This window comes from Brassica napus, chromosome C5 (assembly GCF_020379485.1).
Source record: "Brassica napus cultivar Da-Ae chromosome C5, Da-Ae, whole genome shotgun sequence".
Lineage (NCBI taxonomy): Eukaryota > Viridiplantae > Streptophyta > Magnoliopsida > Brassicales > Brassicaceae > Brassica > Brassica napus.
Genome location: NC_063448.1, coordinates 1,313,623 through 1,449,980, shown reverse-complemented (window position 1 = coordinate 1,449,980; position 136,358 = coordinate 1,313,623). Strand labels below are relative to the sequence as shown.

The window sequence follows — 136,358 nt, the reverse complement described above, 5'->3', positions numbered from 1 at the left end:
TCGAAGGCAGTGCTGGCTCTGTAAATGGGGTTTTGGATGTCCTCAGCGAGTTTGAGACACAATCGGGACTTGGCGTCAGCTTGACTAAAACATGTTTCTTCTCCTGCGGCTTGTCTCAACCTGAAATAGATCATATCAAGCAAACAAGTGGATTAACTCATGGAACTCTACCTATAAGATATCTGGGTGTACCTCTCTGCACCCGAAAGCTGTCAATGGCCAACTGCGAGCCCCTCATCTCCAGTGTTAAAGCAAAGCTAACCTCCTGGAGTGCCAAGACTCTATCCTTTGCCGGGAGACTGCTTCTCATTAACACTGTGATTTCAGGAATCACAAATTTCTGGTGCACCATTTTCACACTACCTAAGTTCTGTATCAAGACAATAAACTCTCTCTGTGGGGCTTATCTATGGAAAGGGACGATAGAGGGACACCATACGGCTAGAGTTTCATGGGACACGGTCACTCACTCGAAGGAAGAAGGTGGGCTTGGAATACGCGACTTGCTTTCCTGGAACACTGCTACTTCAATACGCTTAATATGGCTTCTGTTCTTTAAAAGTGGTTCAATATGGGTAGCATGGTTGGTGAAGGAGATTCTCAATGGAAACCTCTCTAATTTTTGGACTATAAAAGAACGAAACAACCACTCCTGGCTGGTGAAACGTTTGCTCCGTCTACGGCCGCTGGTCTATACCTGGATTCGCATTGAAGTGGGGAATGGAAGGATGACCAGATTCTGGAATGACAATTGGAGTCCTTATGGGAAACTTTCCGAGTTTCTTAATCTCCCCCAACGGTCACGTTTTGGTATCCAAGAAACTGCAACTCTTGATGACCTCTACAGGGACGGTGTCTGGTCCCTTCCGGCGGCTCGATCAGAACAACAAGTTCTACTTCAGGTATACTTAACATCTCTCTCCCTGAACTCTCTTGATGATCGCTATATCTGGAGCCTAAACAGCTCTTCTCAAGAGTTCTCAACGGGTCTTGTCTACAGAGAACTGAAGCATCACAATCAACCAACCCAATGGCACAAGGCAGTTTGGTCACCAAGAGGCATCCCAAGACAGAACTTCCTCGCATGGCTCCTTGTCCAGAACCGGTGCCCCACGAGAGATCGGTTACTGGGTTGGGGACTACCAACAGACCCTCTCTGTTTGCTCTGCAACGTGGCACCTGAGAGTAGGGATCATATATACTATCAATGCCCTTATTCTTGGAGCGTTTGGACTAGAACTGCCAATAGAGCTGGTCATCGACCTGATCAAGATTGGAACCGTGAGATGATCAACATGCAGAATCTCCAAGGTCCCCGTCACTTGCAGATCATTCGACTCCTAGCTTGGCAATGCACGCTGTACTATATCTGGGCTGAAAGGAACTCGCGCCTACATCGACACATCTTCAAGCCTCCTGACTCAATTGTAAAGCAGATTGAAGCGACAATTCGATCAAAAATCTCCGCTCTCCGCGATTGATCTCCTCGACTCTCATCCTCTCTATTTGCTGTGTGGAACGTATAAATCATCTACTGGTCTCTTCAACTGCTTTGGACTGGGCTTTATTACTTCTAGTCGATCGGTTCTCCTTTATGTGTTATCATATGAAATATTACTAATGGGCTAAACCCCATAAACACTGCCTAGCTGGGTCTGTATCTTTTGAGTTTTCGTTTTTATGCTTAATAGAATGCCCTTTTTCAAAAAAAAAAAAAGTATTTTATAGAGGAGGTATACTTGTATATTTATTAGTGCATTTTTTGGCTATGACTCAGATTTTCTCAGAAACATATATAACATCAAAAGAGGGATAAAGGGTTTAGATAGGCCATGATAAATAAAACTGAAGTGAGGGGGAGTGTTTATGTTACATATATAGAACATTACGAAGTTTTGTATAGATATAGATTATATAACATGGTATCATATAATGTCTACTGTATTTGATGGATGCTGTATAATAATAGTCATTTGAATATCATTTATAACTCAACTTTTTTTTGATCTTTTATCATAACTAGCACAGTTCTGTGAATTGATGTTGTATAAGATTTGTCTAAATATAATGTATAGCACTACGTTGGTGGCGGAAACAATCCGAAACATGTTTTCAGTATAATATTTACATTCGTATAAGTGGATATAGTATTACGCTTTCTAGATAAATTATTGAAATATGTCACAATAACGAGGAGAGAAATAAATTATTGAATCAAAATCTCGGAATATTGTTTTAGCAAGCTTAACAATTTAGATGATGCACAACGAGTAGATCTTAAGTTTCCTACGTAACAGTCTTAAAAAAAAACTTTTCCCCTGCATTTTGAATTTATCACGATTTATACTTAGTACCTATTTGTATATAGCATGTTAAACGTTCACATGTTACATGTATATAGTATACTCTATTAGAGTCCTAAATTTATCTACCATTAGAAGTTGTCACTTAATTTTTAGACTCTTTCAAATTTATTACTAAACTACTTAATTTATGGACCATTTAAGTTTGTAACAATAATATTTTATTAAATTCTACTAAGATTATACAATCGGACAACTAAAACTAAACCAACATTAAATCTATTAAAATTTAACCAATCTCTTAATCTAAAATTAAAATAAAACTAAACCGAGGGTTGTTATATATTATTATATTAACAATACAATAACTCTAACTAGACCTCATGCTGGTATATATGATCGTATTTGCTTCTCTTGAGATCATAAACTGCATCAAAAGAAACATTAGATTAATTAATATTTTTCTCCATCTTTCATTATAATAACATTGAAAGAAGATAGTATACTGTAATTGTGGTCAGTTGATAGATTTTTAATGCATTACTGCTTGGTTCTTTCTTACGATGACGCACATTTAGATTGAGATCACTTTTCTCTGTTAAACTTAGAGAATGTCAGTAGACAAGATTCAATCATATAGAGATTATATCATGTTCATATTTTATGTTAAATAAATAATATTTTTTTTATCATAGGTCTAAATACAATTCATACATGTGTCTTTTATGTTAGATTAGATATTTTGTAATTCAAATAAGATTAATATCTAATAATTTGGTAAATACAATCATTATCTAAAAGAATATTAGAAACATATTATCAAGAACAGATTTGATCTGACTTTAGTTACGTGTCTTGCAAACAAAATAACCACTAACAACTTAATTTGATTTCTTTATTTTGTTATTATGTTATATTTGATAAGGTAATATATAATTTTCAAGACTTTGTTCCTTATATTCTGAGCTCTCTATTTATTAACCTACCATCTACATTCGAAATATTGTATATCTTAACATCTTATAACAACTTCTACAAAATATGAGAATCATATCTTTCAATCCTTTCAAATACGTAAATCATAATATCTTAACGAAACTTATTATCTTAAAAGTAAATCCAAAAATGTTTGTGCCAAATATATTATATCTTTTTGATAACAAAAATAGTTAGAAAGACGTCATATTAATTTGTTAATATATTTGAATAAAATACTTTAAATAAAATCTAATATTTTATTTTATGGAAAATAAAATCGAATTTACTCTCCATATCAAACTAATAAATTCCGAACTAAACATCTAATTTATTAATTTAGAGTCCTATTTTTATCTACTATTAACAAGTCATAATAGGACCACTTAAAAAATCATTTAATATGACACATTTGATTATTTAAATTAATAATAATTATTTTTGTTTTTTCTAATTATAACAAAATATGTTGAGAAATAATCTAACAAAATCTTACTTCAAAAATTAAATATTTTATAAAATAATATTTCAATTAATTTTGTAATTAATAATATAATATTTTTATAAATCAATATTAACTAAAATTTTATTATTCTATAATTATATTCTGTATTATATAAAAACAGAAGTGTTATATGAATAAAATCTGAAAACATTATATTAAATTGGTAAATTAACAAATTTTATTTATAAAATTGTTTCATTTAAAAAAATTATCACTCATCATAAAAATGGGTTAAAATTCGTAAACTATATAATATTTATACAAAAATAAATTTATTAGAAACTCTCAACAATATATTGTTTAAAATGTTTATATACAAAATATAATAGTATATAATAATAACATTTAGTTCATATACTATTAAAAAAAATATTATTAGAAAACTACGAAAGTTTAGTAATTCATTTAAAATATTAATGACAAATCAAATTTTAATTATAAATACACATTTTATTTTATTTATAACAAATATTTTGAAATTTTTGTACAAATATTACCAAAAATTCTAATATATTTTATAAAATAAAGTATTATTGTAGTAACAAAAAATATTCAAAATTCATGTAATCTTCCAAACTCAAATATAGTAGTGTAATTTTCAAAGTTTTCTTGATAAAATATAAAATTTTAAAAATAATTATTCAAACTCAAAATTATAATATTTCAAATTTTATAAAAGATAAAATCATAGATGATAAATAATAAAATTTTGAAATGACTAGGAAAAAACAAAATATATATGTTGTATAAACTAAAGCAATCTAATATTTTGAAATTTTAATTACAAAAACTTAATATCATAACATCCAAAAATATCCTATATCAAAAAAATCTACTAAAATAATATGATAGATGCTACTATGTAAAATAATAGATTTTTATTATTTAAACAAAACCATGTTTTTAACTTATAAATCCCATAAAACACTAAAATAATATAAAGTATATTTTTTAACACACAACACGTAAATATTAATTATCTTAAACATATTTATTTTTTATAATACAATTAAGTAAATTTTGAAAATATATTATAGCATAATGTATAAATTAAACAAAATATTTTCGAGGAGTTTATCTATTTGATTATTTCATATTGTTATTTTATTGTACCTAACTTGAAAATATATTAGTAAGTAATAAAATTAATAACAAAGTAAAATGTATTAAACAAATCACTATATATTAATAACGTCGAATAAGAAATATAAATAATAATATTATAGAGCTACACAATATATAATACAAAAATAAAAATTATAATAATATCAAATACATTTATAAATGAAAAATATTCGCATGAACGTGCGGGTTAATATCTAGTTTTTTTCTTAAAACATTGACCATATCTTCATATGATGCAAAACTGCGTTCATAAAGATAAAATAATTATAAGTTAAGAGATAGTGATATGTGTTGAGTTTGATCCACCGAACACACACACACCTCACCTCCCACTAGAAGCCAACTAACCAAAAGTTGAGAAAATAAGACTTAAGTGGAAACAACGAAAAAAATCAAAAGGCAGATTATATATAAAAGTGGATGCAACACGCTATGTTTGTACAATACCCATTTCTTTGATTGTCACATATGTTTTGCTTCAAAGCTTTGCCCACTTTCTTCTTACTCAATGATTCTTTAGGAGGAGAGGTAACATTATTTCTTATGCCTTAAAAGTTGGTGAGACATATAACGGAAGAGGAGCAATCATCCAGAAGGTAAATTTTCATCTTAGCTGAAAATACGTCTTTGATCCGTTTTTAATTTAGGTATAAAGCATTGCAATGAGAAAGGTTAATGTCTTTTCTTTTTTTTTTCTTTTCAAAATGGTGCTATTTGCCTTGATGTTATCAAATAAAAACTGGCTGCTCAAATCTTAATTGTCATTAGATCTTGAAGATCAATCTTAGGGTTTAGTGATTTGTTACTTTATAGTTTTTTTTTCTTTTCAGTTGAAGAGCTTATAACCCATATTCCTTATAGGTAAAACAGGTATATCAAGAACTTTGGCTTTTTTTACCAAACATGTTCTGTAGCTTTGAATTTTACGTTTTGTTTTTGTTTTTTTTCTTTTTTGAAGTTTGTATCCAATGTTAGATGCATTTCGTTTTTCAAAATGTAATCAAGCAAATGATTTAGTACTAACTACTAAATAGATAAGAATATGTTCTTATACATGTACAATGGTTCTAAATGGTAATAAAAAATGAATGGAATAGTAAATTTCTATTATTTTCTCAAAAACTACACCATTTATAAAGAATATAATTCTTTGGCATTCCTTTAATTCTAAAGAATTAGAAAAGCTTATTTAAACTGGAAAATTATAAATAACAAATATTCTGTTTCATTCCCCTATTATTTTGTTCTAATTCTTTTCTCTCTCTTCAATCCTATTGTTTTTAGTTGTCTTAACGAACCTTTTGTATACTACTATCGGAATCTTGGTTATTTATGCATTTAGATTTTAATATTTCTCAGATTTGTGTGTGTCATCCTTGCGCAGGGGCCATAAACAATTTTAATATGTTTCTATATTTGTCTCAGGTTTTGTATTGATTAGGAATCTTTCTCGTGTGAATATCGAAGTTACTCCGGTTCTACAACGAGCAAAGCAAAGTAAAAGATGGAGGGTGATACTCCTGACGCTAAAAAGAATGAAGATCAGTTGATGAATGTGAACAATGACGTGAGTCCTTCAAGCCTAAACAGCATATCAAAGTCGAGAAACTTGTTACAAAAGAAAGATGGACGATGCTTGGCGGTCTTGAGCAGCGGGAAGTATTTACAGATATTTAAAAACAGCCCCAAAGTATCATGTAGTGACGAGTTCTCTACTTCTTCTCCAAGTCATTTCTTGAGGAAACCAGGAGCAGACTCTATTGCTGCTGATCAATCTCGGAAGGTAATCTCTTTACCTAGTAACAACACCTTCTCGTCTCCATCTAGAGACGATTCTCAAGGAACCCTTCAGTTCACTATGAGAGCCAATGGAACGCCTCGTTTTGTTTTCAAGTTGGACAATCAAAAAGATGTTTATGTAGCAAGCTTAAGCAGCAAGGCTGATGACCAAAGTGTTTTAGAGTATTCATATATGATTCATCTGCAAAGAAGAGAATCATCATCTTCTTCATCATCGCTTCTAGTTGGTAGAATTAAGGTGTCAACCTTGTCCTCTGATTCATCGTTGAGTGAGAAATTCAAAGAGAGAAGGTTTGTTTTGTTCAGCAACAATGGTGAGCATTCACAGACACCGTGTAAGAAGAAAAATAGAGGATTGTGTGAAAAAGTAGTCGGTGTGATGAAGAACGATGAGCAGATGCAACAACCAAACTTTGATCACGAGCAGGCGAATCTACTGGAAAACAACCTTCCAACAAATCTTGAAACGTTAGCTATTGTTGTGAAACAAGAGTTTCTTGAAGAAGAAGAAGAAGAAGAAGAAACCGGAGGTTGGGGATTGAAGTTCTTGAGGAAATCTACGTTGGTACAAACTGAAAGTGGAAGTTCAAGATCTAAGACAAGTGTGGATGTTGTGGTTCCATCAGGGATTCATGGAGGGCCTGAAGATCGGCCTTGGAGTTTGATAGAGAGGTGGAAATCTCAAGGAAACTGTGACTGTGGAGGATGGGACTTGGGTTGTTCCTTAACATTTCTTAATGGCCAACCACAAAAAGACAAGCTATTCATAGAGGTAATAACATTTCTTCTATATATATATATATAATAGATCAAACTAAACTCTGATGGAGTCAATGTGTTTTCAGAGATCAAAACATGAGACGAGTGTACTAAGGATTGAGAAGCTTCCACGAGGACGCTACTTTGTTCAATACCAAACATGGCTATCTGCTCTGCAATCTTTCTCGGTTGCTTTAGCATTCATACATAGCCACAGAGCAATCAGTTACGACCATTGAATCTATAATCATCATTAGTGTTTTATAATTATTTTCAGCTTTTAGCAAATATTTCAAGACAAAAGTAGAAACCATTGATAGATGTCTATATAACCAAAACATTTGAATGTCGTACATATTGCCAGAAAATTAAAAAAAAAAAAAAACATCTACCAAAAATTCCCAAATTTGTTTTGAAAGAAAACCAAACGGCAAGTGATTGATTGATCTTGTCTTCAGACAATGGCATTGGCAGCACTAGCAATCCTAGGCCAAAGATCAGCACACTCTTTACCGATAGGACCGGTGATCGCAGAACCTTTCATTTCTCCCTTGGGGTTCACAATGACTCCAGCATTATCTGACCAATATACCAAATCAGCATGTGTTCACAAACTCATGCTACTAAGAAAATCAATTATCAATGTTAAAAGAGAAAGATGTAGAGTCCCTATGGAGCAGAAGCAAGCGTTAAAGCAAAATAAAGCATCTGTAACGAAGGACACAAATTAAGTTTCCCAGACTTGTAACCGTATCAACACCCTCTAGACGTGTGTGTCGGTGGATACTTGACTTAAACCTGGTTAATGTCAATCACAGAAACTACATATATCTAAACTAAAAGATTAATACGAATATCGAGTTCAAATGGAGCAGATACAAGCGTTAAAGCATTATAGCATCTGTAACGATAGAACACATTTTAAGTTTACCAGCTCTTGTTTTGTATTAATACACACCTCAAAACGAGTTAGTTAACACATGACACAAGTCTGGAACACGTACACTATTAAATCTATAACTATTCATTGACAAAACAAACTATTTAATTAATTCAAACATTTAAATTAACTGTTTTAAAAAGAATAGTAAATTATTATTTTTGTTTACCTTCGAAGTACATGAAAACACCATCCTTTCGGCGCCACGGCTTCCTCTGCCTAACGATGACAGCTGGCAGAACCTTTTTCCTTAGATCAGGCTTCCCTTTCTTCACGGTGGCCATCACCATGTCCCCGACACAAGCGGAAGGCAATCGGTTGAGACGACCCTTGATTCCCTTCACGGAAATGATGTAGAGGTTCTTGGCACCTGTGTTGTCGGCACAGTTCACGGTCGCCGCTACGGGGAGACCAAGCGACATCCTGAACTTGTTACCAGACGTACCTCCACGTCCTAATCAGCATTAAAAAGCTAATAAGCAATGAGAATACTTTCATAAATTGCATATGTTTAAGATCTAAGAGTGCGACACGAACCTCGCTTCGACATTTTGGACGGCTTGAGCTAATCTCTGTTTTGTAAGAAAATTAGGGTTTTCGCGGCTTTTGATATATAAGCGCGACGCATAGTGAGTGCTAGGGTTTTAAACTTTTGTGTGTTTTAAAAGCCCAACTCTTTGGGTATTTGCAGGCCTATTAAAAGCCCACGAAGAGTTATTATTATTGAACTGTTTTTTGCTTCCCACACCGGAGCAGTGGGAGTAACCAGCGAGCGAAAGCTCTCACGATAAATAAAGGTCTTGTTCTATTGAATCGAATCACTCAGCCATGTGGTGAGCACAAAGCGAACTATTCTTTCGCCTTTTACTAAAGAATACCGTGTGTTCTCCACGCTTAAGTGGCATACGCCTATTTTTGGAGGGTTTCCCCTCTATAGTGGAACCCAACAACCTTTTATTCAAAATCTTGATTCGCATGCACGGGTACATATAATGGCGAAGAACAGTGTGCTTGTTGATGTAGCAAAAGCTGATTAGTTTGTCATCTCATCCTTGTTAATAATCCTAGAACTCAGTTGTTTTTTTTTTTTTTTTTTTTTTTGCTGATATCAATGTTTTGGACTGATCTCATGTGTGTAACAAATGCATTTCTTCCTAGTCTTTAGTTACTGTATCAATGTTTTGGACTGATCTCTTTTCTCCGTTCAGAATTGCCAGAGGGGACTGCTGTAGCCAGCATTGCTACTAACCAAATTATATTTCCAGACACATCAACAAACAGGAATGTGCAAAGGTATGTTGAGAAACAAGCATCTAACTAAATCTCAATTGATGTTTTCTGCTGGATTCTGTTGATAACAAAGTTAGGTTGTATTTTGTGCAAAGGGAAAAAAACAAAACAAGATTTGGCTTTTGGCAGGAGTTACTTGGAATATAAGATTATGCTAATTATGGTTATCATTATGTAGTCCTCCTAATTTTTCTCACATCCTCTCTCCTTCCTTAGGACAGAGAGAGATTCGAATCCAAGTTGTCTCTTCATTTCTCTCTGTCTCTCATTTTGTTCCCTTATTAAAACCAATAACTTCTCTCTCCTCACTTTCTCTGATTTTTGATAAAAATCCGAATCCATCTTGATCTTTTCTTTTCCTTGCATAGGTTTTTTTTTCCCTTCCTACCTCCCTCCGTGTGATGGCTCGTCATTCCCGGAGGGAGTCCTTCTCCGACACGGCGGCCTCTACAGTTTGTCCTGACACTGATCTTCTCTGGCCATTTGGGAAACTCGATGGACTTGACAAGGATGAAATACGCGAAACCGCGTATGAGATATTTTTCGCGGCTTGTCGGTCATCACCTGGATTCGGAGGCAGAACGGCTCTCACGTTCTACTCTAAGCACAACGGTGGTGACAACGAAGGAGACGGTTTAGGAGGAGGAGGAGGATCAGGGTCGAGTAAGGGTTCAGCATTCGGATCTTTAGGGAGGAAAGAGGTGGTGACGACACCAACAAGCCGAGTGAAACGTGCATTAGGGTTAAAAATGCTAAAAAGATCTCCGTCTAGGCGAATGACGACAGCTGCGGGAGCCGCGTCTGCTCCTTCCTCCCCTGGTAACGGAAGCAGCATAGGAGCTTCGGGTCACATTAGCCCCGGTGCTGGCTTCTTGACGGTCCCGCCTTCTCGGCCTAGACGACCGTTAACTTCTGCGGAGATTATGAGGCAACAAATGAGGGTGACTGAACAAGGTGACACTCGGCTAAGGAAAACCCTAACAAGGACGCTTGTTGGGCAAGTAAGCTACTCTGTTATCTTTAATAATACTCTCTAAATCTTAGGGTCCGATTGGTAATGGCCGCAGGTTTAAAAATTTTACTCTAGAAAAAAATGTAAACTTTTTATTGTTGTAGAATTTTATGGAAAGCTCCGAAAAATTTGCTCTAGATCTTTGGTTATTTAAAGAGTCGTGATTTGAACTTTTTATTAAAATTTGATTGTTGTGAATTTTAGTGCTGTAGAAATAAATGGGGAGCACCTACAACCATTGTCAATCACACCCTTAGTTTTAGAGTTTTGAGATACTTTAAAAATAAAATTACAATATCAAAAATAAAATTTAATTTAGTACATAATTTCCACAGAAAAATTATTATATGTTATTACATATAATAATTTTGTAATTAAATATGCAAAATGATTAAATGAACTATAAAGTTACTTTTATAATTTAGCAAAACAAAAAAAACTATAAAGTTACTGTAAAAATATAAACTTTAAATAAATAAAAATCTCAAAACTACTATATTCATGGAAAGGAGTTTAGTATGAAAGAATCTCTGTTTCTAGATTTTGACTAAGGAGATTGAATGTTACTATTCTTCAGACGGGTAAGCGAGCAGAGACGATCATCCTCCCGTTAGAGCTTCTCCGGCACGTGAAAACGTCGGAGTTCAGTGAAGTACACGAGTATCAGATATGGCAGAGACGACAGCTTAAAGTCACTGAAGCTGGTCTTCTCCTCCACCCATCAATCCCCCTTGAGAAAACCAACAACTTTGCAATGCGTCTCCGAGAAGTCATCCGCCAGAGCGAGACCAAACCCATCGACACCGGCAAAACCTCAGAAACAATGGCTACGCTATGTAACGTCGTCATCTCCTTAGCATGCCGCAACACCAACACCACAGCAAGCGATGTATGCCACTGGGCTGATGGATACCCTCTCAACATTCATCTCTACGTGGCGCTTTTGCAGTCCATTTTCGACGTTCGTGACGAGACGTTGGTTCTTGACGAGATCGATGAGCTCTTGGAGTTGATGAAGAAGACATGGTCGATGCTTGGAATCACGCGTCCCGTGCATAACTTGTGTTTCACTTGGGTTCTGTTCCATCAGTACATTGTGACCTCTCAGATGGAGCCTGACTTGCTCGGTGCCTCTCACGCCATGTTGGCTGAAGTGGCTAATGACGCCAAGAAGTCTGATCGCGAGGCTCTCTACGTGAAGCTTTTGACGTCGACGTTGGCTTCTATGCAAGGATGGACCGAGAAAAGGTTGCTGAGTTACCATGACTATTTTCAGCGAGGGAACGTTGGATTGATCGAGAATCTTCTGCCGTTGGCTTTGTCTTCGTCTAGGATTGTTGGGGAGGACGTGACGATCTCTCAAGGGAGTAGTCAAGAGAAAGGAGATGTGAAGCTGGTGGATTCTTCAGGGGAGCGTGTTGATTACTATATAAGAGCTTCTATTAAAAACGCTTTCTCCAAGGTAACTTGAACAGCAAGTTACTTATATTTTCCTGTTATTTGTTTTTAATTCGTTGTAAAATGTTTCAGGTTACTGAGAACATGAAGGACAACGTTTCGGCAACAGAGGAAGGAGAAGAAGCGGCGAAGATGTTACTTCAGCTAGCTAAGGAGACAGAGGATCTTGCTTTGCGTGAGCGAGAGTGTTTCAGCCCTATACTTAAAAGATGGTATTCAGTTGCAGCTGGTGTGGCCTCGGTTTCGGTACACCAGTGTTACGGTTCGGTCTTGATGCAGTACTTAGCTGGCCGGTCGAGTATTACTAAAGAGACTGTGGAAGTTCTGCAGACGGCGGGGAAGCTGGAGAAGGTTCTTGTGCAGATGGTGGCTGAAGATTCAGAGGAATGTGAAGATGGAGGCAAAGGTCTAGTTAGAGAGATGGTTCCTTATGAAGTCGAATCGATTATACTACGGCTTTTAAAGCAGTGGATTGATGAGAAGTTGAAAACAGTTCAAGAATGCTTGAGTAGGGCAAAGGAAGCTGAAGTAAGTTTATCAAATCTTGACTTGTGGTTCAAGAAAGCATTTTGGTCATATGCTTAAGTCTTTGTTTGTTTTTCTTTTCTTTAGACATGGAACCCTAAATCAAAATCAGAACCATATGCTCAATCTGCTGGTGAGTTGATGAAGCTAGCTAACGATGCGATTGCTGAGTTCTTTGAAGTCCCGATTGGTATTACAGAGGATCTCGTTCATGATCTGGCTGAAGGGCTAGAACAACTCTTCCAGGAATACACTACCTTCGTTGCATCTTGTGGTGAGTGAAAAGAAAATGTAAATCATATCATATAACTAGGCATGGACACATTTATTTGGAGCAAAAAACGAACCGAAAAAAGGATCTGTTCGGATTTAGATCCTCTCAAGTAATGAGCGGATCATATTTCTTTTGGACCGAAAAAATCGAAACCAAACCAGATTAGAATGGGTATCTAAATTTTTATAACCATTAACTATATTTAGTTTTAAATAATTAAACGCTTTAAAATATTATTTATAAATTGAATTACCTGATAAAAAAATTACTCAAATATTTTTTATCCAAAATATTTATAATTATCCCAATTATCCGATTTTTTTTATCTTGAAACCCAAAAAAACCTGATATTTAATATGAAAAATCTAAAATTTATTAACCGAAAACTGTAACCAAATTGGACTTGAAGTTATATAGGATATTAGTCGGTTTTCAACTTTATTACTCAAACCGAACCAAAAATGAAATAACCGAGCTGAAACCAATTTTTCTTAATATCCGAACGGATCCTATATCTCCAGAACCGAAAAACTGAAAAAATGTATTGAACCGATACCGAAATGCCCAAGCCTATGTATAACTGTTACTGACTCTGTTTTTGATTTTGTTAGGTTCGAAACAGAGCTACATCCCTACGCTTCCTCCTCTCACAAGATGCAACAGAGACTCAAAGTTCGTAAAGCTTTTAAAGAAAGCCACACCATGCACTGCCTCCGGCGAAGATCTCAACAGCCTCAGCGGCGGCGCCTTAGGCATCTCCGACGGCCACCACCCACGTCCCTCCACGAGCCGCGGCACCCAACGCCTCTACATTCGCCTCAACACTCTACACTTCCTAAGCTCTCAGCTCCACTCCCTCAACAAATCCCTCTCTCTAAACCCTAGCGTCCTCCCCGCCACGCGCAAACGCCACCGCGAACGCACAAGCTCATCCTCCTCCTCTTACTTCGACTCCACGCAAGCGGGGATCGAAACCGCGTTCCACCACGTCTCCGAGGTGGCAGCTTACAGACTGATCTTCCTCGACTCGTACTCGGTCTTCTACGAGAGACTCTACGTAGGAGACGTCGCCAACGCGAGGATCAAGCCCGCGCTACGGATCTTGAAACAGAACCTAACGCTGATGACGGCGATCCTCGCGGATAGAGCGCAAGCGTTGGCGATGAGAGAAGTCATGAAGGCTTCTTTCGAAGTGGTTCTAACGATTCTGCTAGCGGGAGGACACTCGCGAGTGTTCTACCGAGCAGATCACGAGATGATCGAGGAAGACTTCGAGAGTTTGAAGAAGGTTTATTGCACGTGCGGGGAAGGGTTGATACCTGAAGAGGTGGTGGATAGAGAGGCGGAGACGGTGGAAGGTGTTGTACAGCTGATGAGTCAGCCAACGGAGCAGCTCGTGGAAGATTTTAGCATCGCGACGTGTGAAGCGAGTGGGATGGGTTTGGTCGGGACGGGACAAAGGCTTCCTATGCCCCCGACGACTGGGAGATGGAACAGGTCGGATCCGAACACGATCTTGAGAGTTCTTTGTTATAGAGATGATCGTGTTGCTAATCAGTTTTTGAAGAAATCGTTTCAGTTGGGTAGACGGAGGTGACACCTGGAAAAGATCACTAATCATTGTATTGACTAGGGGTGGGCACTTCGGTTATTTTATCGGTTCAGTTCGAGTTCGGTTCGGTTAATTCGGTTCTAGAATTTTTCCAGCTGAAGTAAACCATAGTTAGTTTGGTTTTGATCGATTTCGGTTCGGTTATGTTCGGTTCGGTTTATATTCGGTTTGGTTTGTATTCGATTCGGTTTGTATTTCGGTTCGGTTCGGTTCGGTTTAATAGATTTTCTCTTAGTTTATTTATTGTACAAGAAATCATGTTTTAATACATAAATGTATGGTTGTCATGAAATAATCGCGTTGGTCATAATAAATATATGTAATACATAAGCTAAAAAAATAGTTTGATGTTTTCACTTTTCAGTTGTATAAATATATGTAACAAATTCTTATAACTTGATATTAAAAATCTCACCTGAAGTTATTAGAATTGACACCACCAAAAGGAAAAATAGGCAGGAAGGAGAGTAGGAGACGCAGAAAAGAGACGTTGCAGAAAACTTTTGTTTTTAATTACACTTGGTTTATGTTTTAATTTTAGGGTTTAAAAGTATACGCTATTGAAAAAAAATTAACATGGAAATTATGTGGGCTTAATGACGAATATTACAAAAGTTAGACGAAATGTCATGGAAATCAAATTATATTAAGATTTCTTTCGTGCAAAAGGAAATTACGTGGGCTTAACCTTAGGATTTTAATATCTTGATATTACTAATATTTTAAATTTAAATAACTATAAAAACACTTCGGTTTATCGGTTCTGTTCGGTTTAAACCGAACTGAACTGAACCGTTCGGGTTGGAAAAATCTTCAACCGAATGATTTGAAATTCGGTTCGGTCGGTTCGGTTCGATCGGTTCGGTTCGGTTTTTTTGCCCACCCCTAGTCTTGAGTGATAGATTTTTTTCAGACAATAGAAACCCTTTTGTCTAATTATGGGAGTAAACTTGTGATTTGGTTTGTCTGAAAGTTGCTAGATTTGGTCAATGCTTTAGGCCATGTAACTAAACTGTGAATGACAAAAGTGAATTGGATAAACCAAACAAAAAGTGACAATACATTTTTAATAATCATCAAAATAATACAAAATAATATACTCTTTCCGTTTTATTTCAATTATTGTTTTAGACACAAATTAAAAAACACTTAATTTTGTATATTTTCTCATAATTTCTATTATTGTTATAGAATTTTGTACACAGATGAAAAAACATTTAGTTTTGTATATTTCCTAAATAAAAATATCATGGTTTACATTAAAAAATTTAAAACGACTTTTATTTTACTATTAAAATGAAACAAGGTAAAAATATTTGCCAAGTTTTGCATATGTAAAAGATAGAGATGAAATAAAGCATAATAAGTTATAACGCTGAGTATTAATATTTAATACCATGTTGTTTATACGGCTAATAAAACATAATTCGAAAATATTAATATCCACACTGTTATCAGTGTAATCAACCAGGAGGATAAAAGGTAATATAACTTGTCGAACAAAAGATGGATAAATAAATTATCATCCATCACTTCCTCTTCCCGTTCCCAATACTGAGAAACTCTAGTGTAACGTCAGGAGGAATTCTCGACGGTGCAGCCTTTGAGGAAGAAGAAGGCGCAAACTGTGTCCTCTGCGTTGTCGAGGAACGACCGTTGCTTGGGACGAGCCTGCTGCTGGTTCGGTTCTCTGCGAAATCAGCTGAGGAAGTAGCTCGAACACTTGATCCCGCTACTGCTTTTCTCGAAGAACTCTGGTTCCTAGATGAAGTCATTGATCTCTCCTGGTTTAGCTGATTCAACCAAAAAAAAAACAAAAAGGTCTAAGATCTTTCAAGTTACCAAACAGTAAAAAAAGTGAGGTAATTTTAAGGAGGTAGATGATGAGTAACCGCGTTTCTAGATGCAAGAACATTCTCTGAGGTTCTCGGTCTACTAGACCGATCAGCTTGAAGGCCGGTTCCTAAGCCAGTTCTTCTAGTGTATGCCTCGAAAACACTTGAGTATCTATCTCGAGTCTCTTTCCCAGCTGCATATTAACCACAGTCTGTTAGTATCTGAGTTTCTTCAACAACTGCATCAATACGTTGTGGCTATGGCATAACGATATAACCAATATTCAAGAAATCGCTTATACACCTCATAGAAGATTTTATTATTCAGGCGAAAATTTTGAACATCTAGACAGATTTTTTAAAAAATCGTTTCGGTTAGATTTGATTCCCAGACTAGACGCCGTCTAAACCGATTTTTTGAACACCTAGACCGATTTTTTAAAAATCAATTCTAGAAAAATCGTTTCGGTTAGATCCGATTTGCCAACTAGGCGCTGTTTAGACCGATTTTTAGAACACTTACTTGAAGAAATCAGATGCTTACTTGAAGGCTTTTCAACTTTCTCAGCAGATGGTGCTGGAATGTTCAGAGCTGGTCTTAGGCTCGGCTATTGAGAAGAGAGGAAAAGCGTGAGAATGTTGATACTCTAACTAACGATTCTGATCATATATAACTTCATAATGGTGGACTTACTCTTGGCTTGGAACTGGAACTAGAACTGGAGCTGGACCCGAACTGCGGATACTTCAAGATAGTCCAATCGAATACATAGTCAAACTGATAACCTGCACAAACAGGAAACCAAAGACAGTTTCTTTGAGTTATCTTCTGTAAACAAACGTACAGTAGGATAAGTAAGTTCTAAACCTTCTCGGATGAATAGGTCTCTGAAAAGCCTCTTTAAGTAGGAATAGTCTGGTTTGTCTTCAAACCGTAACGAACGCACGTAGAGGAAGTAGGAAGTGAACTCAGGTGGAAAGCTTTTACAGAGGACCTGCCAAAAGACGATTTGAATTCAAGTTTTTCAATTGGGAAAAGGGAAGTTAAAAATACCTCGACTGGTGTGAGTCTTTTCTTTTCACTGATCCTGTCATACTTTTCCTTTTTGGTTCCTGCACGAAGGCCTTGCCATGGAAGGCTGAGGAGTAGAGTGAAGGATCAGTGACAAGTATAATAATACAAGGAAGAGGGAGTAGAGTGTAGATTTTATCAAATTTTATTTACCTTCCTCGGAGAAAATACATAAGCATATAGCCAAGAGACTCCAGATCATCCCTCCTACTTTGCTCTGTGTACGAGATGTTATATTAGAATATTAGTCTAAAGGTAAATGCAAACATGAGAAGCAAGAGAAAAAAGAAACTAACCAATTCCGAGATGAGTGTTAACACTTGCATATCGAGCCGTTCCTGTAAGATTCTTGTTTTCTCTGAGAAGCAACATTACAGATTAAGGTTTAAGAAAGAACATGGATTCTCACATCATGAGGAGAGAGGAAGTATGTACCTGTAAGGAATATGTTTGTGTGTTTGAAGATCTCTATACTTTTTTGCTAAGCCATAGTCAATGATGTAAACCTGCAAACGGATCAAACAAAAGGTAAGAAAGTAGCCAAAGCTGTGAAACAGTAGTGTCATTTGAGAAGGAAAAAAAACTAACTTGGTTTGCTCTGCGGCCAACGCCCATCAGAAAGTTATCAGGCTTAATATCACGATGGAGAAAGCCTCGTATATGCATATACTCGACTCTGTTTAACTATAGCCAGACATCAAAATTGAAAGCATAGTGTCATGTCAGTACATGCAACCAAATACAATCCCAGAAGAAAAAGGAAAAAAAAAACTCTATATATATATACCATCTGATCAGCGAGCATTAGAACAGTCTTTAGAGAGAAAGATCGGCTGCAATAGTTGAAAAACTCCTCCAGACTAGGACCAAGAAGGTCGATCACCATACAGTTGTATTCACCCTCAACACCAAACCATTTAAGGTGTGGAATACCAGCTTCAAATAACACAAAAATACACAATTACATAAATTATAAATAAAAACGATTGTATGTTTTTTTTTTTTTTAATGATTTTCAAAAGATCAAGAGTGAAAAAAAAACATACATCCTCCTTGGAGAAACATATAAATCTTTGACTCGTAATGAAGCTGAGGATGCCTACTTCTAAGAGGTTCCTGTCACATATAAACATATATAAATTAAAACTTTAACAGAAGTAGCTTCTCACTAAACTAAAACTAGAATCATTACAACTTACGAGCTTAACAGCAACTTCATCTCCAGATTGTACATTCACCCCTGAACCAAAATGCAAAATTCATTAAGAAGAAGAAAAAACAAAAGGTTGGAAGAGAAAACAAAGAAGTATGAGAAAGAAGAATCAAAAAGACCTAGAAAGATTTCACCAAAGGATCCACTTCCAAGCTTTCGACCAAGCTTGAACTTGCCACCAACCACTCGATCCATTTATCTCCAATCAAAAAAGTAACCTTTTTTTTTTTTCCTTTATTCTGTGTATCTAATCTAACCCCAATTCAATTCAATTCAATGAAGAAGAACGAACTCGAGCTCTAAGTAACCTTTAATCTCCGATCGAATTGATAAATGAATCAGAAAATCGAAAACAACCCCTAAAGCAATCTACTTTACAATCATACGAGCTGTCACCGACATGTTACGCAACCAAGATTCAGACTTTATTAGTCTTCAGATCAGAAGTGGTTTATCTTGCAGGATAGAGAGACGAAGAAAACTGTATACGGATAGAGAGAGAGAGAGAGCTGGACTTTTTTTTGGAAAATAATCTAATCAGACATATCAAAAAGAGATTTGCATCTATCTATCTAGCTCTCCCCACACACATGGTAATAGAAACAAAGTTTCACCTAATTTTTGTTTTTTTTTTTTAATTGTCCCTTTCGGCATTATTAATAGCACTGTTGATTGATTCTCTATTAAATAATATAAAAATCAACATTAGGTCGTCCATCATTTTATAATGTTAATGCTTATGGTTAATTACGTACGTATTTTAGTGTTTGGAATTGGATGCCTTGTAGCTTCAACATTAAAGTGGTTAAACAGTAATAAGCGAATAATTTGTTTTTTTTTTGGTCGGCGTTCGAAGTATTTTCCACTGTCATGCACTAAAATATTTTATTTTATTTTTTTCTTTTTTAACACTATGTTCTAAAAATCGGCCGCCTAGGCGATACGCATGACTCTTCCGCCCCGATTTATGTCAAATCGGTTTAAAAAATCGGATATCCGATTTTTTACCGTCTAGACCGCCTAGCCGCCTAATCTATTTTATTATTATTATTATTCTTTTTTTAAATAATATTTTTATTTGTTTATTTGATCTAAAATTTTATAAATATCATTTATATTCGTAATTTTGATGAAAATTACACTATATTAAGTTTATATATTCTATTTGTGTGTTTTATACTATCTCAAACATGAAAATGTATTAATGTTATACATAATTAAAAATTAACATGTTTTATAACATAGTAAACCATTTAAAAATTTCGCCCCGCATAATTTCCGATTAATCCCCGATTTTCTCTTTAGGTGCTAGGTCCAACCCGACCGCCCGATTAGCGCCTAGCACGTTTCCGAACATGGACTAAACTAGATTATCACCCGACCTTGAAAGGACGAATACATTTTTTGTTTTATATTTTTTTTTAGAAATTTAATTTTTATATTTGTATGTTTTTAGTTATATTTATGTTTTTCTCCGTACAATATAATATTTCTCTTAAATGATTAATAATTTTGTTAATAATTGTATTAAAATGGTTAGACTACACTTATATCAATAGGTCATATGAAAAATATTAGATACGATTATACATGTGATTAAGTATTTAAGTTGATTTCACCACCATAAACATAAACAGCCTTATGAAATATACATTAAAAGCATTAATAAATCTTTTCACTTGATTAAAGAGCTTCCACAAATATTTTAGAATTTTAAACAAAATTAAAATATAATGATTAATTTTAATAATTAATTATACTTCCTCTGTTCCTAAAAAATTCATATTCTAGTTTTTTCACACATTTTAATAAAATACATTAAATTTGCATAGTTTTTTGTGTTTATTTTTTTTCCATAATTTTAAACCAATAAAAAATCAATTAGTGCAATTAAGTTTTTTGAAGTTTGCAATTAGTTAATAAAACATGTATTGAAAATGTAAAAAATAGATCTTTTTTAAACAAAAATTTTCTCTATATATCTTTAAGGAACAGAGGGAGTATAATATTGATTATGTGGTAAAAATCGAAATAAAAACTATATAAAAACATGTGGGAATAAAACAATTTCTTTCTTTTTTATTTCCTCTTCTTCTGCTGTTGATTCTGATTACTCAGTGTCCCTAAGGCTTTCACTGGTGAGCCACAGTTTCTTCTGGACAATAAAAACCACATTGCTCTCACCATCTTCACTCTCTTGGTCAAGCTCCGAACCTGTGGTTACTTTCTCAGACGCCACAACCTCCCAATGCAATGCTTTCATATACTTCTTGATCGACTCAACAACGCTCTCCTTGTCTCTGATGATGATGAACCCTGTAGGTCTAAGAATCCTATCCATCTCAATCAACAGATCCTCCGCACTGCATCCTTTGCTTCTAATGTCTGAGAAAACAGTCCACGCGTGCAAGAGATCGTATGTTCTCGGGTACGTAGAGAAAGCCTCACACCTACAAAAAAAAAAAATAACGGTGAAAAATGTGAAATTTTATTGTTAAAAAAGTTTCACAAGTTTCAGGTATTTTTTTTTACCAGTTATGATTTGTTCCGATTAAACCGCGGTCATAGATGAGTTTAAGAGTGTTGGGACCGTCGGGAGAGACAACGTTCATAACCCACACATCTTTGTCTTTAAGAGCAGCTGCGAAAGAACCCATGTGAGCTTTCATGTCCATTATGTTCCTCACGGTGTTTGCTTTGACTTTTGACGACATTAGGTTCCAGTAGCTGTCCACTTGCTGTTTCCAAAGTTCCTGCAAAGAAAGACATACAAAAACAATATGCTTCAGTTTCTTCTTGCTTATATAAGAATCTATCAAGATTGGTTGTGGTTGTCGTACCGTGTCTTTCTCAAACATATGTGTTGAATAACCAAAGTCCGCAAGACGGGGTGGAGGAGAAGTCATCCTAGCTGGCCATGGAGCTAACCCACTTCCCTTGGTCTTATGGTCATCTGTATTAACAAAACAAAAACAGAACCCAACGACCAGTTACTAACAGAAACCAACCGTAAAAGTAGGCTTGGGATTTTGAACCAAACGTGCCAAACCGAACCAAACCGATGGTTCAAGAACCGAACTAAACATATATCAAACAGAACTTTATTTCGGATCAATTCGGTAACATTTATGTTAAACCGAACTAACAAAAACTCAACTAACCAAACCGAATAACCCGAACTAACCATATATCAAATAGAACTTTATTTCAGATTAATTCGGTAAGATTTATATTGAACCGAACTAACCGAACCAAATAACCCGAACTAACCATATTTCAAACAGAACTTTATTTCGGATTGTTTCGGTAAGATTAATGTTGAACTGAACTAACCAAAAACCCAACTAATCGAACCGAATAACCGGACTAACCGAATCCCGTAAAAGTAAATGCTAAAGCATACTTACGCTTGGAGTAAGGAGTGATGCAAGCTTCCATCGAGACTCCGTAAACCGCATCAGGATCAGCGTCCGAGCGACAGAGAGGAGGCTGTGTCCCTGGCTCTCTCTCCAAGTAACAGTCATTACTCAACGGTTTCTGCCAAACAACAGTTTGGTTTCTCTTAGCAGCGATTCTCCAACACATCCTCTCAACAAGCGCACTCATCTCCTTCCATATCCTCAAATCCTCTTCGTCTTGCGCGTAAGCTTCGGGAGAGGAATAAGCGAAGTAGCCTCCAGGTCTCAGCACACGGTCGAGCTCGAGGAGAAGGATGCCGTCTCTTTGAAGCCAGTCGATCCTACACCGAGAGCAGTGAGCTAGCTCGAACGATCTGCTCGGGTAAGGAAGTCTCTTGGTGCCTAAGACGCCGAGGTAAGCAGGGATGCCTCTCTCTAGTGCAAACTGGATTTGGTTCTGGTGAACGTCGTTAGGCGCTAATGACATTGCGATTATGTCAGAGGAGAGGAGGTAAGCTCCAAAGCTAGCTACTCCACATCCAACATCAAGAACCGTTCTTAACCTCCCTTCGTCGTTTAATACATCGTTAGAGAAGTTAAGCATCTGCAAGTCACAAGAAGTCATTAGAAAGTTAGAAACACGTATGTATATTAGATATTTAGTTTTTTGTGTCTAATTATAAAATTGTTTTGATGAATTATAAAAATTAGATATACAAAAAAACAAGAAATTAGACAAATTTAGTGATTGCACCATATTATATATTTTAGAAATACTATTTATATTATATATTTTAGTTTTATGTGTCTAATTATAAAGTTATTTTAATAAATTCTAAAAATTAAATATAAAAAATTAGAAAAATTTAGGAATTTACCAATCTACCGATTTAGAATAGTTTAAATCGAATTAGACTAATTTAGATCGATTTAAATCAACTTTAATCGATTTAGAATGGTTTAAACTGATTTGAATCACAGAAATCAAATTTTCTAAAAAATCGTTTCAGCTATGACCGATTTGCCGGCTAAACTGATTTTTAGAACATTGTATATTATCATTAATGAAAAGGCTTTAAGTGAGGCTTACATTGGCGATGGATGCAATGTACTTATCAGCACCGTAGTGGAAATGAGTGCCACCACCTGGAAAATTGATTTTATCTCCTTTGACAACCATCCAGTTCTGGTCAGACTTCTCTTTAGCAAGGTGAGTGTGAGGTATGTTCGCTTGCCACACTTCATCTCTGCTCTTAGGCCACTTAATAGGAACCTTGTAGCCAGATGGAGGAGGAATCAAACAGTTGAACTTTCTCTCGGGAGGAGGACAGTGACGTTCGTAGTGTTCCATTAGAGATAGATCCAGCTTCAACCTACTCTGGTAGATGAAGTTCCTGTCTAAGCAAGGGATGATCTCCGAGTGCCGGTCATCACAAACCTTGAACATATATATTATATATATATATATATATATATATATATATATATATATATATATATATGTAACTAACGTTAGCTTTTTACATTAAACATAAAGTTTTGTAGTTACAACTACTTACAGGGAAGCTTTTGGCGACAGCAAGGCTGTCTTCTTCACTGGTCACAGATCCGTCCTGTTTGTTATCATCATCATCTCCACCCAAATAAGAAGATCCGAGTTTTCTCAATGATCTACCATACTCTAATGCTGATGCACCTTGGTTAGAGGAACCATAGTACATATACACGAAGCAGAGGAGTAAAGCCACCGCGCAGACAGAAGCAATTAGCCGCTTCTTTTGGCCTCCATCAGATCTACCTCTCATCATTAAAACACAATCTCCTCACAATAACCAAAAAGTAAAAGGGTTTACTCTCTCCTCTCTGTTTCTCTATATGTGAGTTTCTCTGCATAAATACATAACAGAACAAGCATAAGACTTTAAAACAGTCAAAAAGTCTGAGATATTTTTAAGTATAAAAGTTTGGTGGATAGTCACTGGCAACAAATTTTCAAAGCTATCAATAAATTTAAGGAATAAAAACACAGACTTGGAGGATTCAGATCCGTGTTTATTGGGTCAGAAACCAAACACAGAACATAAAGTTAAGTGGGATCCAAGCAAACTGTTTAGTTTTGGAGGAAAAAATAATTGCCACCGACAATTTTTTTTTTTAATTTTTCAGACAAAAGATTAAATCTTCTTAGAACTAAACTGAAACTAGTAGATCTGGCATTTCCATTTTCTCGGGAAAGCTGAAACATTCATTGATTAGAAACAGAAACAGAAACAGAAACATTCAAAAACACAGAGAATGAAACCTCAATAAAAAGGTGAAACAATAGATAATCAAAATCAAATCTCGACAAGAAAACTCACAGAAGAAGAAGAAGAAGTCGGAGTCGTGCCACTGGTGGAGCAGAGATCCGAGAATGGGAGTGAGTGAAGTTATTCTTTTCCCTTTAACTTAAAAGAATGGTGACGATAAATATAAAAAAAAAAACTTATTAGATTCAGATCTAACAGGAATGATGCCTTTTTTTCACTGGCTCAGTGTTTTTATCCTATTTTTGGTTTGGGAGATAAAGTACAGTGCTCCCTCTAGTTGTAAAGCTTAAAAGGTCTCCCATCTCTGTCCTTACTGTCGACTTGCTGTAATTCTTTTTTTTTTTAATTTCTTCTAAATAATAAATAAATAAATATTTTTGGAAATTTTAAGTGTTAATCAATCAATTGATTGATATCGAATTAATTCTTGCAACTTTTTTGTTTTTTTTTTTTTTTTTTTTTTTGGAACAAAATAATAATAAAAAGTAATAAAAAGGGGTGCAACACGAGGACTTCCCGGGAGGTCACCCATCCTAGTAATAAAAAGGGGTGCAACTTTTTTGTTTATCGTATAGTTTTGGGACCTTTTCTTCGGTTTAGAATTAATTATTTTCTTTTTATGACAACAGTGACTGGACGAGCAAAGAGAAGACAACCAGTTGCGTAGTGGACAAGTCACTGTCCTCTGTCCATTCACACGGATCGGACCATATGTAAATCCGTGTAACGCGTTTTAGTATAGATATTCATTGTGTCGGTGACTACTGAGTCCTGACTACCGACTGCAAAAGTAATTGAGGATCGTTGATTTAATCACCATTTAACCTATCCTACGATTTATTACTACTATCTGATTAGCTTACGGAATCTGAAGCTGGCTTAATACAGATCTGGCTTTGAGATGACGAGATCAAGATCCAACCATCAGCCCATGAAATGATCTCACAATTCCACATGACATTATCGATCACGTAAAACTCTGTAGGATACTAATCAAACCATGGACAACAAACTTGAGAACTTACTTTTTTTTCGTTTAACATTTTCACAGTTTTTTTCCTGATGGTTCTTAATTATCATACAAATAATATTAAAGCATGGAGAGAAGAAACTCATGTGAGGTCAGAAACTCATAAAGAGAAGAAACCCTTTTTGTTCTCAAAAGAAAGAAGGGTCTTTGTACCTTCTGAACACGGCTTCAATGTCAGCAATGACTTCTGGCGACAACGGCCCTTCCGTCACCAGATAAGCATCAATGTCTTCTTTGAGCTGCTCCAGTGATGTAGCTCCGATGATCGTGCTCGTCACAAAAGGCCTGTCACGTACAAACCCGAGAGCTAGCTCCACCGGAGTTAAACCGTGCTTCTTCGCCACCTCAATGTATTGGATTGTTGCTTCCTAAGATCGGAACAAGAATACAACTGACGTCACAAAACTTTCACGACTTTGGTTGTTTCTTAAGGATAGCTGGATCATGAACAGACCTTGGCTAAGGATCCCTTGTAACGCTCCATGAATCCAGGGAAAAGGTTCAGCCTTGCGTTCTTTGTAGCTTCTAAGTCTGTAACCAAGTATTTTCCAGACAAGGAGCCGCCTCCGAGAGGGGAATAAGCAAGCAAGCCAACATTGCAGTTTTTGGGGTGGCATACTTCTACCAGATCAACTGTGATTATAACACAAGAAGGAGTGAAGGACATTAGAATCAAGGACATGCTCATAAGGTCACATAAGAGATAAGACCAAATGTATTCCACTGCTTTCTATGTTTCTAGAGAGACTACCTTCAAAACGGATCCGAGCTAGCAAGCTGTAACCATTCTGGATGCTTACAATCTTTGGTAGTCCTTCAAGTTTTGCTGTGTGAACAAACTCCATCACTCCATATGAAGTTTCATTTGAGACACCAATGTAGCGAACCTTTCCTTCGTTTATGAGATCCTGGAAGGCCCTTAGCTGCTCGACAAATGGCACACTAGCTCTCCATTTCGATGTATCATAGTAGTTATCACCAAAGAGTGGTACATACCGATCTGGCCTGGACTGAAAAAAACATCAGCATCATGATACTGCACACACTCTATGATGACATAAAGAAATGGTTTGCATATGAAAACGGAAAGACTAATTTGCATAAGAGATGTTAGCATATGAGTTAGGCTTGAGGCTTAATGTAAACAAGACGCTGTTACCAGTGTATTTGAAGCAAATCAATGTAGTCAGTGCCAAGGCGTTTTAGGCTTTTCTCGACACTTTCTTTGATATTAGCTGCATCTACACGCGTAACCTCCGCATTCTCCCGCAGGTATGCTGTTCTTTCTGAGTACCCACATAGTTTAGTTGCCAAAACAAACTGTACACAGAAAAACACAAAAATATTATATAGCAATTATCTTAGTTGAGTACACCCAGCATAGATCAGTTCCTTATCCATCAACAGAATCCACAAAAAGAAGCAATTAGTTAACAACAATATGCATCCAAAGCATGACAGATGGTGGTACCTTGTCACGGCTCTGAGACTTCAACCAGCTACTGATATAAAGATCCGTTTTCCCTTGGGTCTCCTTCTTCATTGGGACAGGATACTGTGAAAATAAGAAATCAATAAATGGATTGGTAAATTACTAAAACAGATTAACTACGCGAGTAATCAGATGCAAGAACAAACACATATATCTGTTTCAAATGCCAAACAGTGCTCGATCTCTAAATTCTTACCAAAACATTCAAGTTACTTCATCAAGAACCATTAATCAATTTGCACTATTTCAAAAGCCAGAGCTCACTAGCCATTAATGATATTTTCCATTAACCAAATAAACTTCCCTATATCTCAAGCTTCTCAAAACATGTTTGATTAGCGAGAGAGCACATAGGATACCTCTCTTTAGCTCATATCGAAACACATACATAATGAAGAAGAAATGCAAAAAGTTTCGTTCATATTCACCAAGGGCAGAGAGAAAGTATACACAAACAGGGCCGGCTTATTATTAGGGGAACAAGCAGTCCGACCGCCCCGGGCCCAAGCCCGTGTCCCCCGTATAATACTAATTAAGGGGCCCAATTTTTTTAAAAATCTATATTTTTATATATAAAAAATTATAAATATAATAAATAAAATTGAAAAGGGCTCAAATTATTTGATATGTATATAGTTTTGTTTTCATTACAAAATATTACCGATTAAATTTTAAAATATTATCTACTTATAATTTTAACAACGTTGAGCCGGTCCTGTGCACAAATCAACAAGATAAAAAATCAAAAAAACTCACGGCTTCAGCAGTGTCAATGCAGTTGATGCCATGCTCAACTGCATAACTCAGCATCTCATGAGATTCTTTCTCAGTATTCTGCTCCCCAAATGTCATCTGAAGCATGATTAAACAAAATACGATAAACCAATGCATTAGATATGATCACACAAGTCCAAAAGACTTAACACTCATATTCCTAAGGCCGTTACAAAATCATCGAGTCAACCAATTCTTAATCAGATAGCAATAGCGAAGGAGAGGAATCTCATTCTTACAGTGCCCATAGTAATCTCGCTGATGTTGAGCTCCGAATCCCCTAGCTTCCTGTACTCCATAGCTTTCTTCGCCGCCTTCTCAGTCGACGCTTTCGCCATAACCGACGTTCTGAACATCCTCCTCCCAGCATTCGGAGACGGAGCTACACGGCGGCGTGTGAAGGCTGAGAGAGCGTATCCTCCACTGTTGTTGCCGGTGATCGCCACGGGAGTGACCGTTGAGAAGGTGACGTACGATGACGCCATGCCTGAGAAATGTCTAGGACGTGGCTCTCTCTCTCTCTCTCTCTCTCTGTAGCCGCCTTATCGCCATTATCTAGTGTGAAAACTATGGGCTCAAATATATGGGCCTTACTTAAGCCCATATATTGTATTATTATCTACGGATCTTTTTCCTAATTTAAACCTGAGATTATTATTTATTTATTCCTTGGAGATAAGTGGCATGACACACAGCCCCTTCGATATCTCCGATAAATAGAGACCGTAGTGAGCTCCCAAAGGTTACAACTTACAAGCCCTCTCCGAAACCTCAAATACCGATCCATTTTCCGGCGATAATCGACGATCTAGATCCGATGGCGAAGGAACCAGTTCGTGTTCTCGTTACCGGTGCTGCAGGTATCTTCATGTTTCTCCAGATCTTTGATTTTGGACCTCGTGCTTACTTGTAGTCAGATCTCTCCGTCTAGTCTTTGTTACGCCGAACGAATGATCTATAGATCGATGAATCAGAACGTTGATTCTAGTTTCGTCGTGTGGTAGAATGAGATCTGATTCGATTCGTATAGTATGATGCTTTGTGGTCTGTTAAGTCTCAGCTAAAACTCTAGAGGTTTGATCTAGAAGCTGACGTGTTACCACAACGCCGAAGTCAACTTTAATTTTTATTTATTTATTATTTTATTTGAATTGATAGCATGTTCATGTTTGTTCGTTGACTAAACTGGATATCTCATTATTTTATTGATTGAAAACGGTTTTGGTTAACTCTATATTTTATGATTTGGATATAGTTTATAGTTTGTGAATGAAAACGATTGCGAATTTTGATGCAGGACAAATTGGATACGCTCTTGTCCCTATGATTGCGAGAGGTATCATGCTTGGTGCTGACCAGCCTGTGATCCTCCACATGTTGGATATTCCTCCTGCTGCTGAAGCACTCAACGGTGTCAAGATGGAGTTGATCGATGCTGCTTTCCCTCTTCTCAAAGGTAGTTTCATTTTCTCGAGGTGTATTTTTCATTGATGTGAATATATGCGATCCGTGCCATGTGTTGTTTTTGCTCAAGTTGAGAGAGATGACGTGTTTTGTTCAGGTGTTGTTGCTACAACTGATGCCGTTGAGGGATGCACTGGAGTCAACGTTGCTGTTATGGTTGGTGGTTTCCCGAGGAAAGAAGGAATGGAGAGGAAGGATGTTATGACCAAGAACGTCTCCATTTACAAGTCTCAGGCTACTGCTTTGGAGAAGCACGCCGCTCCAAACTGCAAGGTAAATAAGATCTGCTTGTCTTTTAAATCTTGTTCTTTTTTAGCCGCTTTATCTAGTTTTTTTTGTTGTTCATTGAAGTGTAACAAGAAATGCTTCATATTCTCAGTTAGGTTCTAGTTTGTGAGACTCTTTCTCAAGACATTTTTCTCTCCTTTTTTTTTCAGGTTCTTGTTGTTGCAAACCCTGCAAACACCAACGCATTGATCCTCAAGGAATTTGCACCATCCATCCCTGAGAAGAACATCACCTGTTTGACAAGGCTTGACCACAACAGGGCCTTGGGTCAGATCTCCGAGAGGTTGAGCGTGCCAGTGTCTGATGTTAAGAACGTGATCATCTGGGGAAACCACTCATCCTCACAGTACCCAGATGTCAACCATGCTAAGGTGCAGACATCGGCTGGAGAGAAGCCAGTCCGTGAGCTCGTCAAGAACGATGAATACTTGAATGGAGAATTCATCACCACCGTTCAACAACGTGGAGCTGCAATCATCAAGGCGAGGAAGTTGTCAAGTGCACTCTCTGCTGCTAGCTCTGCTTGCGACCACATCCGTGACTGGGTCCTTGGAACTCCAGAGGTTCATAATAACACCCTTCCCATTGTACAGTGCCGATATAATCAGAGATGATTATTATTCTAATATGATTTTTTTTTTCCTTGGTTCAGGGTACATTTGTTTCAATGGGAGTATACTCCGATGGCTCTTACGACGTTCCAGCTGGACTTATCTACTCCTTCCCTGTCACTTGCCGCAATGGAGAGTGGAGTATTGTCCAAGGTAAGACAAGCTTTCACAGTTCAAATAACTAATTCTGAACTCTGTAATGTGTTGATGCTAAATGGGATTTGGTTGATTAGGGCTTCCGATCGATGAAATGTCAAGGAAGAAGATGGATTTGACAGCAGAGGAGCTGAAGGAAGAGAAGGACTTGGCCTACTCATGCCTCTCTTAAACAACCAATACTCTCTCTTCTGGAGCCATTTTTCATTTATCAGGTGTCTGAATAAAATCTCCAAAACACTGTTTTTATAACCTCTTTGTGGGTTTGTCTTGTTATTGAGCATTGTCCCTGGTCTGTTGTTTCTACACCAGGATATCGTTTACTCTGCTTCCTGTGTCTGGTATTGTTTTTCATAATAAAAAGATAAAAATTGTTAACTTTATCGGTTACCTTTTGGTGCTCTATTAGTTTTGGTTTAGTTAGTAGCCCAAAACTGATGCTAAGCTTGTGCAGTAATGCGGAATGGCGTGTGTATAGTTTTGTAGCAAAAGGGCTGCTTCTATTTAGTAAGTCTGACCGAACTAGATACGTTTATGTTTCTATTTCTTGACGGCCCAATAAAACAGAAGTCGAATCACTTCTTACCTTATATTTTTTTTTTTGTCACTGCACTTCTTACCTTATATAAAATTAAAGAATGCAAGCCTTGGAGCAACATTTAATGGATTTTACAAACTCACTGTCCACACTTTAGGCCCACTAAAAATCCTTCAAACATGTTCCGTTCCTTGTAAAATATCTAATGATCCCCAAGAAAATCTTAGATGAGCAAATGAAAATGAAATTTCGGTTAAAAAAAAGATCCAATAATATTGGATTGCAACTAGTTTAGTGGATAAAGTTGTCTACTACTTTTGTCTTGTGGATGTTGTCTACTACTTTTGTCTTGTGGATAAAGTTGTCCACATATCTTGCATGTGGCTAGTGTTACTCTACTCAACCAAACATAATCCCCAAGGTAAGTGTTCCTAGATTGTTCTTGATTATGATTTCATGGTTAGGCCAAGACTTGTTTATTTATTTATTTAGTAGATCTTCATCTTTTGTTTTCTGACAGCTTTTTTTAAAGTTAAATCATTCTCTGTTATCTACATAAAGGAACTACATCCCATGTATGAACTTGTGGTCTGAAAATGAAATCATGGCAGAATTTGGAGCTTTAATTAGCTGATTTGGTCTCCATCTCGGATCATAACTATGGCGACGAACAGAAAGACTATAGTTTGGTTCAGAAGAGACCTAAGGATTGAGGATAACCCCGCATTAGCAGCAACTGCTCGCGAAGGATCAGTCTTCCCTGTTTTCATTTGGTGCCCTGAAGAAGAAGGCCAGTTTCATCCAGGAAGAGCTTCAAGATGGTGGATGAAACAGTCTCTTGCTCACTTGAACCAATCCTTGAAGTCTCTTGGCTCCCACCTCACTTTTATCAAAACACATAGCACGGTTTCCGCTATCTTGGACTGTGTCCGCTCCACGGGTGCCACAAAAGTCGTCTTCAACCACCTCTACGGTACTACTCTCTTTTTCTCTCATCTCCTCTTCGTTTATACAGCTTGAGTTCTTACATGAAGTTATGGTTTCCTTGGTTGTAGATCCTGTTTCACTAGTTAGGGACCATAACGTAAAGGAGAAACTTGTGGAACGTGGGATCTCTGTGCAAGGCTACAATGGAGATCTATTGTATGAGCCTTGGGAGATAAACTCCGAAAATGGCAAACCTTTTACGAGTTTTGCTCCTTACTGGAAGAAATGCTTAGACATGTCGGTTGAATCCGTTATGCTTCCTCCTCCTTGGCGTTTGATGCCTCTAACTGCTGGTAAAACCCAGATTTTTTAGAGCCTCTAGGCGATTTAGTAAAGGTTTCAACAAAAAAATTTTTTACAAATTTGGGGGCTTATATCTGAATCATTTTCATTCGGTTTTGTCCAGGACCGGCCTGGTAAAACCTGAATATGTAAAAAGAACCTAAAACATTTTCGACTTTTATGGGGACACAACTGTTGAAAAAGTGTGTGTTTCTGTGTTCTTTAGCAGCTGAAGGGGTGTGGGCATGTTCAATAGAAGAGCTAGGACTAGAAAACGAGGCAGAGAAGCCAAGCAACGCGCTGTTAACTAGAGCTTGGTCACCAGGCTGGAGCAACGCTGATAAGATACTAACCGAGTTCATCGAGAGACAGTTGATAGACTACGCAAAGAACAGCAAGAAAGTTGTTGGGAACTCAACCTCGATGCTCTCTCCCTATCTCCACTTCGGAGAAATAAGCGTCAGACGTGTGTTCCAGTGCGTCCGTATGAAAAAAATCATATGGGCAAGAGATAAGAACAGTGAAGGAGAAGAGAGCGCTGATCTTTTTCTCAGAGGGATTGGTCAAAGAGAGTATTCTCGGTATATATGTTTCAACTTCCCTTTTACTCACGAGCAGTCCTTGTTGAGTCATCTACGTTTCTTCCCTTGGGACGCTGACGTTGGCAAGTTCAAGGCTTGGAGTCAAGGAAGGACTGGGTATCCTTTGGTGGATGCTGGGATGAGGGAGCTTTGGGCTACTGGATGGATGCATAACAGGATAAGAGTCATTGTTTCGAGCTTTGCTGTTAAGTTTCTCCTTCTTCCGTGGAAATGGGGAATGAAGTATTTTTGGGATACTCTTTTGGATGCTGATTTGGAATGTGACATCATTGGCTGGCAGTATATCTCCGGGAGCTTACCTGATGGCCACGAGCTTGATCGCTTGGACAATCCTGCGGTAAACTTACATATCTTTTACTATAGAACTTGGTTTTCGGGTCTTCGGTTCTAAAAATATAGGAGCCATTTCATTATTTATAAATTTTGGTTTGGTAATTTCGGTTTTCGTTCGGGTATCAATGTTAGGAACCGGCTAATATTCCATAAACTTTTGGTTTCGATTCGGTTCCGGTTTTCAGTTAATTTTGGTTAAAATAAATATTTTTCAGTTGTTCGGATTAAATATTGATAACTTAGATAAATTTTAATATTTCGAATAAAAACTATTTGCTTTCTTCCAGATAATTTGGATACTTTAAAATATTTGGGATAAAAAAATATTCAGATATTTGGGTCTTTTGGGTTTTAGGTAGTATATTAAAATATTTGGTAATTTTAAAACTAAATAAAATTAATATTTTTTAAGTATATATTCTGTTTCGGTTTTGGTTTTTTAGTTTTCAAAATATAGGAACCGTTAACTTCAGTTTCATATTCGGTTTCGTTTTTTTTTGTTCCGGTTGGGTTCTCGGTCTTTATGCTCAGACCTACTTAAGAGTATGTTCTCTCGTTGACAAGTCTCAGAACATGTCTGTTTTGGTTTCAGATACAAGGTGCAAAATATGATCCAGAAGGAGAGTACATAAGGCAATGGCTTCCCGAGCTGGCGAGAATGCCAACGGAATGGATCCATCACCCATGGGACGCTCCTTCAACTGTACTCAAAGCTTCTGGAGTGGAACTCGGAGCAAACTACGCGAAACCCATCGTAGATATCGACACAGCTCGTGAGCTGCTTACCAAAGCCATATCAAGAACTCGCGAGGCACAGATCATGATCGGAGCAGCGCCTGATGAGATTGTAGCTGATAGCTACGAGGCCTTAGAGGGTAATAATACCGTTAAAGTACCTGGTCTTCTTTGCCCCTCTGCGTCTTCTAATGACCAGCGAGTACCTTCGGCGGTTCGTTACAATGGGTTAAAGAGAGTGAAACCTGCGGAAGAAGAAGAAGAGAGGGAGATGAAGAGATGTAGAGAAGAAAGAGACTTGTTTTCAACCGCTGAGTCTTCTTCTTCTGATGGTTAGGAGCATGTTCTTGGTTTCGTATTCTTGCTCGTTGGTATCAGAACTTGGAAGGTATTCAAGATTCTTCTGATCAGATTACTACTTGAAGCTTGGGAAAAAATGGTTAAAAGCTGTTATCATAAAGCCTACCACGTTGTAGAAGTGTGTATGTGTGTGTGTCTCTTGACTTGTTGTCACTTGTAACGATGCTCTCCAAAGACCATATATGGGTGAAATATACAGGTTGTTTTGTGTGTGTTTATAGGCCAGGCCCAATAAGAGAATTAAATTATGTCTGTAAGCCAATTGAGTTACAGCCTTATTTATAGGCCCAGTAAGAAAAACTGAGTGAAAGCCTTATTTATAGGCCCATTATCAAAACTCAACGACGGTCTTATTGGTCCATAACTAAAACTCTCCGTTTCCCTCCACCGCCGGTGAATTTGCAATCGAACGGGAAGCGAAGAAGCAACTCCGGCGACTCACATGGCGTCGTCGAAGGGAGGAAACACCACCGCACATATGAATACCCTTCACCAGCGCCTTTATCACGCTCTCAATCTCGGCTTCAGGTCTTCTCTTCCACCTCTGTTTCCCCTTTCGAGCTTGTTTCCTGAGATATTTTGGGGTTAATTGATTTGGCAGGAGGGTAAGTGATGAGAAGGAGAAGAAGTGGGAGTGTACTGATATCGAGATACAGAGGCACGTCGTTAGATCAATTTCAGCTTTTCTTGATTGCTTTTCTCGTGCAACAGCTAACCATCGTCTCATCAAGGTTACTAAACGACTTTGATCCATATGTGATTCGTCGAGAATTGTCTTCTTGATTCGAAATTGTTTTTGTCTTTTGCTGCTTAGGATTCAATATCTGACATAGCCAGGGCATTGGTGTTTATTCTAGGGTATAGAAACAGAGCTGTGGTGGGTTTAGCAGCCAATGTGCTCATTAAGCTGCTCCGTATCGTTCCTCCTTCTCTCCTTCAATCGTATTCTTTGGATCTTGTGGAGTCTTTGTCATCAAGTGTTCAGCAAATGGAAGCTTCCCTTCCTTGTGCTGTTGCTTTGAACGCGATTCTTGTAAACGTGAGAGAAACTAAGGAGAAAGAAGTGTGGAAGGTTTTAGAAGAAGGGAGAACTGTGGTTTCTGTGGTTGCTAATCTGCAGAGTTTTTCTGAAGGGAATGTGTCGGTGGAATGGTTTCAGGAGATGGCTTCGCTTTTAAGTACTGTAATGTTGAAATGGCCTCAGTCAAGGTATTTGGTCTGGAATGATCCTGACTTGATGGGTTTATTGGAGAGTGTTAGTCAGAAGCCTGATATGGATTTGAGATTTGCAGCTTTGAAGCTGTATTCTTCTCTAGGTATATATAGTTATTGCTATCTACTTACTTGGCTACAGATTTCCCAAATAAATTCGCCTTATTTTGTCTCTGTTTCAGCGCTTTGTGGCCATGGTGCCAATGAGCTTCTAGATAATGGGAAGGCTATGTTAGATATGATGATTAGCTGCATGGACGAGTCAAGCCCTCCAAATGCTCGAATTGAAGGGTTTAAGCTAGCACAAAGGCTTGCGGTAATAATTTCTCGCCCCGTTGACCTTTCTCAGTTACTTAGTTGGTTTCTAATCCAGGGCCATTGATCAGACAGGTAACAGAGAATGCTTGAAGATGATAAACATATGTTCTGATCCCCTGGTAAAGGTTATAGTTTGGACAATAAGGTCAGGAAAGCTTGAAAATGATCGGATAGAGGCTTGTAAACTGGCTTTTATCACTCGTTGGGAAGGGAAACATCATATTTATTTCTGGAAGTATCGGATCTCAGAAGCGCTTCTTAGTCTTGTGGTGGAGAATTTTTGTAGTGAATCCTCCTTGGATGGTCATGCGTCTCTGGAAGAAGAAATTTCTGTTGCTGAGAAGATACTCAATGCAAATTTTCTACCTAGTCTAAGGTCATATGTTTGGGATATAATTGGATTCTTGGCAGCTCACTGTGAGGAAGAGTTTGATTCTACTTCGCGTGGAGAAGAACTCAACCTCAACTTTCTTGTCACATGTGCATGGTAAGAAACTGGTTGTTTGTCTTTTTGGATATAGTCAGTCTTATCTATTCTGATTTTTTTTTATTTTGATTTTCTTAAAGCTTGACCTTTTCAAGGTCGGTTCAGAAAGGGTACCAGATATGTCAAACCGATACTATCAGTGCCTCCCAAAGTGAGTCAGCATCAAGAGCTGTGCTAATGATGATATATTCACCCTCCAAATACATATCATCAAGGGCCAGAGATACCCTCTCGTTTATCATAGGAGAAGATGGTGAGCAGAACTTGTATTCCCTTGTGAATTTCCTAAGTTATATTCCGTCTTCTGGAGGCTATGTACTGCCAAATATACTGCAAACTACCGTCTGTTTGGTTGGCTTGGCATGCTATTCATCAATCCCTCAGTATGCGAGTTTCACTTTAAGAAACCAGGGTTTGGAGATACTGTTATCTTTCTGTAGTTGGTATCAGAGGAATCGTGAGAATGTTGGAGCATCGAGTTTTGCTCCTTATCCCCAAAGCAGTGCTGAGAAGAGGATATGTTGCTGGGAATGTACGGAGGACTGGGACAACAAAGATGCTATTCTTCTCTATGCGCTCTTGGCTCTGGCCGAGTTGGTAAATCATTCTTTCTCTGAACAGAATCACGCCGAAGAATTTTTGAACAAGAGAGAAAGTGTGAAAGATCGGTTATGCACCACGCTTCAGGAGATCCGAGATGGAACGTATGGCTCTGGTCCAAGGCGGTATGCTGCATACATCCTAAGCAATCTTGGATACTATGGCTTCCAAGATAAGTTGGGGAAAAGACTCATGGGAGCTTATGAAGATGAGGAATGTAGTGATATGCGACTCCTTTTCGCTAATGGGAATGGTGCGAGTGTGAACAAAGTTATTCTCGCTGTCAGGTGTCCAACGTTACTGCCGCCTAAGGAGGGAGCTCACAGTGGAACGGTTCAAGAAATTCGCATGTCTGCCAATGTGGATACTCTGGCGCTTGTTAAGTTGTTGGAGTTTGCTTACTCTGGATATGTGGAAGTGGAGAGTTCGACTCTGAAAAAGCTGAAAACATTGGCGAGACATTGTAAGACAAAGATTCTGCTTCAGATGCTATGCAGAGGAAGACCCAAGTGGGGGTCTTCAATACCAAGAATCGATCTACCCCTTGCCCTCACTCCTAAACTCATCCATTTCTCGTAAGTTTTATCATTCTCATCATTCTTTTAGAGGCTAACAATCAAAGATAGATCACAGTTTTCTTGTAATTTCAGGGATGTTATATTAGTTCCTAAAGAAACAAACATGGCTAGCTTCAACTGCCGTTTGTGTTCCTCAACATCTCCTCACGCCCACTGTCACCGGTTTATACTATCGTCAGGCTGTGAATACCTGCGTGCCTTGTTCCGGTCCGGAATGCAGGAGAGGTGTGTAACAGTTACTCTTAATTCAGACGTCTTAGTGTTTATTGAGGAATAGAAGACTCAAAATCTAATAGTTGGATCTTATATTGTGCAGCCATCTGGATAGGCTTAAAGTTCCTGTGAGCTGGCTGGGGCTAACTAAGCTTGTAAATTGGTTCTACTGTGATGAATTGCCAAAACCTCCGTCGGGTTGCAGATGGACCAACATGGACACCGATGCAAAACTACAGGAGCTTCAAGCTTACGTGGAGATATACTCTCTTACCGAATGGTGGATAATGGAAGATCTCCAAAACGACTGTGCTAAAGTGATTCTCTCTTGCTTGGAATCGGCTAGAGAGTTATCGATCAAGACAATCGAATTAGCTGCAAGTTTCTCGATGTGGAAACTGGTGGAAGCGGCTGCTGAGCATGCAGCTCCTATTTACCATCAGCTTCGTGACTCGGGTGAGCTCGATGAGCTAGATGATGAGCTGGTTAACTTGATCAGAACCGCTGCTGTTCAGTTTTCTCAACAGGGTGGTTAAGTAACCGAAGCAAAAGCTAAAGAGGGCTTTGACCGTTAGAGAACTGAGAAGTCTGGACTCTTTAGTTCTGTCTGGAGAGAAGTAAGTGGTCTCGCATCATCGACCAAGTATATAGGATCCGTGATGGTTTTGTTAGTTAATTATTGGCACTAATCCCTTTTGGATAGGGAGCACCTGTTGTGTGATTTTTATGTACAAAGTAAAATCTGTAAGCAATACAAGGATTTAATGTTCAATTTTTTTATGGAAATGTTTGAACAATTTTGAATTTGTCATATGTTTTAACCATTCTTAAAACAGATATTGAAAGGTCAAATTATTTCTTAGATAATTAGTTTTATGTTAATCGTGAGAGCCACTTTATTCCCAAATTACAATATATTACAGCCATTTTAGTTTAAAAAACAGATCAAATGGTTCTGAAATCTTTTAAAAACGCAACGTTTGAAAGATAGACAAGAAACCAAAGAAAGAGATGGCGAAAGTCTTGGAGGAAGCACTTAGCATAGGGAAGATGCTCTTTTACCATTTCATCTCTATCCTTATTGACAGTATGAGATTCTTTACTGATGCTTACAATCTCTTCTGGTTCTATTTGATCTCTAAGCTCTTTGGTCGACGATTCTATTTCAGCAACCAGTTTTTAGTTCCTATTATTAAATCAGAACTTGTCTTGTCTTCGACAGAAAAAGGAAAACATAATAAAATTGTTGACTACATTTTGTATTGCTCCAGTAAAATTACGGTGCAAATTAAAATATTTTGTAAACGGTATATTTATATTACGTATGGACAGACTCTTGTGTTTCGTTTCTTTGTTGCATATCGAAAAATATCAATAACGGAATATTTTTTCTTATTTGTGTTGATTTTTTATGTGCAAGTGAAAACATGATTTGTTTTGAACGGAACCGAACTTGAACGGTTTATAACGTAAAAGCAGGTTAAAAAGTGAACAAAACGGACATTTTGAGCTTCATGAAACGGTCTTCGTGTGTCCCACACACCCAAAAGACCAAACTCTTTATAAGATTGATTGGTAGTTTTTAGCTAATACAATAATATATAAAATTTGAAGAAAACATGAGATTTAAATCTTATTCTTATCATATACCATAAATTTTATTTTACAAAGTAAAAAATTACCATAATTTTTTTTCTTTCATCAACTACATTATTAACCCAAGTAGTCCACTTCTTATCTCTTTTGTATTTCAAACTTTATTTTTGTAAGTTTACATTATGAAATTTATGCTTAATTATCTAAATATAAATTTTTGATTATATTATTTATATATTGCCTATTAATGTTTTAAATAATTAAAGTTGTATTATTGTTACTAATCCAATTTAAAATAATGAATATGTAATTTGATATATTGATATATTTTAAAAATAATAATGAGAGACTCTCTAATTTAACATAAAATCTAACATAAAATTTATTGATAAGAGATTTAATGGATATCTAGTTAATGGAGATGCTCTGAGTCTTGTCTTAAATATTCTGCCACGCTTCTCATATTTTGCATGACCTCCTCCACGTTTCTCTTCTTCTTCTGATTCTTACTCTCTATCTGCTACATAAGCAAGCCTTTGTGACAAATCTTGAAAAAAAGTTAAAACAAATACAAAAATGGTGGCTGAAAACTCAATCGAATTTGAGTGCAAGTCCATCGATGAAACGAAAGCTGCAGTGCATGGTGGCCTCATTGAACCTCAAATCACTGAGTTTACTTCAATCTTTGGCCTTCCTCCAGTGGCGTCAGATGAAAAGAAACCTTCTGTCACTGCCTCAGACTTAGCAGTCCCTATCATCGACTTTGCAATGTCACGTGAAGGCACTGTGGAGAAGATCAAAGAAGCTTCAGAGAAGTGGGGAATATTCCAGGTGATCAACCATGGTGTTCCTTCAAGCGTTCTTGAAGAGATAAAAGATGGAGTCGTTAGGTTTCATGAGGAAGATCCTGAGGTTAAGAAAACTTACTTCTCACGCGACTTCGCCAAGACATTTATCTACCACAACAACTTTGAACTCTACAGTTCATCTGCTGGTAATTGGAGAGACAGCTTCGCTTGTTACATGGCTCCTAACCCTCCAAACCCTGAGGATATCCCAGTGGCTTGCAGGTAATTTCATTTTACTTGATCCCATTTAATTTGAGAAATTTTGTCCAAGTCGGCTTGTAATCGGAAACTTAATTCTGTTTTTGGGTTGATTTTATATAGATTTTAAGTTTAAAAAAAAACATTTTATTTAATTCCAGTTTAATTTGCAGAAAATTATTGGAGTCAGCTTATAATTGAAAACTTAATTTTGTTTTCGGGTTGATTTTATATAGATTTAAGTTTTAAAAAACATTTTACGTTAAAAAAAATATAAAAAAAATATTTAATCCCGTTTAATTTGAGAAATTTTGTTCAAGTCGGCTTGTAATCGAAAACTTAATTCCGTTTTCGGGTTGGATTTATATATATTTTAAGTTAAAAGAAAAAAACATTTTACTTTGAGAAATCTTAGGATAAATTGTAAGATATATATTGATTCTCACATCATTGGCTCAGAGATGCTATGATAGGATACTCGAAGCATGTGATGAGCTTAGGTGGTTTGCTTTTTGAACTTCTATCCGAAGCTCTTGGTTTAAGCTCTGATAAGCTTAAGAGCTTAGGTTGCATGAAGGGTTTGCTTATGCTCTGTCATTATTACCCTCCTTGTCCACAACCTGACATAACTTTGGGAACAAGTAAGCATTCAGACAACACCTTTATAACCATGCTCCTTCAAGACCAAATCGGTGGTCTTCAAGTCCTTCATCAAGACTGTTGGGTCGATGTCTCGCCCATCCCCGGGGCTCTTGTCATCAACATCGGAGACTTCTTGCAGGTAAAGAGACACACGGTAACAAGTGTGATTGGTAAAAGTACAGTAAAATGGAGTAAAAAATTTTGTTGAAAAAGAGCTGAAAATAATTAGAGTAATATGGTGAAAAAAGAGAAAAAAGTGGAATAAATGTTTTTACTCCGATAAATTATGGAATAAAACTAAGTGTGTGTTTTTCTTTGTTTGAATAGTAATTAGAGTAATATTGTGAAAAAATATTTCACTTGATTGGTTAAATTTTGGTGGAACACAGAGTAAAACAAAAGTTAGAGTAAATGTTTACTCTAAAATGACTATGCAGTCAAAGCCTTAGTGTGAGATGCATTGAATGAATGAGTATAACTTTTATGTGTTGTGTAGTTGATGACGAACGATAAGTTCAAAAGCGTGGAGCATAGGGTTCTTGCTAACAAAGCTGGACCGAGGATCTCAGTGGCGTGCTTTTTCAGCTCGAGTGTGATTCCGAATTCTACGGTTTACGGACCAATCAAAGAGCTTGTGTCTGAAGAGAACCCTCCGAAATACAGAGAGTTCACTATACCTGAGTACTCAAAGGGATACATTGAGAAAGGTCTTGATGGAACATCGCATTTATTGAATTATAAGATATGAGAAAACACTTCAAAAGAGTGCGAGCGTCTTGTTTGTGTGTGTTTATCAGTCAGCTTGCAACTGTTGTGTTAGTCTTTATCCATGTTAAGCTACTCTGTTGATTTTGTCGAATAATAACTCGGTCAGAGCATCAAATGAATACCTGTGTCTGTGGCTTCTCTCAACTCTCATTTGAAGCAGCCTGTGTGTGGTTCTCTGATACGACCTAACGGCAGCGGGAGTTGAATAAAAAATAAGGTTTGACTGACGGTAGCTCGCTAGCAACCACCGGTGGGTCCGTCCACACGGGACGATGACAATTAATCGATATAAAAATTTCTCCCATTTTAATGCGCTGATTTTTTTATGAACATAAAAATACCAAAATGAAAGAAAATTGATGGACTATATAGCTCATTTTTTATGCAGTGTGTTCATTTGTTAAAAGTGAGAATGGAGAATATTAAAAAAATATGTTTTGGTCACTAAATTTAATTTTAAATAAAATTTTAATATATATAATTATGAAATTGTAATAGTTAGAAACTCTTTTAACAGTTTTGAAGATTTGAAGATTTTATAAATATTTTTTCTCTAGAAAGAGCATTGCTACTCTTTTTTTTTTTTGAAACTCATAATACTTAAATTAAAACTCGAAAGTTAGTTGGGGGCAATTATATCACCCACTCCAACCAAGTTCTCAACAACATTTTCAACAGCATTCAGAGCTAGTTTAGCTAGCCTATCAGCTTGCACATTTTTCTCTCGAGAAATCCAAGAGAAGGAGACAAGCTCGAAAACAGAAGCAAAAGATAAAATGTCTTCAATGACTCCATACAGCTCCGAGATTCCCTCGCCAGAATTTATAGCTCGAATAAGCTGTGCCGAATCCGATTCGAACGCCACCATCCTATGTTCTTCGCTTACTCCCGATCTAACTGCCTTTAGGAGAGCCAGGCCTTCCGCGACTAGGGCCGAGGAGACAAAGTTCACCCGCTTGGAGAAAGGTCGTTGTGCTTCAGGGGGGAAAATCACTCAGCCCAAACCCGCCGTTGTCCTTTCAGGGGTCCATGCTGCGTCTGATCTGATTGTCACTGTGCCTGATGGAAACTGGGGGGCGGGCAGGGGTGCTAGTGGTTTACGGGTGGTCTCGTCTTCTCGCTTTGATTCCCATTCTCTAGCAAGGTTCAAAGCCATAGATAGAGTGTCCTCAGGGGAACCTGAGGAGCCTTCAAAAACAAACTTGATACGTGACTTCCATAAACACCAGAGAATCCAAGGTGCCAGATATTTGGAGGTGATTCCTGCCGGTGGTAGACATAGAGTGGAGCAGAGTGAGGGCCATTGCGCAGCTAAATCTATTATTCTGCTAGTCTCCACCTCAGTTGTAAACGGAGCCAGTCGCCACACCTGTCTCGCGAAACGACATTGGAAGAAGAGATGAGTAATAGATTCAGGGGCTCCACATCTTTTGCAGCTTGGGTCGATCGGGATATGACGTTCAGTAAGTCTCTCTCCCACGGGGAGTGCTCCCTTCAAGAGTTTCCAGGCAAAGGTCCTTATCTTTGGGGTACATCCAAGCTCCCAGACATTCTTTTTCCAGTTAAAGTTTGCATTATTCAGGGCATTTTCTCATCCTTCTTCTCTAATCACCACAGAGTAGTATCCTGATTTAGTAGAATAAGAGCCTGATTTTGTTCCTAAACAAATGAGCTTATCCGGAGCCCCGGTTTGACTTGGCTTAATGCGTAGAATTTTCTCTTCATAGTCAGGTACCAAACGTTGAATTTTGAGAACATCCCACTCGCATGATTCTGGGAGCATTAGATCAAAGACCAAAATCTCCAGATGAGCCTGGTTCGGCGGTCCCATTGGGCGCTCTTGGTTGCTTGTGTTCAGCCACGCATCATGCCATACCTGAATAGACTGGCCATTCCCCACTAGCCATCCCAAGTTTTTAATGAGTAAATCTCGGCTGAGGAGGACACTTCTCCAGTCGTGGGACATTGTAGAAGTTGGGGAGGCGAGGAGTATGTTATTATTGTCAGGACAATACTTCCCCATGAGTACTCGACTGAGAAGGCTATCTGGGTTTTGTAGAAGGCCCCAGCTTGTTTTCGCAAGCATAGCGGTGTTGAAGGTTTGAAAATCTCGGACTCCCAGTCCTCCCAGTGCCTTCGGTTTAGCCATCGACGTCCACGAAACCCATGCCATTTTCTTTGTGTGTTCATTGTTGTCCCACCAAAATCGTGTAACTGCTGATTGGATTCTGCTGCAGAGGGAGACTGGTAAGGCAAAGTAGGACATAGAGTAAGAAGGAACTGCCGAGAGAACACTTTGAAGCATGACTAGTTTCCCGGCTGAGGAGAGAAACTTTGTGGAGAAACTTCAAGCCTTTTGTTTGATCCGATCGACAATAGAGGAAAAGAGATCCCGCTTCTTCCGGCCAAAAGCCTCTGGTAGCCCTAGATATTTCCCGGTGTCGCCCTCTTTATGTATTTGTAGCTCATCTCTAACCATTCGCTTCAGGTCCGGCGGTGACTTCCGTGAGAAGGTGACTGCAGATTTATCTTTGTTTATGGACTGGCCAGATGCTTCCTCATATTTGGCTAAGATAGTCTTGAGTGCTGTACAATTTTCCCGGTTTGATTCGAGGAAAAACATTGTATCATCCGAAAAAAGGAGATGGTTGATCCTAGGGCATGTCCTAGCCACACGCAATCCTCTGAGAGAACCGTCCTCTTGCGCCCTGTTACATAATCCCGAGAGGACCTCGCTACACATAATGAAAATGTAGGGGGAAAGAGGGTCTCCTTGACGGATACCTCGACTCGGTACTACCTTCCCTCTAGGCAAGCCGTTAATGAGGAAGGAGTAGGTAACAGAGGTGATGCACTACATTATACAGTCCACAAGTTTTTGGTGGAATACCAACCGAAGTAACACAAGAGAAATGAATTCCCATTCTAGGCGATCATATGCCTTACTCATATCCGTCTTGACGGCCATAGCACAACGTTGTTCCGCCTTTGAAGTTTTGAGGTAATGAAGAACCTCGTGGGTTATCAGCACATTATCCCCGATTGCTCGGCCCGGTACGAAGACTGATTGGTTTTCAGAGATGAGCTTTCCCAGCAGAGGCTGGATTCTTCGCGTGAGGAGCTTAGAATAAATCTTGTAGTACACATTACACAACGCTATGGGGCGATAATCTGATACCTTCTGCGGATTTGTAATCTTGGGAATAAGCCGGATATGTGTGTCGTTGATGCTTTCTGGGAGGGGTTGTCCATCGAAAAACCCCTGCACTTCGTGAATAATATCTGGTCCTATGTTCTCCCAATGGGTATGGAAGAAGCCCGCCGAAAATCCGTCTGGTCCTGGCGCTTTGTTCGCATTGATAGAAAAGCACGCTTCGCGGATTTCCCAGGCAGTTGGGATTGCAGTAAGGAGAGAGTTCTCTTCGTCGGACACTATCGGTCGGAGCGCTTTCCTGACTGTCTCTTCTCTTTCTCCCGGGCAGGCAGAGAAAAGCTTTTGGAAATAGGAGTCGATCACTTGCACTATTTCATCTTCTTTATGCACCATTTGTCCGTCCTCTCCCTCTAACACTGAGAAGGCATTTGCGCGTTTGCGAGCTTTGGTGATAGCGTGAAAATAGCCAGTGTTTCTGTCTCCGAGCTTCAGCCATAGAAGGCGGCTGCGCTGCCTCCAATACTCTTCCTCGGCCAGGTATGCAACATTGAGCTTCTCGGCAATGCTTTGGATAAGAGAAGTATCATTTACTGGACATGCTAGTGCCACATCTAGCTCTCGTTTCTTCTGTTCGATGGTTGCTTGACTATTTCTCTGCTGGGTTTTATTCCATGCCGAGATTGCACTCCGCGTAGAAGCAAGCTTAGCGCTCACCGCAGTAACTTGCGCATCACGCCATGTATCTGAGATTACTTTCTTGGCTTCCTCATTTTTGCAGAGGCGACGATCATAGCGGAAAAGATCACAGCGTCTTCCCACTCCATTGTCGAAGAAAGACAGCAGGGGTTTATGATCAGACGTCAAGTCAGCCTCCAAGTATTGGCATCTAGCTGAGGGAAATCGCTCTGCCCAAAGGGTATTAGATGCTGCCCTGTCCAGCCTGCAGCGTACTAAATGGTCTCCTCGTTTGCCTCTCCAAGAAGGCGGGTCACCCAAGTGTTGAAGATCGAACAAATTGCCTTCAGAGAAGAAGGTTCGGAGGTCAGTGAAAGATCCTTCCGTGCGGTCCGGTCCTCCTTCCTTCTCAACATTGCATAGCAAATCATTAAAATCTCTGGTAATGAACCAAGCATCCTCACGTATAAGGGATTTGGAGACTAGTTGATCCCACAAGGAATTTCTCAGGTTCCTGTCTGTGCTAGCATGAACAAAGGATGAATAAAACTTTTTCCCTTCAAATTCAATGAGCGTGTCGATTACATGAGCACTAGAATCTAGTATTTGAAGGTTTAGCTCCTGCTTCCAGAATAAGCCAAGTCCACCAGCTTCGTGTCCGGTGGGAGAAACCAGATGGTGGCAATCGTATCGGAGGTGCTGTAGTTTCTTGAGCACCACTTCGTCGGGGTTTTTTTTACTCCATTATGAAGATGATATCCGGTAGAAACTTTTTGGATACCTCTTTCAATCTTCGAGCTGTCTGGGGATTCCCCAACCCTTGACAGTTCCAGCTCAATATCGCTAAGGAACGGGGTTGGATGGAACCCGAAAATCCATCCTTCGTCTCGCAGCTGGTGGGATCATATGAGCTATCGGGAGATTTTCCGAGGAGGTTGGAGTAGCTGGGCGTCTGGTAGATCGTGGAGTCCCTCTTCTATTCTTAGTTACTCTGACCACTCTCCTCGGTCGTACTGTCTCAGTTGCTGGTTTGGTTCTCCCCGATGGGGGTTTGTCATGGGGAGCTTTTCTCTTTCGAGAGGAAGATTCCGGCGCTGGAAGGATACTTGGAGTCACTCTTTGTTTACCTGGGGGCCTTCCCGGTTTTCTCTTTATTGGCATCGAGGGTTCTTTTTCAGGTTGTGCTATCACCATCGTCGTATCAGTGTTGACAGGTCCTAGTCGTGCAGCCAAAGGGACCCTATCACTTTGCTCACCAACTTCAAGGTTACAGACTTGTTCAAGCTCCATTTGGTCGTCATTGACGGGGCCTAGTCTGGCGAATATAGGGGTACGCTCAGTTGGATCAGACACTCTGTTAGTTGGGCCCAGCCTAGCAGAGATGGGAAGTCTCTCCCGGGAAATTGGATCTGATGTAATCGGGACCGTCTCCTCTGAAGCTCGCGCCAAGTTTGCCTTTACTATCTGAACCGCTGACTCCTCAAAATCCCCTTGCGCCTCAGCTTGTCTCATGCGTTCTTTGCGAGTTGCGCTCTCCGACGGGTCTGCACAATTGGTATATTGCGTCATGGCTTCTCTTATTTCTCCTATAGCAGCATTGACAGCCTCTTGAGGTAGAGTCGAGATACTCCTCCGAAGGGGAGTCCCCCTTACAGATGGATGTACTTTGTTTCTTGTGTCTGAACCAATCTCACGAGGAGAGTAGTGATGGTTCTGAGGAGTGAACAAATCATCAGCTTGGTTCTGCTCAATATTGTGTCGTCCTTTTGGCGACGAGTGTGAGTGGGAATCCCCATGAAAAGATGCAGAATTCCTCTGAGAAACTTCCTTATAGGGTCCTCTCGAGGTATGGTCTCTTGGGCGCCATTCCTGGGCCTTTGAGAGTCGTCCCCTGTGGTACTGGTCCAGATGATTGCTACGCGAGAGGGAGGGTCCGTGGGAGTGGCTAGGATACCGTCTCCCCTGATCTCGATCCACTCGTCTGAGGGGCTCTCGACGCCTTGATTCTATGAGAGAGTCTGCCCTTTTCGCAGGAGGGGCAGTGATCATAGAGTCTCTCGTCTTCCGTTCTTCATTCTGATCAGTAATGAGGGCTCTCCTTTGTGCTTTAGCTAGCAGGCAGTCGCGTAGTTCGTGGTCTAATTTATTACACTTGGAGCAGTGCTTCTCGAGTCGTTCATAAACTAGTGTGGCCATCACCTCATCTCCATTTGGATATTCAATAATTGAGCTCTTGATGAGGGGAAGTCTGCCATTGATATGGACCTTCATTCTTATGGATGTAGAGGTGATTTCTGCCTTCTCACAGGTTCCAATATCTTCCCCTATGTTGCGGATCGTTTCTTCTCTCCATAGATGGATTGGTATACCTTGGACTTTGATCCAAAAGGGGATCATAGATGGGAAGTCGGGTGAGACAGTGGGCTCCCATCGTTGGAGGATTATCATCCACCGGGCATAGTGGTACGGTTGTTTCTCAAGCACCGTCATTATATCAGACTCTAATTCAAAGTGAAATTGGAACATTCCTAGGCCGAGGTATGATCCTACCGGAGGGATGTCGGCTTTCCAGTGTTCTGTGAAGAAGGGGTTAAGGGACCACACCTTTTGGACTGATGGATTGGTGACCCTTCCTACGATAGTAAGGCCATGTTTCTCTTTCAGGGCTGAAATATCTGGGTCTGAGACTCAGACTCTTGATTTCCGAGGGGCTGGTAAGTGTTCCAGCGCCACTGCTTTACCCTTGTCGGAGGAAGATAATCTTCTTTGCATTGCAGAGGTCGTTCAGGTTGGGAACCAAGGGTTACTGTTGTTCCGCTAAAGGCAAAATCAGAGGCAGTCGCCTTCAATATAGAAAGACAGAGGACTCGTAGAGGAGGTTAGGGCTGGTGGTAATTCTATGGGAACAGGTAACCTTCAAGTCTTCTGATATCAAAACGGTGAGCACCAGTAGCCACTGGTTAAAGGATGAGGAAACCATATATCTTAAGAACTTAACGCCAATGCTCTTGCAACAATGGCAGAGCGGCAGAGCGGTTTACAGGTCGCCATATCAGTTTTGGGGAACGTACTCCGGTGATCTTTTACGGCGGCGACGGTCCCTCCGACTGGGGTCGGAGGAAGAACCCGGTGGAAGATGTCGCATAGTAGGGAACGGACCAATGGATACTGCCACTTAAAGGAATAATTTGAAAAAGGGTATGGGAATTGCAGTAGATCTGACCCTAAAACAAACAAAAACTGGCGGGTAAAGGGGTGATATCTAAGTCAAACAGCTAAGTACCTTTCTAGTAAAAAGTGCCGGAGAGAAATTAAAAACGATTTTTCTTGAGCTTTAAGAAAGTTTCTTTTGAACATTGCTACTTAATTAGTTATAGACTTATAGTAATAAACATCAAAATATACATTCTCATGTTTAATGGTTGTTCTGGCATTGAGCTGTTCCAAGCCGATACGGTTGTTACCGGTTCGAAATGTTAGAATTAACTTACCAATCTTGGTTTTTGAACCTTCCATGGCTGACAAAGAAATCACTGGTTTAAGTTTTTTTTTTTGGTAAAAATCACTGGTTTAAGTTTGTTCATCATAAATATTCCAAACCTTATACAAACCAAAATATTAAAACAATGGTTTAAGCTCATTTAGATGAATCACATGAAATTGCAATTTTATCAAAACATATAGCTTACACAATATAAAACATAAAATAATGTTTCATATAATCATTTTATTCAAATGGTGATTATTACATTTTTCTCAAAACTAATTACAGAAGGACCCAGCCGCTTGAATTTTAAAGTCCTAGAAATTAAAATGACCCGCTTAAAGAATCTTATTCGTTGTAGAAATCGATTGACATTACAGTTTATTTGCCAATAATAATACTTTTGTGATAATACAGCTTGTATGATTGGGATTGATTGTTTTTGTTATGAATGGGAATGTCTGTCACGTAACTTTCAACGTATTACGACTGCATTCCCTTTATTGCCTCTTACCCATGTTAACGTTATTCTTGTTGTAGTTCTCTCCATATTCAAGAAGTTCCTCCAAAACACTATCGTCCAAGTACTCAAACTCAAAAACTTGCCTCGACGAGGAAGGGTTTGCCGCAGTGGCTGCAGAGTTAGAGGAAGATCCGCTTCCCATGTTGTACTCATGAGGGAAGTTGAGAATTGCGGCTTTGCCTCTCATTGAATAGGCGGCTCGGTCATAGGCTCGAGCCGCGTCTTCCGCGGTGTCAAACGTCCCTAGCCACACACGCTCGCCATGCTTTCTCGAATCTCTTATTTCCGCTGCATATTTTCCCCAAGGCCGTCTCCTTACTCCCCGGAACTTCCCTTGCTCGGCTCCTCCTCCACCACCGCTCCGACCTCCTTGATCCATGTATAATTTGTGTGTGTGTACTTTGTGCGTGAGAAGAGAAATAAAGGCAAATTGAGTAATGGATGTTGCAGGGACGGAATCAAGTTTGAGCGTATGTTTTTTTGTTTGTATTTGTGTGTGTGTTTTATTCCAATCTGCATGAGTTAAATGAGATTTCATTTGGGGAATTTATAGGGATGGAAACAAAGTCGGTCCATTAACCTAATATTCGAATATCAAAGCCTCCACTTATCAAATCTTACATTTATTCTTATTCCATTTTCTTTCAAAATCTATGTTCCTTATATAATAAAATTTCCTTAGAGCTATTGGTTTTTTATGAATTCAATATATTTGGCATCAGCTAGCATCTTGTTATTTATTTGAAAATGTTAGTGAAAAAGCTAACCTTTGCTGCGTTGCAATACAGGTCAAAGAACTACTGATCCGTAAAATTTGTAAAATGTAATGACATGGTCAAAATCATGTATAGGAAAATAAAACACGTTTTTGTTATATCCACAAAGTTATTGATTACTTTATGTGTTTATGTATCAGTCTAAGAAGTATTTTTTTTAACGCTGGATAATTATGCTATTACAACTATGAGAAATATTACAGACGATTCTACAGCTGACAATTCTACCTGTCGTATGAGGATTCACGCCTGACTGCATTACCTAAGCCGTCCTATGGGATCCATGCTTGACGGTACTCCTTGCGCCATGCTGCAGATCTCTTGTAAACATTTTCTCCTTTAATTCGCATAATTATGCATTCTCCGGGAATTGAAATCCAGACCTATTGGTGTAGACGCGTTAATGAACATTTGGTCAAATCACTGGACTAAGAGAGTACTTACTCGTGAGTTAATTTCTTGCGTAGAGATATTGTTAAATATAATATTATAAGGGTCTGTCTATTTTTTTTTAACGCTGATTTATTATGATATTACAATTACATAGACGATTCGACAACCGACAATACTATATGTCTTATGAGGATCTACGCCTAACTGCATCACCTGAGCCGTCCTATGAAGATTCAAGTCTGACCGGATTTACTTGTACTATGTTGAAGATCCCTTGTAAGCTATTTTTCCGTAGTCTGCATAATTGTTTAATAAATCGCATTTTTCGGGAATTAAAACATGGACCTCCTATAATATGCAATATGCAAAAAAATTGCATAGCCTCAAATTTGAACCCTAAACTTTGATGTAGAAACATTTAAACCTTAACCACTAGGCTACCATACTTCAACTAGATCTGTCTATTTAATGAATCATTTCTCTAACTTTTTGGAGAAGTTATACTTTTAGTTTTAAGCAAAAAAGGGGTTATAGTTTAAGTTAAAAAGAATTTTTAAGAAGCAGATCAATTAAATACCATACTATATTGTTTGATATAATACTAAGGTACAGTATAATTTAATAAATAAGTGCGATGATTCATACCTAATAGAGAAACAAATCTCTAAGAATATTTACATTGGTTACATGTTTACAACACCCTGTTTTCACTCCATATCATCCTATCTCTCTTACACATCACCTTTTTTTCTTTCACATCATAATTCAACACCCACTTAATTTATATTCTCTCCAATGGTTTTGTTTAAAAAAAAATACAACACCATGTCCCACCAATTTTATTCATACTTCTACTTTATGCTTTTGTGATTATATATTATAAGTAAAAAAGATGAATTTTTTTCTGTATTCAAATGAAATGAAACAAGCATCTATTTATAGAGTATATTTGATATAATTTTTTTATATATAATTATAATTATTATGAAATAATTGATGTTAAATAATTGAGATGAAAGAAAAAGTTAGTCTAAAGCAACTATTTCTCTCTCTGAATATTGGTCCAATTAATATTTGACACATCGTACAAAAATGATCCATTTTTTTTCAACACCTGTTGATAAGTTTCAACACTGAATTTGCCACATCATATTTTTTACTTTTACAACAAACCATTGTAAGTTCATCAACAGTTGTTAATATTTATCCACAGTTGATAAATTTTCAGTAGTCTAAAACATATAGCGATCAAATCATGTATTGATGTTTTGGAAATTGGAATACTAACATTTTAAACACTAGCATTTTCTAATAATCCGCGTGAGGTTAAACGAGGAACTCAAGTTTAGACTCAAGTTTTATTCTACAAGAGATAACAGTCTAGATCTTTAACCCAAACTAACATCTCCAAAAAGTTAAAGAAACTATATTAATTTGAAAGTCCCTTAATATTATATATTAAACAATATATGGTATTTTTGGCAACAGTAATGGAATTTTTGTTACCAAAAGTATGGTGTGCAACCGAGAGTCATAGTTGATGTGTGGGTCTACTTGGAATATGTCTGACTTCTGTAGTGCCCACGTGGGTTGACTCTTAAAACTGACTCAAAAGTTTCCCTTGGATCATACCACCAGTTTATACTTTATACTCTTTAACACTAACAAATACGCCTAGGGGTGACTAGGGGATCTAAGCTTTTTGACATGACTACATTTTGGAGAGTTTTCACATCAGTTTATCTTCTTTTTAATATCTTCAAGTTTACGAACATATGTATTAGCCAACCAAGAAAACGTTTACGAATATATTGGAGTAAAAGGTTTTTCTTTTTTACTTAATTGGAGTATAAGTTATAAAAACTTATTTTTAATCGTCTAATCTTGATTATGAAACTTCAACGACTCTGGTCACCGTTTGTGCCAATAGACATATTCAGTTGTTGAAGGGACCTCATTCCATAAATATATATATATGTATGAGTATCGGGCTAGTTTGTAATTTAAATATTATGTTCACATTGGGGAATTTCTTTTATCAATTGTATATTAGATCATTTGTATTTGTGAGTTGTGAACGCAAATACAAATGTATTCGCAATTTGATTTGATACTAAGCATATCAGGCTTGCATACGAACAGTTTACAAAAATATAGTTCGAAATTTTACCAAAAAATAAATATAGTTCGAAACAGTAATTAAATTATTAGCTTTATATTAACAAAAATATGTAAATATAAATACAGAATCAAAAGAATTATCAAAATTATAATCAAAATATTTTCGATCGCTTTGTAAATAGTGATAGCTAGTTGCTAACTGATAATACTGTAGAAATTAAGTTAACATATTTTGGTCGCATGAACATGGATTTGAATTCGAATAGTGGTACAACGACCATATCAGCACATATCACTAGGATATATATTTTGGCCGAACTAGCTTAAATGTCATCAATCAAATTAAATGTTCCAAAATTTCGAGCATCATTTTACAAAAAAAAAAACACTTTTTATAAAGGAAAAAAATAACAATTTTGCCATGATCGTGCGCATAAGCCCTGAGTCGGCCAAACGGGTGAAACTTGAACTTACGGCCTTAAACAAAATTAAGAATTTCTGAAGTAAAGTGCTCAACCATTCTTACGTTCTTTACATATTTAGACACGCCAGCGAATAGGTTTTATTTTTCGTTGGACTTGTGGTTCATACTCTCTTTTTTGTGGGTTTTACATTTTCATGGCCATCTGCGTATAACTAATTGATCTACATAATCTTTCTATTTTGTTATTGGACATGCATAACCTCTACAAAAATAAATCAGCAACCTAGATTATCTTACATACTCTAGAATCTGAATTTTATAACTATATACAGACATCTTTGAGCCAACAATATTAGCTTCTATAGTTAGCCAGGTCCACAAAAACTCAAAAGTTCCATCAAATGAACGATATGTGTCACTATCAATAAGAAACTTCTATGAGAGAATTCGTATAAATGAACATTCCATATATAGTATCTTTCATCCGTAAATTAACTCAATTATTTTACTGACACTATTATCCAAATCGAACTTTATAAACCTATTTGTCACGTGTGGTTTTCTAATGATTCATGCATCCTTCTGATTTAATTAGGATCAAAATATCTATAATTAACGATAAGTCAGTTGAAAAAAAGAAACGATATATGTCCAATGTATCTAGATGATGGTTAATTCATTATCATAGTCATAAAGTAGATGCACTACTTCTTGTAGCTTTCTTTTCGCTTCTTTAGAAAAATATATTTAGACCTATTAAGTTAGCCGTTTTTGGCTGCTAGTCGTGGATTCGATATTTTATGTGTCCGTACATGCTACATAGGTTCATTTCCCTTTCATCACATTATAGAATATTGTTTTTTTTTTCTTTTTCTTTTTTTTTTTTTTTTTTTTTTTGGTAATCCAGGGTTCCCCGCTTCGCGGATCATTCCCTGGATCCGGTCAGGCAGCGGACCGGCTTCACCCGGGAGGGTATGTCCTGAGCCCGAAGGCCCAGTACCCGCTTCGTGACATGGATGAGCAGTTCGCCTCCGGCTGGCGTCGAACCCGGAAGCATGACAATTGGCCTCCAAGGCTCTAACCAGTAGAGCTGACTCATCCCGTCAAAATATTGTTTTTTTTTCTTTTTTCTTTTTTTTTTTTTTTTTTTTTTTGTTTAACTATAGAATATTGTTTACAAGTCTATTTTTATGTCGTTTAAATCTGACTTGTCTCTGACTTTGAATCCGTCCACGGTAAAAACTTTATTGTATGTTAAACTGAGAAATACACTATATGTCGATTATTGTTTATTGTTTACAAAATAAACAAATTTATTAATTTATTGCATGTGCTGCATGTAACTAAAGATTTTCTGGGTGTTTCGATCATACTGTTGTTTTTATAATTAACCTAAGTGAATAATATGAAATTTGAAACTGAAGTTCATTCTTTTTGTAGATTAGTAATCGTGATTAAAAAAAAATTTGTGTGGTTACGATTGAAGTAGAATCAGAATCACTTTTGTTGTCGCCATTACGACTAATGTAAGGATCTCGAGGTTGGGGACAACATATAGCTAGTTTTGTTACGTCTTCGTGCATGAACCAACTAATCCTAATTGAATAACATATATTATAATTTATTATTAGGAGAATCGATCTATCATGTAATCGGCAATGTACATTCCTGACGAAGCGATACACCTAAGCAAAAGTTAAATTAATTAACAAATGAACATATACCCTAACAGATAGAAGAAGCTTCTTAAGTTCAAAATATCAATTGCAAAGTATATAAATTTATGGTTTTTGTGAAATAGTTAACTAATGAACATCATTCGAATTTTTTTTGGAGAAGCAAAGTTAAATTATTTAAAAAATCATCATATAGAATTAGCCTGATAAGTAACAAGATTTAAATATTTGTTAAATTGCATAAATATATTAAATATTAGTTATAAATGCATAGTTTTTTGGTGATTATCTATTTCAATAATCTAGACTAAAAAATCAAAAATACAATTAATGTTTTAAAATTTATAATTAATCATTATTAGTTGATAAAAATACTTTAAAAATACAAAATATATATTTTTGAAATATTTTTTTTCCTAAAATATGCATCTTTTTTTTTAAATGGATGGAATACTAATTATGTCATTTTATGATATTTTGAAGAAAAAGAAACTGTATGTTAAATTCATAATCTTTCGTGCAGTTGAATATATATAACTTCTGTTTCGTACCTTCTTGTATAGTGTAATTTGGTCTTTCTCTAGAAAGAAAAGTTTGTTTCACAAACTTTAAATATTAATACGTTTTCACTTTTCATAATCTGGTGTGGTGGTAAATCCATATACAACTACTGAAGTACTGATACGCATATGACAACTTAAAAATTCTTGGAATAGATTTGAAATTTAATGACCCTGCCCAAGTTAGTCATTACCCACATGGTCCACCCAAGTTTCCCAATTGGGTCCATTAATAAAGGAAGAATGAAAGGAGAAACAGATAACCCCAATGGGTTTATAAATTATAAATCCATTTTCACATATTTTAAATCATAAATGATTAATAAAACCATTTAACGCATTTCCACCTATGGATAGAAACAGCTAATCTCAATTGTCTTTTTTTTTTCTATCTCAAACACAAACTAGTACATTAGTCTAGTCATGGGCACGGATCGGATATCCAAGTTTTTGAAGGTATTTGTGATTTGCTTCGTATGTCACGGATATCTAATTTTTTGATTTGTTTTGCTTCAGAAAATACGGATATTAGAAAAAATGGATATCCAAAAAATAAATAGATATTTACGGATATTTACGAATACTTACGGATATCTCATATGTTTTGATTAATACAAATAATCTTAAAATTTTGTATACAAATTTGTTTTGTAAAATATTTTTTTGCATGATATGTAAGATAAAAATTAAAAGAAGTAATGAAGCTATGTATTTTGTAAATTTTTTAAACTTAGTTAACAATTATAATAAGACAAAACTTAAGAAAAAAAATTATAGTTGTCAAAAAAAATTTCACTTCCTTTTATGTAATTCTTTTATATAAGTAATAATGTGAATAGAATTTGTCAAATCATATGTTACAATAATAATTATATAATTTATACATTTAAAACTTTAAATATAATCAAAATATACATGTATTTATATATTGTCGGATCGGATTGGATATCCGCTTCCTAAAATTTTAATATTTGTGATTTGCTTCGATTTTAGCGGATATTGATTTTTAGTATTTGCTTTACTTCGAAGGTTTACGGATATCCAGAATTTTCGGATCGAATCGAAATAAATAATGAATCGAATCAAATTTAGCGGATGAAATGTCCAGCATTATATACGTCTACTGCGAGTTCTTCTCGGAGACAAGTATGATCTGACGCACTCACGTGATCGACCAAGCATCACGTGCTGCTGATCCATCCCCAACCGTTGCAGCGTTGCTGTCCTCTCTCAGTGTCAACGTGCTGATGACTACTCATGACCGCAGTCTCTAGTCAAAGTCAACTGTTACTTGCTACTGTTATAGTCAAACAGTCAAGTTTGAAATGTGGATCCTTTTGTTAGGGTTCCCGAAGGGTTTATATTTTTTTTTTACTGACGGCATTTTTTCTTTCTTTTTTGATAAAAACTAAATCAATAATGGTTAGTGAAATGAAACGAATGAGAAAAATTGTGAAAAAAACTGACGGCATCTTAAAAAAATATTTTGACACTTTTTAAGCCTTGAGTTACATGAAATATTTTTGTAGGATGAGATAACTAAATTTTCCTTTTCTTACTTTAGGCTAAAATACAAGAAATATGTTCCGTAAATAAAATTTTACTACGAAAGTTTTTGTTTTTGTTTTGAAAGCTTCTCACATAAAATAGTCTACTAAGAATGTTTCATGGGGCATATTAAATTTATAACTAAAATCAAATACTTATGCCTACTAACCAGTGTCGTGCCTAGCCTCTGTGGGGTTTAAGGCAAATTTAAAAATTGGGACCTTAATTTAAATAACATTTATCATGTAAAATATGATTTATATAAATTATATTCAGCATAATGGAAAAATCTTTTGATATTTTTCATGTCTAAAATATATGATTTAAATGTGAAGTAAACACAATTTAGTACGTAAACATAAATATAATTATTTGACATGAATTTTTTTATTAAGATTCTTTACATGTTTTCATAATAACCTTTAAAAGTTCATATCAGTGTTAGCTAAAATATATAAATTATAGCTATAAAGACTAAAGATACAGATTCATTCAACATCGCAAAATAATACCAATAAATTGTGAAAGATTTTGTGAAATATACGTATAAAACAAATATAGAAACCAATAAATGAATAAATATTTAAAATCTCAAATCCTATAGAAATCAAAATAGTAAACGTGTAACATAATTAAATTTGTAGGAACTATTGGCAAGAGTAAAATCATAGAACATATATAAATGTTTTTTTACTGATTGCATACAAAAATAGGGGCCCTAAACTGAGTATGTTAATCAAGGGGCCTGAGGCATTTGCCTTTTTGCTAACACACTGAGCACGGCTCTGCTACTAACCAATTTCGTAACTGAAATAACATACTTATATCATATTTGTAAAGTCAATACAATGTAAATATGAAGTTCCACCATGTTAGGTAGTATTTGTCTATTTGCAAATTTGTAACCATAGATCTGAATATAATTTTTGTCGATTTTCGATTTCTATATTTCCCACTACATTTTCTGATAATTGTGATTTTCTTTGGGAGGGCACCTAATAAAAATGTTTCGATTTTTTCATCAGAACAAGTTTTATTCTAGGGACAACAATCATCAATTATATTTCAAAATTAATTTCCACTAGGACTAGGGTTTTGTCTCCGTCGTGGGCACGTTTTCCTTTTATAATGTTAGAAAATTTGAGAAATAATAATTATAGAGTTTCATACAAAAATATATACATATCCATGTCCATGCAAAAAGTGGATTATCCACCTTTAACAACAACAACAAGTCAACAACAAAGTTGATTATACACAACTTAATTTTTTTCTTTTTGGTATACACAACTTATATGATAATGCAGCTATGTCAACAACACTACTGAAGCCGAAGCTATTGTCAAAAAATTGTATGAGATATTGTGCTGTGGGTCTGTATTTTACATTATTACTAATACTATTTTGCTGGAGATGTTACATTATTGATAACAAATATTTAAATATAACACGAAACTGCATTTCTCACCGAACCTGTTCTGTGATCTGTAGTGAGCCAAACTCGTCAAACATATTGTCTGCCAGTGTCATTTCTTTTTCTCACTTTATATAAATCTAAATTAGATTACGAAATAAAAAAATCAAAGCAAAAAACTTTGAGTTCTTGCGGTGGATTTGACTTTACTTCTCATTTTTTTTTTCCTTTACAGTAGCTTACAAAAATAGAAACCATGTAAATTATGTTAATCAAAGTCTCAATAATTGTTCCAAAAAACTAATCAATTCAATTAGCAACCGACAAGCATGGTTAGCTTGAGTTTACAGATGGGAAAATGGTACCACAAGTTAGTGAATTATCTAAGTTTAGCATCATCACATATGAGCTGAGTAATCTACAAGGACAAACAAAACTTTCACTATCAGAAGAAGAACCAAATAAATTACAATCAAAATGTAGAATAAGTGAGTCCACTTGTAGTAAAAGACTTTTTCTTATTAATTTCTTCACTAGAAAGTACAGAAGAAATGTCAAATAAAGAACTCGTACAGGTACAGCAAACAAGTCGCATAGATCGAGAAAAATCAAAACTAATAAAAGATTCAGAAAGATGATGATAACTTAAATAAATATATTGAGAGCCTCTGAAATCTCACCAACTCCTTCTCTGTCTCTTCCACCTCATTTACTCAAATCTCTGTTTTTCTTCTCTACCACTCTCTGGTCTTTCTCTTACACACGCATGTACGTATATAAACACACACACAAACTCTCAAGCTTCTTGATTAGAGATAGAGAAAAAGATTAATCATAATAAAAAAAATTACTTGATTATTGATTTTTTTTCTATCAACATTGCCCTCAAATCCCAAAGGGTTGGTTCTATATATCTTTCCAAAAATAAATTTATAGTCAAATGGATCTAACGGTCCGTCGCAACCCTTTCAACAACCTGGCGTATCCGCCGCCGCCACCGCCCTCAACTACCTTCACAAGCCCTATTTTCCCACGAGGAAGCTCTTCCGGCATGACTTTCCCCATCCTCGCCGTCGCAGTGATTGGAATCTTAGCCACTGCGTTACTGCTTGTAAGTTATTACATCTTTGTCATAAAATGCTGTCTTAACTGGCACCAAATCGACATCTTCCGCCGCCGCAGAAGCAGCAGTGATCAGAACCCTCTAATGATATACACTCGTCACGAGCTAAACCGAGGTCTCGACGAATCAGCCATCAGAGCTATCCCAATCTTTACGTTCAAGAAGAGAGACGTTGTTCCAGGAGGAGAAGATCAGAACAAGAGCTCACAAGAATGCTCTGTTTGCTTGAACGAGTTTCAAGAAGACGAGAAGCTGAGGATTATTCCAAACTGTTGCCACGTGTTCCACATTGATTGTATCGATATTTGGCTTCAGAGCAACGCGAACTGTCCATTGTGTAGAACCAGCGTTTCTTGGGACGCAAGTTTCTCTCTTGACCTAATCTCTGCTCCAGAGGATAATCCTTCTCCTCGTAGTAACGGGAGTTTTGAACCCGGTGAGGTTGTAAGAGGCGACGATGACTTCTTAGTGATTGAGCTTGGGGCAAGTAATGGTGATAACAGACAAAGCGTGAGAAACAGAGACTTTCTTGCGGAACAAGAAAGGGCTACCTCGGACGAGGTGTTGATCAGTCCTTCGCCTAGAAAGTTCGATCATCGTGCAATGCATAATAAAGAGAGAATATTTCATAAGGTGATGAGTAAAGGAGACGAATGCATCAATACTCGTGGCAAAGATAACCAGTTCGGTGAGATTCAGCCCATAAGAAGATCGATCTCGATGGATTCTTCAGTGGATCGCCAGCTGTACCTGGAGCTTCAAGAGGTGATTGGTCAGAATACTGGGAAGTTTCCAATGGTGGTCGGAGATGTTGGAGGTTGTAGTGGTAGTGGTGGTGATGGTAATAACAGAGTGATGAAGAGATGTTTCTTGTCTTTTGGAAGCAGTAAAGGTTCTAGAAGTTCCTCAATACTGCCTGTTTAGTTGAAACCCATAATGTCGTTCCCTTTTTTTTTAATTTATTTTTATATTTAGAAAGATACATGTTTTTGGTTTTTCACACTTGTTAAAAAAACATATCAGATTTTAATAATTACCAATGCATTATTTTCCATTATCAACTATTTTCACAATTTTTAACTAATAAAATTTTAATAAACACAATTATATTTTTTGAAGTTTATAATTTGTAATTACTTTATGCATTGAAAATATAAAACATGCATTTTTTCGAAACAAATATTTTTTCTAAAACATAGATTTTTTTGGAACGGATAGAGTATTTTGTAAGTCAAAGGAGTTAATGGTTTTCTTTTTTTGAACAAATGAATTTGAATAGTATCATGTAAAATTTGTGGGTAAACGACCTATTTGCACACCACAACTATCATATTGCACAAATCCACACAAACTTTCAACCTTGTCTCAATTGCACACAATTTAAGTATCTAAGCCTATTTCCCCCTAAACTGAAAGATCGAAACCTGACTCCCCCTAAACGATTTTTTGAGTTGGTTTTAATGGTTTACAACGTAAACCCCACTTAAACCGAGATCCGAACCAATTTAAAAACCCGACCGCCCCTCATATCCAATTACACACCCGATCCAAACACCTACTAAAGGTTAAAAAAAAAACCCCAAATCGATTCATATCTCCTTCGAACCCTAAAACAAAAAATTGAAAACCTTCTCATCCATTTTCCCTTTCCCACACATCCTGAGACAATGAGTAATGAGTCTGGAGCTTCTAGTGTTCGATTTCTGAAAAAATAACGAGAGGAGACCGAATCAACAACGATAGACAGAGAGAGAGAGAGAGAGAGAGAGAGGGAGAGAGAGAGAGGGAGAGAGAGAGAGGGAGAGAGAGAGAGGGAGAGAGAGAGAGAGAGAGAGAGAGAGAGAGAGAGAGAGAGAGAGAGAGAGAGAGAGAGAGAGAGAGAGAGAGAGAGAGAGAGAGAGAGAGAGAGAGAGAGAGAGAGAGAGAGAGAGAGAGAGAGAGAGAGAGAGAGAGAGAGAGAGAGAGAGGAGAGAGATTTTCAGAATTGGGGATTTAAGGTTTTAGAAATTTTAATTTTGGGTTATTGAATGGGTTAACCCAATTTACATCTGTAATCGGGTCATTTTATGTTTACTTAGGTTAGTCATTGGTTTAGTTTTAAAACACAGAATACAAAACCTTTTTTAAACTGGCATTTGTCAGTATTAGTTCGTTCTTCAAATTTTGGGGGGATTCGAGTTTCGATTTTCCGGTTTGGGAGAAATAGGTTTACATAAATTAATTGTGTGTAATTAGGACAAGCCTAAAGTTTGTATGGATTTGGGGGTGATTGGTAGTTGTTGTAGGTGCTGTCCACAGCCCTATTTATTTCTAAAGCACCAAATTCAAAGCAATTAAGCCTTAAATTTTTTTTTGAAACAACAGTTCTTGAAATAACCTACAGCTGTACAAGTGCTCTGCAAAGCCAAATATCCAAAGCAATTTTTTAGTGCTTTCCATAAAATTCTACACCAATAAAATCTAAAGCCACAACAAAAAATTAACAGATTTTTTTTTACAGCAAAAATTTTAAAGTTACGGTCATTACCAATCAGACCCATTGTCTCTTGACACTAAATGTGCTAAGGAAACATAATAAAGGTCACACCTACTGCTGTCGATTTTTATTTACTCAAGAACCGAAATAATGATAATTAGCACTATCTATAAATTTAAGAACACTTTCTTAAAATTTGTAGAAATAATGATAATTAGCACCAACATTGAAGTAACAACTTTTATTCTTATACACAAACAATGATTTTATTTCTTGTTTTTATATTCTTATACACAAATATAAAGCTTTTACGGTGGAAATTTATAAATGCGTATATCAAAAAAAAAAAATGCTGATACACAATTCTCTACTTAGTTTCGGTAGTGGTTTAGTTATAGAGGAGCTAAAAGGGAACGGGAAGTAGCTTAAAATGGAAAACAAGACAAGTACTGACTCAACAGATGCACATATATTTTAACTCAAAACAAAAGACTTTACTCTTTGAAGTGTTTCTCATATCTTGAACCTGGACAGATGCGATGTTCCATCGAGGCCTTTCTCAATATATCCCTTTGTGTATTCTTCTAAAGTGAAGTCTGTGTATTTTGGAGGGTTTTCTTCAGAGAGGAGCTCTTTGATTGGTCCATAAACCGTTGAATTCGGAAGCATATTTGTGCTGAAAAATCCAGCGACAGAAATCCTCGGTCCAGCTCTGTTTGCAAGTACCCTATGCTCCACACTTTTGTACTTGTCATTCGTTATTATCTGCATATTAAAAGGTATACTAGTTTCTCAGCAAAAGTGCATTTATAAAAGTTCCAAAAATAATATATTCAGTGAAGTTGCCTGCAAGAAATCTCCTATGTTGATGACGAGCGCTCCAGGAAGAGAAGAGACATCGACCCAAGAGTCCTTATGAAGAATTTGAAGACCACCGATTTGATCCTGAAGAAGAATGGTGATGAAGGAGCTGTCGGAATGCTGACTTGTGCCAAAAGTTAGGTCGGGTTGTGGACAAGGAGGGTAATAATGGCCGATGATATTCAAACCCTTCATGCAATCCATGCTCTTAAGCATCTCTGAGTGTAAACCAAGAGATTCAGACAAGAGTTCGAAGAGAAAACCACCTAAGGTCATCACATGCTTGGAGTACTCGATCATAGCATCCCTGAGGCAATGATGTCAGTTAGTTTTTTTTTTGTTTGTTTTAAGTTTTAACGACCTCAATTAGAAATTAAGAACCGGATCTGGACACATCCCAGTAAAATATTGACATTGACTCCCAAAACTGTTAGATGTTTGGTCTCTAAATTATACTTCATCCATCTCATTTTAACCTTCTTTCTAGATTTATGCACATAGATTAAGAAAATACAGTATATGATTTTGTATATTTTCAAAACAAAAACACAATTACCTATACATGTAACAATACACTACAAGAAAACACAGTTTTAGCAAGGAAATTTAACGAGGAAAACTATTCCTCGTGAAATTACGATGACTTAACGATGAAATTGCGAGGAAATAAAGTTTCCTCGTAATGGCCTTGTAAAATACCGAGTAACTCTTTTCCTCGTAGAATCGTCGTAAGTTGACGTGGTTTTTCCGAGAAAAATGTGTTTCGTCGCAAATTCGTCGTAATTTTAGCATGATTTTTACGAGGAAATAACTTACGAGGAAAGAACGAGAAATCCACCAACTTAACACGTTTTTTTTGCCACCTACCTAATTTTTCGTCGTAAATTCCTAGCAAAATTCAACTACCAGATTCGAAAATTTTCTATATATATGGAGGTTTGAACATAATTTTAAGCACACCAACAAGAAAAAAAACGTGAAAAAAATGTCGGGCTTGGGAAATATTTTCGAGTTGCGGAGGTGGATGTATATGCATAGAGATGCTAACGGGAGAGTGACGAAAGAATATCTTGCTGGGTTGGAGCGTTTTATGCATCAAGCAGATTCTACACCGCTCGCCCAAGAAAGCGGTAAAATATTCTGTCCTTGTAGGAAATGTAACAATTCAAAGTTGGCAAATCGTGAAAATGTTTGGAAGCATTTAGTAAATAGAGGTTTCACGCCAAATTATTATATCTGGTTTCAACATGGAGAAGGTTATAGTTATGATCAGAATGAAGCTAGTAGTAGTAATAGCAACTTTCAAGAAGAACCGGTTGATCATCAATTGCATAATGCACATAGTTACCATCAGGAGGATCAGCCGATGGTAGATTATGATAGGGTTCATGATATGGTAACTGATGCATTCGTAGCTCATGATGATGAAGATGAAGAACCTAACATAGATTCAAAAAAGTTTTATGAAATGTTAGATGCGGCAAATCAACCACTTTACAGTGGTTGTAGAGAAGGTCTCTCTAAATTGTCATTGGCTGCTAGAATGATGAATATTAAAACTGATCACAATCTACCTGAAAGTTGCATGAACGAATGGGCAGATTTATTTAAAGAGTATTTGCCGGAAGACAATGAGTCTGCTGATTCTTATTATGAGATTCAGAAACTGGTTTATAGTCTTGGGTTGCCTTCGGAGATGATAGATGTTTGCATCGACAACTGCATGATCTACTGGGGAGATGATGAGAAGTTGGAAGAATGTCGATTCTGCAAGAAACCACGATTCAAGCCGCAAGGAAGGGGACGTAATAGGGTACCGTACCAAAGGATGTGGTACCTACCAATTACAGATAGATTGAAAAGATTGTACCAATCGGAGCAGACTGCTGGAAAGATGAGGTGGCATGCCGAGCATACTCAGACGGATGGTGAGATGACTCATCCATCAGATGCAAGAGCCTGGAAACATTTTAACAAAGTACATCCGAATTTCGCTAGCAATAGCCGGAATGTGTACCTCGGATTATGCACAGATGGATTTAGTCCATTTGGAATGTCAGGGAGACAATATTCATTGTGGCCTGTCTTTCTTACGCCATACAACCTGCCACCGGAGATGTGCATGCAACAGGAGTTTTTATTCTTGACCATATTAATACCCGGTCCGAAGCATCCAAAAAGGTCACTTGATGTTTTCCTACAACCACTGATAAAAGAGTTGAAGGATTTGTGGTCAACAGGGGTGAGGACGTATGACTGCTCAACGAAGAAGAATTTTACGATGCGAGCTATGCTTTTGTGGACCATAAGTGACTTTCCTGCCTATGGGATGTTGTCTGGATGGACTACACATGGGAGATTAGCTTGTCCATATTGTAATGGAACGACAGATGCATTTCAACTGAAGAATGGTAGAAAGACAAGTTGGTTCGATTGTCACCGTCGATTTCTTCCAGTTGGCCATCCGTACCGAAGAAACAAGAATTTGTTTAGGCACAAAAAGGTTGTGAGAGACACTCCTCCTCCATATCTAACTGGAGAACAAATTGAAGCGCAAATCGACTACTACGGAGCTAACGAAACAGTTCGCTGGGGTGGTAATTGGCATGTCCCTCGTAATATGCCTGATTCTTACGGTGTTCATCACAACTGGCACAAGAAGAGTATATTTTGGGAGTTACCATATTGGAAGGATCTTCTTCTGCGCCACAACCTTGATGTGATGCATATAGAGAAGAATTTCTTTGAGAACATCATGAATACAATATTGAATGTCCCAGGGAAGACAAAAGACAACATAAAATCGAGGTTGGACTTGCCGGATATTTGCTCAAGAAGTGAGTTACATATAAAAAGCAATGGCCAAGTTCCCGTTCCAATTTTTAGATTGTCTTCAGAAAAAAAGTCGGTTTTGTTCAATTGGGTGGCATCAGAAGTGAAGTTCCCTGATGGGTATGTTTCAAATCTTTCAAGATGTGTTGAAAAGGGTCAAAAGTTCTCCGGGATGAAGAGTCATGATTGTCATGTCTTTATGCAACGACTTCTGCCATTTGCATTTGCGGAGCTACTTGCAACAAACGTACATGAAGCACTTGCAGGTAGTTTACAATAGGACAATAATATTAAATTGGTTTAGTTTACAATAATAGTATTTGACTAACAATGTGTTTAATTGTTTTTGGAATAGGCATTGGAGCATTTTTCAGGGATTTGAGCACACGCACTCTTAAAGAAGAAGTCGTAGAACAGCTTCAGGAGAACATTCCTATCTTATTGTGCAACTTGGAGAAGATATTTCCTCCAGGCTTTTTTGACGTGATGGAGCATCTAGCTATCCACCTCCCATATGAGGCATTGCTTCGTGGACCGGTACATTACGGATGGATGTATCAGTACGAGCGAGCCATGAAATATTTGAAGGGAAAAGCAAAGAACCTCGCCAAAGTTGAAGGTTCTATAATTGCTGGAAGTTTGACAGAAGAAGTTTCTCACTTCACATCGTACTACTTTGCGTCAAAAGTACGTACCCGAAGAAGAGCTCCAAGAAGATATGATGATGGTGGCGTTGCGCCCACATATGCAGTTGTTGGTGTTCCAGAAATCTTTAGCCAGATTGGACGACTTGGTGGGAAATCAAAACAGGTTTGGTGGTCGAGTGAAGAAGACGCTCATAGTGCACACACCTATATTCTACTCAATTGCGAGGATCCATTGATGCGTTATTTTGAAAGGTAACTTAAATTGAGTATACATTATATAATTGAGAGAGATTAATTCATGTAAAATGTGAATTTACAGCATGTTTGTTTCACAAGTCAAAGAAACATTTCCTGGTATATCCACAAGTGACGTAGACAAAAGAAAAGATCAACACTTTGTTAAGTGGTTGAAGAATCAGGTATTAATCAAATACTTTTAAAATTTTCATACATGAATGATTTGTATTTCAACGTTCTTTTTATTTTTAAATAGGTTGATTATGACGACGATGCAGATTATCCTAAGTGGTTACACGAAGTAATTCAATCTCCACTTGTAAAGGTCACCACATCACAGATGTATTTCACACGAGGCTATACTTTTCACACATATGAGTATGGTAAACAGCGGGCAACCAGTAACTATGGAATTTGTGTGAAAGGAGAAACAGATTTCTACGGAATCTTGACGGAGATTATTGAAGTCGAATTCCCAGGGATATTGAAGCTAAAATGCGTCCTCTTCAAGTGTGAATGGTTCGACCCCGTCGTCAATAGAGGTGTTCGGTTGAACAAATTCGGTGTAGTAGATGTCAACGGTGGCCGGAGGTACAACAAATTCGAGCCCTTCATCTTAGCTTCACAAGCAGACCAAGTTAGCTTCCTTCCATACCCACGGATGAGAGAGTCGGGTATAAATTGGTTAGCCGTGATCAAAGTTACACCTCGAGGACGAATCATCGTAGGAGAAGAACCACCATTGCAAGAAGAACAAATAAATGAAGTTCATGAACCTGAACAAGAAATTGATGACATCCTTCTCATTGATCCGCATAATCACGAGTATGAAGATCTTACCGAAGATCCCACGGAGGAAGCTGTTGAAGACGAGTTTCATGTAAATGATGATGTTTCAAGTGATGACGAGAATGTCGATGAATCCGATTAATGTATTTCATATTTGTATGAGTTTGATTTATTATATATAATTAAAGATAATGGGAGTTTATTTATAAATAAGATATCGACATTAATTATAAGTAAAGGAATTGTGTTTTTATAATTTTCGGTTTGGATTAGAATGAATTGCTTGAGGTTAAAGGATAGAAGTGTTTGATATATGAAGTAGAAGATAAAGAAGATGTGGTTTGGGATTTGGGGTTTCGTTTTAGGGGTTTAGAGACAGTCGTCGTACTTTCCACGTTATCTCACGGGAATTTTACGACGATTAATAATACATTACCTCGCATATTCCACGGTAACAGTAAACGTCGTAAGAGCCTCGTAACTTACGTGGACTAAGCGACGATTTATAATTAAAAAAGCGGACCTCGCTTATTCCACGTAAGACCAAAACGTCGTAAGAGCCTCGTTAACTTACGTGGAATGAGCGAGGTTAGCTTTTTTATTTTACTTTTCGTCGTTAATTCGTCGGTAAATATAAACCCTAAACTAAAATGAAACCCAAATCCCTAAACCCCAAATGTGCAAACCCTAAAACTCCCCATCCTACTTCATATAAACTAAAAAAAAATTAATTTTCAATTTTATATAAACTTAAAAAAAAAAAGAGAAGAAAGATATTGGAAACACATATGACGAGATACGTAAGTGTAGCCCACATAAATCTACATCATTTGTATTCAAATATCTTCTTCTCTTTTTTTTTTGTTTTTAAACCTTTCATATATGATTTGTAGCGTGTGTTTGATTTGTTGTGTGATACGTCAAATTCAAAATTTGTAAAATTGTTTTCCAACGTATTAAACCTTTCAAATTCAAAAAATATATATATTGAAGTTAAAGGGTTAGAAATATATGAAGTATTAGATAAGAAATATAGAAAGATAGGGTTTGAGGTTTGGAGATAAGAAAGATAGGGTTTGAGGTTTGGGGTTTAAGATTTTAGGGGTTAGCAAAAAAAGCCTCGCTATTTGCACGTAAAATCGATGATAAAAACAAAAATCGTCGCAAGAACGACGTTAAATAAAACACGGGCCTCTGTATATCCTCGTTAATTTGCTTGGGCCTTGCGACGAAACGAAAGACGGGCCCACGTAAAATCGATGATAAAACAAAAATCATCGCAAGAACGACGTTAAATAAAAGACGGGCCTCTGTATATCCTCGTTAATTTGCTTGGGCCTTGCGACAAAACGAAAGACGGGCCTCTGTCTTTCCTCGTTATTTTGCGACGAATTTTCGACGAACACTAATCCTATATATAGGCGAAACCGCAGCCCTCTTCATTTCCTCTCTAATTCCTCTCTACAGCCTCTCCATTTCCTCTCAACATGGTAACTCTCTTTCCTCTCTAAGTAGTTTAGGGAATTTAGATTAGGTGGTTAGTTTAGGGAATTTAGTTTACGAAATTAGTTTACAAAATTTAGGTTTCCTCATTTTATTAATTACGTAGTTAATACTGTTCATAATTTTTTATTTACTCTTGATTTAATTTAGAAATTTAAATTTTGCAGACTATTCGTAGACACCAGCGTAGTGCTCACTACTCGCAGATGTTCGGTCCACCGGGTAGTCGGTTAGACCCGCCTTCACTTCCCGGTTCTTCTTCAGCTCCCGGTTCTTCGGGTCAGCAGGAGACCGTCCCCGAGACTCAATCTTCTCAGAGAGTCTCGCCTTCTTCTACGGCATCGCCATCAGTTCCTCATGTGCCTCCTCCGGTAGCTCCTCCTCCGATGCCAGCTCCTCATGTGCCTCCTCAGATGGCCGCCCATCAGGTTCATGCTGATTTGATGGTGCCAGCGAGTTGTCCTTACTCTCAGTACACTGTTGAGGACATTCTCGGTTTGCCAGGCAGAGAAGGCTTACCGATCATAGACCCCGACCGACCTGAAGGAACACTTTGGTATGTATGTTACATTTATTTTTTAAAATTCATTTGTGACTTTAATAAATATTTAAAACTTTGAATTTGTTTTTTTTTCCAGGTTTGGGGTTGATAACTGCCTTGCAACAGAAGTAACCGAGACGATTAAAGGTTACTTCTCCATGGCACATCCCAACTGGAAATCCACTCCGATCTACATCAGAAGGACGTGGTTCAAGATTTACGCTGTAAGTTTTTACAATTTATTCCTGATTTATATTTTTTTAATTTTATTTTTCTAAACTAATTATTAATTTTTTTTTTTTGCAGCAAAAATTTAATTGGTCCATGGGGGTCACTGAGAAGGTGCGGAAAGAGTTTATCGACAAGGCGAAGAAACGTTTGTTGGACACGGTCTCCAACTGGAAGGGTGACTGGATCGTGAAGGGCTATGAGCGGGGCAAACCCACATCCATCACCACGGACGTGTGGGATGGCCTCATCCGTTACTGGAGGGATCCTGATGCCATGAGAGTCGCCCAGTCTTGCTCCGCCTCCCGTAACTCGGTAGATGAGCACGGCCACAGGGCGATGCAACATAGTACGGGCCAAAAGCCACACGCCCGCGTCCGTTTGGAAATGGTACGTAATTTAAATATTTAACTTTTTATTTTTAATATATATATATATATATATATATATATAATAAAAACTTTCTTAACTATTTTTAGGCCAAGGAGTTGGGACGTTTACCGACTCTTATGGAACTTTTCGATCGGACCCACAAGAACAAGGCGGGCGCATTTGTAGATGAGAAGTCTGAGAAGATCTACAATGATGTGGCAGCTCGTATTGACGAGCGTGAGACCCAGCTGGCGCAGGAGTCCGCCGACGGATCACCCGTCGTCTTATCCACAATAGAAGTGGATAGAATTTACGAGGAGGTAAATTTTATATAAATTTTTTATTAATTCCATTTTACTTTAAAATTTAAATTTTAATATATATTTTATTGTTTTTTAAGGTCGCTCCAAGAAAAAGGGACGTGTGTTGGGGATTGGTTCCGTCAACGATGTTCCGAGAGCGACTTCCTCTTATGGCCAGAGACGGGATGATGAAGTCTCTCAGCTGCGCGACGTGTTGGAGACGACACAACATCAGCTGTCGTCGACACAAAACGAGTTGGCCTCGACAAAATCGTCGTTCACAGCTCGTATGACTGGTCTCGAGAACTTCTTGGACGTCATAGCGGCCACAAATCCGGAATGGGAGGCCATGTTCAGGACCATGAGACAACAAAACCCCATTCCAGGCGAGACATCCGTGCAAGTCAACGAGGAAGATCTCTCGAGAAGGAGCGAGGAATTCTACGACGCGGCAATGCAGCATTAGTTTTTTTTTTGTTATTGTATTTTAAAATTCAAAACTTTTTATATATTATATAATTTCATTTTAATTCGGCCAAAAAAAAATTTTCTATTCGATTTAATTTCAATTAAAATTTTATTAATAAATTAAATAAATATAATTTTTATTTATAAATTCAGTAAAGAAAACAAAGTAATTGCGTCGCTAATTCCCGATGTATTAACGAGGAAAATTAACGACGAAATATCGAGGAACAATTAACGAGGATTTTACGTGGATTTAGTTACGATTCTATTACGACGAATTGTTTTCGTGTTCCTTACGTTGTTATTACGACGAATTTATTTAGAGGTTTTTGCGGGTCTTTTACGACGAATCATTTACGAGTTTCTTACGAGGAAACACAACGACCGCGTTACATGGAAACCCCACGTGGTCTTTACGACGAAAACTTAATTCTTCTTTACGAGGAAAATATAACCTCGCTAATTAACGAGGAAATGGCGACGAATCTTCTCTTACGACAATCATATAACGACGAAACGCCTTTCATCGCCATTTCCTCGTAAGCCGTCTTTTCCGAGGAAATAACGACGATTTTGGCCGTCGTTAAATTTGTGTTTTCTTGTAGTGATATTTCAACCAATAAAAAAATAAAGTAAACAATCTTATTAATAAATTTTGTATTGAAACTCTAAAACATACTTATTCTGAAACGGAATTTTTTTCTTAAATCGAAACGGAGGAAGTATAAATTTTTATATTAAAATCTTAGTAAATATTTATATCCTACAAAATCTCAAATCCGCCCCTAGTTCCTACTTAAAATCAACATATCTTCCAAAAAATGTTGAAGAGAAAACAATATTTATACCTGCAAGCCAATGGGATCTCTTCAGGGTTTGGAGGATCAGGAGCCATACAACAAACGAAGGAGTCTCTCCAGTTAACACATAGGGAAGAAGGATTGTACAGATCAAAATTACTATTGTAGACAACACTCTTGGTGACGTCACGCGTGAAGTAATATTTCTTAACTTCGAGATCTTGCTCATGAAACTTGCGAACTCCACCTTTGATCTCTTCAATAACGCTTAAAGGAACACCATGATTGATCACCTGGAAGAATCCCCACTTCTCCGCTGCGTCTTTGACCTTCTTAACGATGCCTTCACGTGACACATGGACGTCTGCAAGGTCGATAATAGGAATCGCGGAAGCAGAAACAGAGGGTTTCTTGTCGGATAAGGTACCTTGAGGGAGACGGAAGATATGAGGAACCTCAGTGATGTGAGCATCGACAAGACCTTTAACTCCTGCCTTGGTCTCGTCGAAAGCTTTGCGCTCGTTGTAAGAGTCCAGCTCCATATTTGTTTTTTGAAACTATTTCGAAATTTCTCACAAAGGCTGCGTCATATATAGGGATGTCAAGTTGGGCGGTCCACGCCCAAATGGGTGTGTACAGTTGGGCCATTTAACGCTCATACCCAAAAACACTCACACCCATTTAATATCCATACCCAAAAACACTCATATCCAAGTTAGCCCATACCCATTGGAAATAACCTAAGACCACCCATTATTATTCTTTTTAACAATTAGCTCAATTTTGTTCATAATCAATTATTGTAAACTCAATTTACAAACTTATATACTTATAGAAAATAAAAATTATACAAAATTTGTATAAACTCAATTTAAACTCAATTTTAATGTCATTGAAAATTTCTGAATACAAATGTGATGTAAATTAAATTCAATAGACTTCAGTTTTTCATAACTCTCTGTTTTATGTAAAAAAAATGTTATAACTCTGATATCATGATTCACTTTGCTCCAGCTTCCAGCTTCTTTACTTGTCTTCAGCCTGCAAGAAGGAAAAAAGATAGCAACTTGGAGTTATTCAATGATTCTCATAACTTGTATGTAAGGGCAGAGACATCAACACAAGGATTAACATTTCAAGCAAAATAACTGTGTTGTATGGAGACTTACGTAGGGATGCTGACGTTGAAATGCACATATTGATCCCCAAATATTGTTGACTTTCTTGCTCTAATACCTGTTCGTAAAAGGATGTGATTTGATAAGTAAACACACAAGAATATACTCAACGTCAACGCTTGATTTTCTCACTCTCTCCCAACGTTTGCTCTCTCACTCTTGTACTCCAGAAACTCTGAGTATATCCAAGCTATGAAGACAAGGATGACTCCGAGCAGAAACGAAACCTGCATTTAAAGAGAAATACAATACACGTCAACCCAAAACAAAACAATATTCTAAACGATTCATCATCATCATCAGAACTAGAGTAAACAATGGAAACAATGGAAACGAGATTATCATCCACAAAACCCACAAAACCCACAACACATAAAGTAGAGAAATCGCGAGATCAGAGCTAAAATCGAATCATACCTGAAATTGTAGAGAAATGAAGAAGGGAATCGATGGGAGGGAAGAGAGAATCGTATGGATTGATGAACACAAGAACAGTAGACGAAGAGAAATCTGGGAGGAAAAAATCGTTGGTTGCAGAAAGAATCGGGAAAAATTATTTCTGATTGATTTTTTCCTAAATTCTCTAAACCCTAGAAATTAAGTTTTTGGGCCAGCCCAACATCCATTTGGTTTGGAACAATTAACCCATGGGCAAAGTGGGTTTTTAACCCAATTGGACCATTAATTATTTGGGTATGACCATCACCCACCCATGTTTGTTTGGAATGGGTTAGCCCATGGGTGGCCCAACCAATTGACACCCGTGGTCATATATAGGACGAAGAGGAAAAGGAATATTATACGTAGTCTGCATCTTGATGTGACTTGAATATCAAGAAAAATGGTTTACGTATTCGATCTTGTGGTCGATTAGTGATTAAGGCAATATCTCTTATAGGTATATACTATTATTTGTTATGAGCATGAGGTAAAGGAAAAGATAAGAGAGGCATAGCAGCGACACTCCATAGTTGAAATTTGGTCTTTGGTGTGTGGAACGACAATGACCGTTGATGACGTTAGCACTTGTTGTTGGCCGTGATGTCAGCATAAACAGTCACAACGAGGAAAACTTAAAAAAAAAAAACTTAAAACGAACGGGTCGAATAATATTTTTCACAAATATTTTTATTGACTAATAATCTAGTTCACACCTCATTTTCTAAATTTGATAGAGAAAATATTAGAAATAGTTTAGGAAGTTATCTATTATAGATTTTTACAGTCTGTTTATAAAAGAAAGCTCGTAAAATTTAAAATCCAAACCAAAACATATTATATAAATCTTATTTTGATAAAAATTAGTTGATTTAAATATATATTATAAGATTTAGATACATTATATTATATGTTTAAAATTTTATGTATATATATATATGTAAATGTATGTCATTCAATAATAACATAATTTAAAAATATATTAACCCTCTAGTTCTACAGAAATTTACTCAAAAATTGGTTGGATTCTATTTTAGTTTGATTTATTTAATTTTTAGCTCGAGTTTTCTTACCGTTGGGATTGCTCTAAGTGTCTGTTCCTTTTTTATTTACTTTTAAAATCTCGTTTTGTATTTTTTTTAAAATTAATTTTTATATTTAGAGGTGGATTTATTCAAATTATTTTGGAGAGTGAGGTAGGAGAGAAATCAGTGTGTGCACTGTTTATAAGTCAGAGTTAATGGATTTGATTTGATTTTTTTTAACAAATGGATTTGAATAGGATTATAGAAATGTAAGTGAATAGTATTATTACTAGTAGTATTTGTTTGAAGAGATTTCTCTGAACTAGGCCTGAGCGTTTTTAACTCAACCCGAAGTACCGACCTTAACCCGAACCGGAAAAACCGAAACCGAATCTGAACTGTTTTACAAAAATATCCAAATGGGACTTATGAGCTTACTACTTTGGACTTTGGTTATAACCCGAACCGAACCGAAATCCGAATTTGGATCCGATGATATCCGAAATTAGTTAAATATGTTAATGTTTTTATATATATTAAGGTGATTTAGATATTTTAGAGTATTCAAAATATTTTTGTAGTTTGTTTTATTTGTTATTTTGAATACTTTTTAGTTAATTTAGATAGTTTAACTAATTTTTAATTAGATTTGTAAATAATTTATATATTTTGAAAAAAATTTGGTCAATTTTCGAGGTTCTTAAAAATATATTTTTGTACGATTTTAAACATTGGTTAAATCCGATCCGAACCGAACCCGGAAGGAACCGAACCAAACCCGATCCGATAATTAGTAAAAACCGAATGGTACTTATGAGCATAACACCAAAAATTCGAAAATCCGAATCACCCGAACCGAAACCGAACGTACCACCGAACGCCCAGGTGTACTCTGAACATTAAATGTGCTAAGGAAACATAATAAATCAAGGGGAAATTTCATGTTTACCACTTTCATGGTATCATTTTTCATCTTTACCACCACTAAAGAGACATTTTCAAAAATATTTTCTTCATTAAGTGGCAAAATACTCTTATATATTTGTTCTCTATATATATAATAAATCATTATTTAAATAAATAAAAAATAATAATAATAAAAAATAATGATAATTTTTTTAATGTTTTCGAATTATACTTTTTAAAATTCGAACTTTTTTATAATTTTTTTTTTGAATTTTTATTTTATTTTTCGAAAACTATGCTTGAAACTATTTTTTTAAAATTTTTTAAATTTTTAAGTATTTATTTATATATTTATTAGAATCATAAATTTCATATTCCAAAAACTCTAAGCCACCCCTCAATTCTCAACCCTAAGTATAGATTAGTTAACACTATGAATATAAGTGTCTTCTACCATTTATTAAAAATGAGGATAAAAGTGATTAGTGTATACATGAAAATGAAAAGTAGTACCAGTGATATTTGTGGTAATTTCTCATAAATGAAAAGAGAAGAACACCTATTACTGGCGATTTTTATTTACTCAAGAACCGAAATAATGATAATTAGCACTACTATCTATTAATTTAAGAACATTTTCATAAAATTTGCATAATTAATGATAACTAGCACCAACATTGAAGTAACAACTTTTATTCTCTGATACACGAAGAATGATTTTATTTCTGTTGATCCAATACAAAGCTGTTACGATGGGAATTTAATAAATGCCGACACACAATTTCTGTACTTACTTTTGGTAGTGGTTTAGTTATAGGGGAGCTAAGAGGGAAATAAAGTAGCTTAAAATGGAAAACAAGACAAGAACTGATGCACATATATTTTAACTCAGATGTTCTTCATATCTTGAACTTAGACAGATGCGATGTTCCGTCAAGGCCTTTCTCAAAGTACCCCTTGTTGTATTCTTCTAAAGTGAAGTCTTTGTATTTTGGAGGGTTTTCTTCAGAAAGAAGCTCTTTGATTGGTCCGTAAACCGTTGAATTGGGAAGCATATTTGTGCTGAAAAAGCCCGCGACAGAAATCCTCGGTCCTGCTCTGTTTGTGAGCACCCTATGCTCCACGCTTATGAACTTGTCATTCGTTATTAGCTGCATATTAAAAGGTGTCCTAGTTTCTCAGCAAAAGTGCATTGTATATTATACTTTTAAAAGCTCCAAAATGATATATTGCCTGTAAATAATCTCCTATGTTGATGACGAGCGCTCCGGGAAGAGGAGTGACATCGACCCAAGAGTCCTTACGAAGAATTTGAAGACCACCGATTTGGTCCTGAAGAAGAATGGTGATGAAGGAGCTGTCGGAATGCTGACTTGTGCCAAAAGTTAGGTCGGGTTGTGGACAAGGAGGGTAATAATGGCCGACCACATTCAAAGCCTTCATGCAATCCATGCTCTTAAGTATCTCCGAGTGTAAACCAAGAGCTTCTGAGAGAAGCTCAAAGAGAAAACCACCTAAGGTCATCACATGCTTCGAGTACTCAATCATAGCATCCCTGAGCCAATGATGTCAGTTAGAAATTCATGACCGGATTGAGCACAATATAGTAAAATATTGACATTGGTTCCCAAATTTTTTTAGAGTTATATACAAAGAAACTAAGTGTTTTCATGCACCATGTGCAGTAAGAAATCTTTTAAATCTAACTTATATTTAAAAATAAAATTTATTAAATATTATAGATTTTACTATTTTCTTACTAATGTTTAATAAAAATTTGATATATATTAAACAATTTGTATAAAACTAATAAAAATGATATAAAATTATATAATTATCAAAAATTTAGCCTAAACAATATTTATAAAATTTGTAGATATATAAGAAACTAATGATTTTACGATTAGATATTTAAATTTTTTTAAAAATTGTAGAAACTTTGAAAGCTTTGGTAATACAAATTGTATAATTATACAAAATTATATATTAATATATTTATTTTATAGATGATGTATGAGCTATTACCATATTTAAAAAAAGTTTACCAAAAAGAAATATCAATATTAAATGTAATATATGAATTATTATCATATTTTAATAAGTTTGCCAAAAATATAAATCAGCATTAAATAAAATTATTCATGTCATATTTTTTTCGGAAACCATGTCATCAATTTCAGTGGTCATGTCATATTTGTTTTGTGAAATTGATTGTAAAGATGACATATGGCAAAATCACTTCGCAAATATAGTATAGGGGATCAACCTCCAAACTATATAAATATTTTTCATTAAATCTAGTAAATATTTTTATCCCACAAAACCCTGCCTTAGTCAGAATCAATATATACAAAAAAAATCAGCCTACAAATTATATAAATATTTTTTTATTAAAATCTTAGTAAATATTTTTATCCCACAAAATCTCAAATCCGGCCCTAGTTAGAATCAATATTTTTTCCACAGATTTTTGATGAGAAAACAATATTTATTTATACCTGCAAGCCAATGGTATGTCTTCAGGGTTTGGAGGATCGGGAGCCATGCAACAAACGAAGGTGTCTCTCCAGTTAACACATAGAGAAGAAGGATTGTACAGATCAAAATTACTATTGTAGACAAAACACTTGGTGGGGTCACGCGTGAAGTAAGATTTCTTAACTTCGAGATCTTGCTCATGAAACCTGCGAACTCCACCTTTGATCTCTTCAATAACGCTTAAAGGAACACCATGATTGATCACCTGGAAAAATCCCCAAGTCTCTGCAGCATCTTTGATCTTCTCAACGACACGTTCACGTGACACGTCTACTTCTGCCAAGTCGACAACAGGGATCGCAGAGGCAGAAACAGAGGGTTTCTTGTCGGATAAGGTACCTTGAGGGAGACGGAAGATATGAGGAACCTCAGTGATGTGAGCATCGACGAGACCTTTAACTCCTGCCTTGGTCTCGTCGAAAGCTTTGCGCTCGTTGTAAGAGTCGAGCTCCATATTTGTTTTTTGAAACTATTTCGAAATTTCTCACAAAGGCTGCGTCATATATAGGACGAAGAAGAAAAGGAATATTATACGTAGTCTGCATCTTGATGTGACTTGAATATCAAGAAAAATGGTTTACGTTTTCGATCTTGTGGTCGATTAGTGATTAAGGCAGTACTCTTATAGGTATATACTATTATTTGTTATGAGCATTAGGTAAAGGAAAAGATAAGAGAGGCATAGCAGCGACACTCCATGGTTGAAATTTGGTCTCTGGTGTGCAGAACGACAATGACCGTTGATGACGTTAGCACTTGTTGTTGGCCGTGATGTCAGCATAAACAGTCACAACGAGGAAAACTTGAAAAAAAAAACTTAAAACTAACGGGTCGAATAATCTTCCTCATATTGATCGAAAAAAATCCTCCTCATAGTGAAAGTTTTATTATATTTTTCACAAATATTTTTATTGACTAATATTTCAAATTTTATTACAAAGGCTGCGCCATATATAGGACGAAGAAGAAGAACGTTCCACGTAATCTTGATCTTGATGTGACTTTTGAGTATCAAGAAAAATGGTATACGTTTGGTCGATAAGTGATTAAGAGAATATCTCCTTGCTTTTGAGTATAAGCAAAATGGTATCAATTTCCATCTATAATATAGTTTTTCTATTTTAGAAAAAAATATAAAAATAAGAATAGGGATGGGTTGGAGATGGTTGAAGGAAAAGATAAGAGAGGCATAGCAGCGACATTCCATGGTTGAAAAATTGGTCTTTGGTGTGTGGGAACGACAGTGACCGTTGATGACGTTTGCAGTTTTTGTTGGCATGATGTCAGCATAAACATTCACAACCAGGAAAACTCAAAAAAAAAACTTAAAAACGAATGGGTTGAATAATCCTCTCCTCATATTGAAAGTTTTTCTATATTTTCCATAAATACTTTTTTATTAACTAGTAATCTAGTTTACACCTCATTTTCTGAATTAAATAGAAAGAAAATATTGGTAACAGAACCAGCAGGGTTAGCCTAGTGGTACTTGAGGGAGCTTCGGCCCCGATACGGTTCCGGGTTCGATTCCCACTGGCCACACGGATATGAGCTATGCTTTCGGCTCATTTGAATGCCCAGGAGAGGGTCTATCCGTGGGTTGTACCTCCACCTAGAGGTTAGGTTTGGGTCTTAAATAGACCCGGGTTTAACCCTTTTTTCAGTTGCTAAAAAAAAAATATTGGTAACAGTTTAGTCTGGATACAAAAGAAAGCTCGTAAAATTTATGAAATCCAAACCAAAATATATTATACAAAAATATTTTGATAAAGATTAATTGATTTAAATATATATTATAAGATTTATATACATTATATTATATGTTTAATATCATATGTCGTTCAGTAATTACACAATTTAATTATATATTTATCATATAGTTCTACAGAAATTACTTAAAAATTGGATTTGAGTTTGAGTTATTTAAATTTTATCCGATTCTGGTTTACAAAAAAGTAATTTGTAATATTAATATATCCCGCCCGATACGTTTATACTCCTATTAAATTTCACCAGTTATGATTTAATTAAAATCATTACAGTAAATTGGTTTAGAGTGTGTTTGAGTTTTAAGCAGGGATGAGCACTTCGGTTATTTTCTCGGTTCGGTTCGGGTTCGGTTCAGTTTGGTTAGTTTGATTTTAGTATTTTTCCAACTGAAATAAACCACGGTTAGTTTGGTTTGTGTTCGGCTCGGTTTGTGTTCGGTTCAGTTTATATTCGGTTCGGTTTGTGTTCGGTTCAGTTTATATTCGGTTCGGTTTGGTTGAGTTTATTTTTTGGATCGGTTTAATTAGGTTCTTTTTAGTTTAATTTTTTAAGAAAAATTATGTTTTAAAACATAAATTATCTAAACATAAACTATGTGAACTAAATTCAATATAAAACTGAAACAAAAACCTTTAAAAGTCACAAAATATATAATAATTAAAACAAATTAAAGTTTACTAAAAAAAACTAACATCATTAGTTATGTCTCTTATATCATTATTTAAACGCCTACAATGAATCATCTTTCATGTGATGCTGTGAAAAAAAAAATTTGTTTTTAATAAAATTTTCTTTAGATTTTAGGTTTACATTTAACATCCACGTTTACATATTTAAGAATATGAAAATACAGACTTTTCTATTTCTTTTAAATCAAATATTTTAATGATTACATATTCGGTTAGAAGAATATATGTTAATGAATGAAAAATGGAAAATATGTGGTTTGGTATTAGAATTTTAGTATATTGGTATTACTAATATTTTTAATTTAAATAATTACAAAAACACATCGGTTTCTCGGTAAACCGAACCGAACCGAACCATTTGAATTAAGGAAATCTTCAACTGAATGATTTGAAATAGACTTTGGTTCGGTTTGAATCGGTTTCAGTTCGGTTTTTTGTCCACCCCTAGTTTTAAGACAATAAACCAATCAGTTTTAGTGGAAGCTCCCTTGGTCCAGTGGTTTGACCAAAGATTCATTAATGGTTCTACACCAAGAGCTCTGAGTTTCAATTCCTGGAGAAGGCGGAATTATGCGAATTAAAGAAGAAAAGGCTTACAAGAGATCTGCAGCATGTCACAAGGAGTACCGTCAAGCTCAGGTGATGCAGTCAGACGTGAAACCTCATACGGTAGGTAGAATTGTCGGCTGTAGAATCGTCTGTAATATTTTTCATAGTTGTAATAGCATAATTATCCGGCGTTAAAAAAAAAACCAATCAGTTTATAAATAAGATTTGGTTTGGTATTTACTAATTTAACTGGTTCGGTTTGGTTTTGTCAAAAAAAAAAAACATTCTAGAGATATAAAAAAAAACAAAGCAGAGGAACAGAACAGAACAGAACATAAGCTCCGACCGGGAAAAGAATCCCTCTCTCTCCGACGACAAACCCAGACCTGCGACCCTTGAGATAGAAAGAAAAAATGGGTTTCTTCTCTTTTCTCGGAAGAGTTCTCTTCGCTTCTCTCTTCATCCTCTCCGCTTGGCAAATGTGAGTCCTTTTTATTAAATCCCCTCCCTCCCTTCTCCGATTCGATTTTCTCCGAACCCGCGTTTTCAATTTTTAATCTTCTTCGATTAATTTCCATCGTGCTTAGCTTCGATTTGATAGAGAACCTTCACAAAGCTTGTTTGATTTGGTCTAAACGGCATCTAGGTTGTAGATCTAGGGTTTGTCTAATTGATGAATCTAGCTCGAAGTTGAGTACTTTTTGATAGAGATCTCTTTTCTGAACATTCTTTGAATTTCAGTTTGATACGTTGTTGTGATCTTGTCTATAATTGGAGAGACGCATCTGTTTGCTTGAAAGCTTTAATAGTTATACGCTTAAAGATTTTCTCAAATGACGTCGATGATATTACTAAATTTTGAACTAATCTTCGTGGGATATATTATTTAGGTTCAATGACTTTGGAGCTGACGGTGGTCCAGCAGCTAAAGAGTTGGCTCCCAAGCTTGGTCTGGCCAAATCACACCTCTCTTCCAGATTAGGAGTAGCATTGCCCGACATAGAGGTTATTGTCTGGTTTTTGTTGATTGGTTAAAGCCTTAAACATATGTTTCCTTGTCTTCATGTCTCTTATGCTGTTTAAAAGGTGAAGCAAGTCGTATCGGTAATTGTTGCTCTGAAAGGGCTAGGAGGCTTACTCTTTGTTGTTGGCAACATCTTTGGTGCCTATCTTCTGGTTAGAATGACTTCTTCGTTTCTCTGTTTATAAATATTCAAAACTTAGTTGAGGTGTTTGTATTGAATTTTTGATTTTCATTTGACTTTGTTTTGTAGGCTTTCTACTTGGTGGTTGTTAGTCCCATCTTATATGATTTCTACAACTATGGACCCGAGGACCGCCAATTCTCTCTTCTGTTGGCTGAGTTCTTGCAGGTTTTGTCTAAAACACACCTCTCTTCATTTAGCTTTGCGTTTGCCCTGACAATAAAAAATGGTCCTCTTATGGCATATTGTAATGTTTTATCGCAGAGTGTTGCGCTTCTCGGGGCATTGCTATTTTTCATCGGAATGAAGAATTCGAGGACGACGACCTCCTCAAAGAGCAGCAACCTGAAGAAGAGGACACCCAAGCCTAAAGCTGCTTAGAGTTGGTCTATTCTTTTCTTCCACAAACGTGTTTCAGGCTTTAGAACAGCTTCTCATGTCTTCAAGCTCTACCTTCTTTTGTCTTCCCTGCAACTTTTTCTACTGTAGGATACTACACTTGGCCACAATTCTATTTTTTTTCTTCTAGTTTTTATTTATCTTTAAGATCTAAGAATTTCTTTTGTTTTATTGTTCCGACAGTATTTTTTATCATAATTTTTTTTGTTCCGACAATTTTTGGCAGCATAAACCAATTTTTTGCTGCATTATTTTTTATCATTAAAACTAATCTGTTTACAATCTTTTATTTTATTTTTATTTATGTCACTGTGAAAATAAATGGAACAAAAATTATTAAATGTTGAACAAAAAAGTTTGTTTACGCAAAGCGAGTTATGTGATCCGTCCATTACAAACCGTTTAAACACTTACAAGTGGTATTTACGAGAGTTTTTAATTTTTGCACATCTATTTTATATTGGTTGTGATCCAATGGACAAGCTTAATCTGCGAAAATACAATGTCACATCAAAATTTTGTCATATATGACTTGGGTTTTGCTAAAGGTTATTTCTGAAGAATATGAGCCGCTAATTTCAATGGTAATTATACTAAGAGAGTGATTAATTATTCAAAGATATATTACCTTTTGGTTAAAACTAGAATATGATTCTTTCCATTATATGTGGCATACAAAATCTCAGAAATTAAAATAGGTAATAAAGGGATTGGTTAGTCTAAAGTTGGTATAGAAACAAAAGTTATATTATCTCCTTGGTCCTAAAGTTCATATGGTCTTTATCATTCTTTTGCTTTTAAAAAACATACAGAAATTTATTAGGTATTAACAAAAGTTATGAATAATGCCAAACCTAAAAACTGACTGGAAAAATAGTTAGTAGTTTTTTCTTTTGATATTTCTTTTATAAGCTGAATGCAATTACCAGAGTTGGTTAACTGCTGAAAACAGTTGATTCACCCGACTGTATCAACCTAAACTATACTTTGAAACCCACGTATTGCCATAGATTTACAAGTTGTATTGTCAGAGGGAGACTAAAAAAATGGATCGAAGCCTACAAAAATTTGGTTAGCAAAACTATGAAAAAAACTAATTTATTTCTTAATATTTTCCAACAATACTAAAGAAAATATTTTTAGAAACCAAAAATGAAAAGGAGGGGAAAAGAGTTCCTATCATCCTCGCAAAAGAGAATATAGTCAAACTCATAAATTGATCAGTTTAGTCTAATAGTCTACTAGTCAAAAGGAAAAATACTTTAAATACTTGAAAAGAAGAGGAAAACTAATCGTAAAAGATTCGACCGTTTTAACCAAAATCCAAGCCAAACACACTTGATCACACCCCACTATATATAGCACACATACTCCCCACTCATATACATTATAAACAAAGGAGATCAAAAAACACCGGCGATGTCTTCCACGGCGAGAAATATATCTGGCGGTGGGAATCGGAAGTCGAGTAGGCTGCAGAGGCGGGCTCCACCACCTCTAAAGATAAACCCGTCCGAAGCGAATTGGAAAGTGCCCATTCCCCTTCTATCACCTACGGAGTCACCGCCACCGAAGCCACCCATGGTGACGAAGAGGGATGAGCAACGGTGGGGAAAAGAGGTGGAGAAGCCTCCAATTTTCAAGAAGTGGCAGCACCCGGCCGCTCCGTTTTACTACCAGCCAGCGCCGTCGTCGAATAAGCCGTTTGCATGGCCAAATTAACCGTCTCTTAATTAATACTAGGGCTACCACATACATGCATATCTATATATACTTTATATGTCGATCCTATGGGTTTTATAAACATATATATATTTTATACGTTATGTACGTAGCAATATATATTGAGTTTTATCTTTATGCAAGATGTATGTTGGGGTTGACGTTGTTTCTTCGTATATAGTATTGAACTCATGAAAATATCCAAGATGAAATTATGGGAAAAAACATAATATATAATACAAGATTTTGTGATGATCGTGTAAATTTTGTTAATCTACTTTATCACAAAAATGAATTCATAAAATAGTACAACGAAAGCCAGTTTTCTACGTATGATATTGATATGCTTACATAAGAGAAGACAGTACTATTGTTAGTAGGTGCGTTAATTTTCTTGCAAACAAATAGAGAAATGTTTTTTTTTATCAAAAAAATATTAGAGACGTGTTATACTATAGAACAAATAGAGAAACGTTATACCTTTTTTTTATCAAAAAAAAAGAGAAATGTTATACTATAGAACTGATGTAGCAATGTAACTAAAAAGTATTGTACTTTATTTGGTTATATATGCACTTTAAAAAAAAAAAATTAAAATGGTAAACCATTCTCCGGAAGAGAGCGTGAAAGCTCCGGTAGCCACGCGCTATAGAAATTTGGTGTGGTGCGGATTCGAACTCGGATCTTTTGGGATCCACAGAACGCTTTGACCGTCCGACCACAGACGTGTGTGGTTCACTTTTTCAATTTCACTATAACTGTCTGTATACGGGTTGAATTCAAGAATGAGTTGTAAGATTAACAGATTAGTAAAAAGATAATTTATGATCACTCTTCTGCCAACTGATCAATTAGCAGTTAACTACTATTAATATACAGACTTTCTTTACCCCCACCCCTCTATTGACTGACGTTGGCCTTATATACAAAGCTATATGTGGTCTACAGAATTTTCTTTTATTTTCGTAAAGAGGTTGTGGTCTCATGCAAAAAGTAAAAATGATTATGTAATTTACCTTTAATAGTCAAAGGTGCATGCATTCTTTCCCTTTTTAGTTAATGATGCATGCATTTAACCTGGCATTTTTTAAAAACAAGGACGTTTGTTTTGCCTGAACGAGGAGGTAATGGACAGAGAAGGGAGACAAAGCACGTTACCTTGGAACAAATAAGGAAAAAAATAATTAAAACTGCACCAGCCGGGAATCGAACCCGGGTCTGTACCGTGGCAGGGTACTATTCTACCACTAGACCACTGGTGCTTTTGTTATGAAATCTCATCCTAAAATATTACTACTGAGTTCAGATGATGATGATAAAATTACATTCAAACACTTGCAGTTAACAGTAAGCAGTCTCATTATGTGATATTTTTAGTGATTTTGGATCCAGTTAGATGCTCTTGCACTCAAGGCTCCTTCAACGATAAGATTTAAGTTAGGCCCACACGAAATAAATGATTCGGTATGTTATGAATAGAAAAGCATAGATGGAGTGTTTAACTGAATCATGTCTAGTAAAAGGAACAAAAGAAACAAACTCATGTTTATGAAGCTAGTAGGTCAAGCTATATATCGGGCAACCATAACGTGTTAGAAACGAATTTCTTAAAACGAGCAAGTGGGTTTTAATTATCTGCTAAGCATCTTAATCAAATCAGTAGAACAATATAACTAATATACTCATGTCAGCCACAAGTCTTTGCCATTTAGTTAAAATAATGCGTAGTAGAAGACTAGAAGTTGTGCCATGTAGTTATTCTTTTGACTACTATATATACTTCACAGTCTAGGAGTTATCATTGTTAAATGCATTTTCGTTTCAAAGTTTAAACTGTTATTTAGTGATCATGTAAAATCACTAGCAATGCAAGGCCATCATATAAAATATTATGACAAATATAAACAGAAAAAGCTATAAAACTCAAAATAAAATAATTAAATAAAAAAATGAACTCCACAATTAATTATTAAATAAAACCATAATTGTAATTGTAATTTGTTTCCGATATGTTTACAGTCAGTTTTCTTTATTTTACAGTCATTAACTCCCTATTAAGAATATAAAAAAAAATAAGAATCTGATAATAGATTTAGGTAAGAGTCCACGTAGGTGAAGATGTCGTGCTCGTGTTGTGTTCCAAACGAAAAGCGTCTATGTTCTCTTCATGTTCCGTTTATAGGCCCCACCAGTTCTTCTTTCGTCAGTCTCCTCCCCCAATTCCTCCTCTCTCTCTCTCTCTCTCTCTCTCCAGAACACAATTTACTCTCAGAGTCCTCCTTCTCTCTCACTATTTACTCACACACATCTCTCTCTGTCTCTCTACATTCTTATGAGTTTCGCTAGATAGAGGGAGCGATAATAGTTTTTTTTTCTGGCAAATAGATAAACAGGTGGAGACGTTGGCTGATCGTTTGTATAATCAAACTACTCGCATTTGCAGGTAACTGTTTCTGAAATGCAAGTTAATATATTCTTAATTGTCGTCGCTGTTACACATTTTTTTGGCTTTTTACGGATTTTGATTTTTTTTTTTTTTTTGTGTGTGGGGTCTGTGTGATGAGAAAGATCATAGATTATAGTATAATGTTTCAATTAACTTTGCTCTCCTCCAAGAAATTTAATCTGATTTTGATACTCACCATGTTCATAGGTAATGTCATATCTGAATTTGATATTCACCTTTTTATTTTATATATTTATTTCAGGAAGAAAGAGTAATCGATGTTGAAGAAATTGTTAGTTCACGTGCTTTTATTCTTCTTCTTAACCGCCTCCGTCGCCGGCAGCTTGTCGATATGCAACTGCGACGACGAAGACAGTTTCTTCACCTTCGAGGCAATCCTCCAATCCCAAAAAGCCGGCGACTTCCTAATCGCAGTCGCGTACTTCTCCATCCCAATCGAGCTCCTCTACTTCGTCAGCCGCACCAACGTGCCTTCCCCTTACAACTGGGTCGTCTGCGAGTTCATTGCCTTCATCGTCCTCTGCGGCATGACCCATCTCCTCGCGGGCTTCACTTACGGGCCGCACTGGGCCTGGGTCACGACAGCTGTCACCGTCTTCAAAATGCTGACTGGGATCGTCTCATTCCTCACGGCCATCTCGCTCGTCACTCTCTTGCCTTTGCTTTTAAAAGCAAAGGTTCGAGAGTTTATGCTTAATAAGAAGACGAGAGAGCTTGGCCGCGAGGTTGGGATTATAATGAAGCAGACGGAGACAAGTTTGCATGTACGTATGCTCACCAGCAAGATAAGGACGTCGTTGGATAGGCACACGATACTGTACACCACGCTTGTGGAGTTGTCGAAGACTCTGGGGTTAAAGAACTGCGCGGTTTGGATACCTAATGAGATTAAAACGGAGATGAATCTTACTCACGAGTTGAGACCGGGGCACCGCGATGATAATGCGGGCGGCGGTGGTGGTTACGGTGGTGGGTTTTCGATACCGATCACTGAGTCTGATGTTGTGAGGATTAAGAGAAGTGAAGAGGTGAATATGTTAAATCCTGGCTCTGCGCTTGCCTCGGTTACTAGCCGAGGCAAGCCAGACAGCCAGACGGTTGGGATCAGAGTCCCCATGCTTCGTGTTTGTAACTTTAAAGGCGGGACGCCCGAGGCGATCCACATGTGTTACGCCATCTTGGTTTGTGTGCTTCCGTCGCGGAGCTGGACTTACCAAGAGCTGGAGATCGTTAAGGTCGTGGCTGATCAAGTCGCGGTAGCCATCTCTCACGCTGTGATTCTTCTAGAATCACAGCTAATGAGAGAGAAGCTCGCGGAACAGAACCGTGCGCTTCAGGTGGCGAGGGAGAACGCGCTGAGAGCTAACCAGGCCAAAGCTGCGTTCGAGGAGATGATGGGGGATGCGATGAGGCGTCCTGTACGGTCCATCCTCGGCTTGTTGCCTATGATAACTCGAGACGGGGGATTACAAGAGAACCAAAAGGTTATCGTCGACGCGATGGGTAGAACCAGCGAGCTATTGCTGCACCTCGTGAGCAATGCTGGGGATATAACACGTCCTGGTGAGACGCATTGTTTCAGTTTGCGTTCTGTTGCGAAGGAAACGGCTTGCTTGGCGAGGTGTTTATGCGTGGGGAACGGGTTTGGTTTCTCGACGGAAGTTGATAGAGCATTGCCTGATTACGTCGTGGGCGATGCTAGAAAGGTGTTTCAAGTGGTCTTGCATATGCTAGAAGGTTTAGTGAACCGGAAGATCAGAGGGAATGTGACTTTCTTGGTTTCACCGGAAAGCTCAGAAGTAGATAGCCAAGAAGCGGTGTGGCGACAATGCTATTCGAAAGAATACATCAAAGTTAAATTCGGATTCGAGGTAGAGACTAGTAGCGTCCCGAGCTTCAACAGCAGTGAAGATATTGTGAAGGTTAGACATGTTTGTTTATTTTGTTGTTGTCTGCTATAGTATGTAAAAATATGTTAATGGGGATCTTCTTGGTGTGTGGACACAGTTAACGCAAGGGAACATTAGGGTGGTGGAGGATGGTTCACGTTTGGTGAAAAGCCTCTCTGTTGTTTTCCGGTTCCAGCTCCGGGGATCTATGCTGTCACAAGGCGGTGGATATTCTGGAGAAACTTTTAAAACAGCAACTCCTCCATCTACTAGTAACGATCACTGGCGTCAGGAAGAGATCAGATAAGGGCTTGAATCTGAAAATTTGTATTTTTAAAAAATGGTAGGGGTTTAAGTAAAGACGGTTGTATAAACCTGAAAATGAACTAGGTTTATGAACCTATCATGTAGACTGGTTACATCTTACTGTTAGATAACAGAATGATGTAAACAAAAAAAAAGATAACAGAATCTAAAAAGATATGTCGGAGGATGTTTCTTATTTTTACCTGCAATTTTTTTTTCCTTATTTTTTCTGTATAAATTTTCATTTTCAGGATTTTAAATTCGGATATGATGTAGAACTTTTAAATCAAATCACTTGATTAAAATAGTTTCGACAATTAAATTTATCTTTTTTGCACTCAAATATTAAAGTTTCATACCGTAAATCTTTCTTCTGACAATTAAAATAGAGGTGACTGTTACCTCTCTCTACTTTAGCTTTATTTATTTTTAAATTACTAAATTTTATCAATTATGTTGTAGTTTTACTTTTAAAAATTAAAGTTTACATCAATTTTTTATTTAGTTTTACCAATCATGCTTTAACTTTATTTTTAAAAGGTACAACAAAAAAATAAAGCAAAACTTTTTTTTTATGTATTTTAGGCATAAACCCTACGTCTTCTTTTTATAGGCTGTAGAATCTATAAATGAAAAAAAATATCTATAATATCAAACAAATGATATGATCATAATAAAATCTTTTATAAATATTTTAATTTTGAATTTGAGTGTTTTTAAATTATTAAGATATTTAAATAATATAAATATTATTTACAAATCACATTTTAAATTACAATAAATTTTGATAATTTATTAAAAAATATTAATATAAATTATTTTAATTGATATAAAATAATAATTTTATATATACAACACATATTTCATATATTTTATTTTAAAATATTTACGGCCTAAAAAATCTACAGTAACAACTTTAGAGCTACAATCGATTTATCTAGAGCTAATCACTTGCAACTAAAATTTTAAAGCCACAGCCGAACCAATCATCACGTAATAAAAATTACATAACGTTAATTTAGTGATGAATCCACGTGAGATAATTTTAAAAAAAAAGTAGTTTTAAAACAAAGATCAAATTAGAAACATTTTGTAATAAGCTCCAAAAACATTACTAAAATTTAAGCTGTTTCGTGCGACCTCTCTCTCTCTCTCTCTCCCCTATTTATCTTCTCTTTTCTTTTCTTTCTATCTTTCTTCCGTAGAATCTCTTGGAGCTGCCAAAATACAATCGAATAACCTCTCGCTTTGCTCTTTCTTCCACCATCTCAGGTTCGAATCGATCTACACGATCACCTCCCCTCCCCCCCTTCAATATCGTGTTTTTGATTTTGCGCTGCCTTAGGTTCCGATAACAACAACAGTCCATGTTTTCGTAGAGAGAGCGAGTTTCTGATTCCCCTCCGATCGTTGATTTCACCTCGGGTTGTTATTAGGTTTCCGATATTGGAGATTGTAGTAGTTGATAGAAATTAAGTTTTCGGATTCTAATTTAGGGTTTATTGCCAATCGATGATCTGATTTGGGGTTTTAAGGGCTTTGATTCAAACCATGGATTCGTTGTGGCTCACGGAGAAACGAATTGCTCGGAAAATGATCCAAATCAATTGTCTTATTGTTTTTTCGAATTAGTTTTGATTAATTTATTTGCTTCCAATCGTTATAGTTGACGGAGAGAGAGAGAGAGAGCTTTGAGGGAAAATAAAATCATATTAGGGAATGGCAGAGACTGTTCCTGAAGTTTCTGGAGTGAGCTCAAATGGACATCACAGTGTATCAGGAGGAGAAGCACTCTCTGTGTGGAGGTCTTCTGGTCAAGTGGAGAACGGGACGCCATCAACATCTCCCTCTTACTGGGACACGGATGATGATGATGATGAAGATTACGGTAAGTTTTTTATTTCTTTCCTACAATGATTGTCTTCATTTCTAAATTGTTTATTTGAAAAAAGTTTTGCATCATATCTGAAGACCCGCTATGGACGCAGTGCAGTTCTCTTCTTCTGTGTATTATGTGTCTGTAATTCATGGTTTCATCTTTGGTTTAGCAAATGCATGCAGCTAAAAATGCATCTGTTTGGTTGGAAACGAGCGTGCTAGAGGCTTTTATCTGTTTTTTCTTGAAGAGTTTTAGTTTCTGTATTGAGTTCTATCATGTAATTATAGAAACTAGGGGCATTCATAGTATTGTCCTTCTTTGTTTTGTTTTCCACCTTATTATACTTTTAATCTGTTTTCAGCTGTTTAATGTTTATTACTTTTCCTAGGCCTTAAACCCTCTCAATTATTTGGGAAACATACTTGGAAGATAGCTAAATTCTCAGAAATCAACAAAAGGGAGCTCCGTAGCAGTGTTTTTGATGCTGGCGGCTACAAATGGTACAATAGCATATTTTAATCTTTCTTATTCTTAATCTTTGTTTCACTATATAAACTTGAGATCGGGTTTTGAGGCTCTGTTTTGTTACCTTCTTCTTCTTCGTGACAGGTATATTTTAATTTATCCACAAGGATGTGATGTTTGCAATCATCTTTCCTTGTTCCTCTGTGTCGCAAACCATGAGAAACTTCTTCCAGGTTAGTAGTTCTGTCCACTGGTCAGCATGGGCCCCGTTTCTCTCTTTGGATACCAGGTCATGTATGTTCTTTTGTTGTTTTTGAAACAGGCTGGAGTCATTTCGCTCAGTTCACTATAGCTGTGGTGAATAAAGATTCAAAGAAATCCAAGTTTTCAGGTGACTTTTCCGAGTCTTAACTAGCTTGCCCCTTTAAATATGCAGACAACTGAACTCACCTTGTGCAGATACGCTGCACCGGTTTTGGAAGAAAGAGCATGATTGGGGATGGAAAAAGTTTATGGAATTACCTAAGTTACACGAAGGGTTCATAGATGATTCTGACTCTCTTACGATTGAGGCTCAAGTTCAGGTGATCAGGTAATGCAAAGACTCTATGTGGAGCGCGAGATAATCTTACCACTAAAAACACATGTGATATTCTTTATTTTTGGTGTCACTTATTTAATGAATTGTGGATACTTCCCCTATAACTGTTCCTTGCAGGGAGAGGGTGGACCGACCTTTTCGCTGCCTTCATTGCGGTTATAGGAGAGAGCTGGTTAGGGTGTACTTTAATAATGTAGAGCAACATTGCCGACGTTTTGTGGAAGAGAAAAGAATCAAGCTTGGGAGGTTGATAGAGGACAAGGCGAGATGGACGAGGTATTTCATAATGCAACTTATACCCTTAACTCTCTAGATTCCGGAAATGTAATCATAGTTAATTGCCATTTGCGAAGACAAGTGGGCAGGAAGTAGCTGTGGTTTCCTTTTCTTCAGAGGAAACCTTGCTATGTTTAGAATCATCTTGTTTTCCACTTATGCGTTTGGAGTCCTATATAAATTTGCTTTAGTTTCAAATTTAAATTTTTATTTGGTTGCTGTGTCTCTCCACTATCTTTGATGTAAAAGTCTTGTTAGCCAAGGAACTTGAGATGCTGAGGCGGATAATCCCTTAAAGAGGATGTGGTCTTTTTTCTTAGTTCACACACTTGTTGAAGGCCAGAATTTACACCAATCTAGTATAGTACAGTTGCCTTACTTTTATATTTATGGTGATATCTTTCTCTCTATATTTTTGAGCAATTTTGCCTAAAATGAAATGGATATCGTTCGTTGTTGCAGCTTCGGTGTTTTCTGGTTAGGGATGGACCAGAACTGTAGGCGTCGGATGTCGAGAGAGAAAATGGACGTAATACTAAAAGGAGTTGTAAAACACTTTTTCATAGAGAAGGAAGTTACATCCACTTTGGTGATGGATTCCTTGTATAGTGGGTTGAAGGCTCTTCAAGGTCAAGCTAAGAACAAGAAAGCTAGGCCAAGTTTGTTAGATGCCAAGGAATTACCAGCTCCCATTGTTAGTGTGGACAAAGATATGTTCGTATTAGTTGATGATGTGCTGTTGCTCCTAGAGAGAGCTGCTCTAGAACCATTGCCTACACATGAGGATAAAAGTCCCCAAAACCGTACAAAGGTCGGTTTCATTGGTTGTATATATAGATTTTTGTTGCCTGAATTTCCATTATCTGTGATCGTATCTGCATTTGTTTTATTTGTAAATTTGTCGTTTATATTATCCATTTCAGAGGACGTGTTGCATTGTCCACTAGAAAAGAAAATTACGTCTATTGATTTTTGTGTTCTTGGGTGCAAAACTAGGATGCCAATGATGGAGAAGAGGTCAACAATGAAGTCGTTGAGCGTGATGAGAGACGTTTAACTGAGTTGGGTAGACGAACCGTGGAGATATTTGTTCTTACCCATATCTTCAGGTAAAAATGCACGCTATGTTCCTATACGGTCTTGCATTTTGTTCTTCGTTGATGTGCTTATATATCATCTCTGAGAACTGCAGCAGCAAAATCGAGGTTGCATATCAAGAAGCTATTGCGCTAAAAAGGCAGGAAGAACTGATTCGTGAGGAAGAGGAAGCGTGGTTGGCAGAAACCGAACAGAGGGCCAAAAGAGGAGCAGCAGAGAGAGAGAAGAAATCTAAAAAGAAGCAGGTGTGATACACTTTCTGCTGTTACAAAAAAATTTAATTTTCCTCCTCCTGCTTGTTGGGATGTTGATGAGAGTTCCTTTGGTTGTTGAAAACATTCATAGGCGAAACAGAAACGGAACAAAAATAAAGGGAAGGACAAAAGGAAGGAAGAAAAGGTGACTGTTGCAACACATGAAAAGGATCTAAAAGAAAACCAACATGATGAGGAAGAGAAGGATTCTGTCACAGAGAAAGCACAATCCTCAGCGGAAAAGACTGATATTCTAGGAGATGTGTCAGACGACGTATCTGATTCTGTGGATGGTTCGGTCGACATTCTTCACCCTGATTTGGAAGATGGGGACAGTAGCTCGGTCCATTGGGAAACCGACACCTTGGAAACTTATCCTCCTCCATCAGGAGGGAGCGACATTTCCATATCCACACCCAATGGAATTGGAGAAAGAAAGAATCAGTCCACTGTGGATGATAGTTCCTCAACTTGTTCTAATGATTCTATCCGGTCGGGGGTTAACAGTGGGTCATACAAAGGGAATGCCTTGAATTTCCGAAACCAGAAGTCACCAAACAAGTAAGTTTGTCTCCATCTCTCGTTGCTTCTTCTGTCTGTACTGATTCCTTATAATTAGACACCTTGTGATTTGCAGGGGAACGAACCACCACGTAAAAATGATATCTGGTGCCCGGAGCTTAGCTAGTGAAACAGATAATCAACCTTCAACACTTGGAACAGAATCAAAGAGTCATAGTTCGCCGTCCGAATCCGATTGGGTTGTTGTCTCCCGCATCCAGGAGCCAGAGAGCTCTCGGAATCGTAGTCCCGTTGGGAAGGTTGGTCACTCACTCATGCTTTTAATGTTGGATAAGATCTCAGAAGTGCGATACTGATGGCAATTATTACAAATTTCCTTTTTGCAGGAACGCAACGTTGCTCAAATAATTGTGAACTCGGTTGACATGGATCGACTTAAAGTGAAAAGCGCTGCTGTACTTTCTTCTCCCAGAACTGCTGCCAAGAATCCTTCACCACCATTAACTCAGACAAAGCCGGAGAAAAAGAGCGTTTCTTCAAACGCAGACGCTGTTCCAAATAGGAAGGTAATCTCAGCTCCTGGACCGCCTTCATCAAGTCAAGTAGTGCGGCCTTCTTCAGATATTCAGTCGCAAACTGTTGGTCTAAGAGCTGATACGCAAAAGATCTCTTCTCCAAAACAATCTGCAACAACAACAACTATATCAAGGCCTTCTAGTGCTCCAGTTATCCCTGCGATGCAACCGCCCCCTATCATCGCCTCCTCTTCGGTTCAATCAACATCATCATCCCTTCCTCGGTCGGTTAGCTCAGCTGGTCGTCTAGGTCCCGACACGTCAGTACACAACCAACAAAGTTTCATCCCTCAGTCATATAAACACGCCATAGTCGGTAACACTCCTGGCTCAACATCTAGTTTCATCCACCACCCAAGCGCTCATGGAGTTGTCCCAACCACATTGCCATCATCATCTTACTCACAAACACCGACATTATCTCATCAGTCAAGCTTCCCTTTCAGTCAAGACGCGCTTATGTGGGCAGGAAGGAGTTCAAATTCTGTAAGCATGGGCATGAGCAACCCTTATACGCCAGCCGTGACTAGCAACAGATCTGTAAGCCACATCGATGCTGAGATTGCGCGACAACAACAACCACAAAGCTTGATGACCGACGAGTTCCCTCACCTCGACATCATTAACGACCTGCTCGAAGACGAAAGCTGCAGCAGCATGGCGTTTAATGGAAACATATACAATTCACAACCGCAGCTTTTCAACATCCAATACGCTTACCACGGTGGTGGTGGTGGTGCGGATTTAGGCATGTCAGGTGAGTTTATCTCTAGTGGCAGGTCCAGGAGTTTCGGAGAAGAAGGATTCCATTACATGCCGCGTGTGTCAGCATCCGGACCATACGGTGGGGATGGTTTGATGCCGACGCAGTGGCAAATGGGGAGCGTGGACTTGTCTTTACTAGCTATGAGGAACAGTAACTTGGAAGATACAACACCAACATACCATCATCACACGTATTCGAGTTTTTCGCCTGGGATTAATGGATACACTGAGTACAGACCTTCGTCTAATGGCCACTGATCTTGTGAGGAAATGAAGCAAATGAATTTGGGATTTGTAATGTTTTTTATCTAAAAAAAAAAAAAAAAAAAATTACGATTACAGTTTGTGTAAAGAGAGTTTCTCTTTTATACGTTTCAAATGAATTTCCTTCTCTTTTATATATAAGATGGTTTCTTCTTCTATTGACAAACTTTTGCCCTGAATGTTCCTACAAATGTTATATAAATAAATAAAAATATAATGAGTTATTTTTGGGCAAAATTTTTTTAATTTTTGTCTCAAAAATAAACTTCGAAAAACAAAATGACCAAAATATATTTTTTATTTATTTTGAAAATTTTAATAATTTTTTAATATTTAAAATTTAAAATAGTACTTCCAAAACTCCACCACTTAACTCTAAACCCACGTACTTCTTAATAAAATATTTTGGTCATTTTGAATTTTTAAGGTTATATTTGTGTCATCGACTCTTTTAAAGCTATCCTGAAGGATTTCTCTTTCTTCTTCTGCACTAATAATTAAAAAGAAAATAAAGTTAATTTCGAATTCATAGTTTTGTTGATTTTCATTTTTATTGTTAAAATAAAAAGAACGATAAACAATAATGATGGTATGTGAAAGTCCCCTTAGTCCAGTGGTTTAACTAAGGGTTCATTAACGCTTCTACACTATGAGATATGAGGTTCAAACCCTAGAAAACGCAAATTATGCAGATTACGGAGAGAAAAAGTTACAAGAGGTCTTCAGCATGGTGTTTGGCGTATCGTCGAACATGAATCTCATAGGGAGGCTGGGAATGATGCAGTCAGACGTGCATTCTTATATGATGGTAGAATTATCGGCTTTAGAATCATCTATGTAATATTTCTCGTTGTAATAACATAATTAATCAGACGTTAAAAAAAAAAACATTAATGCTGGTATTCAGTTGACAAAAAAAATAATAATGTTGGTAAGATATAAAAACAAAACAATAATATTGATGGTAAAATACAAAAAAAACTTTCAGAATAAAATTCCCAATAAAAAACTGCTGTTCAAAAAAAAAAAAAAGTGGGGGGGGGGGAAGGGAAAGCATGAACCTCGAATTGGTGAAGCAGTATCTTGAAGGAGATAAGAAAGATGAAGACGAATCGAAAGTAGCGAATCTACCACCGAGATTCATCGAGAGATTCGTGGCGAAAGGAATCAAAGTAGATCTCATCGAGCCTGGTCGAATCGTCTGCTCCATGAAAGTCCAACCTCATCTCCTGGTAACTAAACCCTAATTTCTTCAATTTCCCCCCAAATTTCTCGAGAAATTGAAATTTTGGAGAATTTTGTGTTGAGAAAAAAAAAGAACGCCGGCAGTTTCTTACACGGCGGAGCAACGGCGACTCTGGTGGACTTGATAGGATCGGCTGTGATTTTCACAACCGGAGTTTCGAGCTCGGGTGTGTCAGTGGAGATCAATGTTTCTTACCTCGATTCTGCTTTCCTTGACGTAAGTTTTTTTTTTAGATTCCACTTGATAATTGAGGAAGAAACCAGATTGATAATTGGTGATCTTTTTTTTTTTCTAAAGGAGGAGATAGAGATTGAGTCCAAGGCTCTGCGTGTGGGTAAAGCTGTAGCAGTTGTGAGTGTTGAGCTGAGGAAGAAGAAGGATGGTAAGCTTATAGCTCAAGGTCGCCATACTAAGTACCTTGCTCCCCGTTCCAAGCTTTGAACCCTTATTATATGAATCGGTTTGTCACGAGTTTGCGTCAATTACATTTATGTATTAAAGTATGTTCTATTCTCCTTCTAATACTTAAAAAGCTATGTTGAAGAAGTTAAAAAAACGATTTGTATATCTACACTTTAAGCATAAACGTTTGATCATATAATACTAAACTATTATCAGTTATCACCAGTTTTTTTTTTGTTCCTCTGCTTTGCTCCTACTATACTTTTCAGGATAATTACACAAATCTAATTGATCTTTTGTATTAACTGGTTTAATTTAGTAGTAACTGACCTTGCCAACACTCATGGTATGAATCTCTTAAGTTTTATTCGCTGCCTAGGTTACTTGTAAAGCTCCAAGTTTAATTAATCCATCTTTCTAAACCGGTTTATTTTAGGTGAAAAAACCTAAATCGTTCTGGAATCTGTTTGCATAAAATGATGTGAATCACGTTTTGCTAGCGTTTTCGATTTTAAATTTTGACATGCACAAACTAGCATTCTTTTATCTTGACATACTTTTTCTCTAGTTAGCATGGAAAACAGACTACGATTATCTTCTTTCTGTAGTTATATTTCTTGTCATTAATAGTCTAGCATTCTTTTGTTATTTTTTTTTTTATCATCAACGTATCCAAACCGGGTGATCTTTTCTTATAAACGTGTGCATTTGTATCTAACCACCATTATTTGTAGCTAATCACCTTTGCGATCGATTAACACAAGTTTTTTTTATTTGTGTGTGTTACACAAGTTTAGTAAAAGATTAGACTAAAGATGAAAAAAGTGAGAACATAATCATGATAAGGACAAAGATGTGGACGTGGTGGTGGATCAGTGCTGTCGTTAAGAACATAGGTTGAGATATATTGGTTGAGATTTTTATTCTTCTTCTTTTGTTTGTTTGTTTGTGTTTACTATCTAATAGCTATCGCGGTAGAACATGGTGCAATTAATTACATGATGCATAGAAACTGTTAAAACATTTATAAACCCGTTATATAATATGCCGTAATCGAAAGCCAATTAAAACTGTTGAATGATGTCTCATAAAGCTTCAACAATATTAGCATATATATAAAATACTGAATTGAATTCGATTCTTTATCATAAAATTTAAATATGTAGCTATTAGTTTAGAACTGACTAAGTAGTTGTACCTTTATGCAACTTATATGAAAGATTGCATCTTGCATGATGATTTATTATGGAGTAAAAATAGAATTCTAGTTTCTTTATTTTATCCCTAATTCAAAGTTACTGTAAGTGAAATGTTACAACACGTTTTCGATGTGAGATACCATCCTAACAAAACCGGTGTTAACATTTAATTTTTTATTGATATTATCAGAAAAATGCGCTCTATCACGCATGATATAGATTTCAAATAATAATAATATAGTATTATTTACTACGTACTGTTAAATAATAAACATTGAAAACCCAAAATCTACATTATAAAAGGAAATCCACCAAGAAAAAGTCAAGATACATAGATGATAGATGAGAAGACAAAAAAACAAAAGTATAAATCAGTGGTAATGGTGTATTGAGTTAGTGCGTCCCCTCACAGTCTCAATCTTCATCCCAAACACGCATTTTTAGACTTTTCAATTCCAATATGGCAAGAATGATTAAACCTTCAGGTAATGCTTGTCCTGTCTCTGCCTTCGTTTACCACTAGACAAATACAAACACTTGAATAATAAAAAATATTATATTCTTATTTAAGTTTCTCTCTCTTGTTCGTTTGTTCAATTTGTTTGCTATAGAAGGAACGCGAGATGTCTCTAGTGGTGGATGTAATTCACTTAATCTCAACCATCTCCTTCTTGCTTCTCTTGGTGGTCTTGCCGCCGGTGCTGCTGCTTTTGCCGGAGAATCGTTCCTTCGCCGCAGGAGAACTCATCAAGGTGCTTGTATGGGGAATAAAGACCAGAAAATAGCCCCTTTGATCGGGAGGAAAGATTCAAGTCGACGATCAAACCTCGAGAGATTCTCTTACTATGTTGGTACGTATTCATGCATCTCTGCTACATTTTCAAGAAGGAATTTTGTTAATCTTTAACCCAAAACAAAATTTGCTAATAGTTTCAAGTAAGAAGAAGAAAATAGAATTGATATTGACCAAGAGATTATAATAATAGGAAAAGTATAGTATTTATTGGGAAGACGAAAAATAAATAATGATACTACTATTCGCTGCACATGGAAGGATGTATACAAATCCGAATTGATGAGGGCTCATTAAGGTTTTGAAACTACCGAAGCTTGTAACAGAACAATACTACTAGAGATTTTGGCGTGGTCTTTCAAATTTAAGATATTCTTTATTTTAGTATTATGTTTATACTTTGAAATATTAACTTGAATTCTTGAAAAATCTAATTCTTACGCAAGTCTATATAACTTATGGTGATGGGGCTTTAATAAATTACATACACGTACTACTTTCTCCATAAATGCTAGAGAGACGTTTCACAAAAAGGGGGACCTTCTGTAAAATTATATTTATCCTTTCTATAAGAAACGTTGCACATGTATTTTTTTGATAAGTGTTAACATACATGCAAAATGCAGCAAGGCAGCTAGGATTTGAGGATCCAAATGAATGCCCACAACTATGCAAACTGGCAAATGCATATTTAATGAAAACAAAAGGATACAATGAGAATGTGTATGAGTATCTGGTCAATGAAGCTGAGGCTGATTCTCTATATATCCATCTCCTTGAAGAATTCGAAAGATGCATTCTCACGTATTTTGCTTTCAACTGGACTCAATCTTCCAACCTCATCTCTCAGGTACTTCTTTTCATTTCTTAAAAAAAATGATTATGTGTGTATACAATTGTATTAGCTAAATTACTTATATTATTAACATGATTTATAGGAATTTTTAGAAATCATAGAATCATTCAAAGTTGCACTTTATTTGTTTAATTGCTGGTAATATTCCAAATTTCGCTGAGTGGAGTAGGTTAGACCATTACCAGTCTCCAATAATGCGTATGAATAGTCAATATTATCCCAACATTTCTCGTCAGTCTTTGATCTAATTTTGTCCCTCCATAACAATGACAGATTTTAAGCGACGAGTCGGATCAGAAAGTACCAAAACTCAAGGATTTCGTGATGGCAGCAACAAGGTGATTAGATTGTGCCATATTCCATAACTCTAATTATATGGTCTCACAGCTAATTATATATACATTGATTGATTGACTAATGCATGGTATATATATATGAATTGCATAATCATCACGCGTTTCTAGTGTTTGCCTTTTAGGTGACAATTTCATTGATGTGATAATGATTCCAACTTATTTATTTTAAATGTATTATCATCATTAACAATTAAACAAATACTTTGTAGAACTTATTGACCATTTTTTAAAATCGTATATTCATTAGTTTTATAACTTTTGTTTAATGTAATTAATTCAGAAAACAGAGGTTCGAGAGAGTAACAAAAGACCTAAAGGTGAAAAGGGTATTTTCAACATTAGTAGAAGAGATGAAAGCTATCAACATCAGCAGTAGCGGTGGAAGCGGTGAGCCACACTGTACGGAAGTAATGTCTCCGGTGGCTCACAACAAACGTAGCCCCGTTCTACTCCTCATGGGTGGCGGAATGGGCGCCGGAAAGAGCACCGTCCTCAAAGATATCCTCCAAGAGTATAGTTTAATAAAAGAAAATTGCATGCTTGTATTTATCTATATGCATGTAGTTATACAAACTAAATTATCTTTTTGTAGGCCGTTTTGGTCGGAGGCAGGGGGCGACGCAGTGGTGATAGAAGCGGATGCGTTCAAGGAGACGGATGTTATTTATAGAGCTCTTAGCTCTAGAGGTCACCATGACGACATGCTTCAAACTGCTGAATTAGTATGTTCATTATTTAAAAATCTCATATAGTTCACTGACAAACGAGAGATTACGTGACTGGTAACCATCTTAGGAACAATAGGAACGGATATAAAAAGAATAAGTATAAATAAAATTTTAGGAATGATGAGGAATAATGGTTCCTTATCGAAATTAATAAAGAATAGATTTGTTATATAATTCTCTACGAACAAAGGAATGAAGAGGAATGAAAAGGAAAACTTATTCCTCTGTAAATTTTTGAAAGAATGCTAAGGAACATAGTGTTCTTCCTCGTTCCTTTGGTCACCGTTCAAACTCTTGGTCACCATTCAAAGTCTGTAACGTGGGAGATTAGAATGCATTATATATTTATATTATGTTCATTTTCTTTAACATGTTACATATTTTTGATTGCTCCTTATATATGTATAGGTTCACCAATCATCTACAGATGCTGCGTCGTCCTTACTAGTAACAGCATTAAACGAAGGACGTGATGTGATAATGGATGGAACCTTAGCATGGGTGCCATTCCTGGAACAAACGATCACAATGGCTAGGAACGTCCACAAACATAGATATCGAATGGGCGTAGGCTACAAGGTATCTGAAGACGGTACAACAACCGAAGAATATTGGAGACAAGAAACAGAACAAAATGGGAAACAACAAAACTTGAAACCTTATAGAATCGAGCTGGTCGGTGTGGTTTGTGATGCTTATCTCGCCGTAGTAAGAGGCATACGGTAAAAAAAAAAAAACCAATTTGATAAAATCTATATAAACCATTTCTGAATATATTCGAATCATATTGGATTTATTGTGCTTGTACTTTGACAGGAGAGCTCTAATGGTGAAGAGAGCAGTGAGAGTGAGATCTCAGCTGCAATCACACAAGAGTTTTGCTAATGCATTTCCAAAGTATTGTAAGCTTGTTGATAACGCTAGGCTTTACTGCACAAATGCTGTTGCTGGTCCTCCACAGGTAAAAACGTCAAAGTGAATATATCAATATTAACGTTATCTTTTACCTTCACACATATTTTTTCTCAACTTGGATTTAATGGATCAGCTTATAGCATGGAAATCTGGAAATAGTAACCTTCTGGTGGATCCAGAGGAGATTGAATGTCTGAGACGGGTCAGCAATCTTAACCCGGATGCAGAGTCCATTAACGAGCTTTACACGGATCCGAACGTATTAAGCAAGCCCGGTTCAGTTTGGAATGATATCGTATTAGCCCCATCTAGGCCCAAGCTTCAGAAGCAACTTACCGATGCCATCAGGAAAATTGAAAAGGCCCAAGCGACTAAGTGATGATATTGTTAGCTAGCCTTAAAAATGGTGCTCTTGCTAATCTCGAGCTATTTTCGTTGGTACTTTTGTCTTATTTTGTTTTTCTAGTCCAAATACCAATAAAATTAATAAAAGGATTTTGCAAAATTTCTACTACTATAATATGCGTATTTGAATAAGATTTTACAAGTTAATTACTAACATAACTAGGTTTTGGATATATAATTTTCCTCATAATGTACTTTACAAATGTTACTACACTAAAGAATCGCTCTAGATATTTCACGCAAGACATAATGTCATGGGCCCTGAAAGACTACAAATAAACAGTAATGGGCTGGGCCGAAAAGAACCCTAATTAACAAACATAGTCACCATATATATCAGTGTCGCCGCTAGAAACTGGCTCACGCTTTGCAAAGACCTAATAAAACTTCCTCAAGCCGTTTAGGGTTTCATCCTTTTGCTGAGATCTAACCATGGTGAGTTCTCCATTCTCAGTCCCTGAATCTTAACTTCATTGTCTTAACCTGTTGGTTTGCTAAAGAAAAAACTATCTGTGTAGGCGGATGTTGAACCAGAGGTTGCTGCAGCTGGAGTCCCGAAGAAGAGGACGTTCAAGAAGTTTGCCTTCAAAGGAGTCGATCTCGATGCTCTTCTCGACATGTCTACTGATGATCTCGTCAAGCTCTTCCCTTCTCGTATTCGCAGAAGGTAAAAACACACATAAAACTTGGGACGAGATTGCGTAAAGAATGTTTTATGTTTTGTTCTGACAGCTATCTTTGTCTGAAAAATTGGTTTAGGTTCTCTAGAGGTTTGACCAGGAAGCCTATGGCTCTCATTAAGAAGCTGCGTAAGGCTGTAAGTCATTTCTATCTCTCTGTTTGTCGTAGTTGAATGATTGGTTATGTTATTAGTAGTTCTAGATTAGCTAAGAATCTCATTTGTAAACATTTTCAGACACACTGTTTTCATCTGATGTCTGAAGATTGTTAATGTGATTGTTGGATACGTTGTCTTAGTTTACATTTCAGACACTAATTTAAAACATGAGTTAGTTCTTGTAGTTTTAGAATGTCTTCGTTTCAACATTCTACTTGGTTACCCATTTAACACTATTTATGTTTAATTTAAATATTTTCTTATTTTGGGTTGATTATATTTTATTTTTGGGTTGATAAATAGAAAAGGGAGGCACCACAAGGTGAGAAGCCAGAGCCAGTGAGAACCCACTTGAGGAACATGATCATTGTCCCAGAGATGATTGGAAGCATCATTGGAGTGTACAATGGAAAGACGTTTAACCAAGTCGAGATCAAGCCTGAGATGATTGGTCACTACCTGGCTGAGTTCTCCATCTCATACAAGCCGGTTAAGCACGGTAGGCCTGGTGTTGGTGCTACCCACTCCTCCAGGTTCATTCCTCTCAAGTGAAGAGCTTATATTACTGTTCGGGGAATGTGTTCCATATTTATATGGTCCTTTGCTTTGATTTTGTCTTTATGTATGCGGATCCTTTTTTTTGCATTTGTTTTTGCTTTATGATGAATGAAACTACTTTTAGACACTTTGTCAAATCTATTTTACTCATGCATTTTCATTATTAGTTTAAAGGTTTAAAAAATTATTCAACTAATTTTAAGTAAAATAATTCCATTGTAAGAATTTTTAAGGTTATATAGAGTCAGAACTTTTATAAATTTTAAAAACTACAAAATTTACTAAATATCAAATATCAAAAAATTTAGTAGATTAAACATGAATTTAATCTTGCTATTTAGTAATTTTATAAGTATGTATATATCAAATCAAAAACATTCAAAGTTTTGAAGAGATGCTTTTATGGATGACTACTTCTCTCTCTGGATTTTGCACTTGTTCATAAATTTTTGAAGATTATTGTCTTTTGTCCTTACTGTGATTTTTAATTAATCAAGGTTTAAAAAAATTATCCAACTAATTTTAAGTAAAATAATACCATTGTAAGGAATTGTTTAAGGTTATAGAGTCAGAACTTTTAAAAAAATTAAAAACTACAAAATTTACTGAATTTCAAATATCAAAAAATTTAGTAGATTAAACATGAAGATGGGTCTACTCCATTTCTCTTCGGTGCAAAACCAATTAGATGGGTCTTGTTCCTGGTTTGATTTTGTGTAATAGAAAGCTTTTGCATTCTATTTCTTTAGAGCATGTTTAATGGAAGGTTTTTAAGGCGGGGTTTTTAGCGGAATATAAGAATACGTCTCTTAACTTTTAACTAAAAAAAGCTAAAAACCAGTTCTTAAATAAGATATTTAAGAACTGGTTCTTAGTTTTTTTAATTAAAAGTTAAGAGACGAGTTCTTATATTCCACTAAAAACCCTACCCTAAGAACCTCCCATTAAACATGCTCTTAACCATTCCATCCGTGTTTTCCGGAATCATATTGCCTACATATAGTTTGCTGAATGGATTTATGTGAATTCTGTCAACCAGAAGACCACATTAAACGTATTGAACAGACGGGCTTAGCTTATAGCATTGGACTTGGTCGTTTAACAATTGTAAGCTTCCTTGTATAGTTATTGGGCTTGAGCCGGTTAAGTTGTAAATCTCCATTCATCAGATTTTAACTAGTCTTCCTTTCACAAAGATCTTTGGCGAATGCCACAACTCGCCTCACTCGGAACCTTGGTGCATTCCCATCGATCACATGATGAAAATGAGCATCTAAGGACAAAAAATTATTCTTTTAGTATTGTCTTTGCTGGCTAATTACATTTAAAATTTACAAGAATTAACATGTAGCATAACTCATAAGTGACTCTACTAGTTAATTTTATGTTGTCTTTAATCAAAATACATAAGATATATTATGGGTTTTTATTATTAATAATGATAACTGTACAGTCTGTGTGTGAATCGAGAAGACCTCCATTCAAACTTCATATTTATCCTCGATACTATGTAGAAAAATGGATATGTTTTCCATTTAAGAATATTAATGATAATTTTAGCTTCTTGAAGAACCCTCTAGAGCGTCAACTTGTCAAATTAATTATTGACATCATCAAACATCGAACATGCTTCTGCCGATCCGAGTAGTTGATATAAATTAAACTACTTATACTAGAAACATTTCAACGTAGCTGATTGTACAAATGTTTGTGTTTACACATACATATTTAGACATTTTCTATATATATGCATACATGTAACGTTGAAGCGATAAATTTATGAAACTTTGATTTGTTCGTTTGGGATCTCCATGTGCGCTTTGCTTCCCCAATTATCAATTTACATTCTCAAATTTCTTTATGTATTATATTATTAGTGAATATCACACATTTCTGATAATTTTTTAAACATTGAACATCAAATTAATAAAGCTGACCATCAGAGACTTGAGTCATATGGTAGGTCCCTTGTAATAGTAACCACCATAAACAAGGTCCCTAACTATTATACTATCTATAATATCGGACAAACATATGTTTGATTTATTTGCATAATTTGATTTTTGATCTACAAGTTTGTGAAATCGAAGACCCTACCTTATATCATATATGTATCACTCTGTAACAATTAATTTGTTTATTAGTTACATGTACATAAGTTTGTCTATAATTGTGACTTTTAATCCTGTAAAATTTGGTTGGTACACAATTTAATATTCCTAATTAGTATAATCAGAAATGAAAATACAATCAAAGGTGATTTCATCAAGAGACCCATCCAGATGCACATGGCATTGCTCCCCCTCTTCCCTATGGGTCCTATTTTTTTATTTTATTTCCTCCAGCCAAAGCCAGTTATCACTTTATGTACCAACAAATCAATATACCAACAAAGTGAATACTTTCCGCTAATTCATAATTATATTCGATATGATATAACATGTACATGTGTGTTGTCATTCTAATTAATTCGTTTGGAGAAAATGTTTTTTTTTTTGTCAAGGAGAAACTGTATTTCATGGTCAAATTCTCATTATATATATATAATTTTCAGTTTCAAGATGTGCGAGTGCGAACCGAAAATTCAACTCAGTCAAATAAAAAACACACTACTATGTTTTGCATTCACTAAATATAAGGGCATTTTCTAGTCATATTTACACATTCTTAGCAAAAAAAAGGAAGATGAACACAAAAAGATGTTCAAATTATTACATATTTTCCATTACAAACGTCCCACAAATTTAACTTAAGTTCATTATCTACATAACACATATAATCCAGATCAAAACAGACAATTGAAAGAAAAAGTAGATATTGAGCAATATTTTTCTTCGTAAAACACACAATTAACACTCATAACTGTGTTAACCAAATATATGATCATGGCCACTTACGTTTTAAACTTCAAGTTCTGCTCTTGCATTTCTCCATTGCTCTCGGAGCTGAAATGTTATACAATTGTTAAGCAACTAAAATTTCCACATTGGTTATATAATAATGTTATCTACGTTAGTAAGTGGAGTATTTTGCATTTATCAAAAAAAATTAACCAATATATATCAAACTGTTTAGACGATTTACAAATTACAAAGCGCTTAATATCAAAAATCATTGGTAGCAAATACATACCGAGACCAATGGCGTCAGATCCTTTCATGAGACGTAAACGCTTGCATGTATCAACGAACATTCTAATAAATAAGTAAATTTAGGGAAAGGAGTTATTAAAATGATCAATAAGAAAGATCGAAAATTTGTAGAAAAGAAGAAGAAGACGTACGGCCAAGGGACGTCGCCGACGAGCATCCAATCGCCGTCTTTGTCTTCATAAGAGGGAACATAGTCCCAACTGTTCACTAAATCCCTAACTTTCCGCTCATTCATGAAGTCTATCATTCCTTCTTCTCCTCCATTTTTTCCTTCAATTTTTTTAGCAACAATATTATTATTTGAAAGAGCTTGATAAAATTTATACGACGCATGGAATCGTATATCTAGTAAGAAATATATATAATACAACGTATACATACCCATGGTAAAAGAACCGAACATATATATAATACAACGTATACATACCCATGGTAAAAGAACCGAACATGTTGGACAAAGCATTAGAGAGTTCGTCGTAGCTCTTATACATCTTTAAGTCGACTTTTCTCAAGTAAGGTGCCCCGTCCATCGAAACCTTTACAAACACAGCTGTCTCCGTGACATCGTTTGATTTTTGGCAAGAACCCATCACGTTCTTCCGGTATGATCTCACCGGTGGCCATCCCACAACTTGTGCCCTATAAAGTTATATATACAGAGAAATTGGAAACCGTTATGTTATACAAGGTTTCTGATTATATTTGTTATTCCTATACACTGTAGTTAGCTATCAGTTATGGTATAGACATATCAGTTAGATTGTTTGAGTTATTTTAAAAAATAACAAAGTTAAGTGATTTCATTGTTTTATGGCTTGGAGGAAATATTTTTTATTTTGTATGTCAAGCTTACTTTTCCTTTTAAGATGGGCGAGAAAAAGAAAATTAAGTGAAGATCGGAAAATAAATAGAAAAGGGGGAATGGTAAAATTACTTGGCAGGGGGCTTGGTAGGATCTTTGGGACATGTATTCTTTTGTTTAGAAACAGAAATCACGACGTCATGAGTCTTAGAAACTTCCTTGCTTTCAGGTTCATTGTTCAGATTGAGTTTCAGATCAACCGTCTCCGAGAATCCTCTCTTGGTTCCAGTCATTCCACCGGGAAGACCAAGACACAGCTCAGTTTCCTGAAGATTCAGGTCGATATTGCCCATCATTGTGAACCTCTAGTTTTCTCAATGTTTTTCTTCTTCTTGTGAAGGTGATGAGGAAGGTGGAACAATGTTTTAAGAAAAAAACAAAACACACACAAATAATACAAAGTGAGATGAGTCTCTATTATCTCTCTCTATAGGTGGGTAGCTGCATGTGTATGTCGTATTTAAGAGATATTTGGCTAAATTGTTTTCGACACGTGGATGAATCTCAACCCTTTGATGAAGTGAACTTGTTCGACTTTACACTAATCACTAGTATTACTTAATAACTGTTATTTGTATTGAATCTCTCCTGCAATTTATTTTGTTGGTAGTAAATGATTACATTGCATTTGATTTGGACATTCTTAATTATTCTTATAGCCTTACTTTCTAAAAATAAGATAAAGTTACAATATTAAAAATTGAACATCCTTTGAATAATTTAATAAAGTTTTCATATAGTTATCATAATAAATCTAGGAGATAATAATAAAACTACAAGTTTAATAATACGCTGACATTTGGAACCTTCTAATTAACATTTCTTCAATTCAATATAACTTTTTCCCCGCAGATTTTAAAATTTCTCAAACTAAAAGTCATTATAAAAATCATCTATCAATATTTTTGCTGTAACATTATGATGAAATTAGCACAAACCATTTTTTTCACAGGGAAATAAATAATTTTTTTTGGCAAATATGTAGTTATATATGGTTTGAAAACCAACATATATTAAAATTGTGTCTGTCTATTATATGTGCGGAAGAAACCCCATTGTTTTCTTCCAACATCATCAATTATAGTTTTAACAAATCTTTTGGTAAACATTTCGATAATTTTATTTATTTTAAGAAAGAGTAATATGAAGTGTACTAGCTATTTTGGTGGTGAGGTCGCAGACATCTCATATGAGAGTGTATCACTAGAGATGAGATACCCATATTATTAATGTAACTATGTTATGCTTTTTTTTGTGTTCAATAAAAAAAACTATATTATGCTTTTTTGACTTCCAAATTTAATATTAATCAACTATATAGTTTTAGTTTAATTTTCGCCGTAAGATTCTTCGCCGGAATCTTCCAATTATGCATATCACATCCACATGATTCAATTATTCATCCCACAATAAAAGCGTAGCCCTCTTGTAAATAATTATTCTCATACCACCAACACAAAATAAAGTATACAATGCATCTTCTATACTTATTTATTAAAAACAAACATATACATAGACCGAAATGTGTATCTAGACTAATACAAACGCTTCATTACTCTTTTAATCTGAAAACTAGAACCTGACCTGCGCGGCAGCGCGGATATGAATTTTCAGTTTTTAATTATTTATTTTATTAAATGATGTATTTGTAAAATTCATTCATATTATATTCATTAAGTAAATATTTTTTTTGCATCTTAAACTATCTATCTTTTTACGAATGTGTGATATCATATAAAAATATAAAAAAAATGAGTATAGAGTTAATTAGATAATTTTAAAAACATAAATTTTTTTTCCGAGTGCGATATCATATAAATAATGATCCGGCCAGTTAACAAAAATCATGATTATTTTATGTGTAATTTTTTTTATTTTGACCATTTCCTTAAAACTATATTAAATTTTACATATTTTAATTAGAATATTTTAAATATCTTTACCTTTTTATTTGAAATCCAACTCAATATTTTTTTTAACAATTATAACAAAATATTTAAAAAATATTTTTAGAATTTGTTTGAAAAATATGAAAATTACATTTTAAATTAAAATTATCCTAAAATATGATAAGTTTTGATGTAAACGAAAACTCAAATTATGTCAAAAATAATGATATTCAATGATAATAACAATTTTAATTTATTCTTTTTTTAAAAATACATTTACAAAAATATTGTTTGAAAGAAAATTCATTTATCTTTCAAATATAAAATGAAAATAGTTATAATTAAATAATAAAAAATATAAATAAAAACCATAAATTTAGCAAATGACAACTGAGTTATATTATGCTAAAATTTTCTTTCTAACAATTTATCAAATGACAAATGAGTGATGAACAAATAATACAATATAATATTTAAAAACATAGCCATTCTTAAATATTTTTTGAATAAATAATTATTTTTAAATTTAATCAACTGAAAATAATATCCGTACAATTGTTTGAGTCAAATTCTAGTTTTATTGATGCATGTTATATATTAGTGCTGCATGTTTTAGGTAACATTTTAATGATGCACGTTTTTAAAAATCTCCATTATTAAAATTATGCACGTAAGGATAAATCATGAGTTTTTTGGTTGATTAAATGACATTATGTCCAAAATTATTTAAGGATATTTCATTAAGGTAACTGAAAAAGACAAACAATAAAATAGGAAGTTTAAATTCATTTAAGCATATTTCATTAATGTAACTGAAAAGACAAGTAATAAATTAGACAGTTTTATTCGTTTTAGGATATTTCATAAATGCAACTGAAAAAGATAAGCAAAAAAAAAAAATTTAATTAATGAAGTAAGAACATTTTCAAATGGGTACTTCTCTTTTAATAATATAGATAAGCATACACATAATAATCTATACCACTTCATAGCAAAAAGTCTGGTGGTTATCAAAACATTTGTGAGACCAAATATTCATATTAAATCGATTGTTAGAACAAAATAATATTATTTTGCGGGAATACATAATTTCTTGTGTGGCATTCATTGGTTGATATGAGAGCCATGTTATTTGGTTTATAAAGATCTGATACTAGATGTTATGATGAATGATACATCTCTTATTGTGTGGATGAAAATCCGTTTGTTCTGAGAGACAGATTTGTAATGATCGTTTATATTATATTACGTTAATGAAGATGATGTGATGGCTTGACCATATCGATCTCGTATTGAAAAATATAGTATTCATAGAAACGAAGAAGATGAAGTTGTTGTTTATTCATAACCGAAAAAGAAACCTAAAGCTTGAATCTGTTAATATAAATCTATATACCTAATTTTATCATATCTGTACAAACCCGATTAAATCTTTGAGGAAGTTTTTTTCTTTTTTATTCATGGTCGGCGATATACCATATACAGCAACGATAATTGTAACAAAAGATCATTATTTGTACTAGGGGCATTGTCTCCACGCAAGCGCGGAGTTGTGGACAGAGTTCTTATTTCGTCTCAATATTTGTTAGAGTTATTGTAGCTGTGAATTTTGCGTCTTTGGGTTGATCATTGTTTTTCAAGTTTTTTATTCTTATAGGGTTAGAGTTGTGACGATGAACTGTGTATGCACTGTTTTCAACTCATGAAGGACTAAACTGTGCTAGTAATGTGATTGATATAGTTCGTGGTGTTGCTTGCTGTGTCACTGAAAATTATTGTTTAGTTTGTCTTTTTAATTTGTTACTTGTACTGTTGAGATTACATAAATTATATTAAGGTTGTTGAGAGTACCTTTTGTTTCTGAATATTTTTTCTCCAGTTTATTGTGTAAGCTGTGTGTATTAAGTAATAATTTTTTTTTCTTATTACGTTGGTTATATGTTTTTTTTTTTTTAAACTTATTGCTTTTACCGTACCTTTAAAACAAATTCATGAAGACTTGTAAAAATAATTATAAAATGAGTGACAATTAGTATTTGAGCCATAATGAGTTTTAAACGAATATATGTATTTATCATAAGAAGACAATAGCATTGGCATGGATCATGCAAGCTATTTTCATAAGACAAGAGGAGTGAGTAGGTGGAGATGTTGTTGCCGCCTTTGTGTCTGTTGGGATTGTCTCTTGTATCTCCTGGTGTGGTTATGTTTCTTTCTCTTTTATTTGACGAGTAATATGTAAACAAAAATCATTGTTAGTTGTATTTATCAGATTTTGTAATTTACTCTATTTTTTTGTTTAGGTAATTTCACTGATCTTGGTTGTCGTCTTCGTCTTCTTCATAAGCATCTACGAAAGTAAATTTGTAAATTGTTAAATAGCTGATCGTGTAGTTTGTATTTGTTTAGCTGGCTCAATGTATGTGTCGTTGAGTTTTAGTTGAGTTGATTGATTTGGTATATATTTGTTTTGAAGTTTATTGTAAGATTAGACAAAAAGAGAGGTGATCATTAATGATTTGTCTTTTTTGGGATTCTAATTTTTGGTGTTTTGATTGTTTGTGTTATTGTGGTTTCTTTTAAGCTGTAAAATAAAGATTTGTGTAAAATTAGATTCATAAGTAAGAGAGATAAATAAACGACCACAAATCTTGGGTAGGAAATATTTTTGATTATTGATGTTAGCACAATATAGACCGTAATATAAAGGAAATTATGTGTTGATTGTTTCTTACGGATCAATGAGGAGACGGATACCGACTCGAGTTGTTTCTTGGGTGAGGTCAGAGTCCTGGGCATAACGGATTTGCCCAACCACATCTGGGAGTTTAAATATCAAAACATAATATAAACCCAGATGCAATATGATAATATACGTGGGAGTTCTAGGTTTGTGTTCGCAATCACTTAGATATTATCGAACAGTCTAATCTTGACTGGAAATTGATCTCAGGAGCACCCGTGATGACTTCATCAATAATGGTTAGTGAGATGAAACGAATGAGGAATGGATGATCAGTTATCTTGTACATGCTTGAGCACCTAGCAACCTCAAAATGATCGACTTTCACAATAGAACATGCTTTCAAAGATGGCCTGTAATGATTAGCACGTCCGACGGGAGTAAACCCATGAATCACGGAATCTACAAATAATATTATTCAACAAAGAATCAGGAAATCAATTAAAACAATTATGTTAAATAAGTATGATAGATCTAAGATTAACTTACCTTTCCATCAAGGAAGAGAACCGTGATTCCCACAAACTCCCTATCTTTCTTGAAGTTTAGGGAATCCCATAAGCGGAGGAAGCCAGAGGCTATGCTCTGACTACTACGACCAAGACAGAGAGACTCGAAGGTTGAGTGACGGACGCCGGTTTGAGGAACATGAGAGGCAGAGAGAAACATTTTCTAGAAGATGGTTAAAGCTATGAGGAATCAATGAGTTTTGTAGAGATGCAGATTGAGTTCATCAAAGATGAGAATCATATATATAGGGTTTACAGAGGGGCTACAAATCAGGAACATTTATGATAAAGCGATTTAAGATGGTGACATGATAAAGAGTTTACCGGTGAAAAAATAGATTACGAACACACACGGCGCAACTCTGTAACTCAGACTTGTTTGAGACAATAATGAAAAGAACTCGAACTCATGTTAAACGACAACAATTTACAATATAGGAAAACTATAATCGTTCCAAACTTAAGCTTTTTCATATAATGTGATGAATCTCATTTAAAAATGAAACCCATAATACACTTGTAGGTCCGACCCTCAAAGGAAGCCGAAGCAGCAAGGGCTTCTGACCTTCATAAATATATATTAGGTTCGGTCATCAATGTACAAAGTATCATTTAGCTTAGTGGTATAAATGTTGGTGTTTATATCTCAATAATCCGGGTTCGAGCCATGGACTTGACACTTTTTTCCCACTTTTTAAAAGTGGGACCCAACGCTGACGTGGCGCGCTGAGGAGTGAGCAAAAACTCAAGTATTATAATATAGATTTTCAGTAATAATATACTTACAATATTGTATGAAAAAATATTTGTCGTCAAAAGGATAAGCATTATTTGTGCTATACAAAATTTCATTATTTTTATATTAAAAAGAAGAGACTAAAATAATAATTTTTTCTATTTATTTGGAAATTACAAAACGAAATGAATAATATAGGATTTGTTTTAATTTTATGATAACTGATTACTCATCTGTCCTAAAATACTTTGCTAACGTCAAAAACCTTACTCAATAACATCACTGATTTATGTAATAATAATATAAAACGTAGAAAAGACATTTCCTTAAAAGATCGAGTATCACTTTTATAAGGAGAATATGACCTTTAATACAGATATATATTAGGCTCGAAATTTGGTGATTTTTTTTACAACACATGCATGGTATATACATCAACTACGTAACATTATGGTAATTCATTCTGTAGTTTTAAGTAACCAGTCCGACGGAATTTCTGAAGACGGCATTGTCTTTCTGATATCGCATATTTACTAAACCGTAACCAACGTATATTCAATTAATTTGAAAAATATTTAAGAAAATTAAAAGCATATTGATTCTAAATTTGTTAAGGGTTTCGAACCCGAAAACAAAACACCCTAGGGGAATCGAGATGGGACATGAGTGGCATGAAAATCCAAAAGAAGAAAGAGTACAAAACATCGCCATTTATTTCAAAAACAAATTTTAAATTACTGACAAGAAGGAAAACATGGAGATTATGCAGGGACAAGTTACATCCAATAAAATTTCAGAGGCAAAGACATCTTAAAAATCCTACTTTTGTTCCTTGATTTGTCTACATCCCTCTCTTTAACGGCTTTCTCTTCTTTTGTTTCTGTCCCAAGAACTCACATGAGTTTTCAAATCAACAAAACCCCAATTTTTGTTTGTTAAATATTTGGGTCGCGTTGTCACATCAGTTTGTCGTGTTTATTAATGACTATATACTTTACTGATCATTTTGATCAATATATACGGATCAGTGGATCACTATGGCATTCACATTTGTAAACCAACTGAGAATAATATCTATTATCGAGACATGACTACAAAAAAGTTTGCGCACGCATCTATATAACTTTTATACTACAACAAAAATTTCACAAAATTAATTTAAAGATTATTATCGCTACAGCCCTAGAATCTAGTATACGCGAAGCTTTAATGAGATTGAACGAATGCATGCAACCATGCACATCTGTATATCAACAGTCACAAGAATATATGAATATTTGGAGACCACCCGTATTTACTTTTTATTCAAGATTGAGACCACTTTTGATGTGTAATCTAGATTAAATTATATATAAACATATTTTATACATTGCGCATTAATATCTTTATTTATACACACACATATATGGTCCAAGTCTGAAAGTTATATGCATCACGTCGAAATTAATGACTTATTATTGAAGGTATATATGTGCTGCATATTAACTTGCAAGATAAGAATGTGTGAGGACCAGGTATACGTAATTTCATATGGACCTAACAAGGCCACAATTCTCAAAATTCTACCACACAAAGATCATTTTGATTTTAGTTCTTAGTCTTCATTTTTAGTTTTATTATATACTAATTAGTGTTGGAATATACTTCTCACATTAAAAGAGTGCAGCCAAATGACATGCATGCATGCAACTTAAACGACAAAACCAGATAATTTTACATTGACTAAACTGTATATTGTGATTTTGTGTGAAAGCCACAACTCCTGCGAGACTCAAACAAAATAGTTTACGTCAACACAAGCTTTACAGTATTCACGCAAGCAATTATTTATCATCAGTCTATATATGTGTTAAAATAAACAATCAATGGTTAGCGAATTATTTTCATTTATTTAAAACATATAACTGCAAACCCATGTATGATGTATACATATTTTCATGCGTATTGGTATATCATATCAAAACTCTGATTCAAAATGTGGATATCGAGTAGTGGAGTAAGCTTATGTACATATAAAACACCAAAATTCAAACTTCGTAGCTAATTCTTCTAAACTAGGTTATGTACATTATATTCATTGTAATACTCATTTAAACAAATGCTTTTAAAAAAATATTATAAAGCAAATATGCGAGAATCTGCCACTATACGCTTCATGATATCTATTCTATATGTTGGCATAACTCTTAACAGTGCAGCTCGTGGTGGGGGCTAACCACATACAGTACCATTGCTTGAAATTTATATCGTTTACTTAAATCTCAAAAGTAGTTAATTAACTGACTAATTAAACTCCATTTCTACTATAGATAATTCTGCAAAATTTTATTTATTCGTTAGCTAGGCGGTTCTTACAAGTTACAATATATATACTGAATAATATTTTTTCGTTTCATTTTAATTATCGTTTTATACTTGTGCGCACATATTTAGAAAATATTTCATTTTGTTTATTTACTAAATAAAAACATCATTACCAATACAACTAACCATATTTCAATCAATAGAAAAAACAGATTGAAATATAATGTCAATAAATTTTGTATTAAAATTTCAAAATGACACTTATTTTGAAACAAAATTTTATTCCATAACGATAACTAAACTGAAACAGAAAATATAGTATTTATTTTATTTTTGACAAAATATTATTTATTTGTTAAAAGAGATTAATTAACTTTTTTTTAACGCTGGATAATTACGCTATTACAACTATGAGAAATATTATAGACGATTCTACTGCCAACAATTCAACCTGCCGTATGACGATTCACGTCTGACTGCATCACCTGATACCACCATATGTGATCCACATTTGACGGTACTCTTTGCGCCATACTGCATATCTCTTGTAAACCTTTTCTTCCTTAATTCACACAATTCAGCTTTATCCGGAAATTGAAACCCAGACCTTTTGGTGTAGAAGCGTTAATGAATCCTTGCTCAAACCACGGGATCAAAGGACTTCCACAAAGAGATTAATTAACTTAGAATTGCTCTTTTATAATTATCGTAAAACGGTAATCAAATATGTTGGGATCCAAAACATCCGATATTTGGGTGATCCCGAAAACTTTAACGATGAGATCAACGACGATTTGCAGATCACAAGTTAGGTAAATAGTGGGATGAGATTAGGATACAAGAGATTTGGGGAATCGCTTTTTTTGATCGCATTTGACCCGTAAAGATATTATCTTTGTCCAAATAATTCCAAATATTAACAGGTTCAATAAATTATTCTGGCCATAAATCTTTGAAAATATATTATTTATTCATAATAAACACATGCTCATCACGCAAAAAAAAATAAAATATTAGAAATTTTTTTAATTGAATCTGCAGCTTCCGCCTTGATAGGACCTTGATCCGGAAACCATGGTTGTTACTTGTTATAAGAGCACGATTATTAGGGTTCTTAGAGTGGGGTTCTTAGCGGAATATAAAAATCCGTCTCTTAACTTTAAACTAAAAAAGTTAAGAACCGGCTCTTAAAACTCTTATTTAAGAACCGGTTTTTAGTTTTTTTAGTTAAAAGTTAAGAGACGGGTTCTTATATTCCGCTAAGAACCTCACCCTAAGAACCCCCAATAATCATGCTCTTAGAGCATCCCCATTAGAGGATGTAAAGAGAGGCTCACACAGTTTCCAAGAAAAAAAATTAATATAATAACCTGTTTTTTATGAACCTGTATCACTTGAGCTCGTTGGGATGAACTTGTATCAACAATGTTCGCGGGGCTCCACTGATATGTGGCGATCCGCGATTGGTTGGTTTATTAATTAAAAAAAAAAATCAAACGAAAATTTTTTTTTATAATAATCAAAAGTGGATTTTGGGAATCGAGATTCGGGGACTTCAACGGGGGTGCTAACAATGGTATACATGCAATAAACTTCAAGCATTTGCCGAAATTATTAAATTGCGCTAAATGCTGGTAGTTGAACATATCCCTCAAACTAATGAAGCTTAGGTAAAATCAAATACTATTATATGCGGACAAGGGTCTATTAAGTTTTTTGTCTATAAAGTTGGCTTTGTGCTTAAGAAAATGGACAGCATTTTGGTGGTTAGCGTACAGTGAGAAGATTGGAGTGGCCCACAACGCCGTCGAGGCAAAATAAAAGTCCAATTTGCGTCGGCCCAGCCCATTTAATTAGTCTTGAAAGATAATCCAATTGCAAATTAATAGTACTAACGCATTATTAGTGGCTGAAAAGCATCACCGGCGACTCCGTGTTGACATGGGACCCGCTTCTTCATTTCTTCTTCGTAACACGTGGACGGTTTAGATGATGGTTGGTGTCTTTTGTAGGACAAGCAAATATATTAGTGACAGGTGTCTTGATTATCATGTCGGTAAATACAATTAAGAACGTATCATCTTTAGGTTCACTTCTTTGTCCAATGATGGATTCTCATACTCATAACTCATTACGCTTTGAAGCTGTCCCTTTTTCTTTTTGTACAGGTTAGTATACTTTTTTTTCCGTTCACTAGAGGTTAGTATACTAATGGTATAGACTAGTGTAGAGTCTGTAGACGTTATGGTACATTGGTACTTAAACCTTGGTTAAGAAAATAACCACATCGAACCAAAACCTGTTGACACGTCACACACTGTAACATGAACAAAGACACAGAAAAATCTGTTGAAGATCTATCTCTCAGGTTCCAAACAAAAACTACAATGACCCCATTTATGATGTTGCTGGCAGTTAACTAAGCCTTGAGCTAGTAAAACCTAAAGGAAGATGTCTTGTCGTGATTGTTTCAGATTCACATATACGTGTATGGCCTTGTCATGTCATGATCGTTGATTGCTTGGAGACATAGAGACAAAACTTGTGGGCTTTAAGCCTTTAACAAAATCCAGTAAAGAACAAATACAAGTTTTGTCTCACTGGCAGTGTTTTGAGCTCTTTAAGACCCAAATTATTTCTTCCTTGCAGCTGAAGTCAATGAAACAAACACAACAAATATGAAAAATAAGCTAGATTTTTTGGGTAGAGTTAACTAGGTTGATCTATAACCAGAAGTAAAGAAAATAACCAAATCTGATAAATCATTGGCTTTGAGAGAGATCAAGAGAGAGGTGATGAATACATGCAAATGGCAGACCACATGTGGTAGGGATTAAAGATATGATCTGCACCGTCTATCAAAAGAACGAAAGATAAGTTTTGTGTTTCTTTTTGGTTTTGGACAGTTGGGAGAAAGAGGAAGTGTGTCCCACAAATGTCCCCCTAGAAGATGGGACACACTTTTGCCTCAAAGTTGCTGTTACTGCTACCGACAAGCTTAGCATGTTTCTCTGTTTTTTCCTTTGTCCTTAATTCAAAAATAGTTTCTTCTACGAATCTATGTTATATAAAACATTTAGCGTCCACAAAGCCTCATCTTCATCTTCACCATCATCTTCTTTATAACCATTAGCTCTCCTTTCTTCTCCTGTGTGAAAAAACATGGATGAGTTTGTTAACCTAAAGGCAACCGAGCTGAGGCTGGGACTACCAGGAACAGACAATGTATGTGAAGAAAGAGAAAGAGTTTCTTGCAATAAAAGAACATTACAAGGTGTCACTGAGAATGAGACTGAATCATCAATGATGAAAACGGGAACGTGCCCTCCACGAAAGTAAGTTTAAACACATAACTTCTCTGAATCTAACTTGGTGATGAGGAAAAAAATTAGTTTATTAACAGTGTTTTTTTTGTAGGGCTCAGATTGTTGGATGGCCACCAGTTAGGTCTTCCAGGAAGAACATCATTCAGACTAAGAAGAATGAATCTGATATTGAGGGTGGTCGAGGAGTCTATGTGAAAGTAAGTATGGATGGTGCACCATACTTGAGGAAAATAGATTTGAGTTGTTACAAAGGATACAAAGAGTTGCTGAAAGCTTTAGAGATAATGTTTAATTTCTCTGTTGGAGAGTATTTTGAGAGAGAAGGATATAAAGGTTCAGATTTTGTGCCTACTTATGAAGATAAAGATGGTGACTGGATGCTCATTGGAGATGTTCCATGGGAGTAAGTCTTCAACACATATATGTCAAAAAAAAGAACTTCACAAAAACAACTTCTTATGGGTTTGGTTTTGTAGGATGTTTGTGTGTACTTGCAAGAGACTGAGGATCATGAGAGGATCAGAAGCCAAAGGTGTAGGATGCGGTGTATGAGACAAAGCTACAAGAACCTAAAGAGAGCAGAGTTTCTTTTGGTAAAAAAAAATCTCTTTGTGCTTGGGTTGTCGGGGAAGATCTATGTTCAGGATACCTCATCGGTGAAACTGGAACCTAAATACTTTTGTTTTTGTTTCCAAACAGGGCAAACGGTTGTCCTTGAGTCTATGGTTATGTATTACATTTAAAAAAGTGTTGTGAAGATTGAAAAGTTCTTCTAATGTTTGTAGCAATCTGTTTTGTGTTCTCATTGATCAAAATAGATTTTCAAGCAATACCAATATTCAGAATGTTGATTGTCTGGATAGGACTAGTTAATTCGATCAAAGCACCAATCTAAACAAAGAAAACTTATGTAAAGATATATAAAAGCTTATCTTAGTGGAGATTAACATTTTGTCCATGGTTTAGGGTTCATATCATTAGCCAAAAGCAAAAGAAACCTATCTCTTTGCGTTGGTGACCACATCAAATTCATCTATGTACAAGAAAAGGCAGTAGTGGCAATTAACGAGCAAGAATCCACTTTTTGCCTTTCCCTGAGAAATTATGGGAGAGAAGTCATTATATTCCTTTATAGAATACAAGAAAAATGTATCAAGATGATGCTCTCACCAAAGAATCTGATATTTTCTTAGGAAGTATAGATAACAAAGCTTACGAGCCTTTATAAAATCGTTATTTTCTAAAGAAACATAGACAACAAAGGTTACAAGTCTCTTTGACCATCATCATATGTTAGTTTATGATGTAACTATGCTTTAAAATAATATTGTTATATTTTTTATTTTTTTCAAAATCTATGTATAAACTCATATAAAATATTGAGTTTTACGTTAAACGCTCTATATACTGAAGCCTAAACTTTTTAGTGTTGTTTTAAAATTTCTAACCACATTCTACATTTGTATTAATGTATGTTAAACTCTCATTCATGGTATATGAGAATCGTCATAATTTTTTTCATCAATTAATTTAGTAAAACTTAATAATACTCTCTAAATAGGTGGAATAACACTATAGAATCACTATTTTCTTGAAAAAGAGAGACAACAAGGCTCCAAGACTATTTGAACATCATCATATGTAGTGCATGATGAAACTATGCATTAAAACAATATTGTCAAATTTTTTGAATTTTTTTCAAAATCTATGTCTTAACAACCCCTACGAAAATATTGAGTTTTTGGTAAATGTTTTATATATTGCATCCTATAATCTTTAGTGTTATTTTAAAATTTATAACCACATTCTAAATTTGTATTAATGTTATTTACACTATCTTTCATGGTACATTGGCATCTTTCTAATTTCTATCAATTAATTTTGTAAAACTTCATGTAATCTTTAAATTAGTGTACTAACCTTTATAAAATCATTATTTTCTAGAGAAACATAGACAACAAAGGTTCCAAGCCTCTTTGACCATCATCATATGTTAGTTTAGGATGTAACTATGCATTAAAACAATATTGTTATATTTTTGATTTTTTTCAAAATCTGTGTATAAACCCATACAAAATATTGAGTTTTACGTTAAATGTTCTATGTACTGAATCCTAAACTTTTTAGTGTTGTTTTCAAATTTCTAACCACATTATACATTTGTATTAATGTATGTTAAACTCTCTTTCATGTTATATGAGAATCGTTATAATTTTTTTATCAATTAAATTAGTAAAACTTCATAATACTCGATAAATAGGTGAAATAACCAACATAGAATCTCTATTTTCTTGAAAAATTGAGACAACATAAGCTCCAAACCACTTTGAACATCATCATATATTAGTGCATGATAAAACAATGCATTAAAACAGTATTGTCAATTTTTTTTGAAATTTTTTCAAAATCTATGTGTTAACAACCCCTACGAAAATATTGAATTTTTGGTAAATATTTTATATACTGAAGCCTATAATCTTTAGTGTTATTTTTAAATTTGTAACCACATCCTAAATTTGTATTAATGTTATTTAAACTCTCTTTCATGGTACATTGGCATCTTTCTAATTTTCTATTAGTTAATTTTGTAAAACTTCATGTAATCCCTAAATTAGTGGACTAACTTTTATAAAATCATTATTTTCTAGAGAAACATAGACAACAAAGGTTCTAAGCCTCTTTGACTATCATCATATGTCAGTTTAGGATGCAACTATGCATTAAAAAAATATTGTTATATTTTTGAATTTTTTCAAAATCTGTGTATAAACCCATACGAAATATTGAGTTTTACGTTAAACGCTCTATATACTGAAGCCTAAAAGTGTTGCTTTAAAATTTATAACCATATTCTATATTTGTATTAATGTATGTCAACTCTCTTTCATGGTATATGAGAATCGCTATAATTTTTTATCAATTAATTTAGTAAAACTTCATAATACTCCCTAAATAGGTGGAATAACCACTATATAATCACTATTTCTTGAAAAACTGAAACAAGAAAGGCTTCAAACCTCTTTGAACATCATCATATGTTAGTGCAGAATGCAAATATGGATTAAAACAATATTGTCAAATTTTTTGAAATTTTCTCAAAATCTATGTGTTAACGCTTTTTTGAAATTTTCTCAAAATTTTCCCCTACGAAAATATTGAGTTTTTGGTTAATGCTTTATATACTTAAGCATATAATCTTTAGCGTTATTTTTAAATTTGTAACCACATTCTAAATTTGTATTAATGTTATTTAAACTATATTTCATGGTACATTGACATCTTTCTAATTTTCTATCAGTTAATTTTGTAAAACTTCACGTAATCCCTAAATTAGTGGACTAACCTTTATAAAATCATTATTTTCTAGAGAAACATAGACAAAAAATATTTCAAGCCTCTTTGACCATCATCATATGTTAGTTTAGGATGCAACTATTTATTAAAAAAATATTGTTATATTTTTGAATTTTTTTAAAATCTGTGTATAAACCCATATAAAATATTGAGTTTTACGTTAAACGCTCTATATACTGAAACCTGAACTTTTTAGTGTTGCTTTAAAATATCTAACCACATTCTACATTTGTATTAATGTATGTTAAACTCTGTTTCATGGTATATGAGAATCATTATAATTTTTTTATCAATTAATTTAGTAAAATTTCATAATACTTCCTAAATAGGTGAAATAATCACTATAGAATCGCTATTTTCTTGAAAAACGGAGACAACAAAGGCTCCAAACCTCTTTGAACATATCATATGTTAGTGCAAGATGCAACTATGCATTAAACAATATTGTCAAATTTTTTGAAATTTTCTCAAAATATACTTGTTAACCCGTACGAAAATATTAAGTTTTTGGTAAATGTTTTATATACTGAAGCCTATAATATTTAGTGTTATTTTTAAATTTGTAATCACATTCTATATTTGTACTAATTTTATTTAAACTCTCTTTCATGATACATTGGCATCTTTTTAATTTTATATTAGTTAATTTTGTAAATTTTCATGTAATCCCTAAATTAGTGGACTAGCCTTTATAAAATCATTATTTTCTAGAGAAATATAGACAACAAAGGTTTCAAGCCTCATTGACCATCATCATATGTTAGTTTAGGATGCAACTATGCATTAAAAAATATTGTTATATTTTAAAATTTTTTCAAAATATGTGTATAAACCCATACGAAATATTGAGTTTTACGTTAAACGCTCTATATACTGAAGCCTAAAATTTTTAGTGTTGCTTTAAAATTTCTAACCACATTCTATATTTGTATTAATGGATGTCAACTCTCTTTCATGGTAAATGAGAATCGCTGTAATTTTTTTATCAATTAATTTAGTAAAACTTCATAATACTCCTTAAATAGGTGGAATAACCACTATATAATCACTATTTCTTGAAAAACTGAAACAAGAAAGGGTTCAAACCTCTTTGAACATCATCATATGTTTGTGCAGGATGAAAATATGCATTAAAACAATATTGTCAAATTCTTTGAAATTTTCTCAAAATCTATGTGTTAACAACCCCTACGAAAATATTGAGTTTTTGGTTAATGCTTTATATACTAAACCCTATAATATTTAGCGTTATTTTTATATTTGTAACCACATTCTAAATTTATATTAATATTATTTAAACTCTACTTCATGGTACATTGGCGTCTTTCTAATTTTCTATCAATTAATTTTGTAAAATTTCATGTAATCTTTAAATTAGTGGACTAACCTTTATAAAATCATTATTTTCTAGAAAATCATAGACAACAAAAGTTCTAATCCTCTTTGACCATCATCATATGTTAGTTTAGGATGCAACTATGCATTAAAAAAATATTGTTATATTTTTGAATTTTTTCAAAATCTATGTATAAACCCATACGAAATATTGAGTTTTATGTTAAACGCTCTATGTACTGAATCCTAGACTTTTTCGTGTTGTTTTCAAAATTATAACCCCATAATACATTTGTATTAATGTATGTTAAACTCTCTTTCATGGTATATGAGAATTGTTATAATTTTTTTATCTATTAAATTAGTAAAACTTCATAATACTTCCAAAATAGGTGAAATAACCAATATAGAATCGCTATTTTCTTGAAAAATGGAGACAAAAAAAACTTCAAACCTCTTTGAACATTATCATATGTTAGTGCATGATGAAACAATGCATTAAAACACTATTGTCTAATTTTTTGAAATTTTCTCAAAATTTAATGAAAATATTGAGTTTTTGGTAAATATTTTATATACTGAAGCCTATAATTTTTAGCGTTATTTTTAAATTTGTAACCACATCCTAAATTTGTATTAATGTTATTTAAACTCTCTTTCATGGCACATTGACATCTTTCTAATTTTCTATCAATTAATTTTGTAAAACTTCATGTAATCTTTAAATTAGTGGACTAACATTTATAAAATCATTATTTTCTAGAGAAACATAGACAACAAAGGTTTCAAGCCTCTTTGACCATCATCATATGTTTGTTTAGGATGCAACTATGCATTAAAACAATATTGATATATTTTTGAATTTTTTCAAAATCTGTGTATAAACCCATACGAAATATTGAGTTTTATGTTAAACGCTCTATGTACTGAATCCTAAATTTTTTCGTGTTGTTTTTAAAATTCTAACCACATTGTACATTTATATTAATGTATGTTAAACTCTCTTTCATGGTATATGAAAATCGTTATAATTTTTTTATCAATTAAATTAGTAAAATTTCATAATACTTCCTAAATAGGTGAAATAACCAATATATAATCGTTATTTTCTTGAAAAACGGAGACAACAAAAACTTCAAACCTCTTTGAACATCATCATATGTTAGTGCATGATGAAACTATGCATTAAAACACTATTTTCAAATTTTTTGAAATTTTCTCAAAATATATGTGTTAACAACCCCTACGAAAAGATTGAGTTTTTGGTAAATATTTTATATACTGAAGCCTATAATCTTTAACGTTATTTTTAAATTTGTAACCACATTCTAAATTTTTATTAATGTTATTTAAACTATCTTTCATGGTACATTGGCATCTTTCTAATTTTCTATCAATTAATTTTGTAATACTTCCTGTAATCTTTAAATTAGTGGACTAACCTTTATAAAATCATTATTTTCTAGAGAAACATAGACAACAAAGGTTCCAAGCCTCTTTGACCATCATCATATGTTAGTTTAGGATGTAACTATGCATTAAAACAATATTGTTATATTTTTGATTTTTTTTAAAATCTGTGTATAAACCCATACAAAATATTAAGTTTTACGTTAAACGCTCTATGTACTGAATCCTAAACTTTTTAGTGTTGTTTTCAAATTTATAACCACACTAGAGGGGTGTCCGCGCTTCGCGCGGAATATTGTTTTATTGTTGTTAAAAGTATGATATTTTGGATAATGTAATTAGATGATCACTTTTATTTGTTAAGAATGTTATTTGGTGTTTTTATTGTGTTATTTAGTAGTAATAGTGATATGTTAATATATTTTGTCTTTGTTTTTTCAATAATGTGTTTTTTTCAGTATAGTAGTGAAGCGAGCATATAATGTAAAAATATATTGAATTTCAATAACTTAAATTTGCATTTATGCATTTGTTGATTCTAAAATTAACGGTTTCAGCATCAAAATTATTTTTTATTCTTTTCATATTTTTGAACATTATAACTTTCAAGATGTTTTTATCTTTTTCCCATATTTTGAAATTGAGCCTTCAACATCTATGTATTTTGTTTACCTTTCTGGTATGCGGTGTTTCTCATCATCACCGCAAAAGACTCACCTCATGCTATTGTTATTTATCGCCTTCTTCACCTTGAGATTTCTGGTATTTGTTGTAAATCGGGTTTAGGAGTTCCCAGTTGTGCGGTTGTTTCTAGCGTTGTTTTAGGCTGCTCCATTCAATATAGGATTTTCCTCTTCTTCCTTAGATTTTAGCTGTTGTTATGAACTGCATCTCTTTGGGTTGGGTCAGAGTTTAGTCGTCTTTAAAGTTGTTTTACTCGTCGTTAGCTTACCATTGGTACTCCCTTGTCGTCTTGGTTTTCAATATATGGTTTTTGGTGATTTGACTTCTATAGCTCGAGGACGGCTCCACGGTGATTTTGTTTTGTCTACCCTTCCATTTATGTTCCCTCATCTCGTTGCAGCTTTCATCGTTGCTTGCGTCTCTGTGACTCTCTCTTTCGCCATGTTTGCCACTCCAGGTTTGGATAATGTTCTCCTCCGAGTATGCTCTGTAGATTTGGAAGATTGTTTCTGGTCTCAAGTCTGGGCTCATGTTTCTCGGGGTTGGCTTTCGTTCTCCCTCACTCATGTTGTTCTCTTCTTCCTTTGCTTCCCTTAGTATAAGTGTGCGATATTAGTCTCTTGGAGCTTTGGTCCCTTCTATCCCGAGCTTTGTGGTTCTTCACCGGCATAGGCGTCTTGTTTGTGCTTGTTTAGTTTGTGAGGTGATTCTTACCTCTTAGCTGGTGGTTGTGCTTATCGTTCGTTATGTATGTCTCTTCCTGCTTCGTGGTGATTTTGGCCTTCTGTTGATTATTCTTCCTCTAACCTGCTTTCTTGATTCTTTGCATTGGTCCTTGATCACGCTCATTTGTGTTTGAGAGATTGTTTTATCTCAAGATTATCTTTCTACATTTTACTGACTTTTGATTGTTCTGGCCAAGACACTCTATGATAAAGTGGGGTAAGTTAGTTTTCGTTCTTGATCGCCTTTGAGTTCTGGACCTTTATTGAGTTAGTATTACTTTGACATTTTTTTCTCTGTGAGGTTTTATGTTTAGATTATATTATGCTTTAGTTTGGTTAATATTAAAATAAATATATAGTTGTAAATGAAATAATAGAAAATAATAAAATCGCGAAAGTTTATATTATTTTTAGCTGTGAATAAATTAAATATTTAAAATACATTTATATTTTTTTACTTATTTCTTTATTCGTTTTGCAATTTTTTGAACAATAAAATAGATTAAAATAGATGATCAAACTTCAAATGATGATGGTTAGTGTGAGAAGGATTAGATAGTGTATAATTAGGAAATAGTGAACCAAATTGCAATAATTTAAAAGAAGAATGATCTAAAATGTAAAAAAACAAAAAAGTGGACACATGTCAACAAACCCCCATTCCACATGTCATAAGAAGAGAGAAAAGTCTACTTTATATATATAGATTATACATTTGTATTAATGTATGTTAAACTCTCTTTCATGGTATATGAGAATCGTTATAATTTTTTTATCAATTAAATTAGTAAAACTTCATAATACTCGATAAATAGGTGAAATAACCAACATAGAATCGCTCTTTTCTTGAAAAATGGAGACAACAAAAGCTCCAAACCACTTTGAACATCATCTTATGTTAGTGCATGATAAAACAATGCATTAAAACAGTATTGACAATTTTTTTTGAAATTTTCTCAAAATCTATGTGTTAACCCCTACGAATATATTGAGTTTTTGGTAAATATTTTATATACTGAAGCCTATAATCTTTAGTGTTATTTTTAAATTTGTAACCACATTCTAAATTTGTATTAATTTTATTTAAACTCTCTTTCATGGTACATTGGCATCTTTCTAATTTTCTATTAGTTAATTTTGTAAAACTTCATGTAATCCCTAAATTAATGGAATAACCTTTATAAAATTATTATTTTCTAGAGAAACATAGACAACAAAGGTTGTAAGCCTCTTTGACCTTCATCATATATTAGTTTAGGATGCAACTATGCATTAAAAAAATATTGTTATATTTTTGAATTTTTTCAAAATCTGTGTATAAACCCATACGAAATATTGAGTTTTACGTTAAACGCTCTATATACTGAAGCCTAAAATTTTTAGTGTTGCTTTAAAATTTCTAACCACATTCTATATTTGTATTAATGGATGTCAACTCTCTTTCATGGTAAATGAGAATCGCTGTAATTTTTTTATCAATTAATTTAGTAAAACTTCATAATACTCCTTAAATAGGTGGAATAACCACTATATAATCTCTATTTCTTGAAAAACTGAAACAAGAAAGGGTTCAAACCTCTTTGAACATCATCATATGTTTGTGCAGGATGAAAATATGCATTAAAACAATATTGTCAAATTCTTTGAAATTTTCTCAAAATCTATGTGTTAACAACCCCTACGAAAATATTGAGTTTTTGGTTAATGCTTTATATACTAAACCCTATAATATTTAGCGTTATTTTTATATTTGTAACCACATTCTAAATTTATATTAATATTATTTAAACTCTACTTCATGGTACATTGGCGTCTTTCTAATTTTCTATCAATTAATTTTGTAAAATTTCATGTAATCTTTAAATTAGTGGACTAACCTTTATAAAATCATTATTTTCTAGAAAATCATAGACAACAAAAGTTCTAATCCTCTTTGACCATCATCATATGTTAGTTTAGGATGCAACTATGCATTAAAAAAATATTGTTATATTTTTGAATTTTTTCAAAATCTATGTATAAACCCATACGAAATATTGAGTTTTATGTTAAACGCTCTATGTACTGAATCCTAGACTTTTTCGTGTTGTTTTCAAAATTATAACCCCATAATACATTTGTATTAATGTATGTTAAACTCTCTTTCATGGTATATGAGAATTGTTATAATTTTTTTATCTATTAAATTAGTAAAACTTCATAATACTTCCAAAATAGGTGAAATAACCAATATAGAATCGCTATTTTCTTGAAAAATGGAGACAAAAAAAACTTCAAACCTCTTTGAACATTATCATATGTTAGTGCATGATGAAACAATGCATTAAAACACTATTGTCTAATTTTTTGAAATTTTCTCAAAATTTAATGAAAATATTGAGTTTTTGGTAAATATTTTATATACTGAAGCCTATAATTTTTAGCGTTATTTTTAAATTTGTAACCACATCCTAAATTTGTATTAATGTTATTTAAACTCTCTTTCATGGCACATTGACATCTTTCTAATTTTCTATCAATTAATTTTGTAAAACTTCATGTAATCTTTAAATTAGTGGACTAACATTTATAAAATCATTATTTTCTAGAGAAACATAGACAACAAAGGTTTCAAGCCTCTTTGACCATCATCATATGTTTGTTTAGGATGCAACTATGCATTAAAACAATATTGATATATTTTTGAATTTTTTCAAAATCTGTGTATAAACCCATACGAAATATTGAGTTTTATGTTAAACGCTCTATGTACTGAATCCTAAATTTTTTCGTGTTGTTTTTAAAATTCTAACCACATTGTACATTTATATTAATGTATGTTAAACTCTCTTTCATGGTATATGAAAATCGTTATAATTTTTTTATCAATTAAATTAGTAAAATTTCATAATACTTCCTAAATAGGTGAAATAACCAATATATAATCGTTATTTTCTTGAAAAACGGAGACAACAAAAACTTCAAACCTCTTTGAACATCATCATATGTTAGTGCATGATGAAACTATGCATTAAAACACTATTTTCAAATTTTTTGAAATTTTCTCAAAATATATGTGTTAACAACCCCTACGAAAAGATTGAGTTTTTGGTAAATATTTTATATACTGAAGCCTATAATCTTTAACGTTATTTTTAAATTTGTAACCACATTCTAAATTTTTATTAATGTTATTTAAACTATCTTTCATGGTACATTGGCATCTTTCTAATTTTCTATCAATTAATTTTGTAATACTTCCTGTAATCTTTAAATTAGTGGACTAACCTTTATAAAATCATTATTTTCTAGAGAAACATAGACAACAAAGGTTCCAAGCCTCTTTGACCATCATCATATGTTAGTTTAGGATGTAACTATGCATTAAAACAATATTGTTATATTTTTGATTTTTTTTAAAATCTGTGTATAAACCCATACAAAATATTAAGTTTTACGTTAAACGCTCTATGTACTGAATCCTAAACTTTTTAGTGTTGTTTTCAAATTTATAACCACACTAGAGGGGTGTCCGCGCTTCGCGCGGAATATTGTTTTATTGTTGTTAAAAGTATGATTTTTTGGATAATGTAATTAGATGATCACTTTTATTTGTTAAGAATGTTATTTGGTATTTTTATTGTGTTATTTAGTAGTAATAGTGATATGTTAATATATTTTGTCTTTGTTTTTTCAATAATGTGTTTTTTTCAGTATAGTAGTGAAGCGAGCATATAATGTAAAAATATATTGAATTTCAATAACTTAAATTTGCATTTATGCATTTGTTGATTCTAAAATTAACGGTTTCAGCATCAAAATTATTTTTTATTCTTTTCATATTTTTGAACATTATAACTTTCAAGATGTTTTTATCTTTTTCCCATATTTTGAAATTGAGCCTTCAACATCTATGTATTTTGTTTACCTTTCTGGTATGCGGTGTTTCTCATCATCACCGCAAAAGACTCACCTCATGCTATTGTTATTTATCGCCTTCTTCACCTTGAGATTTCTGGTATTTGTTGTAAATCGGGTTTAGGAGTTCCCAGTTGTGCGGTTGTTTCTAGCGTTGTTTTAGGCTGCTCCATTCAATATAGGATTTTCCTCTTCTTCCTTAGATTTTAGCTGTTGTTATGAACTGCATCTCTTTGGGTTGGGTCAGAGTTTAGTCGTCTTTAAAGTTGTTTTACTCGTCGTTAGCTTACCATTGGTACTCCCTTGTCGTCTTGGTTTTCAATATATGGTTTTTGGTGATTTGACTTCTATAGCTCGAGGACGGCTCCACGGTGATTTTGTTTTGTCTACCCTTCCATTTATGTTCCCTCATCTCGTTGCAGCTTTCATCGTTGCTTGCGTCTCTGTGACTCTCTCTTTCGCCATGTTTGCCACTCCAGGTTTGGATAATGTTCTCCTCCGAGTATGCTCTGTATATTTGGAAGATTGTTTCTGGTCTCAAGTCTGGGCTCATGTTTCTCGGGGTTGGCTTTCGTTCTCCCTCACTCATGTTGTTCTCTTCTTCCTTTGCTTCCCTTAGTATAAGTGTGCGATATTAGTCTCTTGGAGCTTTGGTCCCTTCTATCCCGAGCTTTGTGGTTCTTCACCGGCATAGGCGTCTTGTTTGTGCTTGTTTAGTTTGTGAGGTGATTCTTACCTCTTAGCTGGTGGTTGTGCTTATCGTTCGTTATGTATGTCTCTTCCTGCTTCGTGGTGATTTTGGCCTTCTGTTGATTATTCTTCCTCTAACCTGCTTTCTTGATTCTTTGCATTGGTCCTTGATCACGCTCATTTGTGTTTGAGAGATTGTTTTATCTCAAGATTATCTTTCTACATTTTACTGACTTTTGATTGTTCTGGCCAAGACACTCTATGATAAAGTGGGGTAAGTTAGTTTTCGTTCTTGATCGCCTTTGAGTTCTGAACCTTTATTGAGTTAGTATTACTTTGACATTTTTTTCTCTGTGAGGTTTTATGTTTAGATTATATTATGCTTTAGTTTGGTTAATATTAAAATAAATATATAGTTGTAAATGAAATAATAGAAAATAATAAAATCGCGAAAGTTTATATTATTTTTAGCTGTGAATAAATTAAATATTTAAAATACATTTATATTTTTTTACTTATTTCTTTATTCGTTTTGCAATTTTTTGAACAATAAAATAGATTAAAATAGATGATCAAACTTCAAATGATGATGGTTAGTGTGAGAAGGATTAGATAGTGTATAATTAGGAAATAGTGAACCAAATTGCAATAATTTAAAAGAAGAATGATCTAAAATGTAAAAAAACAAAAAAGTGGACACATGTCAACAAACCCCCATTCCACATGTCATAAGAAGAGAGAAAAGTCTACTTTATATATATAGATTATACATTTGTATTAATGTATGTTAAACTCTCTTTCATGGTATATGAGAATCGTTATAATTTTTTTATCAATTAAATTAGTAAAACTTCATAATACTCGATAAATAGGTGAAATAACCAACATAGAATCGCTCTTTTCTTGAAAAATGGAGACAACAAAAGCTCCAAACCACTTTGAACATCATCTTATGTTAGTGCATGATAAAACAATGCATTAAAACAGTATTGACAATTTTTTTTGAAATTTTCTCAAAATCTATGTGTTAACCCCTACGAATATATTGAGTTTTTGGTAAATATTTTATATACTGAAGCCTATAATCTTTAGTGTTATTTTTAAATTTGTAACCACATTCTAAATTTGTATTAATTTTATTTAAACTCTCTTTCATGGTACATTGGCATCTTTCTAATTTTCTATTAGTTAATTTTGTAAAACTTCATGTAATCCCTAAATTAATGGAATAACCTTTATAAAATTATTATTTTCTAGAGAAACATAGACAACAAAGGTTGTAAGCCTCTTTGACCTTCATCATATATTAGTTTATGATGCAACTATGCATTAAAAAAATATTGTTATATTTTTGAATTTTTTCAAAATCTGTGTATAAACCCATACGAAATATTGAGTTTTACGTTAAACGCTCTATATACTGAAGCCTAAAATTTTTAGTGTTGCTTTAAAATTTCTAACCACATTCTATATTTGTATTAATGGATGTCAACTCTCTTTCATGGTAAATGAGAATCGCTGTAATTTTTTTATCAATTAATTTAGTAAAACTTCATAATACTCCTTAAATAGGTGGAATAACCACTATATAATCACTATATCTTGAAAAACTGAAACAAGAAAGGGTTCAAACCTCTTTGAACATCATCATATGTTTGTGCAGGATGAAAATATGCATTAAAACAATATTTTCAAATTCTTTAAAATTTTCTCAAAATCTACGTGTTAACAACCCCTACGAAAATATTGAGTTTTTGGTTAATGCTTTATATACTAAACCCTATAATCTTTAGCGTTATTTTTAAATTTGTAACCACATTCTAAATTTATATTAATATTATTTAAACTCTATTTCATGGTACATTGGCGTCTTTCTAATTTTCTATCAATTAATTTTGTAAAACTTCATGTAATCTTTAAATTAGTGGACTAACCTTTATAAAATCATTTTTTCTAGAGAATCATAGACAACAAAAGTTTCAATCCTATTTGACCATCATCATATGTTAGTTTAGGATGCAACTATGCATTAAAAAAATATTGTTATATTTTTGAATTTTTTCAAAATCTGTGTATAAACCCATACAAAATATTGAGTTTTATGTTAAACGCTCTATGTATTGAATCCTAAACTTTTTCGTGTTGTTTTCAAAATTCTAACCACATAATACATTTGTATTAATGTATGTTAAACTCTATTTCATGGTATATGAGAATCGTTATAATTTTTTTATCAATTAAATTAGTAAAACTTCATAATACTTCCTAAATAGGTGAAATAACCAATATAAGATCGCTATTTTTTTGAAAAACGGAGACAACAAAAACTCCAAACCTCTTTGACCATTATCATATGTTAGTGCATGATGAAACTATGCATTAAAACACTATTGTCAAATTTTTTGAAATTTTCTCAAAATTAAACGAAAATATTGAGTTTTTGGTAAATATTTTATATACTGAAGCCTATAATTTTTAGCGTTATTTTTAAATTTTTAATCACATTCTAAATTTGTATTAATGTTATTTAAACTCTCTTTCATGGTACATTGACATCTTTCTAATTTTCTATCAATTAATTTTGTAAAACTTCATGTAATCTTTAAATTAGTGGACTAACATTTATAAAATCATTATTTTTTAGAGAAACATAGACAACAAAGGTTTCAAGCCTCTTTGACCATCATCATATGTTTGTTCAGGATGCAACTATGCATTAAAACAATATTGTTATATTTTTGATTTTTTTCAAAATCTGTGTATAACCCATACGAAATATTGAGTTTTATGTTAAACGCTCTATGTACTGAATCCTAAATTTTTTCGTGTTGTTTTCAAAATTCTAACCACATTGTACATTTATATTAATGTATGTTAAACTCTCTTTCATGGTATATGAGAATCATTATAATTTTTTTATCAATTAAATTTGTAAAATTTCATAATACTCTCTAAATAGGTGAAATAACCAATATATAATCGTTATTTTCTTGAAAAACGGAGACAACAAAAACTGCAAACCTCTTTGAACATCATCATATGTTAGTGCATGATGAAACTATGCATTAAAACACTATTTTCAAATTTTTTGAAATTTTCTCAAAATCTATGTGTAACAACCCCTACGAAAATATTGAGTTTTTGGTAAATATTTTATATACTGAAACCTATAATCTTTAGCGTTATTTTTAAATTTGTAACCACATTCTAAATTTGTATTAATGTTATTTAAACTATCTTTCATGGTACATTGGCATCTTTCTAATTTTCTATCAATTAATTTTGTAAAACTTCATGTAATCTTTAAATTAGTGGACTAACCTTTATAAAATCATTATTTTCTAGAGAAACATAGTCAACAAAGGTTCCAAGCCTCTTTGACCATCATCATATGTTAGTTTAGGATGTAACTATGCATTAAAACAATATTGTTATATTTTTGAATTTTTTCAAAATCTGTGTATAAACCCATACAATATATTGAGTTTTACGTTAAACGCTCTATGTACTGAATCCTAAACTTTTTAGTGTTGTTTTCAAATTTACAACCGCATTATACATTTGTATCAATGTATGTCAACTCTCTTTCAAGGTATATGGGAATCGCTATAATTTTTTTATCATTTAATTTAGTAAAACTTCATAATACTCCCTAAATATGTGTAATAACCACTATATAATCACTATTTCTTGAAAAACTGAAACAAGGCTTCAAACCGCTTTGAACATAATCATATGTTAGTGCATGATGCAGATATGCATTAAAACAATATTGTCAAATTTTTTGAAATTTTCTCAAAATCTAAGTGTTAACCCTTACGAAAATATTGAGTTTTTGGTTAATGCTTTATATACTGAAGCATATAATCTTAAGCGTTATTTTTAAATTTGTAACAACTATCTTTCATGGTACATTGGCATCTTTCTAATTTTCTATCAGTTAATTTTGTAAAACTTCACGTAATCCCTAAATTAGTGGACTAACCTTTATAAAATCATTATTTTCTAGAGAAACATAGACAAAAAATATTCCAAGCCTCTTTGACCATCATCATATGTTAGTTTAGGATGCAACTATTCATTAAAAAAATATTGGTATATTTTTGAATTTTTCAAAATCTGTGTATAAACCCATATAAAATATTGAGTTTTACGATAAACGCTCTATATACTGAAACCTAAACTTTTTAGTGTTGCTTTAAAATTTCTAACCACATTCTACATTTGTATTAATGTATGTTAAACTCTGTTTCATGGTGTATGAGAATCATTATAATTTTTTTATCAATTAATTTAGTAAAATTTCATAATACTTCCTAAATAGGTGAAATAATCACTATAGAATCGCTATTTTCTTGAAAAACGGAGACAGAAAAGGCTCCAAACCTCTTTGAATATCATCATATGTTAATGCAAGATGCAACTATGCATTAAACAATATTGTCAAATTTTTTGAAATTTTCTCAAAATATACGTGTTAACCCCTACGAAAATATTGAGTTTTTGGTAAATGTTTTATATACTAAAGCCTATAATATTTAGTGTTATTTTTAAATTTGTAATCACATTCAAAATTTATATTAATTTTATTTAAACTTTCTTTCATGATACATTGGCATCTTTCTAATGTAAAATCCCTAAATTAGTGGACTAGCCTTTATAAAATCATTATTTTCAAGAGAAACATGGACAACAAAGGTTTCAAGCCTTTTTGACCATCATCATATGTTATTTTAGGATGCAACTATGCATTAAAAATATTGTTATATTTTAAAATTTTTTCATAATATGTGTATAAACCCGTACGAAATATTGAGTTTTACGTTAAACGCTCTATATACTGAAGCCTAAATTTTTAAGTGTTGGTTTAAAATTTCTAACCACATTCTAAATTTGTATTAATGTATGTCAACTCTCTTTCAAGGTATATGGGAATCGCTATAATTTTTTTATCATTTAATTTAGTAAAACTTCATAATACTCCCTAAATAGGTGGAATAACCACTATATAATCACTATTTTTTGAAAAACAGAAACAAGAAAGACTTCAAACCTCTTTGAACATCATCATATGTTAGTGCATGATGAAAATATGCATTAAAACAATATTGTCAAATTCTTTGAAATTTCTCAAAATCTATGTGTTAACAACCCCTACGAAAATATTGAGTTTTTGGTTAATGCTTTATATACTAAACCCTATAATCTTTAGCGTTATTTTT

At 35.0% G+C, this 136,358-nt stretch overlaps 23 protein-coding genes, 1 long non-coding RNA gene and 2 other non-coding genes across 36 annotated transcripts; 16 read left to right on the top strand and 10 right to left on the bottom strand.

Annotated features, from left to right (window-relative positions):
* Positions 1-5,305: 5,305 nt before the first annotated feature.
* LOC106397001 lies at positions 5,306-7,902 on the top strand. 2 transcript variants are annotated; one of them, XM_013837523.3, is made up of 3 exons: positions 5,306-5,504; positions 6,334-7,480; positions 7,554-7,902. In XM_013837523.3, the coding sequence occupies exons 2-3, from the start codon at positions 6,413-6,415 to the stop codon at positions 7,704-7,706; spliced, it is 1,221 nt and encodes a 406-aa protein (XP_013692977.1). In that variant the 5' UTR covers positions 5,306-5,504; positions 6,334-6,412; the 3' UTR covers positions 7,707-7,902. The 2 variants fall into 2 exon arrangements, with proteins under 2 accessions (XP_013692977.1, XP_013692978.1); XM_013837524.3 differs by lacking the exon at positions 5,306-5,504 and adding an exon at positions 5,544-5,778.
* Positions 7,703-9,080, bottom strand: LOC106397002 (60S ribosomal protein L23). The gene is made up of 3 exons (XM_013837525.3): positions 8,945-9,080; positions 8,577-8,861; positions 7,703-8,046 (listed from the first exon to the last, which is right to left on the bottom strand). The coding sequence occupies exons 1-3, from the start codon at positions 8,955-8,957 to the stop codon at positions 7,922-7,924; spliced, it is 423 nt and encodes a 140-aa protein (XP_013692979.1). The 5' UTR covers positions 8,958-9,080; the 3' UTR covers positions 7,703-7,921.
* A 151-nt stretch (positions 9,081-9,231) lies between these two features.
* On the top strand, positions 9,232-9,350 carry LOC125588152. The gene has a single exon (XR_007324546.1). It is a non-coding gene; the product is annotated as a U5 spliceosomal RNA (small nuclear RNA).
* Positions 9,351-9,518: 168 nt separating this feature from the next.
* LOC106400247 (protein unc-13 homolog) lies at positions 9,519-14,931 on the top strand. Of its 2 annotated transcripts, XM_022702967.2 has the most exons (6): positions 9,519-9,700; positions 10,066-10,698; positions 11,287-12,171; positions 12,240-12,695; positions 12,780-12,966; positions 13,578-14,931. In XM_022702967.2, exons 2-6 carry the CDS (start codon positions 10,099-10,101, stop codon positions 14,561-14,563), a joined length of 3,114 nt encoding a protein of 1,037 aa, XP_022558688.2. In that variant the 5' UTR covers positions 9,519-9,700; positions 10,066-10,098; the 3' UTR covers positions 14,564-14,931. The 2 variants fall into 2 exon arrangements, with proteins under 2 accessions (XP_022558688.2, XP_013696076.2); XM_013840622.3 differs by lacking the exon at positions 9,519-9,700 and having other exon boundaries at positions 9,798-10,698.
* Positions 14,932-15,931: 1,000 nt separating this feature from the next.
* Positions 15,932-19,322, bottom strand: LOC106401464 (casein kinase 1-like protein 13). 2 transcript variants are annotated; one of them, XM_013841988.3, is made up of 14 exons: positions 18,818-19,322; positions 18,685-18,725; positions 18,532-18,601; positions 18,273-18,421; positions 18,074-18,169; positions 17,921-17,991; positions 17,782-17,843; positions 17,639-17,702; positions 17,468-17,552; positions 17,282-17,408; positions 17,108-17,199; positions 16,958-17,021; positions 16,471-16,607; positions 15,932-16,371 (listed from the first exon to the last, which is right to left on the bottom strand). In XM_013841988.3, the coding sequence occupies exons 1-14, from the start codon at positions 18,891-18,893 to the stop codon at positions 16,108-16,110; spliced, it is 1,398 nt and encodes a 465-aa protein (XP_013697442.2). In that variant the 5' UTR covers positions 18,894-19,322; the 3' UTR covers positions 15,932-16,107. The 2 variants fall into 2 exon arrangements, with proteins under 2 accessions (XP_013697442.2, XP_013697441.2); XM_013841987.3 differs by having other exon boundaries at positions 16,937-17,021; positions 18,818-19,263.
* A 1,288-nt stretch (positions 19,323-20,610) lies between these two features.
* On the bottom strand, positions 20,611-24,713 carry LOC106400993 (probable methyltransferase PMT8). The gene is made up of 7 exons (XM_013841410.3): positions 24,457-24,713; positions 23,656-23,983; positions 23,187-23,534; positions 22,106-22,700; positions 21,539-21,651; positions 21,231-21,451; positions 20,611-21,148 (listed from the first exon to the last, which is right to left on the bottom strand). The coding sequence occupies exons 2-7, from the start codon at positions 23,902-23,904 to the stop codon at positions 20,809-20,811; spliced, it is 1,866 nt and encodes a 621-aa protein (XP_013696864.2). The 5' UTR covers positions 23,905-23,983; positions 24,457-24,713; the 3' UTR covers positions 20,611-20,808.
* A 705-nt stretch (positions 24,714-25,418) lies between these two features.
* Positions 25,419-28,269, bottom strand: LOC106399173 (protein tas-like). Its single transcript, XM_048757727.1, has 7 exons — positions 27,941-28,269; positions 27,684-27,779; positions 26,907-26,990; positions 26,595-26,755; positions 26,187-26,440; positions 25,890-26,068; positions 25,419-25,803 (listed from the first exon to the last, which is right to left on the bottom strand). The coding sequence occupies exons 1-7, from the start codon at positions 28,184-28,186 to the stop codon at positions 25,564-25,566; spliced, it is 1,260 nt and encodes a 419-aa protein (XP_048613684.1). The 5' UTR covers positions 28,187-28,269; the 3' UTR covers positions 25,419-25,563.
* Positions 28,270-28,330: 61 nt separating this feature from the next.
* LOC106399170 (malate dehydrogenase 1, cytoplasmic) lies at positions 28,331-30,603 on the top strand. Its single transcript, XM_013839639.3, has 6 exons — positions 28,331-28,561; positions 28,999-29,157; positions 29,263-29,438; positions 29,603-30,016; positions 30,106-30,217; positions 30,298-30,603. Exons 1-6 carry the CDS (start codon positions 28,519-28,521, stop codon positions 30,390-30,392), a joined length of 999 nt encoding a protein of 332 aa, XP_013695093.1. The 5' UTR covers positions 28,331-28,518; the 3' UTR covers positions 30,393-30,603.
* Positions 30,604-30,960: 357 nt separating this feature from the next.
* On the top strand, positions 30,961-34,275 carry LOC106369426 (cryptochrome-2-like). Of its 4 annotated transcripts, none has more exons than XM_048757726.1 (5): positions 30,961-31,179; positions 31,370-31,731; positions 31,814-32,038; positions 32,257-32,966; positions 33,555-34,275. In XM_048757726.1, exons 2-5 carry the CDS (start codon positions 31,419-31,421, stop codon positions 34,032-34,034), a joined length of 1,728 nt encoding a protein of 575 aa, XP_048613683.1. In that variant the 5' UTR covers positions 30,961-31,179; positions 31,370-31,418; the 3' UTR covers positions 34,035-34,275. The 4 variants fall into 4 exon arrangements, with proteins under 4 accessions (XP_048613683.1, XP_048613681.1, XP_048613680.1 ...); XM_048757724.1 differs by having other exon boundaries at positions 30,962-31,179; positions 32,254-32,966; XM_048757723.1 differs by having other exon boundaries at positions 31,115-31,179; positions 31,279-31,731; positions 32,254-32,966.
* Positions 34,276-34,410: 135 nt separating this feature from the next.
* LOC106399163 (BTB/POZ domain-containing protein At1g04390) lies at positions 34,411-38,269 on the top strand. Of its 2 annotated transcripts, none has more exons than XM_013839630.3 (8): positions 34,411-34,585; positions 34,659-34,788; positions 34,872-35,373; positions 35,452-35,585; positions 35,656-36,074; positions 36,155-37,249; positions 37,325-37,477; positions 37,569-38,269. In XM_013839630.3, exons 1-8 carry the CDS (start codon positions 34,500-34,502, stop codon positions 37,999-38,001), a joined length of 2,952 nt encoding a protein of 983 aa, XP_013695084.2. In that variant the 5' UTR covers positions 34,411-34,499; the 3' UTR covers positions 38,002-38,269. The 2 variants fall into 2 exon arrangements, with proteins under 2 accessions (XP_013695084.2, XP_013695085.2); XM_013839631.3 differs by having other exon boundaries at positions 34,502-34,585; positions 34,915-35,373.
* A 1,352-nt stretch (positions 38,270-39,621) lies between these two features.
* LOC106399169 (1-aminocyclopropane-1-carboxylate oxidase homolog 7-like) lies at positions 39,622-41,636 on the top strand. The gene is made up of 3 exons (XM_013839638.3): positions 39,622-40,131; positions 40,567-40,888; positions 41,246-41,636. Exons 1-3 carry the CDS (start codon positions 39,638-39,640, stop codon positions 41,495-41,497), a joined length of 1,068 nt encoding a protein of 355 aa, XP_013695092.1. The 5' UTR covers positions 39,622-39,637; the 3' UTR covers positions 41,498-41,636.
* A 7,410-nt stretch (positions 41,637-49,046) lies between these two features.
* On the bottom strand, positions 49,047-51,024 carry LOC106399172 (ethylene-responsive transcription factor 14). The gene has a single exon (XM_013839642.3). It carries the CDS (start codon positions 49,889-49,891, stop codon positions 49,331-49,333), a length of 561 nt encoding a protein of 186 aa, XP_013695096.2. The 5' UTR covers positions 49,892-51,024; the 3' UTR covers positions 49,047-49,330.
* Positions 51,025-57,801: 6,777 nt separating this feature from the next.
* Positions 57,802-61,155, top strand: LOC106399165 (RING-H2 finger protein ATL1-like). Its single transcript, XM_013839634.3, has one exon. It carries the CDS (start codon positions 59,206-59,208, stop codon positions 60,310-60,312), a length of 1,107 nt encoding a protein of 368 aa, XP_013695088.1. The 5' UTR covers positions 57,802-59,205; the 3' UTR covers positions 60,313-61,155.
* Positions 61,156-62,220: 1,065 nt separating this feature from the next.
* LOC106399168 (1-aminocyclopropane-1-carboxylate oxidase homolog 6-like) lies at positions 62,221-72,012 on the bottom strand. The gene is made up of 3 exons (XM_013839637.3): positions 71,493-72,012; positions 62,711-63,032; positions 62,221-62,629 (listed from the first exon to the last, which is right to left on the bottom strand). Exons 1-3 carry the CDS (start codon positions 71,984-71,986, stop codon positions 62,378-62,380), a joined length of 1,068 nt encoding a protein of 355 aa, XP_013695091.1. The 5' UTR covers positions 71,987-72,012; the 3' UTR covers positions 62,221-62,377.
* A 293-nt stretch (positions 72,013-72,305) lies between these two features.
* LOC106399177 lies at positions 72,306-74,898 on the bottom strand. Its single transcript, XR_001279947.3, has 2 exons — positions 72,614-74,898; positions 72,306-72,485 (listed from the first exon to the last, which is right to left on the bottom strand). It is a non-coding gene; the product is annotated as an uncharacterized LOC106399177 (long non-coding RNA).
* A 770-nt stretch (positions 74,899-75,668) lies between these two features.
* On the bottom strand, positions 75,669-78,026 carry LOC106399167 (1-aminocyclopropane-1-carboxylate oxidase homolog 6-like). The gene is made up of 3 exons (XM_013839636.3): positions 77,490-78,026; positions 76,225-76,546; positions 75,669-76,142 (listed from the first exon to the last, which is right to left on the bottom strand). Exons 1-3 carry the CDS (start codon positions 77,981-77,983, stop codon positions 75,891-75,893), a joined length of 1,068 nt encoding a protein of 355 aa, XP_013695090.1. The 5' UTR covers positions 77,984-78,026; the 3' UTR covers positions 75,669-75,890.
* A 2,761-nt stretch (positions 78,027-80,787) lies between these two features.
* On the top strand, positions 80,788-82,425 carry LOC111212176. Its single transcript, XM_022713614.2, has 5 exons — positions 80,788-81,018; positions 81,428-81,542; positions 81,624-81,713; positions 81,812-81,910; positions 82,007-82,425. The coding sequence occupies exons 1-5, from the start codon at positions 80,951-80,953 to the stop codon at positions 82,121-82,123; spliced, it is 489 nt and encodes a 162-aa protein (XP_022569335.1). The 5' UTR covers positions 80,788-80,950; the 3' UTR covers positions 82,124-82,425.
* Positions 82,426-83,292: 867 nt separating this feature from the next.
* LOC106399176 (uncharacterized protein At4g14450, chloroplastic-like) lies at positions 83,293-84,118 on the top strand. The gene has a single exon (XM_022703781.2). The coding sequence runs from the start codon at positions 83,561-83,563 to the stop codon at positions 83,861-83,863; it is 303 nt and encodes a 100-aa protein (XP_022559502.1). The 5' UTR covers positions 83,293-83,560; the 3' UTR covers positions 83,864-84,118.
* Positions 84,119-85,054: 936 nt separating this feature from the next.
* Positions 85,055-85,125, bottom strand: TRNAG-GCC. Its single transcript has one exon. It is a non-coding gene; the product is annotated as a tRNA-Gly (tRNA).
* Positions 85,126-86,061: 936 nt separating this feature from the next.
* LOC106371023 (ethylene response sensor 2-like) lies at positions 86,062-88,796 on the top strand. The gene is made up of 3 exons (XM_013811042.3): positions 86,062-86,306; positions 86,572-88,252; positions 88,338-88,796. Exons 2-3 carry the CDS (start codon positions 86,588-86,590, stop codon positions 88,524-88,526), a joined length of 1,854 nt encoding a protein of 617 aa, XP_013666496.2. The 5' UTR covers positions 86,062-86,306; positions 86,572-86,587; the 3' UTR covers positions 88,527-88,796.
* Positions 88,797-89,622: 826 nt separating this feature from the next.
* On the top strand, positions 89,623-95,382 carry LOC106399162 (TNF receptor-associated factor homolog 1b-like). Of its 3 annotated transcripts, none has more exons than XM_013839628.3 (13): positions 89,623-89,797; positions 90,192-90,413; positions 90,793-90,904; positions 91,014-91,102; positions 91,192-91,260; positions 91,329-91,461; positions 91,588-91,746; positions 92,209-92,557; positions 92,743-92,855; positions 92,939-93,089; positions 93,190-93,659; positions 93,736-93,919; positions 94,007-95,382. In XM_013839628.3, the coding sequence occupies exons 2-13, from the start codon at positions 90,245-90,247 to the stop codon at positions 95,216-95,218; spliced, it is 3,210 nt and encodes a 1,069-aa protein (XP_013695082.2). In that variant the 5' UTR covers positions 89,623-89,797; positions 90,192-90,244; the 3' UTR covers positions 95,219-95,382. The 3 variants fall into 3 exon arrangements, with proteins under 3 accessions (XP_013695082.2, XP_013695083.2, XP_022559501.2); XM_013839629.3 differs by having other exon boundaries at positions 89,624-89,797; positions 92,942-93,089; XM_022703780.2 differs by lacking the exons at positions 89,623-89,797; positions 90,192-90,413; positions 90,793-90,904; ... (2 more) ...; positions 91,329-91,461; positions 91,588-91,746 and adding an exon at positions 91,754-92,105.
* Positions 95,383-96,146: 764 nt separating this feature from the next.
* Positions 96,147-97,091, top strand: LOC106399174 (acyl-coenzyme A thioesterase 13). The gene is made up of 3 exons (XM_013839644.3): positions 96,147-96,456; positions 96,543-96,686; positions 96,768-97,091. The coding sequence occupies exons 1-3, from the start codon at positions 96,280-96,282 to the stop codon at positions 96,909-96,911; spliced, it is 465 nt and encodes a 154-aa protein (XP_013695098.2). The 5' UTR covers positions 96,147-96,279; the 3' UTR covers positions 96,912-97,091.
* Positions 97,092-98,397: 1,306 nt separating this feature from the next.
* On the top strand, positions 98,398-102,233 carry LOC106402019 (calmodulin calcium-dependent NAD kinase-like). 2 transcript variants are annotated; one of them, XM_013842650.3, is made up of 9 exons: positions 98,398-98,556; positions 98,683-98,922; positions 99,491-99,714; positions 99,994-100,058; positions 100,357-100,587; positions 100,669-100,798; positions 101,213-101,526; positions 101,621-101,765; positions 101,853-102,233. In XM_013842650.3, the coding sequence occupies exons 1-9, from the start codon at positions 98,532-98,534 to the stop codon at positions 102,096-102,098; spliced, it is 1,620 nt and encodes a 539-aa protein (XP_013698104.2). In that variant the 5' UTR covers positions 98,398-98,531; the 3' UTR covers positions 102,099-102,233. The 2 variants fall into 2 exon arrangements, with proteins under 2 accessions (XP_013698104.2, XP_013698105.2); XM_013842651.3 differs by having other exon boundaries at positions 98,406-98,556; positions 98,686-98,922.
* A 207-nt stretch (positions 102,234-102,440) lies between these two features.
* Positions 102,441-103,647, top strand: LOC125587388 (40S ribosomal protein S15-1). The gene is made up of 4 exons (XM_048757722.1): positions 102,441-102,559; positions 102,643-102,791; positions 102,884-102,941; positions 103,266-103,647. Exons 1-4 carry the CDS (start codon positions 102,557-102,559, stop codon positions 103,512-103,514), a joined length of 459 nt encoding a protein of 152 aa, XP_048613679.1. The 5' UTR covers positions 102,441-102,556; the 3' UTR covers positions 103,515-103,647.
* Positions 103,648-106,208: 2,561 nt separating this feature from the next.
* LOC106397047 (auxin-responsive protein IAA17) lies at positions 106,209-107,974 on the bottom strand. Its single transcript, XM_048757721.1, has 5 exons — positions 107,607-107,974; positions 107,100-107,311; positions 106,804-106,942; positions 106,653-106,714; positions 106,209-106,465 (listed from the first exon to the last, which is right to left on the bottom strand). The coding sequence occupies exons 1-5, from the start codon at positions 107,828-107,830 to the stop codon at positions 106,428-106,430; spliced, it is 675 nt and encodes a 224-aa protein (XP_048613678.1). The 5' UTR covers positions 107,831-107,974; the 3' UTR covers positions 106,209-106,427.
* Positions 107,975-118,674: 10,700 nt separating this feature from the next.
* LOC106399474 (auxin-responsive protein IAA3) lies at positions 118,675-119,897 on the top strand. The gene is made up of 3 exons (XM_013839960.3): positions 118,675-119,050; positions 119,133-119,444; positions 119,518-119,897. Exons 1-3 carry the CDS (start codon positions 118,878-118,880, stop codon positions 119,591-119,593), a joined length of 561 nt encoding a protein of 186 aa, XP_013695414.2. The 5' UTR covers positions 118,675-118,877; the 3' UTR covers positions 119,594-119,897.
* Positions 119,898-136,358: the final 16,461 nt, after the last annotated feature.

Bases quoted from the DNA above. Each gene is read 5' to 3' on its own strand.
- LOC106399174 (XM_013839644.3), top strand. From the start codon at position 96,280: ATGAACCTCGAATTGGTGAAGCAGTATCTTGAAGGAGATAAGAAAGAT. The intron at 96,457-96,542 runs GTAACTAAACCC...AGAAAAAAAAAG, and splicing joins AAGTCCAACCTCATCTCCTG to AACGCCGGCAGTTTCTTACA. The intron at 96,687-96,767 runs GTAAGTTTTTTT...TTTTTTCTAAAG, and splicing joins TCGATTCTGCTTTCCTTGAC to GAGGAGATAGAGATTGAGTC.
- LOC106399169 (XM_013839638.3), top strand. From the start codon at position 39,638: ATGGTGGCTGAAAACTCAATCGAATTTGAGTGCAAGTCCATCGATGAA. The intron at 40,132-40,566 runs GTAATTTCATTT...TCATTGGCTCAG, and splicing joins GATATCCCAGTGGCTTGCAG to AGATGCTATGATAGGATACT. The intron at 40,889-41,245 runs GTAAAGAGACAC...TGTGTTGTGTAG, and splicing joins ACATCGGAGACTTCTTGCAG to TTGATGACGAACGATAAGTT.
- LOC111212176 (XM_022713614.2), top strand. From the start codon at position 80,951: ATGGGTTTCTTCTCTTTTCTCGGAAGAGTTCTCTTCGCTTCTCTCTTC. The intron at 81,019-81,427 runs GTGAGTCCTTTT...TATATTATTTAG, and splicing joins ATCCTCTCCGCTTGGCAAAT to GTTCAATGACTTTGGAGCTG. The intron at 81,714-81,811 runs GTTAGAATGACT...TTTGTTTTGTAG, and splicing joins TCTTTGGTGCCTATCTTCTG to GCTTTCTACTTGGTGGTTGT.
- LOC106399168 (XM_013839637.3), bottom strand. From the start codon at position 71,986: ATGGAGCTGGACTCTTACAACGAGCGCAAAGCTTTCGACGAGACCAAG. The intron at 63,033-71,492 runs GTATAAATATTG...TCATTGCCTCAG, and splicing joins GAGATCCCATTGGCTTGCAG to GGATGCTATGATCGAGTACT. The intron at 62,630-62,710 runs GCAACTTCACTG...TTTAATATGCAG, and splicing joins ACATAGGAGATTTCTTGCAG to ATAATAACGAATGACAAGTA.
- LOC106397047 (XM_048757721.1), bottom strand. From the start codon at position 107,830: ATGATGGGCAATATCGACCTGAATCTTCAGGAAACTGAGCTGTGTCTT. The intron at 106,943-107,099 runs GTATGTATACGT...AAAAAATTGAAG, and splicing joins GTTCGGTTCTTTTACCATGG to GAAAAAATGGAGGAGAAGAA. The intron at 106,715-106,803 runs GTACGTCTTCTT...CTTATTTATTAG, and splicing joins GTCGGCGACGTCCCTTGGCC to AATGTTCGTTGATACATGCA.
- LOC106399165 (XM_013839634.3), top strand. From the start codon at position 59,206: ATGGATCTAACGGTCCGTCGCAACCCTTTCAACAACCTGGCGTATCCG.
- LOC106399474 (XM_013839960.3), top strand. From the start codon at position 118,878: ATGGATGAGTTTGTTAACCTAAAGGCAACCGAGCTGAGGCTGGGACTA. The intron at 119,051-119,132 runs GTAAGTTTAAAC...TTTTTTTTGTAG, and splicing joins GGAACGTGCCCTCCACGAAA to GGCTCAGATTGTTGGATGGC. The intron at 119,445-119,517 runs GTAAGTCTTCAA...TTGGTTTTGTAG, and splicing joins ATTGGAGATGTTCCATGGGA to GATGTTTGTGTGTACTTGCA.
- LOC106399170 (XM_013839639.3), top strand. From the start codon at position 28,519: ATGGCGAAGGAACCAGTTCGTGTTCTCGTTACCGGTGCTGCAG. The intron at 30,017-30,105 runs GTTCATAATAAC...TCCTTGGTTCAG, and splicing joins GGGTCCTTGGAACTCCAGAG to GGTACATTTGTTTCAATGGG. The intron at 30,218-30,297 runs GTAAGACAAGCT...TTGGTTGATTAG, and splicing joins AGAGTGGAGTATTGTCCAAG to GGCTTCCGATCGATGAAATG.
- LOC125587388 (XM_048757722.1), top strand. The intron at 102,792-102,883 runs GTAAAAACACAC...AAATTGGTTTAG, and splicing joins CCTTCTCGTATTCGCAGAAG to GTTCTCTAGAGGTTTGACCA. The intron at 102,942-103,265 runs GTAAGTCATTTC...GTTGATAAATAG, and splicing joins TTAAGAAGCTGCGTAAGGCT to AAAAGGGAGGCACCACAAGG.
- LOC106369426 (XM_048757724.1), top strand. From the start codon at position 31,419: ATGGCGACGAACAGAAAGACTATAGTTTGGTTCAGAAGAGACCTAAGG. The intron at 31,732-31,813 runs GTACTACTCTCT...CCTTGGTTGTAG, and splicing joins CGTCTTCAACCACCTCTACG to ATCCTGTTTCACTAGTTAGG. The intron at 32,967-33,554 runs GTAAACTTACAT...TTTTGGTTTCAG, and splicing joins ATCGCTTGGACAATCCTGCG to ATACAAGGTGCAAAATATGA.
- LOC106397001 (XM_013837523.3), top strand. From the start codon at position 6,413: ATGGAGGGTGATACTCCTGACGCTAAAAAGAATGAAGATCAGTTGATG. The intron at 7,481-7,553 runs GTAATAACATTT...ATGTGTTTTCAG, and splicing joins AAGACAAGCTATTCATAGAG to AGATCAAAACATGAGACGAG.
- LOC106400993 (XM_013841410.3), bottom strand. From the start codon at position 23,904: ATGATGAGAGGTAGATCTGATGGAGGCCAAAAGAAGCGGCTAATTGCT. The intron at 21,652-22,105 runs GTAAGTATGCTT...TTGTTAATACAG, and splicing joins CATCACTCCTTACTCCAAGC to ATGACCATAAGACCAAGGGA. The intron at 21,149-21,230 runs GTAAAAAAAAAT...TTTTTTTTGTAG, and splicing joins ATCGGAACAAATCATAACTG to GTGTGAGGCTTTCTCTACGT.
- LOC106399172 (XM_013839642.3), bottom strand. From the start codon at position 49,891: ATGAAATCTCATTTAACTCATGCAGATTGGAATAAAACACACACACAA.
- LOC106400247 (XM_022702967.2), top strand. From the start codon at position 10,099: ATGGCTCGTCATTCCCGGAGGGAGTCCTTCTCCGACACGGCGGCCTCT. The intron at 10,699-11,286 runs GTAAGCTACTCT...ACTATTCTTCAG, and splicing joins CAAGGACGCTTGTTGGGCAA to ACGGGTAAGCGAGCAGAGAC. The intron at 12,172-12,239 runs GTAACTTGAACA...AAAATGTTTCAG, and splicing joins TTAAAAACGCTTTCTCCAAG to GTTACTGAGAACATGAAGGA.
- LOC106401464 (XM_013841987.3), bottom strand. From the start codon at position 18,893: ATGGATCGAGTGGTTGGTGGCAAGTTCAAGCTTGGTCGAAAGCTTGGA. The intron at 18,726-18,817 runs GTCTTTTTGATT...ATTTTGGTTCAG, and splicing joins CTTTGGTGAAATCTTTCTAG to GGGTGAATGTACAATCTGGA. The intron at 16,372-16,470 runs GTTACTCATCAT...TGGTTGAATCAG, and splicing joins TTCTTGCATCTAGAAACGCG to CTAAACCAGGAGAGATCAAT.
- LOC106399163 (XM_013839630.3), top strand. From the start codon at position 34,500: ATGGCGTCGTCGAAGGGAGGAAACACCACCGCACATATGAATACCCTT. The intron at 37,250-37,324 runs GTAAGTTTTATC...TTGTAATTTCAG, and splicing joins CCTAAACTCATCCATTTCTC to GGATGTTATATTAGTTCCTA. The intron at 37,478-37,568 runs GTGTGTAACAGT...TATATTGTGCAG, and splicing joins CGGTCCGGAATGCAGGAGAG to CCATCTGGATAGGCTTAAAG.
- LOC106397002 (XM_013837525.3), bottom strand. The intron at 8,047-8,576 runs GTAAACAAAAAT...TATATTGGTCAG, and splicing joins TGTTTTCATGTACTTCGAAG to ATAATGCTGGAGTCATTGTG.
- LOC106399176 (XM_022703781.2), top strand. From the start codon at position 83,561: ATGTCTTCCACGGCGAGAAATATATCTGGCGGTGGGAATCGGAAGTCG.
- LOC106399162 (XM_013839628.3), top strand. From the start codon at position 90,245: ATGGCAGAGACTGTTCCTGAAGTTTCTGGAGTGAGCTCAAATGGACAT. The intron at 92,558-92,742 runs GTCGGTTTCATT...GTGCAAAACTAG, and splicing joins GTCCCCAAAACCGTACAAAG to GATGCCAATGATGGAGAAGA. The intron at 93,090-93,189 runs GTGTGATACACT...AAACATTCATAG, and splicing joins AGAAATCTAAAAAGAAGCAG to GCGAAACAGAAACGGAACAA.
- LOC106399173 (XM_048757727.1), bottom strand. From the start codon at position 28,186: ATGGCGTCATCGTACGTCACCTTCTCAACGGTCACTCCCGTGGCGATC. The intron at 26,991-27,683 runs GTGAGTTTTTTT...TTATTTTCACAG, and splicing joins GCATTGACACTGCTGAAGCC to TATCCTGTCCCAATGAAGAA. The intron at 26,756-26,906 runs GTACCACCATCT...TTCTGTGTACAG, and splicing joins AGTCTCAGAGCCGTGACAAG to TTTGTTTTGGCAACTAAACT.
- LOC106402019 (XM_013842650.3), top strand. From the start codon at position 98,532: ATGGCAAGAATGATTAAACCTTCAG. The intron at 98,923-99,490 runs GTACGTATTCAT...TGCAAAATGCAG, and splicing joins GAGATTCTCTTACTATGTTG to CAAGGCAGCTAGGATTTGAG. The intron at 101,527-101,620 runs GTAAAAAAAAAA...GTACTTTGACAG, and splicing joins GCCGTAGTAAGAGGCATACG to GAGAGCTCTAATGGTGAAGA.
- LOC106371023 (XM_013811042.3), top strand. From the start codon at position 86,588: ATGTTGAAGAAATTGTTAGTTCACGTGCTTTTATTCTTCTTCTTAACC. The intron at 88,253-88,337 runs GTTAGACATGTT...GTGTGGACACAG, and splicing joins GCAGTGAAGATATTGTGAAG to TTAACGCAAGGGAACATTAG.
- LOC106399167 (XM_013839636.3), bottom strand. From the start codon at position 77,983: ATGGAGCTCGACTCTTACAACGAGCGCAAAGCTTTCGACGAGACCAAG. The intron at 76,547-77,489 runs GTATAAATAAAT...TCATTGGCTCAG, and splicing joins GACATACCATTGGCTTGCAG to GGATGCTATGATTGAGTACT. The intron at 76,143-76,224 runs GCAATATATCAT...TTTAATATGCAG, and splicing joins ACATAGGAGATTATTTACAG to CTAATAACGAATGACAAGTT.